This window comes from Spodoptera frugiperda, chromosome 30, assembly GCF_023101765.2.
Source record: "Spodoptera frugiperda isolate SF20-4 chromosome 30, AGI-APGP_CSIRO_Sfru_2.0, whole genome shotgun sequence".
Lineage (NCBI taxonomy): Eukaryota > Metazoa > Arthropoda > Insecta > Lepidoptera > Noctuidae > Spodoptera > Spodoptera frugiperda.
The window spans coordinates 4,152,027-4,296,205 of record NC_064241.1 but is presented as its reverse complement, the minus strand read 5'-3'; the positions used below and the strand labels follow the sequence as shown (position 1 = coordinate 4,296,205).

Here is a 144,179-nt window from a genome sequence, read left to right as displayed (position 1 = left end):
GTATACGCCTTGTAAAATTTTTATAGCAAATCGCAACTTTGCATGTCGTGGCTTAAAAAATTCAACAGGCTTTTATATTTCTTTTGTTTTGCCTTCACCCGTGTTTAGCTTACAGCTTATTAAACTAATTTAAATCAAGCATGACTGATATCAAAAGCCTTATTAAGAAGCGAGCTTCGATTAAAGCTAAGCTTACGCTATTTTCCACTTATTTAAACGTAGTCAAGTCTTGCGAAAAGTTAAGTGAGACTCAGCTCATTGAAATTGAGCAGCGACTGAATGCATTCGAGAGCTTATATGAAAAATATGACACGTTACAGATTCACCTGGAAGAAGCAGTGGACGAACCCAGCGAGCAATATGCGGAACGCGAGACATTCGAGAACCTGTACTACGCGTTGGTTGCTTCTGCACGCCAGCTAGTCGGCAGCGCTCGCAAGCATCTTACGGGAGACTCCGCGTCCGAGGTGGTATCTGGTTCTTCTCATACACACAATCACTCATCTGTGCGATTACCCAAAATTGATTTACCGAAATTCTCCGGCAGCTATCATGACTGGTTAGAATTTAGGGACACCTTTATTTCCATCATACACAAGAATGAAGGTATTGATAAAATTAATAAACTGCACTATCTTCGTGCTTCGTTGAAGGGTAGTGCCTCTCTTATTATAGACAATTTAGACTTCAGGTCAGATAATTATGACGCTGCTTGGAAGTTGCTCTGCTCGAGATACGACAACAAAAGACTGCTTGTAAATAATCATGTTCAAGCACTTTTTAATATAAATAGCATCAACAAGGAGTCCAGTAAGGCATTGCGTCATTTAGTTGATACGATCAATAAAAATTTAAGAGCCTTGTCCACTCTTGATCAGCCAGTTCAGCATTGGGACACTCTTATTATTTATATCATGACCAGTAGGCTTGATCAAGTGACGAATCGTGAGTGGGAAGAGCACAGGAATTCGTTAAATGATCCTCCAACTTTAGACATCTTCATAAATTTCATTAGTAACAGAGCTGACTTATTGGAGACACTTGAAGAGTCTAGACCTTTAAAATCTAGAGCTGAAGGTGCAGGTGAGAGTAATCATAGATCGAAAGCATCGTCGTATTTTGTCCCATGTGTAAGGAGAAACACTTCATTTTTCAATGTGACAAATTTAGAATTCTGCCTGTTCAGGATAGGATTAAGAAAGCTCACGCTTCTAACGTTTGTTTAAACTGTCTTCGACCAGGGCATCATGCACAAAATTGCAAATTAGGTCATTGTAAATACTGTCCTGAAAAACACAATACTTTGCTTCACACAGACAAAGAATCTCCTCGTACACAAAACATTGTTCTTTCTGCCAATCACCTTAATACATCAAAGGTTGTATTACTGTCCACAGCGGTCGTGAAGGTGTCAGACGCTGCAGGCAATCTTCACGATGCCAGGGTGTTGCTGGACAACGGAAGCACGGCGAACTTCATATCTGAAGACTTCTGCCGCAAGCTACGTATCCATATTTATCCCGTTAAATCTAATGTGAGGGGCATAAATGACCAGGCATCAGCTTGTTCACATGGCTGTGCAATTCGATTAAAGTCAGACCATAGTAATTTTGAAGTAGGACTAGATTGCTACGTCATATCTAAGGTGTCATCATCCATTCCTAATACATATGTTCATACGGATAACATCAGTTTACCTAGCAACATAGTTCTTGCCGACCCTGACTTTTATACTCCGTCTTCCATCGACATCCTTGTCGGAGCGGAAATATTTTGGGGTATCATAGGCATGAATCGCATTACACTAGGTAAAAACATGCCCACATTAGTTGAGTCGAAATTAGGTTGGCTCGTAACAGGCGTTTTACAGCAACCTAATCATTCATCCCCTAACATTTCTTCCTTTGTAACTCTTACAGATGACTTACGGGTGGGCCTGAATCGCTTTTGGGAGCTAGATTCAGTAGATCCAAAGCACAAACAGACATGCGAGGAGCGATCCTGCGAAGACATTTTCGTAGAGACCACATATCGTGATTCGGATGGACGGTTTGTTGTTACAATTCCTCTTAAAGAATCACCCGACGTGTTAGGTGACTCGTATTCAATGGCCAAGCGTCGCTTTCTTTCACTTGAACGTCGTTTGGCCAAAGATACTCACTTAAAGCAACTTTATGTCAGCTTCATGACTGAATATATAGAGTTAGGCCATATGTCTGAGTATAGTCACCTTAACACTACGTCTTCTTACTCTAATTACTTACCTCATCATGGAGTATTGAACGAGTCAAAGTCTACAACCAAACTTAGGGTTGTCTTTGACGCTTCGGCTCGTACTACCACAGGTAAGTCGTTCAACGACATACAAATGGTGGGTTCGCCTCTCCAAGACGATTTATTGTCCATATTGCTTAGGTTTCGTCAACATATGATAGTCGTTAGCGCAGACATAGAGAAAATGTATAGAGTTACTCTTGTGAACGACATTCATAAACCTCTGCAAAAGATCCTTTGGAGAGCAGAACCAACTCATCCCCTAAAAACGTATACGCTAAACACAGTGACGTATGGCACTGCTTCAGCACCATTCTTAGCAACCAGGTGTCTCATGCAGCTTGCTCGAGAGTGTGATGATCCATCAACGCGCTCTACAATAGAGCATGACTTCTATGTCGACGATTTTTTGTCAGGGAATTCATCTGTGGTAGAGACGATAGACAAATGTCAAAAGGTCCTTGCTGTTCTTCAAACTGGTAGGTACAATCTACGCAAATGGCAATCCAATTCATGTGATGTACTGAAGGCTATTTGTGGAGATCAGGTTACCTCTGATTTCGTCATCCTTAGCGAAAATGAATTGTCAAAGACACTAGGGCTAAACTGGAGGTGCTCAACAGACACATTTTCCTTTGCCATCAATGTCACTCCCAGTAACAACACTACGAAACGTCAAATCTTATCGACAATTTCCCAAATATTTGACCCTATTGGCTTGGTTGTTCCTTGCATAGTAGAGGCTAAAATATTAATGCAGCAGTTGTGGCTTACGGGTTGCTCTTGGGATGAACCCGTTTCTGAAGAGATTCAGCATACCTGGAGTGAATTCACACAGACTTTACCTCTTCTGAATAATTTTAACATACCTCGGTGGGTTCTTTGTGAGTCATTTAATTGTACTTCGTTGCAGTTACATGTTTTCACTGACGCCTCTGAAAGAGCATACGGTGCTTGTGTGTATGTTCGAAGTGTATCGGAGAACGGAAAGGTTCACGTTCATCTTCTAACGGCCAAAAGCAAAGTCGCTCCAGTCAAGTCCACAACCATTCCCCGCCTCGAACTCTGTGCAGCATTATTGGGCTCACGTCTTTATAATAAGGTCCGTCAGTCATTGACTTTGGAATTTGAGGAGGTATACTTCTGGTGTGACTCTACTATAGTGTTGGGCTGGTTGTCTACGTCCCCAACGCAGCTTAAGACGTTTGTTCGCCATAGAGTTTCTGAGATACAGGAAACTACTGCGGGAAGGTCTTGGCTCTATGTTCCCTCTCTTTTAAACCCCGCAGACCTCGCTTCGCGTGGACTCAGGGCCGACAAACTACTGTCGTCTTCGTTGTGGTGGTCAGGACCTCCATATCTTCTTGAAGGTACATCTTCTTGGCCACAATTTCCAAATTCAAATCATCATGACGTCAATCTTCCTGAAACAGTTTCTTGTCATCATGTTGACGTCGTCAATAAAACAGATAATCTTATAAGTTCGTTATTTCCTAAATATGCATCTAATCTTAACAAATTACAACGTATGATTGCATACGTGTTACGATTCTGTAATAAGTGTAAGAAACAGGAATCTGCCTGCGGTTCACTCTCTTCTTCAGAATTAAACAATTCTTTACATCTTCTTTGTAGATTATCTCAACAGGATTCGTTTTCTGAAGAATATAATTTGTTGTCAGCAGGCAAACAATTACCTGCTAAAAATAAACTTCTCTCCTTGTCTCCATTCTTTGACACTAAATCTAACTTAATTCGTGTGGGGGGCAGGTTGAGTAATTCCTTTTACGATTACGATGTTAAGCATCCAATTCTCTTATCTAGTTCTCATATTATTTGCAAGTTGTTATTCAATACGTTTCACTTGCGTCTCTTGCATCCAGGACCACAGCTCTTACTTGCTACGATTCGTCACCACTTCTACCCTATTGGGGGCAGGAACTTGGCGAAGAAGGTCACACATCAATGCGTGAGATGTTGTAGGATCAAGGCAAGCACTATCCAACCTATGATGGGAAATCTTCCAGAGCAACGCTTGCATCTGGAATTTCCTTTCTTAGACTCCGGTGTCGATTATGCTGGACCTGTCATGATAGCTGATCGTAAAGGACGAGGGTGTAGACTCATTAAAGCCTTCATTTGTGTTTTTGTGTGTCTGGCTACCAGAGCCGTCCACCTCGAACTTGTATCGGACCTCACGAAGGAGGCTTTCCTGGCTGCCATGAACCGCTTTATTGCTCGAAGGGGGAAGCCACGTAACATCTTTTCCGATAACGGTACAACGTTTGTCGGGGCTTTCAATGAGTTGGCTAACTTGCTATCACAGGACCTGAACTTAAGCATCATTGATCCGGGCATTAACTTCTCCTTTATCCCTGCGTACACTCCTCACTTCGGCGGATTATGGGAGTCCGCAGTTAAATCTACGAAGCACCACCTCAGAAGAGTTCTAGGTTTAACAAACCTTACTTTTGAAGAGATGGCAACATGTCTAATTCAAGTGGAGGCTATCTTGAACTCCAGGCCTTTAACTCCGCTTTCCAACGATCCTTCCGACCTTACACCTTTAACTCCAGCACATTTCCTTATTGGACGATCACTTGTTATGTTGCCTCATCCACAGATCGAGAGTACGAACATCACCAATCTGCAACGGTTTCGACGAGTTGAATACTTGAAACAACATTTTTGGCATCGTTTCTCTCAGGAATACATTCTGTGGCTGCAGGAGAAGACGAAATGGCACCGATCGTCAGGAGAGCTGAAAGAAGGGACACTCGTTGTCATTAAAGATAAAAGCTTACCGCCTTTACTCTGGCTTTTAGGGCGCATCACACGGGTGCTTCCTGGCAGAGATGGCGTAGCCAGAGTCGCCGACATCCACACGCGTAGGGGTGTCATTCGGCGAGCCTTTAACACCATCTGCCCTCTACCTGTCTCTGTTGAAGACTCTTCAACGGGGGGAGATGTTGACGCACACACTCAACTACGTGCGGCGTGCGGGAGGGCGCCACCGGCGAAGACGCGCGCGGCAAATGGCCGCCCACCCCGCGCGCCCCGCGCTTCGACAGTCCGCTGTGAGCCGCGACAACGACCCCGCGCTCGCGCTTACAATCTTATTATCTTATATACTTTTCGTTCGTATCGTTCCTTATTGTAACAGTTCTTATTTACATTACAACATATTATACAGTCCACCTTTATTATTTACTCCACCTACTGAGCCATCGTCGCAACAAGGTTGAAAATTAAATTGATTAATATATTTTAAGTTTTCCTTATAGGTATTTGTTTTGTAAAATCTAATCGTTTATGTAACTATAAATAAAGAAACTGCCAGTGTTTCCTGATCAATATTATGACTGCATGGTTGGTGTGGTGCCTGGGCAATTATACCATTTTAGTATCTAATATTAGAGTAATACCGTATTAATTGAAAACAGGAAAACCTAGGTTCGAGGCTAAAACTTCAAATATAATTTATAGGTAATTAATTTATTTTGGTCTTGTTTATATACACCAGTAGGTATTATTCCAGATGAGATAATGTAAATACTCCCTTAAAAATATTCGAATTATAATGTACTAGCTTTTTCCCGCGACTTGGTCCGCATGGAATAATAACTTCTGGCATTTGGGTTCCCTACACCCGTACTTGCACTTGCACCCCACGCGCACCCGTACCCGCACCCGCACACGCATCCCCACCCATACCCGCACCGACACCCGCAATCGCACCCGCACTCGCACCTGAACTCGTACCCGCACCCGCCCCGGCAACTAGATAATACTCAGGCACTAATGCATTTGTGAGGATTTTGATCATTGATATACATGATTTTGAAAACCTGTACCAAATACATAGTTTATTACTGTTTAACTCAGAACTAAGTTAACTTCAACTGTATAACACAGAACTACAGTTGTACAGTTTGTGACTTCCACTAATTAAACGTAGTTATTTCCTCTGTAGACTTCATAAATAATAAAACATAATGCAGCCTTCACTAGCACATTGCTGTGTAGAACAGAATAATGAGAATTCTGACCTGCATATGTGTACCTAGTTATTCTAAACTTTCTAATGCATTGGAACCTTAATGAAAATGAGAATTTCAAGCCTTAAGATAAATTACTAAATAATATTTTTTTTTATCTGTCTGTCTCTTTGTTTGTTTTGATGAAATCGCTGAACCGATTTCACAAGAGTTTTATGAACAGGTAGCTAGTTAAAATAAAATTGAGAGCTCTCAAGAAATATAGCTACGGACTACGGAGTTATAAACTCGAACTGTATGGCCAATTGGATAAAACTGACAATCACCAGACCAGGATATTCTTTAATCGCCATTCAAAACTAACCATCGTTTGTCTTTGCCAACGGTAGTATTATTACCAGGATATTGTAATTCAAACACCTCTGCTCACCCATTTACGAAATAACTCTTCTATGTCCTAAATAAAGCAAACTTTATATATGACATCGGCCTCATCTAGTTATTTAAGAGATTGACGTGTAAAAGTGTTATTTTATAACCTATTTGCAAAATAAATATCATTTATCATTTATGACAACGGAACGAGAGATAACTAGCATTTCATCCAAAGTAATTCTAAGCCAGCCTAGGGCATTGCAACCAAAATAAATGCTAATTACTTAGACCAGCCTCAAACAAAAACCATTTTCAAAAGAGAATGTATTTTGATCCAACAAATAACATAGTTACAGAGTATACATTTTCCTTTGTAAATAACGTAATTACATACTGTTGTACTGGGAAGGCCAAAGTAAAAACTAGACTATTATCTGCACTGTGGCATGCATTGCGCCTGACAGTTCCTAATTCCACACACGGCGAGTTATAGCTTTGTGTAAATAATTTATTTTGTAAAACTTTGTTTTGTTTTGTGACGAGAAATATTTGTGTTTTTTTTTATATGGAAATGTTCTGCTATGACATTTTCTATTCCCATGCATTGCATTACCGGCGTTCCAGTAAAATTGATTATTTCAGCTGGCAATCACTGATTGCCCGTTACTTATTTTGTTTAAAACAACTATTCTCTAATAGGTAGATTTAGATTTCAGCCACGATCGTCCCACTAGCGGTGGTGATTGTTTATCATCAGGTAACCCTGCTCGTTTGCCCTCTATTTCATAAAAAACGCATCATTAAAGCCAGTGCATTTTAATATATAGAAAAAAACATACTCGTACGTTCAAATACTACAATATCCCCAAACAACAATACAAGAAACTGGCCACAATAATAAAAAAAAAGAAACACACAAACTTTTTGCCGACCATCGGCCGTCGTAGCATTAACAATATTTCGCATTTCAGTGGAACATTTTAACCGAAACACGAAATTTTTGTGTACATTCGTGAGTGAGCCGTTTAAATATTTCGCGGTATTCATAAACAGTTGTGTAATGGCTGAGATATTTTAAATTGCTTCATGAATAGAAAAAGGAAGTCCGGAATTACGTTTATTCTGTTTTAGAGAATCGTTTCGCTTTCTCCGTGATGTTTGCAGGTGTAATATGAAAAGCTATTTGCTCTACAATGTTCTTGTTTAATGCATTTCTAGAGGATAGCGCTGCAGTTTTATGGAAGTAAAAGTTTTAGTAAAACTTGTCTTAATGTTTTTTGTGAAGTTAGTAAAACTGTTTAGTGTTAAATATCTACTAAATTAAGCACTAGTGCAATGCGGACTACCTAGCGGGTTATGGGGGCTCTGGTTCGAAAAGCGGGAGTAGGAACGGGGTGGTTTTTAGAGTAAGAGTCCGACGCTCGCTCTCGTCTCGCCTAAGGCGGGAGAAGCCATTGAACAATTTCCCCCTTAAAAAAAGTTTGCAATAACTGTTTTAATGTATAATTTACTTTACGCAGAGGGTAGCCTCTTCGTATAGATTCAATTTATTAAGCATTTAACCAAAAACATATCAAAGCTTCCCATCACAAAAGGATTAAATTGTACATTGTAAATTATTTGCTAAAACATGTATATGACCGTAACAGGGGATGAAGCCATTACGCTACTAAAATGACAGCTGTCAAACGGTCCATTTCGCGCGGAAAGCTGACGGCAGTGAAACGTCGCCTTTCAGCCTATTTAAATTGTTCACGCTCGGATATCCGTACAGAATATGTAGTCTGCAAGTTTCCATTGTTGAGCCTCAATGGAGCCACGTAATTTGCATAAGCAAAGTTGAAATTTAAGGAACAATACCGTGCATTATTCCGCTGTAAAGTGCTAGTACAAGTCACGCGTTTAATGCTTTATTGCACGTAATTCGTGCTTTGTTTTATTTTTAATATTCCTATAACATTTGAACTATGTATAATTATCGAAGTTGTACTTTCGAATTGTGTGGAAGCACGCGATTATTTGTATAAATATTTGATCGAGTTATTTGGTAAATTAATTTGAAATTGTTGTGCGTTGATTTCATCGGGTCGTGGTTATTAGCGTTCATTATTCACGGTAGTTATTCTATTATTTTATATTTTTTCTTTCCTAATGTTATAATGTTTGTTTGTGAATATTTCTTTTTGATTTTGATACTGAATTAGAGTCATGAGAAATTGGTCCTTAGGTTCAACCCTACCGACTTACTGTTGGATTGATTTCGATCAACTAAAGCATAAATAATAATATGAAGTCTCGATAACGAGTATCTTTTACTTTAACTCTCATCTAAACAAAATCCCATCAGAAAACTATTTCGTTAATTACACTCTCATATCAAGTCGCATCGTCTGTTTGTTCAGGAAAATGAGAGGCACCGCATTCTTGTCGGGACGCCCAGCGATATGCATTTGTTTGTGTCAACAGCAGCTCAGCTCGACGCGACGATGGGATTTATAGTCGAGCGAACGGTGAATTAGTTTCTTATAAAAATAGTCGACTTCTTCTTCTTTTGTTTGTAAGGAGAGACGGAGTTTGTTGTCGTAGATAGTGTCGGGTTTATGCTAGTTTTTAGTTGGGATTTTATGTTTTGGAAAATTCTCTCTAGATACATGGGTTAGAACAAGTTTTAAGTCTGTCAGATGCAATAAAAGATGTACCTTTTTTACGAAGCATTAGAATCGTATCTGAAGTAAAGAAAAACAAACGCGTATAATTCCAAAATACTTAATTTGTTGGTAAATACTAAGAATTAAACTAATTGAATCACATTAAGCATTAATCCCCATGCTTGCTCAAGGCAGGTGGGTGATTTTAAACTTATAATTAGACTGAATAAGCCCAGATTTTCTCACGATTGTGTCTAAATAATCTTAGAAAGTTTAAATATACCTCGGAAAATGTCACATTAGTACTAAACCGTGGTAAGTTTCGAACCCGTGCTCTCATGCATGAGAAACGGTGTCTTAAACCACCGGGCTAACACGCCTTGAATATTTAAACTTTTACTTAGAAATAGCAATGCTTGTAATTTAAGTTGTACTTGTAAGTTAGATAAACAAACAATACTTACTTATACCTGTATGTATATCAGAATCTTTGCAAAAAAATATTCTATCAAGACCACCACATTAATACAAAAGCCTTCTCAATGTTTGGTTAACGCAAATAAATGTCGAAATAAGAGAAGAAACATAATAACCGAATGTTAGTGCACTTGTTTGAAGTACTTTAGACATTTGCAGTTCAAGTTTGTTCAAGTTAAGTGCCACGCCATATGCGAGACATGTTACTACTTACTTACTTACTTAATCCACTAACATATTAAGTTTCAAATGTAACTCGTTTTATTAACTTAGATATCAAATGTAGGACTAATATTTTGGGTTAGCTGAAGGTCGTGTGCTCCTGACTGTTTAGCTGATTACCGGGGCTCCGGCTCGTAAAAGCAGGAGTAGGAACGGGATGGTTTTTAGTTAGTAAGAGTCTGATACTCCCTATCTCTTGCCTCACCTAAGGTAGGAAAAGCCATTGGAGGATGTTCCCCTTCAGAATAGGCTTAAGATCGTCATTAATGGCTGATGTTATTTACGTCAGTCTAGATAGTTACGGTAACGATACTGTTCGTTTAAGATTTCTATTTAATTTTCTAATTGTGCTATGCTACATTATTTATTCAATAAACCGTGTGGGGAACATAGATATATTTTGTTATAGAGAGCTTTCCTTCCTGTGGATGTCAGCAATAAATATGTTTATTAAACTTGAACCTGAACTGTAAAATTTCAATTGAGTCCACATTTGTGTACAATGTCAAAACTTTTAATAATAAACTCAATAAAGAAACTCATATTCTCATTCTCAACCACAAAATCGAACAACAATCCATGTCAGCTGTGACCTAAAAATACTAGACGGCCTACTTAATACACAATACAAAAAACTGACCCTTCCTAGCCTAGATAACAAAAACAGATTTTGTTCACCCAAATTCTTACTACCTAAAGGGAAAAAATAAAAACAGTGACCCAAAAATATGAGACAAAAAGAGTTTTATCACTTCAAAGGAACATGATAAACCGATCTTCTTCAACAAACAGAGTTATATTTACACACAATATTTGTTCTCGTTTGTAAGGAAAAATATTTCGAATGGACGGATGTGTTGTTCGATGAACAATACCTGAAGATTTTTACTTTGGTTATTATCATATTGTAAGTTTTAAATGAGTCTCATTGTTTATTTAAAACATATTATTTTAATTAATTTTTATATTGATAGACAACTGTTCACGAGAGATATTTCGCTCCCGCTGGTCACCCGGTCATCCGGCTATGGCTTCTTAAGAATTACAAATCTTGGGACTTTGACAATAGTTCAGAATCTATAGAGACCATTAGCAGAAATTATGAAAAATAGGGGGAGGCCTTTGTTCAGCAGTGGACGTCTTTTGGCTGATGATGATGATGATGTTACATAGTGTTAGAATTTAAGAGAAATGTAAGCATTTAATTAGAAGTATGGATTTTCTCGTGTGACGAGCTCGTAGCCATGTTGCGTATGTACCGGGAAGTAGAGAATGAAAAAAAAACACCGATATCTGTGTACATCAAACAGCTTTATTGAACTGAACTAAATGTAACATGTAAACGAAATCATAATTACTTATGACAATGTGATGTCAACATAAAATTGACAAGCGTGCTCGTACATTCGTACATCGTGGGTCGTGGGTGTTTTATTTAATCTGTTGCAATATAAAAATACAATAAAGATCTGTGATATAATAGTCCCACTAAATAACATAAAACAAATTTATTTGACCTTACTATTTCACTTCCCATTGCCCTGGGAAAGCACTTCATCATCACCTTTAATATGCTGAAAATATATTACAACTGTAGCTTTTATTTAATACCCACAATATTTTACGCATAATAGTGTGATTTTGTCAAAAACAATTGGAACAATAAATTGAATACTGTTGGGTAGAATTTATGACAATATTCAAGCCTAATAAAGATACCTTTTTTGAAAGGGCACCTCTTTTAATGTACCAAGAACTCGACTGTAGTAACAAAACTTCGATAGAATCGTATCCATGTCTGGTTTTGTTCGTGCTGCATTGAAAGTTTCGTTAGAAAACTCGGCAATGGATGATGAATTTATAAGTGTAATCGTAGTTTTATCAAGATATTGAGATAGCAAGGTTAGACAACTTTATTACTTAGACGTTATAAGTTTCTATTTTAGTACGAAGACGTTTTCTTTTAAAATTAGTACTGTAATATTTAAGACAGTGAAAAGAGGCTATAAAGCCTCATATCAAAAGTTTATTGATGCTGTACTTTATGGAGTAAGATATCTTTATTTCCAATAACATTTATTTTACTTTTATTACATTGTTTTGTTTGAGAAACTTTTCAATTCAATACATTATTTGGTGAAGATAAATAAACCTTATCGAATTGAATTATGAAGACTTTTAATTTAACTAAAAGCAACGGTTTGCTCACTTAAATATATTGAGAAAAGCTCTACTAGTTTCGAGTCACAGTGGGACTCATCAGCGTGCGCAGACGCAGACGTCACTCGTATAACCAGAGGAGTTACAAGTGCGTTGCCAGCCTTTCATTGATAAGGACGAATGAGAAAGCTCTGGAATTTTGACATGCAAAGATATTTTGCCGTAATTATTTTCATATAGAAATATGTCTAATGTATTTTTGCCACTATAAATTGAAATAAAATAGTACGGACCTTAACAGTTATGTTTTATTTAGCTCAGCTTAAATGAATAAACTCAGAACTAACACATATATTTTCATAAACACATACATTACTGACTTATCCTGACATAGTATCAATAGAATCAATTTTATTGACCTCGACTCATTTGAAATTATATGACCGTGACATTAGGGGTCATTGAACTTTTATTTTTATTTTCTATACATTTTCAGGTTCCATCGAGTTTATTACTAATGGTTGAGTAATTTATTTTATCTGTTGCAATATTTATTAATTTAAGTACATACTAGATAAAAACGTGTCTGTGTTTTGGAACCTTTTCTGATTTTTGAATGATAAAAGATAAAATTAAGATTTTTTCTTTTCTCTTTATGTGTCTTAGTGGATGGAAATGTAATTAATATACAGAAGATCTCAGGTTCGGTTCCCAAATCACTTAATAAAGAAAATCTAACGAAACAACAGAGTTGAGTTAAGACATATTTTTATTTGGTTCTGTAATTGTATTATTTCTTTTGATTCTATGAGACAGAATATGGCTATTAACGATAATGTGTTGAAGGCCAGCTGTAAACAAAGTTTAGAAAGTAATTTTATTATAACTTTCGTAAGATATAATTAATTAATAATTATGAAATATGTTATCGGCTTATTCACCTCTAGCGATTCTCCTCTAGCTAATATGAGCCTCTAGCATAGTTAGAACTGATCAGGAGCTGCAGACTACCTAGAGGGGTTACCAGGGCTCCGATTCGAAAACCTGGAGTAGGAACGGGATGATTTTTAGTCACTAAGAGTTTCCCTCGACTAAGTCATTTGATAATTTTCCCACCTGAAAAAAGCATGGTTTGAAACTAGCCGAGTTCTTCATCCAACAGTTACGTGAGTAAGCCGATAACTTAATAATTAATTCAGTCAAAAAATTAGACAGTTTTGTTCACATTTAGTAAATATTTTTACAAACAGATTGCAAAATTATGAGTTGAATGAAAACTTTAAACTGAAAACCAAAATCTAACTATTATTGTAGTGCCTGTGTCCACCTACAGCTAGTTTAGAAGGTGGTGCCAAAAAAAACATACCGGTCGAATTGAGAACCTCCTCCTTTTTGGGTAGTCGGTTAATAAAACGATTACGTTTTCTAAATAAAATCCTCAAGTAATAGAAACCCAGGTATCACAGATTTGATACAACACTTTATTACAAAGCCAAGGAGTAAAATACAAAATTTTATACAAACTGTACATTTCATAGCCAATGGTAGAGATAATATTGTATTATTTATTGAAGTGAAAAATTAAATGGTTACGATGCGAGTTCGTATAAAGAGATAGAGAAAGGCTTTTTAGTAAATTGAATTTTGATTTTATATCTTTGTGAGCAAGGGATGATTTAAGATTTAGAAAATATAGTTTTGTTTTTAGAATTTGATTACTTGGTTGGTCTAAGGGCAAGGTAATAGAGAAATTAGGCCCCCACCAGTGTGAAACTAAATTATGAAGAATCGAGTTGTTTTTAAATGTGTTTCGATTAATGTACGTTTAATTGGTTATGATAACGTAGCGTAATGAGTGGCCGCAAGTGCGACTGCTGTCTCGGGTTCGATTCCCGGGTCAGGTAAAGTATTACTGAGCTTTTTTCGTGCATAATATATGGCAATAGGCTCACCTCCTATTACATGGGACTCATAACACCAATGGTGAAAAGTGGGTGTATCTTGATCCCAGCGAATTAAAGCAAGGGATCTAAAAGAGAACAGACTTTAAACTAAGAATTAAGCAGCAATTGTCATTACTAACAACTTTTATTTTCTATACGAAAACTATTTTATATGAATTCAAATTATACCAATTACAACATTCAATTAAAAACAAATACGCGACTAACACGTGTTTCAACGAATTTTAGAATTACTATTAAAGTTATAATTGGAAATATATATGCAATATTCATTTAATGCGTTATTTCAATTAATTCTATTAACATAATTGGTTTGTACAGTTTTATTTGGTTATTTCTATTCAAACCACGTAGTGTTCCTTCTCGGAAATGGCCGTTACCGTAATGTAGGCTAAAGGGCTGGTAATATAAATATTATGAATGTTTATGGAATGGAATCATTTTGTCCGTTGATATAATTTCGATTCCCGCACGGGTCAACTCTTTGTGTGATCCATCAATTGTTGTTTCGGGTCTGGGTGTCATGTGTATGTGAACTTGTATGTTTGTAAACGCACTCAGGACACAGGAGAAAATCCTAGTTTGGGACAAAGTGTTTTTTAAAAGGATGTGCGTATACTTGTTAAAATAATCTAGTGGCTATAAGAATGGATTCTGAGCATCAGGCAGTAATGTTTTTCTTAATAAACTAAAGCTCTGTCCTTAAAGACTTATTTTGTGTGCGGATTGATTATTCCAAACGCCACATAAATTTTATCAGAATAACTTTGAATATTTTGACAATTCTTTCACACTAAAAACTATCAAATGTCAATTTTATTCTACATTTAAGAATTATGTGTTATTTGAAAAATCGGCTCTAAGAAAGACAAATAATTAATTTAATAAAAAAAAATGCATTTTATGTACTGCTTCTAGTTAAAAACGACAAACGAATGCAAGCATTTCTCAAATTCTTCCCACAAGTGTACAGTAAACAGAAAAATTGGTTTAAAATTTTCTCCGTCAACCGACTATCGATGCAGCCTTATAGACTTGAGTATCGTATAACATACCGCTACTCTTATAAAACCACTTTAGTTTCTCCTTAACAGAATAAATATAAAATACATTAAATGTACTACTACATTAATATTAATGTGATATACATTACGCTTTTTAATTACCATAGGAGTAAACAGAAGTGGTTGAGATAATTATAATTATGTTCCTACCTTTTGTAACAGGGCGTCGGGGATCGCGGGACGATCTCCGGCCACCGTAAGTACGGGCCTGCGGACGGCGAACAAGAGTAGCTCACCACCCGACCAGAACTAGACCCGTACGTGCGGCGCGTCGTGTTCCGCGCGCGCCTCAAAGAGCCATCAGACCACCACAGATGGGGCCCAGCAGGGCTGATGCCTGATCCGGAGCTGCGGACTACCTAGCGGATTTACCGGGGCTCCGGCTCGAAAAGCAGGAGAAGGAACGGGGTGGTTTTTAGTCAGTAAGAGTCTGACACTCCCTCTCGCCTCGCACAAGGCGAGAAAAGTCATTGGATGATTTTCCCCCTCAAAAAAAAAGGGTACAAAATATATTTACCTATTGTAACAGCAACTTTTCGACAGGTATGTTTCGAGGCCTATGTAGTAGGCGTAACTACTTCGTATACTAACAATATATTAAAGAAAAAGCAATTAAGTCTTTCTTTTGAGTGGTGAAAATCATCCAATGTCTTCTCCCGTCTTGGGCGAAGCGAGAAGGAGTGTCAGACTCTTACTAACTAAACACCACCCCGTTCCTACTCCTGCTTTTCGAGCCGGAGTCCCAGTAAACCCGCTATGTTGTTGGCAGCTCAAGCAATAAAGTCCTAAGACTTTCTCGTAATTTCTATTGAGAATTAAACGAACAATAAAAAATCAATTTATACTTACAGTATAAGTATAAATAAAAGCTTTATTCCGACGTAAACAAAACAGAACAAAACAAAAACGAAATAAAAAAAAGAAATGTCGCCTCCATGAAATATGAACTTAAAAAATCCAATTTATTTCCGTTCCGCTATGAAATCTGATTCGCATTCCCGTTGTTAATTGATATTAAATTCTGTAACGACATCCATTGAAAAGGTTTCGTCGTGTTGACCTTTATAAATATCACGATGTCAGACCAAGTATCCGATTGTTTTACGGGAGATTTCATTATTAAATCTCCCTCTCATCTTGTCATTCGATTAACAAAATGCTATCGAACCATTAATTAAAGGTTATTAAAACTTCGTTGGTTTTGTTTTGTCGAGTGGTTTCGAGCGGAATTTCTGGGTTGAGTTTTTTTTTGGTATAAGCAGGTAAACGAGCTGACGGATCACCTGATGGTAAGCAATAGCCTTCGTCTATGAACACCCGAGACATTAGAGGCGTTATAAGTGCGTTGTCGGCCTTTTAAGGGTTTTTGGGGAATTGGGGATAGGGAAGATTGGCAGAGGAAAATCGGGCCTCCGGTAACCACGCCACGTCGGTTTTCTGTGAGGCCGTGGTATCACTCCGGTCAAATCTGCCCATGCGTGCTAAGCATGGTTCTCCCACGCTTAAAAAACAAAGTAATAGTGACGCGAAGTATAAGAAACTGCTTGTCATTAAAATATGCTTACTTCTATACATATCTAATTATCCATTAAGTGAACTACTTCTGGGTAATCTTTTGGAGAGTGTGACTTACCTAATCTTTACCTAACCCCCATCCCATAGCGGCCGGTAACGCATTTGTAACTTCTTTAGTATTGCACGGATCACGATGCACGATCTATCTGCTATGGTTTCCCGCCCTATGCCTTAAAGAGAGTTTATAGCATTCAATTTGCTGCTCCTATATACTTTTATATAGACTGGATTGAATTAAAAACTTAAATTTTAACCAAATGATACGACTGATATCTATCTGCCCTTTACAATTTTAGAGGTGACACGAAATTCCTGGTTTAGTCCGCTGTCAAACTTTCGGGATTTTGAATAGGAATGCCCTTAGCGTCCATGACATTTGTGGTCTGAGTGAAAAGTGTTGAAAGTTCTGTATGCTAGTAGTTCTATTTCAGAAGCGTTAGTATCTGATCTATGTCTTAAATTAGTGTGACATTGTAAATGGAATCTGATTTTTTTTTATTAACATTTTTGTGATTGTCTGTTTAAAATTGTTAACTGAAATTAGTGAATCCGACACCCCTTGTCCGGCAGTCGCACTTGCGAACACTCGACAAATGAGGCAGCAGATTCCCAGGTTGGGCAAAGCATTATGGAACATTTTTCGGCTTTTCGAAAATTTTCTCTGGCATATATTGTGCCCACACAATATATGCCAGAGAAAAATTTTAGCATATACTGGGGTATATGCTAGTATAATTAGGACCTCTATTTATCCTTTCCTTGAATAAAAAGTATACCATATGTAATAAATAAAAATTGTTATCTATTTGTGACATTTCCCACCAGAACAATGGTTTGTTTCTCGCATTGTCTATATAAGCCTTATCATACGTACAGTTGATACAGCTGGCTCGTTACAACGCTACTTTTGGAACGAAAAATCGATGGTTCAGCGGCTGAGTGTTATTTTTTCATTACCTTCGGCCAGGTTCAGTGTCCTACGAAAATATTGACGGGCCTCACAATTAGGTGTGTGTTTCATTTGATAACATTGTTCGTATTCCGGGTAGGATTTCTAAAGTTATTATTTGTTTTATTTTATTATTTGAATATGAATATGAATAAAAATTTTCGTTTGAATTATTTTTTTTGTGGTTTATGTTTATTTGGTCTGGTTTTATTTACTTGAATGAATTTAAATTTTGTGTTGTGTGAAATATAAAAAATATTTTCTTTTATTTAAAAAATACTTAGGTATGTATCTTTAGACAAATTACAAAAGGGCTGAGGTACTCTCCAATGTCCCTTAATCAGCTCTTACGATATCTACGGAAAGAATACTCAAGGTAACGAAACTTTCTGAGCTGCGGGCTACCTATCGGGTTTACCAGGGTTCTGGCTTGAAAAGCAGGAGTAGGCACGAGATGGTTTTTAGCCAGTAAGAGTCTGTCACTCAATCTTGGCTCGCCTAAAGCGGGGTCAATGGATGATTTTTCTCCCTCAATAAAAAAGGTAACGAAACCGTTTTCATCACACAACTGACATGCTTTTTACCACTAAATATTATGATATAAGGAAAACCATAAAATAAACGCTTCTTTAAAAACAAATTAGAATTCCCAGCGAAATCACGGTACCGAAAACATGTAACCGACGCCCCTTAGACCGGAATAAAGTTAATTATTCACTCGTCCTGTTTTAAACCACATTTAAACGTACCGTTGTTAAATGAAACACGTTGAGAGTGAGAGTTTCTAACAAATTACTAACTTAATCCTTGTTAGTGTAGGCTTTTTAGTTTAGAATTTTATTTATAGTTGGGTTTTATTATTTTTTGTGTTGAGTTTAAATAGTTGTTCCTTTCAACTTTTGATAAGGAATTCGTATAAACTGCTATGTCAATCTATCGTAATAGAATCTAATGAACTATGGTCTCTCTATATGTAGAGAGGTGTCTTGATCTCCAAGGCTGACAGGCGGATTGTTCTAGTTAAAAATAATCTCTTAGTACAATTTAATACGTAACTTTAATAATATATATCACACGGATATTTTTTAAACATCCGTCTGGTAGATTAATTATGTTAAAACATATCGTGTGACGTCACGATTTACTAAATTGTATAGAGTAACGTGAAGTAACAAACTCCCACTTATAAACTTAACTTCATTTTACTTAAGTATTATAAATTTTAGACAAAATAAGCAAAGCTTCTCAGTCTCAAAGCTTCTTCTTCTTGGTCTGACATAGGATATGTACGCCTTTGCCTACGTTCTTAGGAATTATAAGGCACGATTTTGTTTATACGAATTTGATTTTGATTATACGAATGCATTGAAAGATTTACTAGTCAATTGTCGTATTGCACGCTATACATAAGACCCTCCGTAATTTCACTCACATCAGTAACATCATAGACTTTATTGCTATAGAATTAAGAGCTATATTTTTCATCAACTTATCTACCAACTTGCAGTATACATACATCAGCAATATCATAGACTTTATTTATATAGAATTAAGAGCTACATGTTTAATCAAAATTTCTACCACCTTGCAGTATACATACATCAGCAACATCATAGACTTTATTACTAAAGAATTAAGAGCTATATTTTTCATCAACTTGCAGTATACAGAAAATTTGGTCAAAGATTCGTATAAAAACGCAAAAAAGCCATTGCTTGGTCAATAAGGGTCGGTCATAAAACTTTCACGTTACATGGACTTGGGGTCTTCTGGTTAACTGCAATTTTTATCGTCTATCCAGTGATGGAGTGTTTATTTAGATACGTAATGTGGCCTTTATCTATCCTGTGGATCTGTCGACGAAAGGGACATTAAACGTCTTAGGGATTTAATTAAGTGTACTGTTGGCAAGTGATTGGATAGTTTGGGACATTAAGTTGTTATCGTTTTTTGTTACTTGACATAACGTTTGGGATAGTAAGATGTTTTGTGTTTCTATGGGTGTTTTGATGTCAGTTAAAGTTATTATTAAATCTGGAAGTGAGCTCGGTGTAAGGAAAGGTTTTCTCTGTTACACGGGAACTAAGATGTAATTGATAAAAATGGTTTTTAAATAAAAAGTGACGAATTAAAAGACTAATCGTGTGGTTATTATTATAAAAAAAATAGCTACAACAATAAAATTTCTTTACATAGTTTCTGTTGCACATTAATTAATAATACTAGTACAAAAACTGACCTAAATTATCAATCCTAAGTAAGCACAGCACAATGGTATAATCGTACCCAGATCTGAACATTCTCATTCGAATAAAATACATAGTTTCAAAAGAGAAACAATAGAAGCATTAACACTCGATTCTCAGTACCGTACCGATTGAATTTCAATTTCGGAAAAACGCATCCGATCTGAAACCGGGTTTAGATGTATGGAGTTGAGGTAACATGAGAAAAACTGCAATGGGTTTGAATATACACTGGTTATATGTATTGTGAATGTAAAATGAATTTAATGTTTTTTTAAAGTCAGAAGATCTATTGCATACTATAAATCTTCTCTTTCTTCTGAATACTAATCTTTGTAAATGTAATCTACTCATCCACATAATCATGGCGTCGAATATATCAAATAAAACCCACAAACAGACTACTAAAGCATTTATTCGAAACGCCAATAATACTTAGGGACATCTAAATCTTACAGAAACTACATTAATCTTGTCCCTTGTTTTTTCACAAATGTTTTTCCGAACTAAAATATGGAAATGTCCCTAGCGTGGTTAAGACAGATTCCCGATAGTTGGACCGATACGAGAGTAAAAGGGCTTTGTCTGTAATGTGATGATAAACTAGTAATGGGATTATGGGTTTTTTAGGAGTGAAAATCATCCTCATAAAATCATCATCATATAGTATATAACGTGTAAGTTTCTCAAAGATTCGGTCATCTGCTGTCTATAAAAAAGCCTGCTAAGTGTGTAATTTTTGCAAAATCCACTCCGCATGACATGTAGTAGTACACATATTACAATGCAATTTTAATACAACATCACGTTAGGATATTCTCTCTTCTATCAAGGGTTTATTTGAGACATAGATATTTAGAACTAATGGGATAAAAAGTATTCTATCATCCAAGTCAGCTCATACTTTAACTTACCATATTTCATACCAAATTTCAGTAAAATCCATTCAGTAGTTTCAGTGTGATTGACGGACAAACATCCAAACGAACAAACAAATATTAGTGTGATTTTACTTCAATTAAAACTTCAACCAATTATTTTTACAGCGTTATTCCACAATTGTTTTCTTTTTCGCCTTTTACGGTTGTTTGTACACGGAAATAGAAAGCCATAACTATATTGAATCCATTTCCCTTCTAAGATTGCCTGTAGATATTGCCATTACTTCATATTCGAATTACAATAAAACCCGTATCTTGGGCTTGCACGTCGTTGACTCCTGCTAAAGAAAACTCGACCTTCCTGCTTAGAAGTTAAAGGTGTCATTAAAAATTGTGATTATTGATATACGCCTGATTGTTATTCAAATTATTGTTGTTTGTGATCTTCAATACAAGAGGGGTTCTTGAAAGAACCGCAGTGTGGTTTTCGTTGGAAATGATTTAATTGGAACTTGTTATTGTGCTTTCTTCACTGATTCCATCAATTTATATAAATAAAAGTACTTTGAATCTACAAGTTACTGTGATCTACAGGTACAGTTAAATGTATACCTTTCAACGTACTTAATTAAAATGTAAGGTGAATGTGTCAAATCACACATCAACACCAATAGTAGATAAGTGGCCACCTTTAACCAAAGGTCACTTTTCGCAGTTCTTTTAAATCAATGAAAAATTCTAATATAATTCGCTTTGTTCTGGATTACTATTGGCTATATAAAATTTACTGGTATGAATTCAGTTTCCATTAAAATGTGCATGCTTATTCTTTTTACGAATGAAGACTTATAGTAAAATGAAATGATGATCAGATTTCTATAAAATCTGGTCTACTTTTAGAATAGTGATGTAAAAATAGCTTTACTTGGCTACTGATAAAACTACCATGTTTAATATAGAATAACTTGTGACTCGGACTAAGATTTGGAACTTGGCGCCATAGTAACTTTTATTCAGCTCAAAATTACCTATCCAATGATGTAACACACATAGCTGTTGGAGGTGGGACCAGGATTTGCATCCTCCTTTCTATAACATAGCTTTATTCAAATCCACGTCACAAGTATCAGCAACATTGGCGCAGTATCTGCACAAGAGGGACTTCTCTTCACTTCCCTATTGTGATATTGTGAACGTAGATAATCCTTTAGTCATCTTTTACTGCACTCGCGGGAAGCTAAAGAGCATTTCCCAAGCACATTAGACCTGATTCCGCCATTACATTTTGATAGCATGCTAAAATATTGTTATTAGCTCCATGCATTCACAAGAACAGAGATTCATATAAAGCAACACGTTGCCCGTATCTAGTTACAGGCGCAATACCATTAAAATTTATGTTAATCGTATACGTACAGCCAAGTCAAAATTTACATACGAAAAATACGCATAGCGTCATCGTGTAAATTTTATGCACGTAATTTTGTAAAATTACATAGTCGTTCGAGCAAATTTTCGTGTCAAATGTAAATTTTCTTGTAGGTGTGATCATTATGGTCGTAGAATGACGTCATTTGGATCAAGAACTGTAGTAATAGCGTTATTACAATGCCTCATTTCTTTGCCTCTTTATCCTAGTCTTTTATCCACAAAAAAGTCTTTAGATATAATTTTGACATTGAGATAGTTAATTCAGTGTGTCTGGAAGAGTCTGCGCTAAATGAGGTTTTAACACTGTAGTTTTTCTTTTATTTATCTACATTGACGACTTTCGAATGTTTCTTTAGATCTCTTGTTCTATATTCAAAGCACGCAAATCTTTTTAATGAGGACATTTAAAGTAATGTTTTCGAAGACGCTCGCACCGCAATTTTGTTTTTCTTTCTTTGTATAAAGAATATTTTAGCTTTTCACAACTGACATTGATAATGTATATTGTCTTCCTTGAAAAACCTTTAAGATTTCTTTGGTGTAATTGTGATACTAATAGTGATACCAATAGGTATATAAACATTGTTTAAGTTCGATGACCAGCCTAAGTAAGGGAAATTTGAGCCCAGAAATTCTGTAAATAACACTGTACTTACACCCGAAAAGCAAAAACATTAGCAACAAAAAGAAAACCCTCATACAAGAATAATATCCTGCGAAAATGATCCCCACATTTATTAAGGAAACCTAGGCCGCAATCTAATTTCGAGCTCTGTTTCTTTCGACCGATAAACTCAAGATTACTTCAAAAAAATCTTCAAGAAGAATTCTTTTAAAAAGGCCAGAGGATTATACCGATGAGGCAAATCAAGGGTTCTGAGAAGACCATTAGAGTTCATTGACCCTTAGCATGGACGGCCATGATGTCGTTCGTTAAAATCCATCGCGTCGTTTCACACAGCAAATTGCATCAAAAGAATTCCGTTGATTTCCATTTCAAGTCTCTATCGTTAGGGAGTGAATTTCCGATTGAATATTGCGATGGTGCTGATAAGTCTAGCTATTCAATATCAATTTACGTAGATGTTTGTTGATTGGAAGTCTGGAGCTTTGTGTGATTGTTTGTTTGTCAATGCTTGATAATTGATTAGCTGAAATAACTATTAATAACAATGACAATGAAATCTATCATGAAGTACTATTTAATCCAAGTTGTTCAATGTAGGTACCTATTATAGAATTTCTAAACTAGACATCGCTCGCCGTCGTCTAGTTGGAGATGTGTGTAACCTATGAGGGCACTCGTCAAATTCAATCAAATATACATTGTCATAAAAAACCTAATATGTATGATAATCCCTAAAATTGCATCGTACCTAATAGCATATTTGTATTCATTCAGTTTTTCGAACAATTTTATTTTAATTCAAAATTAATCGGTTCAATACCACGTTATCGACTCACAGCTATTACGTTCGAGACTTATGACATAGCGAATAGTAATCGAAAACGAACTCCATTTATTTGGAAAACAATAAAAATGTCATTTTAAATTTTCCAATAACCATTAAAGTTATGTGATTTGGTTTCTGGAACATAAATTAGTACAAAAATTAAGGTCCATATTGATTAAATTGACCCTTAAGAACATTTCGTTCACCGTACTGTCGGTCCCTTGGAACTTTTTTAATAAAACCTACTTTTTCACTTTCCCTAAGGAATAAATTTGGAAACAGAATCGACTTTAAAATGCGGCCTTCTAAATTATTTGCGTTTGTAGGTCAGAATTTGTTACAATTAAGGAGTTTTGTAAACAATTTGATAATGTTATTTGGACAAAATATTTACGTGAATGCGACAAACATTTGGTCAAATATTTGTTCTTGAGCTTAAGTGATTCAGGTACGTGTAGATTTTCCGCGTTTATATGTGTTTGTACATACGTAGGTCGAGTGTGTTTTGTTTATTTTATTCCTCTGATACATGAGTTGGTGTACACGCAGTTTCCACGTTCGAGTTTAAGTCTGCGCGATAAAATTTTAATCAGACATAGACCGTAGGTACGTGATATAGAAAAGTTTATTCACCAATTATTCAACGAGACCTACTCATGGCCTTACTGTCAACAGAGTCATTACGAAACACGAACAAGAAAAAGCAATTTATCATCTTTAAAAAAACGTCGCTCTTCATTATAAATTCGAAATGTAAATCCGAGTACATACACCGAGTATGTTTTATGAATGAAAATCAAACAATAATTAAAGCCCCGCCACATCACTGTTTACATTACACAAAAGTAAGGAAGACAGAAGATTTATATTATTCTTGAAACGAAATAATATAAACCGAAGTTTGCGAAAACAATTTAACTAGATCAACGTTCCAGAGTATTATTATATCTCTGTGCAAACATTCATTAACAAAAGTTTTGTGTTTTGATGAAAACGATATTTCAAACGAACTTAATAATTAGACGTGGATAAACTTGGTTAATGTTTCAGGAAGTAGGTATGGATGAAGGCATATCGTACTGAACTGTCCAAAATAGATTGAACTCTTCTTACAAAGACTGTTTTGGTTGTGAGAGACCATTGTATAGTGGTAACATTTAGCTTGATGAGACTTCGTCTGAACAATTTCTTGCTTCAAATCTTCGGGTGTTATGCTCTCAAGATTGTTTGTTTTAATATCTTATCTGGTTAACCTTTGAATTAAATTATTTTAACTTTATTATTTTTTCATAGTTTTATCATCTTTTGATGGCTATTATTAAGCACTTGTAAAAATTAGTAAACCCACATTGAGCACGCGTGGTGATTAATGCTCAAACCTTGTGAGAAGGGGCCTTTGGTCAGCAGTGGCCACTTATAGACTGATGATGTGACTATGATTCCTTGACGTGTCTTAAAATTAGTCTCATTAAAAAATTACGTAAGCCGGATAACATATTTAATTTAAAAAAAGTGTGATACTAACATACGCTTTTGATTTTATGGAATAGCAAATTGTGTTCAAATTCCATCGTATTATTTCGCATTGCCAACAATAACCTATACCTACACCAATTTCCTCCCCATCCTAGATAAGCCACTATTTGTTCAAACCACCTTTTGTACAAAGGCTTGTCTTATTCACCTTCATAGAGACAATATGACGCATTAGCTCACAAATTGCATGCACAGTGACGTCACACACAGCCGACAAAGTTACGTGAATTACCTCAGGGGCTTCACTGACATAGAAAGACTTAGATATAAAGTTGGAGCGATGAACAACAAATTTTGTTGAGAACACACTCAATTATAATAGTTTATAGTACATTTGTGTTGTTCATCAAACACAGGGTTGACGCAAGTTGTTTGTATATAACTTATTCAACTTTGCAACAGTTGCGTTTGTGAACTTCCATTGTTATTTATGAAGATAGGTGTGTTTCGGGTTTTGGTTGTAATTGTGAATACATTGTAAAGTGTAGTTTGTGAAACAAACCATTAATTGGTAATTTCATACCTTTTTCGAATCATGTCGAATTAGTTTTGGGGTAAGGAGTCGTGGTAGCCCAAAGGTTTAAGACGTTCACTTCTCATTTAGAATGATGCGGAAACCTACCGACGGCAATTACCAATATGACTTTTTCCAAGTTATATTAACTTTCTAAGATTACTTAGACAGCACTGACAAATGGTGAAGGAAAACATCGTGAGGAAACCAGGGGTTATTTACATCATCTATCTACCCCAGTAAAGAATAGAAGAATCTAGAATCATTCAAAACAAAAAAATTAATACTGTTATTTAAATTGTAAATTGAGCCACAGTTTTATAAAAGTGTCCCTTTGTCCGACAGTCACGTACTCCTAAAAACAATGTTTATTTACCGATCCGTCATCCGTCCGATATTGTTTACAAAGTGATATTATTTTTGTGTGAATTCAGTGGAAAATGAAGAACTGTTTGTTTCGATACTGATCAATTTATTTAGTTAACGAACGAAATGTTTTTTGTTTAGGGATATTTTTTTTTTTACTTTAATTTCTATGGTAGACCGCTGGCTATTTTGGTAAGTGGTTAATTTTTGTGTCAAGGTCTATTTGTGTTTGTTTTATTTCAAACAAGATCGTGGTCTTTAAACTAAACTATCTTCATAAAGCAGTCGTCTCTAACCGACCAATGCGACGTCACGACTTTTATCCCCGAAGTAGTAGGCAGAAGTGCACATTACGGCATGTAATGCTGCTATACAATGTACATCCTCTTTTCACCATTTGTATTATAAGTTTGGGTACAATTCCAGACTCCGTGCTACCTAATGAGAATTTAACGAATAAAAAATAATACAAATAAAACCGAAATAAGCCCAATAATACGTTGCTCGACCCGTGTGAATCCGTAATCATCAATCTGTTATAGACCGATACAATTCTAAATAGACTGCCAGCAGTTGATGATGACGATATTCTTGATAAAACTTAAAAACTACTTAAGATTAAGAGCATTTTCTTTAAAATCTTTTACATAAATAAGTTGTAGCTCTAAAATTCAGAACCCTAATTAGAAGAAACATGAAATAAATAATATTACATCTAACTTTGAGTGCTTGAGATGAGTACCCAATAATCCAATTAACATCCAAGTAAAAAACAGCATGGCGGGCGTAAAAGCCAATTTTAATAAAGTGGCTGAGTTTACTTCACAACATTCTCTGCCAACTTGTAAAGTATACTTTTCACTCAGACTAATTGACGTTTTCATAGATTTACGCTTTACGTTTTACGCTTTACACGACATCACTTTTAATTTGCTGATTTTTCGATGCGAATTTTTAGGTTAATATATTTTTAATGAGGTTTGGTCTCGCTGTAAGCGTGACTACGTAATAATAATTATGTTTAAAAATGTATGTAGCAGTAGATGTCGAAGTTTGAAATCAAAATGTTAATTTAAATAATCATTAGATGCAAGGTAAACTATTCATCATCATAATTTTATGGTTAGTTTTCACATTTGACTATAAATAGAAGGCCAGAGAATAATTTAAAACATGAAGGTGTTTTTATTCCTTAGGCCCCCGGTTTCATTTGTCTGTTGCGGTACGTTGCGTCATCGCAGCTTAGTCGCCGCGTCGTCGCAGCGCCGTTTTCTATATATTTTTTATGGCATACCTCATTATAGCGCAACGGAAATGTGGGTTTTGGGGCCTTAGGCCACACAAGCGAAACCTCTAATGTACGTAAAAATCTACCAATTAACTTATACGCTGGAACTGCGGACCACCTAGCGGTTTACCAGAGCTCCTGCTCTGAGAGCAGGAGCAGCAGGTATGAGTCTGACACTCTCTGTCGCCTCGCCCAAGGCGGGAGAAGGTATTGGATGATTTTCCAACTTAAAAAAAGTATATTTCTTTTTATCAAATCGCTTACAATGAAACCAAATTCTTAGCCATTGAAATTAATTCGAGAGGATTTCACCTTTTGTGCTGATTGATATGAAAGAGCTGTTATTCGAACAAGTTTATTTTTCTCACAAAAGACGCTTTCAAATGATGGATTTTCTAAGTATTTGAAATGAAATAATTAATTAAGATTTTCAATAACAATAATGAGATTAAAATAATTTCAGTGATTTTTTAGTTTTAAGAATGAACGTTTTGTTTGATGTAGATATTAATATATTTTAAAGATATTAAAGTTATTTATTTCATACAAATATTGAATTTGCAATGTGAGTAAATATAATGAAGAATCGTTTCATTTTTTTTTTTTTTACATTTAATTGGTCGACGTTTGGCCGCTATCTCACCTGATGGTAAGTGATGATGCGGCCTACGGTGGAGCACGTCTGCCCATAAGCAACCTATTCACTCGGGCCTTGAAGACACCCAAGTTATACCCATCAGGAAACACAGACTCCGGCAAGGAGTTCCACTCCCTAGCAGTTCGCACAAGGAAGCTTGAAGCAAAGCGCTTCGTGCGAGTGGGTGGGATATCTACCATGAAGCGGTGACGCCTCGCCGATTGTCTTGTGGTTCGATGATGAAAAGGACTAGGGGGAATCAAGTTGTGCAATTCCCCCGCACACTCTCCGAAATGTATCCGGTAAAAAACGGAAAGGCTTGCGACCTTGCGCCTGTGTTCAAGGCTTTGAAGCCGGGCATCCACAAGCGCATCATCATTGATGAGCTTCTTGGCACGCCTTTCAATGTGTTCGAGCGCATCCAGCTGGTATTTGGCCGAGCCGTCCCAAAGGTGAGAACAGTACTCCATACATGACCGAACCTGTGCATCTATGCTTATAGTCATGTCAACTATTCAATTTATAACACTAATATTTTTAATGTGAAAGTTTTGATGTTTGTCCGTGAATCACGCTGAAACTACTGAATGGATTTTGATGAAATTTATGGTATACTGATGACTTGGGTGATTGGATTTTTTATCCCACAGAAACACGGGCGAGGCCATTGGCAGACGCTAGTAATTCAATAAACTTCAAAGTATAGATGGAATAATGGGGAAATTTATTCAAATGATCAACATAAGCTAGACGAGTACTATTATAATAGGCAAAATTAACGCTATTCACAAAAAATATTACCATTAAACATACAAATATTAATTGCATTTCAAAGTTTCACTAATCACCGTCACTAATTACGTGCAACCGGCACTTTTTTACTTATAATTAGCATACATATAAACGCAGCTGTGCGTATTGCCAATTAAAATGTTTTTAATTTTCACACGCATAGAGCTGTGAATTCAATGACGTAATTGGCTGCGTTTTTGTCGTATTGGATTAAAGTCTTTTTCAGACCAAAAGTACTGATTATGTGTTATTTAAATATGAATTTGAGTTAAATTGATATCATATCCGTGGTTGGGATGTTGTGATATCGTCATGGGGTTTAAGATGTCCGATTCTCATGTATGAAGCTGCGGGTTCAAAACCTACCAACTGCTTACCGTTGATACTGAAATATTGATACTAAGATTATTTAGACACCACTGATAAATGGTGAAGGAAAATATCGTAAAGAAACCTGGGCTTATAATTTCTAATTAATTATAAGTTTGAAATCGCCAACCCGCATTGAGGAAGCGTGGTGATTAATGATCAAACTTTTTTCGTGTGAGAAGAGGCCTTTAGTCAGCAGTGGCCACTTATAGGCTGTTGATGTGTTGTGTGTGAAATTGATATCTTAATTTTATTTATTCAACAGATATTTTTTATGTGATTTATAATAGGCAGTTTTAAACACTATGATAGAACTACCTGCAGCTTCGGAGCTGCGGACTACCTACCGGGTTTACCGGGGCTCCGGCTCAAAAAGCAGGAGTAGGAACAAGGTGGTTTTTAGTCAGTAAGAGTCTGAGACTCCCTCTCGCCTCACCCAAGGCGGGAGAAGTTATTAAAAAGTTGAATAAGTTTCGGACCACAAAAATAAGTTTTTTCTTTCGTCATTACATGAAATATGACATTGGGTAAGCTTATAGATTTCAATGATGATATCTTTAGACAAATCTTTTAATAAGGAAGTTAATTATGACGTACCAATTAATAGATTTAACTCTGAGGTTATGACAAGAAATCATGTAAAAAACGTGAAAATAAAAACGCATACTTAATACGAATGCGTTAATCGGAACCAGACATGTTACCACAAAAATAAACTAATGAAATCGTAATTAGGGTTAATGTTGGCCAGATTCCACCCGGCTTCGTCTGCGGTTAACCTGTACAGAACCCGTTTAGATTTATAGGGTTTTCATACAAGATTTACGACCATCATTTATTATTCACTATCTGTGGTACAATCAGAATTTATGACATACTTTTCGGTATGGTTTTATACGAATAAATAAACTATTTTATTGTAATATCTTCCCGGGACGAATGATAAGTGTTTTTGCTGAATAAAGGTGCATATCTGAATATTTTAAAACGACCTTTTTTGGGATTTCGTTTCTGAATGTAAATAATACAGTTTGTGATGCTGATGTTATGATATCGTTTATTTTCGTAAATAGCCTGTAATAAGTATTAAATATATTATCTTTATTTAATGTTCACATCTAACATTTTTGTAAGTGCTTTTTTTAAAACGTGTCTGTTATAGCCTGAATATTAAATCTTTATTTGAAGTTTTCATTCCAAAATCTGTTCTTTTTTTGCTCATATCCTTTTCGTCGACCAAACAGAAGAATCTGTCAGTCACTTGTCAATCAACCAGCAAGCATGAATTGCAAAAATGATCTTATTGCCTTAACTGTGATTTTGAGACAATCTCTGATTTCTTGTAGTTGTTTGACAGTTAAAAGGTTATGTTCTATTTTTTATTATTATATTTTTTACCCCTACACTGGGGTTTTCTCCTGTAGCTTAGGTGCATTTACAAACATAAAATTTAACATACACATGACAACCAGACCCAAAGCAACAATTTGTGGATCACAGTTGCTTGCAGATCCACTACCCGTTGCACGGCAGCCAGTTGTCCAGCCACCACGTCAACCGTGCAGACAAATCATTTTAAAGTTTGTTTTAAAAGTCATAGCGTTAATTTATTTAATTTCTACGATCACGAGATAGTCAAGTTCATATTGCGATTAGACTTTCAATAATATCATATTTACTTGGGTAAAACATAAAACTAATATAGTTAAAGGATATAAGCGTACATCGAGAAATTGAATTCCTTGATGCAAGTTATATTGGCCACTAAACGCAGAATGTTGAAGCATTTCTATTGGCTACACATGTTACCGCGGTGTTCACTTATCTATAAAAGAATTCGGCGAATTTAGAATTTATTGAACGAGTATTTTATTCTTTTTTAAATAAGTATAATCGATTTTATATTGGCTGTTGTTATTTAAAAACGTAGAGGTAATATTAAATTAACTAAAAATCACGGTTTACTCTATCATGAACAGCGTGCGCAGACGCGGCGACGTCGCGCAGCCTACTGTAGGTAAGAGTCCCCCTTTGTCTCGAAACTAGTAGAGCTTTTCTCCATTAATTTACGTGAGTAAACCGGGATTTTTAGTTAATTTATGCTAAATTCTTAGCATAAATTACGTCTCACTATAGTTACTATAAAAAAATAAAGGTAATATTATCATCACTTATATTTTTGATAATACGACGCATTTTCGACGAGCAATACTAACTGAATTGAGTATTACTGCGATCATCGAGGCAGTCAAAATTTATATTTTATTGAAAACAAGCCCACTGAAAAGCAGTTTTAATAAAATAAAAAAGTTTCACGTAAAAAAGTTGGTATACCTGAGTCTATTCGACATGATAACTTAGTTACAAAGTTGCAACACCAATTTCGTTCGTTTGACGTCATTTTTCATATTTGATAGCAATTTTACGAGTGCAATGTAGTGTCCTACTTTTGGGAAACGAATGTAAAAATGTATGACGTGAGTTTGGTTTTACATGACATGATTGTATTAATGGAAACTATTAGGTATAAAAAAACAATCAATAGATTTAATTATGCATTAAAATTGCGACCAGCAGTTTATTTTTTGGTACGGTACCTAATTGTACGTATTTAACAATATCGATGAAAAAAATCTACGTTTTAAAAATCAACTAGGTACAAAAACCATAAGCTGAAACCCCAAAAATAACTATAACTCCTAGTACTGCCTACCCACTGATACCTAGTATAAATAGAAAAAAAGCAACGTAAACATACTGGTCGAATTGAAAACTTCTTTGGAAAGTCGGTTAAACTGATAGCATTCCAGTTCCAAGAACTAAAATCTTATACTTTTCCAGACAAATTCGACTTTCCCAGTTATGATAAGCTCGTCTTAACAAATTAATGCATAAAATGGCCATCAGTAGTTTAAAACATCTCTATCAAAGAAAGGCTACTGAACTACAGTCATACAATTTTAGTCCTTAAGTCTTACGTAACTAAATCCAAATTTACAACAGACAAATTCCTTACCGACTATACTAGACAGACCGTCTATATAAGTCAGAATATACGGGCAACGAATAATTTTAAAGAAAAGGGTTAGTAACTTGTCACCATTCGTAAGATATTGAAACCCAATCTTTATTTATTACACCCTGTAACGTCTTCCAATGCTGACGTAACTATCGTTTAGTGATTTACTGATACTGCTCCTAAAGATTACCTTTGAGAATATTTATTTTGATATCTTTAAACATATATTTCTATAATGACTATGTGACTTGTTGGAAATAGTATGTTTGATTTTTTTATTATTTTTATAAAAACGTTGCCTCACTATAGAATTTTCTCCTGTATCGTGGGTGCGTTTACAAACGTACAAGTTCACATACACATGACGCCCACACTCGGAACAACAATTTGCAGAAGCGAGAATCAAACCCGCAACATGTTGCGCGGTAGCCGGTTGCCCAGCCACCGCGCTAACCGTGCAGTCGAAGCAATTAAGATGATGTAGACCATTTTTGTAAGTTACCAAGTGGCGCCACTGTCGAAAAATGCCATGTTAATCGGTTCACTATTTTTGTTGAAAGTAAAAAAAAATCTGACTGTTTTAAACCAATTAAAAAGTGTTGAAAATAAATTCTTCACTTTTTCAGTTTGAAACCAGTTTAATGAGGTCGCTCATTAAAGTTACTTCGGTGACCTCTACCCTATCGACTTTCACCGTCGATTTTTGTTCCAACGATATTCCGTTCGAACTATACTATAATTATTTGCCACCTTTCGTAGCATCCACGTATACTAGTATGACAATATTCCAGTTTCTTTATGGTATAAGCCGGTAAACGAGTACACGAATCACCTGATGGTAAGCAATCGCCATCGCCCATAGATATCTGCAACACCAGAGGCGTTACCAGTGCGTTGCTTTTGGAGGTTAGGAATTTAAGGGAATTGGGGATTGAGAAAAATGGTAAGGGGGGAATGGGGCTTCTGGTAACCTCACTCGCACAACGCAAACATTGTTTCACGTCGATTTTCTGTGAAGCTGTGGCTAAGCTATCACTAAAATAATTATATGTCACCTTTTGTAGCATCCACGTACTATGTATAACAAAATTCCACTTTCGACCTAGATTCATATAAATTAACATAAATTCGTTCTTTACCAAATCTTTAATCCACCAATTTTATGCTAACGATAATTACCAGATTACCCACTAGAAATTACCAATCAGATTTCCATACTGTCTCCAATTTATAACACTCATTTGGTTTCGCTAACAGCCGACTCGGTTAATCCGCATTAATCTGACCTTCATGGTCGTAAAAGTCTTCTTATTTCAAAGGTTTCCCTAAAAAGGTTGCCGGTTGTGGGTTGGTACCTACATTTGTACAGTTAGCACAGTTATTTGGTGTGCAGGTAAAATATAAAGATTGATTCAGAACAGACAGTAGCCATTGTCGTGTTGCGTCGACCACTGGTTACAAAAGGTACGCATTATAAATTATGGGTGGTGGCGGGCAATTGGCTGCAGCGCAACATGTCGCGGATTCGTTTCGGCAAAGGAACAACTGTTTGTGTAATTCCAAATTTGTTGTTCCGGATCTGGGTGTGATGTGTATGTGAATTTATGGTTGTAGACGCACCCACGGCATAAAATAAAATTCTAGTGTGGGCCAATTAAATAAGAAGAAATCGTGTGACAATAGTTACTGTTTCTGTACTAAGCCAATCTTAATTACGATTTTATTTAACTTATCCTGTTTTTGTTTAGGTAAATTTTAGTAATTGGAATTTTGCCATCTTCCTGGTGATAAATTGATCTGAGATTTGGTCTCAACCCTTAATCTTAATGACCATACAATATTATATATTTTTTCAAACTATATAGAAGTAATAATGATACTAAAAAGGGCTAGATTAATAGAATAGTTATTAAAACCGTTTAACATAAACAATATTTTTTAAGTACATATTACTTGTTTTCTCACCTGTATACCAAATAACTATGCAAACTGTACATAGACACTCAAATCTGCCTTTATCAAAATGATATCGTTGTTAGAAATTCTACAGCGATCAAGTATACAATGTTATTTCAAGTAGATCTGTTATCTGGTTACCGGATCAAAGAGTATTGAATAATGAAATGGTTTGTTTACTTTGTGAGTTTTTCCTTGTATAATACATTGTTAGGGGAAAATGTATAGGGGAAACAAATGCTGAGATTCTTTTGATGGTAAAAACTATTTTGTTGTGTTTTGCTTTATGTTATGTGCTGGTAATTCGGGCTATGATTTTATTTCGTTTCTTTTTATGGATGGAGGGCGAACGAGCTGCCGGGTCACCTAATGATAAGTATTACATTGTCATCAACACTCTTTTTTAAGGGGGGGGGTGGATAATCTATTGACTTCTCCTGCCTTGAACAGGGCGAGAGGGAGTATCAGACTCTTAGTGACTAAACACCTCCCTGTCTTCTCCTCCACTCCTGCCCTTCGAGCTGTAGCCTCGGTAAACCCGCTACCTAGTCCGCAGCTCTGTAAGTGAGTGAAGAGACCTTTAGTCAGCAATGGCCATTTAAAATAGGCTATTAAAGTAATAGCAAAGTAAGTCCGCAGCTCCAGAATCATCAACACTCTAAAAGTTATATCTGCCACGATGTGTAATCAAACAAAACAAATTCATATTTACTGTACTTATGAATCCTCTTCTAAGTTCTACTAATAAAGTATGTCAAAATTAACATGAATCTGACAACCTAACTCTTAACATCAGTCATTCTAATACAAGCCATAACCAAATCACGAACCGAGATAGTATAACCGAATCAAAAATTCCACATACCACAACGCAGGTGATAAAATAAATATTTATAGTAAATAAAAATGTTCTCTATCTCAAGATCCCTGTGGAAGAAAAGAAAATCAATTGATAAAGTTGGTACCCAAGGCTCACATCAAGCTATGTAAAACCAGTATAAAGTGACCTTTAAATGTACGGAAAGATCCTACAAAGCAAGACCATGATAAACTGGTAATGTTTAGTTTGATGTAGTCGCATGTACACACAGCATTTCCCGATAGGGCGATACGTTTTCATTTGCTTGTCGCGTCTAAAATCTGTGATTGTACCAAACCAGCAGATAAATTCAAGAAGAAAACATTAGAATGTTGTCACATTGTGGGTAAAACTCTTATAGATAGGTATTATTGGATAGACAATGTTTGTATTTTATTGGTCAATGTTGGTTAGTACATAATGTCTATAGTGAATGCGTTAATGAAAGATTATCATAGTATTACACCTCTTAATTTTAAAGGCACACCTAAGAACAATCTTACTCCCAAAAAGGTGTAGATTGTTTTTTTTTTATGGAATAAGTCTGTAAACGATCAGGCGGATCACCTAATGGTAAGCAATCAGTTCGAGCAACCCTGACTACTTTAAGCATTCCGTGTATGTCGACCCTAAGGATCTTATTGATTTACTACATACAAAACTAGTATGTATTGCTGACTGTACTTATAAATAACAGTTGAATAATAAATTGAGTATAATTATTCGTAGCAATACAAACCCCACTTGATGTTCCGTTTCACTAGAAGTTGCTAAACTCTGAGAATAGCAGAACTAAGCTGGAATTTTGGAAGTTATTGTATACTAAGAGCTAGTCAGCGATCGTATTGCTATTTGTCTCTCCAAATTCCTATATAGATCAAATTACAATTAAGCTCAACTTCCAAAATAGTTTCTAAGTACTAGAAAATTAGGTATCATTTTGACCGCACCCTAAATTGGGGAGGAAAGGATATTCAGTTTTATAGTGTTTTGTATAGAAGTGTTTTTTGGTTTCTATTGTAATGGAGTATTATGCTTGGCCTACTAAGCATTCATTTTTGTATTTTTTTGAGTGACAGGAACTTATTCTTGTGTCTTGTTGTCCGTTGTCCGATTCCCATTGATATTTACGAATAAAACTCGTATTCGTAAATGGGAATAAAGTTTTTTTTTTGTAATTTTTTCGAACCCGCTACACGTTACTTAGCAGCCAGTTACCTAGCCACCGTGCCACCCATGTAGTCAAACTACATTTTTAATTTCTCTTTTTTATATATTCTACGTCCAAAGCCAGTTACACCATAAAAAACCTGTTCAAGAGCCCAACAGGTCAATATATCACTGAAACTTCTTGAGAAAATTGACTTTTTTCAATTGAAACATTTATGTATACTAAATACAATTACGGGATCGGTTCACACGTACGCTTTTTACTGCAAAACGAGGATCGAACGTGAGATAAATAGCTAATATCAGGGATTTGTGGCTAAGCGGTCGTGGTTTAATTTCCCCTAGGGAAATACGTGTAAAAGTATATTATATGAATGTATGTAAGGGGGTTGAAACTATTAAATTGGTACTGTTCAATTTATTGCGTGTTCATCGTTTTATCTTTGGTAAAGTGAATTTTGATGTATGCAGGTTTTCAATGAATTTTGGTTTAGTACAATTTTGGTTTAGACTGTGTAATTTACATTCGATTCGGTTCGAATGAAACTTTTTTTTTTGCTTTTAACAACGCGTTATGATCGACATCTGGAGTATTGGATTCCTCTTGCCATGAACTGTACGCTAGGTGGGTGGGAGACTATAGATATAAAAATGTTATCAGAGAGTAGGTACTGCTTTCTTAGGAAGTCATATTTCATAGAGTTAAATCTATGAAAAATATACCCTCTTAACTAAACAACAACTAGCATTATAAAATACAAGTAGCTTATCTATCATCATAATAAGATCACACGATTTTTCACTCCTAGTTTTTGGCACGTGTTCGCAATATTTCCGTAAAATTTCATCAAAACGATCATAAAACCAAGGCTGTAGTAGTAAGTACTGTAGAAAATCTTATATATATAAAAGAAAATATAAATGTTTACGTGAGAGAGAAGTAATTTAAATATAGTGTGAAAACGGTAATAAAGTTCACGGATTCTCTTCTAGATTTTTCTAGCATTTTTATTTGTGCGAAAATTTCTTAATTTTTTTTGGCATCTGTAAATAGGTAGGTACTTTAAAATGTGACTGGTATGAATAATTCTAATAATATTATATCAGTGTTATAATACTTAAGTATGTATTAGACTGCCTCCCTGGTGGAGTGGGCGCGATTGCGATTGCCGTGCAAGGGGTCTCTAGTTCGATTTTCGTGTATAAAACTAAAACTGCTTTTAAAAATATTCCAAAACGTGGGTAAAGACACGCGTCCACAGGCCCGCATCGTCCGCTTTCCACGCACTGCACGCAACAGATTTTAGTTTGTCTTGTGTTGAAATTCATACAATTGCGTACTCTGATCCGCCTCGTATCCACCGCGATGCGTACTGGTGACGTCATACGGAATACGTACGATGCGTGCGATACGTACGATGCGGGCCTGTGGACGCTTACCTTTAACAATCATCCACGTTCCACCACATTCTAATTATATAGTAGGTCATAGACGGTCGACCTATTGACATCAATCATAACATATTATTACAATCAAAAGTATGTAAGTATGTCAATACCGTATTGATATTATTTTATTCACTAGTGTCCACGTGTTACTGTTGAACTTATTATGAATTAGGTTGTTTTTTCATTATCAACACTTTGACCGTGGCATAAAAACTGTTAAAGGCATTTGATCTATTTGGCAATTTAGATGTTACGAGTCTTGAATTATTTCAATATCCAAACTGATTTATGCTGTCTAAAGAAAAGAGTAGCATAGAACTGGGTCCATGTGCTCAAAAGCAATTTTTGAAATACAATAACCTTATAAAATACTCATCAGCAATTCATTGCCAATTTCGAATAAAATACCGTACACGCGCCCCATCGAAACACAATGACACAATACTAAAAAAAGTTAAACTTTAAATAAGCGTCAAGTAACAGTTACTTCTAATAATAGAGATCTATTTAAGGAACGTTATCTTCGAACGTGTCTTGTCTTTTAATATTTCTTTCTATTTTCCTCGTCTCTTTAACGGTGAAGGAAAATCGGTTCAAAAATGTTTTAAGATTGCCTCACTCCATACTCGTGTGAGTAAGCGTGTCAATCAGTTTATGAGGATAATTTAAGGGTCGTTGACTTCGATTTATATCATACTTTATTTTTACCTGGACTAGGCCGGTATCTGATTCATCTGAAAGAGTTTATTTGAAACTTTTAATTTTAAGAATAGGAGAGCCATGCTTCAGCACAAAGGGGCCGACTCGACCAGAATGATACCACGTAATACCCATGGTATCACTCTGGTCTTGTTTCACAGAAAACCGACGTGAAACAAGGCATGCGTTGTTTCGTTTGTGTGAGTGAGGTTACCTGAGGTCCAATTACCCCCTTCCCAATCTTCACAATCCTCGATTCCTCAACCACCCTTTAATTTCTGAGCAGATGGATCATCTGATGGTAAGCAATCGGCGCCACTCATGGGCACCCGAAACACGACCCATCTTTTATTCCACCCTTATATATGACATCTTGAGAGTATTATGGGTTCTTTTCTTCTTCCTTTACAATACAAAAAATATAATAGCTTTTTCAAAATAACATAGGTACATTTATCATTATCAACCCGCATGCTCGTTCCCATTCATTCGGCCAACAATCCTGATATCAAAACATCATCTTATCTGCTAATCATGTCTTCGTCTAGCTAAATAGGGCGACCAATATATAATACCGTGTAATAAATTATCGACCAATCAGCGAGCAGATTGACCTCATAACAGCCAATAAGATGGACGAAGCTAGATAACGGACTAATAAACGTTTGAATGGACCTTGGTAATAGAGCGTAGAAATCCAAGTAGACCGTACTGACAAAAGAAATGTATTATTTTTTGTTTGTATTGAGATAGGACGGAAAAATGTATGAGTATTTTCTTGTATACATATTTTTTTAGGGTTCCGTACATTTATTTACGGAAGCCTAAAAATATATGAACGAACGAACGAATAATGTTACTAAGACTCTGCTATCTGTCTGTCACCAGGTTGTATCTTATGAATCATGATAACAAGACAGTTGAAATTTTGCAATATGATGTATTTCTATTACCAACAGACTACAACAAGTACTAAGTAATAGGTTTAAATATATTAAATTTAGTCAACTTTCTTTTATTGGCCACAGCTGATGAAAGGCCTCTTCTTACACGGATAACGTTTGAGCAGTAATTCCCACGCTTGCTCAATGAGGGTTGGCAATTTCAAACTGACATAAACGTATAAAATTATAAGCCCGATTTCTTAACGATGTTTTCCTTCAGTTTGTGAAAAAGTAAATATAACTTAAATTAGTATCTATCTACGGCAAAAACCAATGTAACTGGTCTCATGCGAAGAGGCGTATCATGACGATAATGCCGTTTATTGCTCGAAATAAGAAATGAACGAATAATGGTACCCTTCGTGTCGAGTCCGACTCGCACTTGGCCGGTATCTTTTGTAACGAAACATGTAAACGGTTGTGGTATTTTCTAGTTTTTTAGGCTTTGTGTTACATGTTAGTTTTCGTTGAAAATGTTTTTGTTACGTCCTTTTTGTGCTATCGAGTGGTTAACGAGTAAACTGTTGACGGTACGATACTGTTTTGCATGTTGTTTGTTTATTATAGAAGTATGTCATAAAAAAGGGGTTTAAGATTTGTATGCTGGGTTAGGATGATATCGTTGGCGTTGGTGAAATGTGATTTTTTTCGTCAATTAAATATCCATTTTATTTTATTACATTCAATATACTACAACAAATATTAAACACTTAACTACAAAACTTAAAAATAAAATAAAACTAAAAATTATTTACAAAGCAAAAAAATTCGTCCCATCGACGTTAATGGAAAAAGTGCCTCAAAAAAAGTCAACGTGAATTAGATTTAAAGACACTGGTGTACCTTATATTGTACATAAACTCCTTTACAGATCATTAGTGTGTCTAAATATAAATATATTGTTTTATATTGTTGCTTGGTATTCTAAAAAGTAAAGTCTATTTCGGTAACGTAAACAGCTAGCGCTAAACGTGATTGAATTTTATATCGTAAATAAACTATATAAAGTACGTTATAATTCCTAGAAATGTTTCAAAGTATGTTCATATTTTCGTGGTTACTAAACAATATATTTTGAGTTCTATTATTTCTCAATAATCATATACTTCTACTTTGTCCTTAAGAATAAGTCCTTATTTTCAATACATTATTGTATCCCTTTAAAATAAAGGTCTTAATCCAATATAAGAGAAAAGAATACTACGTACAACTGGTGTAAACTATGATTAGAAAACTCATATAATACCTAGGACTAAGTCCTAAGCTAAGCCGCGGAAACAACGAGAAATTCTCACTAAAGCCTACGAAATGTACTCATAAAGTTACTTACTAAACCGTAGTCAAGCGACCACACGTACTGACATCCAATAAACTTCGGTTTTTATTTAGCAAAAATACATGCCCGCTTTACATTCGACCCCGATAAAAATAATTTAATGACTTAATATTTTTCTACCCTGTATGTACACTATCATTTATATTGAGTTTGTACAAAAACGTGGTAGTGTAACAAAATGTAAAATTTACACCTAACATCGTCGCTTTAGCGTGTAATATAGCCGTATATACTCCCGTAGCTCTGCAGTCAGTGTAGCGTTATCGCGATCGAGAACGGACGTCTACGCCGTAGCCCGTAGCTCGTAGCTCGTAGCACCGTAGTTCGCGCTACGTATCGCACTCCAAAGTGACAGTTTGATTTAAAAGTACTTGAACGAAGTTATTTCTATTATTTTTCTTTTACAGTGTAGTTTAGATCGTGTTGTGTTGATTTGTTCCAAGATTTTTCAATGAATGTAAGTATTTTAATGAGTTGGTATCAACTTTTTTATTGCTAAAAGTTTCGTTTGTTACGGTGTCGTGAAGATGTGCCATTATTTGTTCTAAGGGTAAAAGTTTTGGCACCTAATTGAATTCTTGTTTGGTTTTACGATTGTGTATTGCCGTTTAATTACTTGTCTCACTCGTATAATTAAATGTAATTAACCCTAATTAAGAATGTTGTGGAATAATTTTATTTCATACTAACAAAATGATTATCAGTTTTGGATATAAAACTAATCGGATGGTTTTCGTTTCCCATTCATTTTAGTTGCAGAAACCTATCAATATACTGAGCAAAGACTCAACCCTAATCAAATAAAAAAAGAACAAATTAATTTCATAAACTATTACACCACATAGATAAAAATTACTGCAATATTTTTTCTTTCCTTTATGTCATTTGTTAGCTGTAACTAAAAGACTGGCACACCACATTTAATGTCCAAGCTAATCCCACGTTTGAGAACAAGCCAGCCATCTGGCCGAGGAGTGTGAAACCTTTCCGAGCAATTTCTTTATAACTGCGAGACGGTACTAAAGAATTATATCTTCCATGGAATTGGATTAATTGTTTTTTTTTTTATATATAGAAATGGAAGTGCTTAGTGTAATAAAAATGTCTTTATGGTTTTAATTTGGTATTGTGATGAGTGAAAATATCCTATAGAGTAATAAATCACCCGTTATTCCTATTAAGTTAATTGGTGTAACCATAAAACTTCTACACTTTTTAATTTTAATATGACACAAATGCATTATTATAAAGAATTTTATTAATCTTAAAAAAACATACTACGAATAAGACACTAATATTTGCAATATGAGTAAATATAAATAATTACGTATATTTTTATTCTACTCTTAATTTTCTAAGCTTTTTTTATTACCACTAAACATGGAACATCATAACTTTAATGCAGTCATACACTCCAGTTTAAGTTGACCTCTGATACAGTAGTAAACCCAGAAAAGTCAGGGTGTTCTTATACTGGATTATAGTGATCCTTTAAACCGTCGGATCGTCTTCCTCCATTGGTAATCTAAAGCAATTTCATACGACCATAGGGACCAAAAATGTCAAACGGATATAGTGGTCATGGGATTTGGAAAATAAACTCTAATAGGCAATTTTTTAGAGTGTATTTTAAGTGCTGTCGTCAAGGTATCGTACGACATTTTAAAAGTAAGACGGTAAATGATAATGGGTTTGTGATACTTTTATGGCCTCAAGGTAAAGGCTTCCGTTTCTTGAGAAACTGGGTCTGTTAAGAAATTGGTTTTATTATTATTTTTATAATGTAAGGTAACGTTGTTTATTCCAGAAACAGGTATCACATTTCATCCACGTGTAGTGTCTCGTATATTATCTTTAATTAATGGATGTGAATCCTGTCTTCATAAGTCTAACTTATTATTAGTTTCCAATAACATTAATCTGAATGAATTGAACCAGTAAGTTTTTGCTCAGCAATAATCTATATATTAATACGTGATGCAAAAACTTTGGACCGCTATTTACGAAACATGCGCGGACGTAGGAGCATAAAATTTGGTACACTTATAGTTTATGTATAGGAGAAGTGAAGAACGCTAATATTTTTCAAAAATAATGCTTATAAAGTACATTAAATCAATAAATAAAACATTACACACACATGCATAGTATCTGATCGTATTTGACAAAACGTCAAAATCGATAGACATTGCGATGATATTGACGTCTCATATGAAGAGAGTTTTATAAAAGAGTTTGTTTGAGTTTGAGTTAAATAAAAATTATCCTTGAACGTATGTTAAGTGGTATTGTAAATTAAATCGTATATGGTTGAATTTCAACCACTAGGCGACCACTAGTATTTTGTAATTAGTTGCTCGATGAGGCCAGGAACTGAGGATGATACAGTATGATATGTGGCCACTACTGACCATAGGCCTCTTCTCACATTGAGAAGGTTTGAGCATTAATCACCACGCTTGCTCATTGCCGGTTGGTGATTTCAAACTTATAATTAGAAATTATAAGCCCAGGTTTCCTCACGATATTTTCCTTCACCGTTTTTCAGTGGTGTCTAAATAATCTCAGAAAGTACATATAACTCGGAAAAAGTCAAATTGGTACTTGCCGTTGGTAGGTTTTGAACCCCCTCACCCTCATACATGAGAAGCGAGCGTCTTAAACCACCACGACATTCTATTATACACATGAATAGATATTATGATATTATGTTACGCATCTTCTATCTATACATATAATAAAATCGTAGAAAAGTGCTGTCTGTACATTGAAAATAAAAATAAAAAAAATAGCAGGGGTTATTGTTATGTCGATGTCGAACCCAAAAATGTAATTAACTTTTTTTTTGTCTGTTTGTCTGTTTGTCTGTTTGTCTGTTCGTCTGTGCGCGCTAATCTCAGAAACGGCTGATCCGAGTTGGATGCGGTTTTCACGAATATATTGTGGGATGCTTAAATTTATATTTAGTGTTTGTTTCATGTCAATCGGTTCATAAATAAAAAAGTTATGTCAAATTAAAGAATCACGTCGAACATTCTATGCTTATACCATTAATCTCCGCAACTATTTGACGGATTTGGTTGAAATTTGGTACAGATATAGTTTAGAACCTTAGAAAGGACATAGATATATTTTTATTTCAAAAATCAAAAAATAAAAATAAGAAATAAATTATTTATAAATAATTCTATGTCGATCGTTACACGACTTCGGTTCATGTTATTGTTTTAATTTATCGAAAAAAGTAAATAAATAGTAAAAAGGTATGAAAAAAATAATATCAATATAATAAAACATTTAGTACAAAGAAAATGCTCTAACGGAGTATAGATAATTCTATGTCGATCGTTACACGACTTCGGTTCATGTTATTGTTTTAATTCATCGAAAAAAAGTAAATAAATAGTAAAAAGGTATGAAAAAATTAATATCAATATAATTAAACTTTTAGTACAAAGAAAATGCCCGAACGGAGTATAAATAAATAATCCAAGTTGTCTTTATCCTCGATAGATGGCGTTGGGATCGAAATAGATCGCGCTATGGTTTCGTTACATTCATTTGGTTGGGTATCGGCCGAGCGCTTCGGTACTATCCTAGAAAAAGTGTTGTAAACTATTATCAGTCGTATGATTATTTGTCTGTAGTGGTCCTGCTGTTTCGTATATTCTAAATTGGTTTCGTTGTATTTGTCAATTAATAAGTTTATTTGTTGGGTTTTCCTGGTTTTTTGGTTAAACTATTTAACGTAGGTTTAGTTTGATATCGATTATTAGTAGTTACTGTAGTTAGTTTTTTTAATAAAATTGTAAGTCTAATTTTTTTTTTAATTAGATTAGATTTAAGTCGTTTCTTTTAAATTATTTAGTTTAAGCTTGGTTATTATAGCATAGAGGATAGGTTGTAATATAGTTTCTTTTTTAATTGTTATAAATTCGTAATTCGTAGCTTTCTTTAGTTTTAAGTTAGTTTAAGTCCGTTTTTAAACTATTTTTTCAATGCCCTAAGTGAGTATACATCTATTATATTCAAATGCAGAGCTCATTATGTTGATTTTTGAAGAGTTCCCTGGAATATCTTCCACATCTCATTTTTGAAGAGATCCCGCGAGATCGGGAACTATGTGGTTAAAACCAAAAATTTGCCGGAAGTCACTATTCCACGCGAACGAAGTCGCGGGCAAAAGCTATCATAAATATATTTTCAGTTACCATATATTTTCGAAAGAAGATAGTTTTTCGAAGCAAATTGTTTATTTAAGAGGTTGCCGTGTTCTGTCAGTCTTCATCAGCCGATTGTCTATTGATATGGGTCAGAGGAAATAAATATAAAAGTTTCACAAAACTCGAATAAATCAATAAAAGTCTTGAATTGTATTTTCATTGTCTGATTTGTGTTTGGACAGTTTGTCACTAAGTTTTACTATTTCTTTGATTGGATTAAAATCAGTTTCTATTTTACAATACTTATAATCTTATTTTTATAGCTTATAAAATATATCTTAATTTGTCATTCGACCCAGGGTCTCGGTTCAGAGTTGAAACAGGGTTTGAAGTAAGAGTCTGACTTTCCTTACGCAAGACAAGATAAAAAAAAATATTATTTCCCTTTTAATGGGAAATTGGATTAAAATGGATTATTAACGCTAACAAATAGATATACCTACCCAATCCAACAATAATATTTGAACAATAAAATAGAACTAAAAAAAAAAACAAGTTACACAAGTTACATACATGAAGACAAGGTAATCTAGAAAGTAACTATTTCTTTGACAGCTAAAGTAAGTCAAAACTAGTTAAGTTGTGTGTAGTTAAAGTTTCAGCGTATAATCCCAGTTGTTGAACCAGAGGCTCAACGCAATGAAAAGGGTAGACACTCCATGTTCTAGCACACTAAGTTCTTGTTTATGTAAATTTGATACTGGTTCAGGCTACTATTAAAAAGGTATTTTATACTTTATTGTTTGAGTATCTTTTTTAACGTCACGCCTTTTATTCAATAGGGGTAGGCAGAGGTGCACATTATGATACGTGATGATGCTATACAACGTATACCCACTTTTCATTGTTGTGTTATAAGTCCCATGAAATAAGAGCCATAGGCACAATTTTCGAAAAACCGTGCTACTACTACAGAAATTCTTTGTCCGACCTGGGATCCCGATCGAAATCGAGACCCCTTGTCCAGTCTCGCACTTGCGATCACTCTGGTCGAGTGGTGGCAATGCAGTCTGTTGTTTGTGTACGTTCTATGGCTCCTTGCCTATAACTATTCCAGATTTCTATACTTTCTTGATTAATCAAAGTCTTGAAAGTTAAAAGATTTCCTTCATACGTCTTCAATGTCGATATTTGAAATCTGACTTTAAAAACTGAAAAAAACAATTTAAAATTATCTATTCACATCACAAATATCATCAAGAGCTAAAACAATCCTAATAAACAAAAAAGACGTCAAAACATGCAACCTCATAACCATTTTATCACATTGGTATGTAAAAATTTATCCGTCTAGCTAAATATGGTAAAGTCACGATGGAATTAGGCGCACCCTGTAACATTATTAATGATTTTCCGATATTGCCCCCACTTTGGTTCTCAATTTAATAACCTACGGCAAATTTTTGAATCGCCATCGTTTTTTGTTATCAGCACTTTTCAGTATTTTGTTCAGTTTTCCGTATTTCGGGGAACGGTGGGTCTTAATTTTCAAATCGAATTCTCTTACTGAGTATTATTTATGGGAATCTGATAAGATGCGGTTGGTTACCTCCGTGAGATTTTCGAAGTAAATCTTTTGTAACTGAAATTAAAGTGTGCAACGTCATGCCTTCTATCCGCGAAAAGGTAGGCAGAGGTGTCCATTACGTTCATTTGATTTATAAATCCAATATAAGGGAGTGGGTTTATTGCCATGTACTACTAAGAAATTTTCGGGAAACCGAAAAAAGTCCAGAAACACTCCCGACCCGGGACTTCTTGTCCGGCAGTCACACTTGTGACCACTCAACCAACGTGGCAGTGAAATTAAAGTCTAGTTCTAAAAATATCGTTAGTTAATTACTTTTTATTTCTTTTAGTTTTATTTCTAGTTCTCGTCTAGTTTTGTGACCTTCATGTCATTAGAGTAGTTGTTTGTTGAACTAAAAAAATATATTTTCTACCGTATTTCTTTTCAAGTAATTGGTGTACGTTGTAAGACACCAATCTGAAACTTTACCTAACAACGATAGGAAAAGCTTATGATTTATATGGTTTACACTTTTTAGTAGAGCAACATAAATCCGTATATCCATACACATATTTTCGCATTACAATAATTATTCAGATAGAAGATAGAATTTCAACAACAAATAGTATAAGAAACATCCATCTAAATGGCATAAAATTCTAAGCTATACGCCCACACAACACAGTAAATATCCGATATTCTATTAGGTATACAAAATTTGGGTTTGATATATAATCTCAATCCTCTGGCCTCATTTTAGCTTCAGCCACTGTCGGACATTGGTCCTTTTTTCGGCTCATCAAATACCTATCGATTTTACAGGCTCTAATAGATTTCAGTTAACATCACATGCTATCAATGTTGCGTATCTCTTGTGTAGTAAACTTTTAAACAAAATAAATGTGATTGGTTGAACGTTTCCACGCCAGAAATGAATGTGGTGTGGATTTTTTATGTGTGTTAGATTTGACTTTGTTGATAAGTTATTTAGGGCATTGTATTTTGATAATCTGTGATATTTTTTATTTGAAGTATTAGCCTTTTATTCTCTAGGGTACAATGAGGACGGAGGATTTTAGTCAGTAAGAGTCTGATACTTCCTTTCGCCTAGCCCATGGCGGCCCAGAAGTCATCGAATGATTATTCCCCAAAAAAAGTTATAAAGAGAGCCATAAAATATTATACTTATTCGTAACATTCTGATTTATTTTTATAAATAATGCCAGCTTTCTTCACACTCTAAATCATCAATATCAGATTTCTATGCTAGGTATACAAAATCTTTATCAAGCTGTAATCTGATATATAATCTCAATCCTCTGGCCTCATTTTAGCTTTAGCCACTAGCGGACATTGGTCCTTTTTTCGGCTCATCAAATACCTATCGATTTTACAGGCTCTAATAGATTCCAGTTAACATCACATGCTATCAATGTTGCGTATCTCTTGTGTAGTAAACTTTTAAACAAATGTGATTGGTTGAACGTGATTCCACATCAGAGAAATGTGGTGTGGATTTTTTGTATGTTAGATTTGACTTTATTGATGAGTTTTTTAGGGCAGTGTATTTTGATAATCTTATATTATGGTAGATATTAAATCCTTGAAGATATTTTTTATTTGACGTATAGCCTTTTATTCTCTAGGATAAAAAGAGGACGACCCGGAGCTGCGGACTGTCTAGTGGTGGGGCTCCGGTTCGAAAAGCAGGAGTAGAAACCGGGTGGTTTTTAGTCCGTAAGAGTCCATCCAATAACTTCTCCTAATAATCCTAATAAAAGTTATTGAATGATTTTCCATAAAATATTATACTTATTCGTAACATCCTGATTTATTTTTATTAATAATGACAGCTTTCTTCACACTACAAATCATCAAAAGGCATTTCTATGCTTTCCTACGCAAACATCTTTATCAAGCTGACTAATCTTGATACTTACTAAATAATACATCTTGGGAAGACCCAGAAACTTAGACAGATCTCGTCTCTAAGGACCAGGGATGTAACTATATCATCACTGACAGGGATTAATAATATGTCCCTTGTAACCCTCATATCTTAACTTGTGAAATTACAAGATAATGGATTGTAGAACCTTTAACTCTTTGAAGAGCCATATTTGTTACATTGGGTAGATTTATGTTATGTGCTGAGATCTGTTAAGGAGTAAAAATAGGTCTAGGTCGTGAAATAAATTGTCAAACCCTATTTTCCTTAATGATATTATTCTTAAACGTGAAGAACTAAATAAAAGATTCGCCGTAGATAACTTATAATAATATATTTAAGATACAGCTTCACTGAGAGACTATTATTTATTTCTTTATTTGTTGACATTTCAAAAGATCCTATTTTTGTTTTAATTGGAATAAATTATTTGACTTTGACTACTAACAGTATAGCTACAGCTATAACTAAAAGTTTATAATGTTATGGTAAGCGGTAATTAAATAAGAAAAGAAATCCCTGATTTTCTTTAAAGAATGTATTTGATAGAGTTCCAATTTTTGACTACAGACCACTTTTGAAACGAAAATCTAATTAACACATACAAACCACTTTTTAACTAAAAAGTAACTCACACAAACATACAAACAAATCACAAACCAAGCAACGTCATAAACACTCTACCTTAAGACGCAACAATATTCATTAACTTTGAGATTAATTCAAGACATTAGATAACGTCTGACCCCCATCTGAAACTTACTACTTGGTCAAAGGCTCGATTAATGAGCCCTTTGCGATTAAGTGGGGTTCAGACTTAAATCTCTGTGCCTTTGTAAATAGTTTGAGTGGAGCACGCTGTGTACGCACTTAGGTTAATTTTCTAAGTCTCCGTAGGTCGTAATTGTTTTTGGTATGTGTGTTAGTGTTATATGTCGAAAGGAAATAAGGTGATCGTTTGGTTGGCAAAAATAACTTTTTTTTAAAAGGGGAAAATTACCCAATGAGTTCTCTCTTGCCTCACATATGACTGTTGTGCTTGCTAGGTAGTCTGCAGCTCCAGAACAGGGCAAAAATAACTTAATGTTACATTATTGTATGGTCTTAAAACTGTAGCCGGTCAGCTGGTGACTAACTAAGCGTAGGGCTTATAGCATATCTCCTGTTAAGCAAAAGGCATTTGTTCATCAGTAGACGTATTTCGGCTGATGATAGGGATGGTGATATATTACCAGATAGCCAAGGTCTACGTATTCTACACTAATTATAGAGTGAGTTCGATTACAATATTATAAGATCCAGCCTTGAACCACCCCGAGCATATGGCGCGTAGCGTTACGGGCCCAGTAAGGCTAATAAACTGACCATGCGGCTTTATCAGGGCTCCGGCTTGAAAAGCAGGAGTAGAAACAGGATGATTTTTCGTCAGTAAGAGTCTGACACTCCGTCTCATCTTACCCAAGGCGGAAGAAGCAATTGGATGATTTTCCCCACTTAAAAAACCCTAAATGACGAGGTGCCAAGGCCCAATTCTGTGTGAGTTCACTTTTTTTTTTCTCTCACTGGTAATCCTACAGTCACACAACGCAATTAACGTGGTACGCGAAACATTGAGCTGGAACACACAAAATATTCCCCTATTTTTAATTATACTGACACGAGCACCGAACGTGTAGATGAAACCTCGTTATTCAGTTGTTATTGACCTAGAAACCTAGCTGAATATTAATGAAATAATATTAACTTTCATCATTGCATTCGAAAACCTATCCCATTGCAAATGAAACTGTACACAGACGAAATAAAGTTCCTTTTGTGTTGCTCTGTTGATTTACATTACGATATTAGCTAGTAAAATTTTACTATTCCATTGTTTCAGAAACGGAATGCAGCAAAGCCAAGGATATAAGAGTATGAAGGTATGTTTGTGTGTTTAATAATTAGAAAAATGTATTTCATTAACCAATAGGACTACTTGAATCGATTGTTGATACAACCTGTACTAATAACATTAAATTAATTAATGTGTGAGTACATTGCAGTGTTTAATTTATACTTCACAATACTGATTAGTTTTGATGAGTATGTTGTTGTACTCTGAACATCTGCAACTAAGTACGTTGAATTGTTGAGACCCATGTAGAATCATGTGAGTATTTTGAAACGTTTAAGAGTTGCATTGTATAATGTGAACTTTGTTATTTATGTGGGGATTAAAAGAATTAACGTGACTTTAAAAAAAACAATTATCATCAACAACAGTCTTTACGTGGATTCTGTTGACCAAAGGCCTCTTCTCCACACAGAGAAGGTTTGAGCATTAATCACGTCGCTTGCTCAGTGTGGATTAGTGATTTCAAACTTATAATCAGAAAGTAAGTCCAGGTTTCCTCACCTTGTTTTCCTTAACCGTTTATTAGTGGTGTCTATTTAATCTTAGGAAGTACATATAACTCGGAAAATGCCTCATTGGTACTTGCTGTTGGAAGGCTTTGAATCTCCTCATGAGACACAGGCGTCTTAAGTCTCCGTGCCAGCACGGAATAATAAAATTAATGTCTAGAAGAACAAATCCAAGAGAGGCGCTAGTACTATAAAAACTACGTAGTTTTTATATTTATAGTCCATCCAGCATAAGAAATGGCTCCATCTTCTCATAACCTGCATACAGCTTAACTTTGTTCAATATTTAACCCATGATTTCCCGTAGGAAATAAACAGCTATAAACACAACTATATGCCAAGCAAGAACGGTAACTACAGCAGTTATAATAACTTGTAGTATAGTTGAAAGTTGCTTAACAGTTGCGACAGCTGCCCTGATAAAATTACGGTTAGGTAAACTTTGGTTTTACAAACTTTGTGATCGAACCCTTTTGCATGAAGTATTTAATAGTGAAGCGAGTTGGGGATTTTGTTAGAAAATACCATTATTCATTTATTTAAACATTTTGATGGAAAGTAAACTATACATGTGCTTGTGTAGTTTCGTACGGATGGGCTTTTCATGTCCAAAGTTATTGTAGTCCGTTTTCATTACGTACAACTGAAATGTTTATGCGAGAAAGTAAATGTGTGGGTGTGTAGTTATTGTTACGGTTATCTGACTATTTATTGAAGTCATAACTTTTGTTGGAATCGAAAACTACGCCAGACTTTTTACATTTTCGCCATGTTTGCACTTAGTAGCCTATCACTGGCTCTGATAGCTTTTTTAACGCCTCGTAATAAAATGGTACGGATCAGAAATAGCAATAGCTTTCCAGATTTAAGAGGTTTAGTGAGTTCAGAATAATCGATTTGAAGCTAATCGTCTGTAATGTGTTTATTACACATTAGTATATAAAATTAATACTGATTATGACCTAAAGACCGTTCTTTTGTTTTATTTTGAGGGATGAAAATCATCCAATGGCTTCTCCCACCTGAGGTGACGCGGGAGGGAGTGTCAGACTCTTAGTGACTAAAACCATCCCGTTCCTACCTGCTCCTAACCCGCTAGGCAGTCCGCAGCTCCGGGAAGCAAATTGTCTTGTAGTCAATGTAAATTAGATAGATAAAAACGAATGCTGATTATGACCTAAAAAGCCTAAGAGTTCTTTTCACGATCCATTGAATACGACAGCTTTAATCACCAGTTAAACTTGCAACTAAATAAAACATAGCGTAAAATAGTCCAAACATAACCCCCAACAGTAAGTATTTCCCCGAAATAGGATGACAGATGACAAGCCTCTTCTTGTCATCTTCAACTTGACTTCGAAATCGAATTTGATGAAGACATAGGGCCTTTTCTACGCAAACTTTGTCGGATTCCGTATCATCAATCTTTCCGTCTCCCAATTTGAAGTTTCTACTTGAAAACTTTGCATTCGCACCTGTCCGTTTGGCAACACATGGTCCTATATGTTGCAGTGTCACTAGTCAACGTATTTATTGCTTAACTTTATTTCGGTGCTATGTTATGCGTGGTAAATAAATCCTGTATCTAACAAATATGTATTTATGAAAATTTTCTCAATAATCAATTTAATTAACCCAGTTATCATTATATCTGACTATCTAAAATGTGGAAATCAATACTACTTATTCGCCGCTCCACACACGCGATCATAGGAAAAACTTAGCCTATGTCACGCTCCAATCCCTTAACTATTTTCAGACGTAAAAATCACACCACAAAAGCGTCAATTTTTGTATGGTATAAGCCGGTAAACGAGCAGACAGATCACTTGATGGTAAGCATTCGCCGCCGCCCATGGACACCATGTTAGGAATTAAAATGTTGTTAGAGAATCGGGGATTGGGAAAATTGGAAGGGGGATAATTGGGCCTCCGGTAACCTCACTTACGGAATGAAATACGTCGGTTCTCTGTGAGGCCGTGGTATTTATTAATCGACGACATAAAAGACAGCCGAAAACATACACACTTTAGTTTTGTCATATCATGTTAAAGATATTATTTATTAGATAAACTTATGAAGCTTGTTAGTCACTACATATTTACCTATTTAGGTACCACGTAGGAGTATTATAACCGTGTCCAGTCGTGTACTTAACACAGGCAATCTCTAATTAACCTGTTTGAAAACTTAAAGTAACCACTTACTTCTCTCAAACGACACCCGCAGGTGAGGTGGGGACCGACTATTTTTACCCTGAGACCGTAAGATAAAATTAACTCTACCTTCATGCAAATAAAGTTTTATTTTGCTTCACACTGCTTTATTTTTACGGGAGTTTAGCTTTTGAAATATTGAGAGCATTTTTTTTTAACTTATCTACACGTTTAGCATTAATTTGAAGTGCCTAGCATAAATATGAATGTTTGATATGTATTTTTATCATAGGACATTGAGCTCTAAATACAGGCCATTACAGTTTATTATTTACTTAGTCACGTAATGAAAAGACTTTATTATCGTATTAAACAGATTCTCCTCATACATTTATATCAGATATTTTAGAGGCTATTCAGAGTTAAAGTTTCTTATGTGTATCGAGTTCTCGATGTTTTTTTCATTATGTGTTTAGTTGTGTGACTGTTTTTGAAGGCCCAATCATCTCCTTCCCAATTTTCCCAAACCCCGATTCCCCTACAATCCTTAAATTCCTAACCCCCAATAGGCTGGCAACGCACTTGCAACAACTTCTGGTGTTTCGGATGTCCATGGGCGGCGGCAATTGCTTATCCGTCTGTCAGTTTACCAACTTATACCTTAAAAAAAATGTACGTTACGCATATGACACAAGCAATCTTTACGTAAGTTGGTGTGGTAATAAACCCAGTTTTTAGAAAAAATACCTATACCTTTTTTCTGGCAATGATGATGATACCTCACAAATTTATAACCTTCAACCAGAATAAGGAACATCATTTTAATCAACTGTTTACTTTGAGGCTTCACCAAAATTTGTTGCGATATTCTCAAGAAATTCGATATCACCTCTTTTTGTCTTTCGAAAATGTCAAATTCCTTCAAAGTTGCAAATTCAGAATCCTTTTTCGAAGTCGCTTTCAATTTTCTTATTCTTTGCCTCTTAACTTTAGTTTGGAAAGTAAGTTGGTGCAGCTTCCGAAATCTTAGTTTTTGAGTTGGTAAAAGATGAATTTTGAAATGTTTTTTTTTTATAAACCATCTTCTGGATAGAAATCTATTTTTACCCTTTGATTTTGTGTCAAAATTGAGACCTAGATGGTTAGACGGCTGAAGCTACGGACACCGTAACAGGTTATCAGGGCTCCTGTTCAAAGTAGGAGAAAGAACGGGGTGGTTTTTAGTCAGTAAGAGTCTGATACTCCCTCTCGCCTTGCCCCGGGGGCGAGAAGATAGGATGATTTTTTCCCCTCAAAAAAAAAGTTTAAACAGAGGCGTGATGTGTATTAGAAGATATCTACATATTTATGTAATGAACGAAGTTTACAGAAGGATTATAATAACTTATGTAACATTAACTTAATATAATCGAAGAACTCTTGGTATTTCAGTCATATATCACGAAAATACTAATTTAAATACAGCTAAGCATTAGCAACCAGAAAGCAAACAAATAGCAAAGTTGCTCAGAGGAACAAAAGCAGTTCCAATTGTCCCACGCTCTTTAAACCTACTTCAATCATTTCCTTCGTTCTCTAGAACTTATGAAGTTTCAAACTTACGACAACTAATTTGTACTACTTTCACAGTTATTTGTTCTAGCCAACAGTACTTGGAACGTCCCCAATATGTTTTATTTTCATTGATTTCTTTTTTTTTCTCCTAAATAAATCCTATTTCAGAGGTGTTTGAGGGTTTTCCGAGAAATTGGGGCGAGAATGTTGAAATTGGCACGTTGAATGATGTATAACAATGGATTAGTTTTTGCTAGAAATTGCTCTCACTCATTATAGGCTCGCGCGACGAGTAAGTGCGGGTTTTCCCGACCAGAACCACACCCGTGCGTACGGTGCTATAAGAGCCAATAGACCAGCACAGATGGGGCCCAATAGGGCTGGTGCCTGCTCCGGAGCTGCGGACTACCTAGTGGGTTTACCAGGGCTCCGGCTTGAAAAACAGAAGTAGGAACGGGGTGGTTTTAGACAGTAAGAGTCTGACACTCCCTCTCGCCTCGGCCAAGGAGGGAGAAGTATCTATATTTAGACAAGAATCCTGCAAAGAAGTTGAAATTCTAAGAAATATTTTTTGCAAGTTAGTTGAAGTAAGGCAATTTTATTTATATTTACTTTTAGAAAAAGTAAAAGACAATATGTCGTCTATTTATTTTAAATAGGTACCGAAAAATATTTCATTCTACTATATTTAACCTTTCATATCTTTTATTTAGTTTCATAAAGTTAATAATAGTAACATGCACGTGTCTTTTCAACGAGAGTAATAATTTTATTAAATTCTTTCTTTACAAAATGTATGTAAGGTACTCGACATTATTGTTTCTCATAACATGTTTTTCGGCATTTATCTGTCTACATTCCCAGAAAGACTAACTACGTGAAATTTCTTTGAATAAGAAAGAAGTCTTTGAACTTTACCAAGTAATAATTCTAGATCTGTTTACACGTGTAGGTTTGAGTACAAATTAAGTAATAAGTAGTTATTGTACTAGCATTTTTGTAAACAATTGCATTAGATTTTATGTAATTAAAAGTAATTACAATCGATAATGATTTTTGAAATAAAATATAAATAAATAAATCATAATATGACTCGCATATTTTTTGGTACGATTTTAGTAGACTTTTCATACTATTTAATTACATTATTTGTGAATAAATTGTACCATATTTATTTTGTGTACAAACCAACTAACTACCGACGCATTTGAAGTAAATAAGGTTTTGCGGTAAATAGGAATTATTGATAACGCCATTATCACTTGAGTACATGAAACCCTTGTAATAAATGACCGCGGAAGGACATAACCAACATGATATAATTATTATGTACCCTCGTCCATAACCGTTTAGGAAGCATTGAGGGACTTAACACATTACTAGATTTATGAGTAATGGTCCAAGTTGAGTTAAACTTGTTACTCAACAAACCTACTAAATACTTCAGTCCATTTTACATAAACCAACCACTAATGCTGGCAACCAATGTACTTACTAACATCTTTAGTATCTCGAAGCAACCGAACTTGGGGTATTTATTCGTGGAAACTTTAGTTTTCCGAACTTTTAAAGTACTTCCACTGTTCAGTTGGTGTAACAAAGGTAGTTGGAGAGTTGAGTCTAACAAATGGCCATCGGACGGAATTAAATGGTGGGGAAACGGGGGGTCTCGCGTCTCTTGTTATGCTAATATTTAGCCTTGGGAGATGACAAATTGTGATGCATTCTGCGAAAAATCCGGAGGACGGCGACCGTGACGGATGTAGTTGTGCCCGAATAAAAACTTCCTATCCGTATCTTGGAGAATGCGCCCAGGGGAGAACCCAAGTCCATCCTCTAGTTCTTTTTTTCTTTCATTTCTTTTACTGTGTTTAAGCTTTTTGTGTTGATGCAAAACACGTGTACAATGCCAGTCGGTAATTGTGTTTTATGTGGAAACGTCTTAAGCTCTCGATCCTGACAAATGTCAGTGTACGTCGTCATTCTTTAGTAAGATTGAGAGTACGGAGCTTGTGTAGATTTTTAAGCAGAAAGGGTAAAGAAAACTTATTATCTGCCTGTGTTTTGAGCCTACTTGTAAATTATTTCCAGTATCTTTCTTTTTTTGACGTGTCTCTTATTGTTAAACTATAATATTCTGGCTAGAACTAAAAACAAATCACAAGATTATATAAGTAACATTCTAATTTCAAGGTCATCTAATCAAAAAACGGGTTCAAAACCCAATCGATCACTATTCGCTAATCCTTCCTAAAACCAAACGTACAAATATGAAAGGTCCGATAAAATATTCATTAAAACTTCCCTAGAACTCCGCACTGATATCCAATCAACTATTTCGTACAATAGTGACATTAATGAATTTTAATTTGGGCAAGTTTAACGACTCGACGTTGATTCACAAAAGAGAAGAATAGAATAATCTTGGGAAGATATCACTGTCTTTTGCCATGACCCTGTTCATTTATAAGGACAAAAGACGGCTTTGTTACAAAGGGGTCTTGTTAAAACTATAATATCCAAGGAACCTCGACGTGAATATAATTTAATACTAGAGAAGATTGCTTATTTAAGAATTGCCTTTAATATCCTTTTGGCTGCCGTTTTTGTTCGCTGTGAGAAGTTTGTCTCGTAAATATATTGTTTTTTGTTCAATTCCTAGGTTGTGTATTGTGTAAATATATACAAAAGATATTTATGTATAATTTTTGATAGACATACGAAATAATACTTTAATTGATTAGACTTCGGAGCTTAGGCCCTCGTGATAAGCAATAATAATGGTTCACTAGACAGACATACAATAATGAAATATAGCCAATATTTGGTACAAATTGGCCTTATTGGATTGACAAAGCAAAAACTGTTTTAATTATGTGTACAATACAGTTCAAAATACCATACCCACAACTAGTCAACGACACTTATGGACGAAAACTATACAACTATTTCCCCTTTGAGGAAAACAAGCATGATATAATGATATTAAGCCTTTAAAACCCTTAGTACAGTCGCTATCATGTATATTGCTATACCGGAGGCCCGTTTATGTAGTTCAAACGGAATTATGAACACTCCAGACTGTGAGAGTTGAATATTACACTTTAGAGAGTGTTTCAACTGTACTCTGTACTGAACAGTGAGCAAAGTTCGTAACATATGCCTTACTGTAACTTCTGGTTAAATTCATTTATTGGGCCTTATTTGCGTTAATGTTGGTGTAAGGGTTTTAAATGTGTTCTATTTTTGTTAAGATTTTTTTTTCAGTTTGACCTGTATGTATTTATGTTTGAGCCCGATTATCTCGTGTTTGGCTGAACCGATTTTGATCCGGTTTTCAGCCTATTATTTTTCAGACTTAGGAGAAGGTTTTGTGGGAAAATGTGGGCGGTAAAGAAAATAGAATGGGTTTTTTTATTGAATGATTGTATAATGTGCATTTGGACTGTCTCAATTGATTAGGTAGGTATCATTGCCGAGATATCGATCTTGAGATATTATTTTTAAGTCAAAGTACCTGTTATAGATTTTTTGCTTTCAAAAGTATATATAGTTCTTTCACTTCATTACAGTCGTTAAATCTATGAGGCTTTACACGTGAACTAAACCTAAGTATCCCATTATAGGCATTCGCAATTTCATCCATTAGAATACCAAATACTTAGATAGTGATAAAGATTTCCATTTTCGAGAATGAATCATCAATTTTTAAAAAGGGACGGGCGATCCAATATTTTCGCTTGGTATGCTGGTATTGGAAATTAAAGAAAAACAGCTGATTATGTATTCAAAGAATCATCTATTCGGTTCAAGATATTTCCATTATCTAGAGTTCATTTCATGTTTGAATAATGCTCGTCTTTATTATACGTTCTTTTCATGTTTTCAGCAGACTTGGATTTTTAGTGAATTGAAGTTTTTTTTGGAAGAATTTTAATATGCTATAGAAATTATTGTGGGTCTATTAATTTTACTATCTATACTTCTAGACTAATATAAGTATATAAAGCTGAAGATTTTGTTTGTTTGTTTGAACGCGATAATCTCTAGAATTTCTGGTCCGATTTAAATAATTATTTTTGTGTTGTATAGTGCATTTCTCGACGAAGGCTTAAACATCACGCTATGACCAATAGGAACCGAAGAATGAGTGATAAACTATTAATACGAATGTAAGTCATGTCTCTTCTTTACGCCTTCCACTACAGATTTGAATAGTTCTTTATGTGTTGGTTAGTCCATTCATTGAGAAAGTCTAGCTATTAGTATATTATATTCAGCTTTCTTCTCGTACCTTCTATTTATCGTGAGTGGCCAGTGAATAGCGCTCTTAGTTGAATAAATGTATTTAATAACATGTAATTAATATAAAGTATGCATAATTATCTACCCTTTATTAATAAACATTTTAATAAACTCTAAGTAGTCGTTCTAAGAATTTATCTACCGATATTAAATCATAATTAACCCATTCCTACGTGTTGTTCTCATAAAAAGTAGGCGTAATACACTGCCTACGTTTTCGTAGAAAAATAGATGTGAAGCCATCTTTCCCTTAATTTTAATGATAAACAAACCCAAGTATAAATATATCTAAAATACATGTAAATGAATCCGAGCGAAAGAAACAAATTGACTACATTTTAAGGGTTTTTCGAGGTACTTTGATCAGTCGAAAATTCCCATTACATCTTGATATATTACTGGAGTTTCTTCATGAATGTTTGCGAATCAAAGGCGAGACGAAACAGTATATTTGAATGGCAATGTGAAAGATTTATTAGCTGAGAAAATATGTGGGCTATATACCTTTTTACGAGTACTTTTGTGGAGTGAAAGATAATCAAATTAATTATTCGTGAAATTATATTGAGTGAAGTCGTATGGAATTTTATGATAACTTCACAGACAATTATTGAGATTATTTATATCTAAGTTTCAGAATTTACGAATATTCAAAGTTGTGTAGCCTATTTATGCGAAGCCTATAACGAGGAACCACTTATTAACCACGAATAACGTATGTAATTAAATTGTAACGTAACTAGGCGTAGACATTTTTAGTCCCTCTACTTCACGATATAATAAAATGGTCTATTCATATACTTTATGCAACATATTTCTCAAACTCCACCTCAAACCAAAAAGAAAACAGAAATAAACAAAAACAATTGATTTGTAAGAAAATGTCGGCCCATGTCCCAAGTAAATCGTGTTTTGATGTGTGGGCGAAAATCTCCTAAGCCTTGACGTTAGCTGACGTTGAGTACGACAACAGGCGACGAAAAGACACGGCTTCGAAATCCCGCACGAGGACCCGCAAGAATAATAGATGTGACTGCCTACTTAGGATGCCTGACCAAGGACAGTAGTCGGTAGTTGAATTTTCTCCTCGACACTTTCCCAAAATTTCATCCATATTTTGTTGAAAACTTTTTTTGGGCTGACCATATTAGTTTTCTAGTTTCGTGTTCACTACATTTAAGTTAACGCTAGAATATAGCGCTACACACAAAATTAAATTATATAACGTTACCTAGTACACAATATTTAAGTGTGGGAGAGCCATGCTTTAGCACGAATAAGCCGGCTCGAAAACCGACGTGAAACAACGCTTGCGTTCTGTCTCGTTGTGTGAGTGTGAGCAATTATTCCCCCCCTCCCCTTCTTTCCAATCATCCTAATCTAACCCTTCAATTTCTCACCCCAAAAGTCCAACAACGCACTTGTAACGCCTCTGTTGTTTCGGAGAAAAATTGGGAATTCAAAAATTTTCAAAAATCGATTATTATACTATTTTTTTCTTTTTTATTTGTAGTGTTATATTATAGCGTTGACTTAAACATGTTTCTTTCCTGTATCAGCTTTACTTATGTAGTTCAGTACAATAAAAGTTCACGACCTCGAGATCAGGTGTTCCACTGTTCCTGTCCTGCCATTATTGCCTCTTGTTTTTTTTACGACTCCGAGAAACAGTTGTTGCCATTGAAAACAAAAGAAACTCCTTGTTCTTTTATCAAAAAACATTCTTCACGATTTCACGGAACGCTTTTGTTTATGCGATAAAATAATGTTCCAAACTTTTCTACTCTACTTTACTTTCGAAAAAGTATTTGGACCCTTTTTTTGATAAATCACTCTCTGCGATACGATATTTCTCAATAACGTATAGGGTTCATGTTCATATTTGAAAGTGCCTGTTCTGTTAAAGTCCTACTGAGACGTGTCAGTGTTAATAAAAATGGAATAGGTGTATGTAAGTAAAGCCGGGGGCCCGAATCATGTCGGTCGTAGGCAACGAAACTCGACACCAGAAGTAATCCTCTTATCCTAATATGGTGGAAGCCTTTTTATATAAGAAGATATATGATGTAGTACGAACGGAATATTAGTGCACTGTATACGAGGATACCTATATAATGATACATCAAATATAAACAAGCAGTGTTACACTCCAGCTCAGTTTTAAGCCAGGCCTTATGAGGATTTTCTTGGAAACGGGTTATTATCTTAGCTTGCCGTCTCTAGCCTTGTATTAAAGTTTCCCATGTTAGGTTGTAATGAAAGTTGTTAATTAACTTTTTAAATATAATACGTAAAAACTTTTTAAAAATAGTGCGTAGCACTTTTTACAAATGGTATTTAGGTGTATAGACTAATAAGGTAACATATAGTCTGTGTGATGACTGCAGAGTAGAACATTCTTTTGTCATTTCTGTCACTGTTTGAGAAGCAGCGCTCTCATATGTATCAACTTAAGATTTTTTAACTGCTATCTCCAATCACCCTGTAAAGGAGATTATGGTGAACCATCTAATGTGGGCTCATAGCTAAACTTTACACTGTCTCGTACTGATACTCACTACTGATGTACTATGTAGCTATGCTACGAAGATATAAACTATGAAACTATGTGCTAAACTGGGAAACTATGTAGTTTCCACTGACAGAAAACTATGGAGGTGTGTGAGTAAGGTGTGCTATGAAGATACGCCGCTGCAAAGTAGCTGTGCGAGGAAGATGCGCCCTTATCGTCGTGAAAAAGATGAATTATTCCCTTTCTTAACCAATGTTTATTATCACAAACACTGCTGTAAATAGTTTACGAGTAAAACACAAGGTTACAATATCATTAACGTTTTAACATAACTAATCAATTTAATTGTATTGCCTCTATCGATGTGTGAATGTACCACAGAATTTGTTGGCCAATTTGTAACAGCCAACATTGGAACATTGGTCACTGGGGTAACCAATGTTTGTTTGCATGTCGCTATCGGCTACAGCAAACAGTAGAGCATGGAATAAACGTAGATAACATTTAATTTCATGTGTGTGAGTTAAATACTACCTACTGCTGTTTGATATAAGGTCATCTTTCGATTAGCTTGTTAGATAAAACTCTAATCTTTTTAAATTTGAATCTCAAAATTTCATCATATTACAGCCTGTATTCAAGTAAATAAAATATATGTACATTTTGAGACTCAGTTTTACAAGTTAAGTTTTACACATTTCGCAACAAATTCTGATGCCTAACGACACGACACACGTTACAAGATTGTGAATATGTTTGGATTATCTCTAACAACACTATATTTGTTTACTCCATTTGATTAATCTGTAAAATACCATTCGTCTACATGGATAGCAGGTACATGCATAATATATCTACATATAGTCGATGTTCAATTTATAACAGAATCCTAAGTCTTCGAGTGAAATAATTTCTCCTCGCTCGATCTATTCACTTTACGGTTAGTTCGTGCACCTCGCAGGTGGCGCTATCTATCGTCGTCAGATATTACTTAAGTTTAAGATTTATTACTCGAGTGGATTTTCTTACGGTTGCTGCGGTGAGAATGTGATAAATTGAAATGGATCAAATGTTTGAAGTGTTTGAGGTTTGAATATTTTATTTACTTGGATTATTTCGAGCTTAAAGGTTAATTTTCAATATTCATTAGCGTATTTTCTTATTTTCATGTGGGTTTTGACTTGAGAGCAATGCGTTAGTTTCCGAACCTGCGGACAGCGTAACAGGTTACCGGGGCTCCGACTCAAAGTAGGAGCAGGAACAAGGTGGTTTAGTCAGTAAGAGTCTGACGTTCACGTCATAGGAAGATTTTCCCCCGGACAAAAAACTGCAATGCGATGATTACAAGGTTTCGCTGAAATACGAGTAGGACAATGATTGCTAAATTAGGTTTTTAGGTTGTTGATGATATTAATTAGTTTATACCATAAAGCATAGTATGTGACAAAAGATTTCTAAATAATGCAAAAGGAATGTTTAATGATGGAAACTGTGTCACTTAAATAGCCTAATGAAATAAAGGACACAAAGAAAGTCTAGACTTTAGGCTAAAACAAATAGGTCTTTTACTCCAGAAATCCAACAATACAAAGAAAATTAACCAATCAATTTGTCAGTTAATAGAAAATCGTCTACATTGATCAGAACCAGTCCACCGTTAATATTGGGTCTCCTTGATCTTACAAATTGCCAATTATGTTTACATGATTGTAATGAAACCCTTTGGCGTAGGTTGGTATCTTTTTGTAATTCAAAATGTCCAATTTGTCTCTATGTAGACAAAAGTGGTTGGGACATAATTGGTCTGCTATTCACGTGATGTTTATTGATTCAACTTCCAAGTAGGTTAATTAGAGAATATGGAACGTTTTATCGACTTGTTTGAGGCGTTTGATACATTTCATCATTTACTTTTATTTACGAAACCTCTTTAAAAGATCATTAATCATTAAAATTGGTATTGTTGCTGCTTAGTATCTGTCTAACTATACTACATGATTGGCACGATGGCTGAGCAACTGATTGTCGTACAAAATGTAGTGGGTTCGATTCCTAGTTGATTCCCGCACGGAACAACTGTTTGTGTGATCCACAAATTGTTGTTTCGGGTCTGGGTGTCATGTGCATGTGAACTTACATGTGTACCCACGACACAGGAGGCAATTCTAGTGGGGGGCAACGTTTTCTTTATAAATGTGAAGTCTAAGTCTGCTCTTACCTTCACCATTACCTCCTAAGAGTTCTGAACTCAGTACTCTTCTTCTCTAACAAAGTTAGCTTAATATTATTATTCTATTGAAACAATGTATAACAGAGCATCACTCAAGGAAGGTTCGAGCGATTTGTCTTATTTTTTATTGTCATTTGTAAGTATCAAGCTCAAGGGTCTGATGAATGACTTCCTATATTCTTGATCGGTTTGGTGGTTTTGTTTCTATCACTACATAGTATAAAACAAATTCGCTTTCTCTGTCCCTTTGTATGCTTAAATCTTTAAAACTATGCAACGAATTTTGATGCTTGTTTTTGATGATTTTTTAATAGATAGAGTGGTTTAAGGGGAAGGTTATATGTATACTACATGCATAATATATCACCATTGCACCCATGCGAATATAGGCGGGTCACTAATAGTGAATTATATAGAATCGGCTTCAAATATCATGTGATTATTAAATGAAACGATTTAGTGATGACTAGTACATTTCTGTAAGTAAGATGTACACGAGAAAAGAAATGTAGACAAATGCATTAGGAAAGCTGAAATATCCGTTGTTTTAGTAGTTTATCTTAAACTACACACAAGAATGGTTTTGTTGCGTTTATTATTTCATTGTTTTCCCAGTAATAATCGTAATAATCCCATCTAGTATTTCGGTTTAAACGTAATATTTGCGAACATAAAATTAGTTATGTTAGCAAATACAAAACTGTTGTACATTTTGAAATTCAAAGCTAATTCAGTGTAGTCCTCGTTTTTATACAGTCTTCGCATAAATACAAAGCATACAATTTGCGATGCGGAATTTAGATAAAAATACTGCCTTTTGTTCATTAAAAACATTTCGTTTTGTGTGTGATGGATAGAATTTATATGTTGGTGCTACCAACATATGTTTTATTGATTTTGACTCACACTTTTTAGGCTTTGCTAGACATTCATATTTAAAGTTTTACGATACGATATTAACTTTTAAGTGATAGCTATCGATCATAGATGCTTTATGAGGTGTTTTTTACTGCAAAGGAATTATCATAATTTTTTTTTCGTATAAGGAAGCCGGTAAATGAGCAGACGGATCACTTGATGGTAGGCAATCGCCGCTCATCGACACATGAAACACCTGAGCCGTTACAAGTAATCTCACTCACATAACAAAACACAACGCAAGCGTTGTTTCATGTCGGTTTTCTGTAAGGCCGTGGTATCACTCCGATCGAGCCGGGCCATTCGTGTTGAATTGTGGCTCTCCCACACTTAAAAGTTTAGTGAAAACTTAAGTTAAATGAATTATAGTGACATATTTACTATTTACCAGGTACCTTTATTTGACAATGAGCTTCTTTTAACGTTACCTACTTTGTATCAAGGGATACTGAATAACCGCAATTATGATAGTTTTGCAAGCTTTTTCTAGACCCTTCATTAATCAGCAATCTCATATAAAACTAGAGGTTTATAGTGCTATATAAAATCGACCTACCGACATCGAAATAAAAACCACGTTACAAATTGACAAAATAAATTCGTGTAAAGGTCCAAATAAACCAAAATTGAGTTATTTGAACGTGTAAGAAGACGAATTGAAATTCTCATTCACCTCTTATTGGTTGCGTAAACCAACAATGCGTTAGTTAGACCCTTTGGCCTTTGAGGGATTTCGGTATAGGCCGCTGTCTCTTTTGTAATAACAATGAAAAATTGACCACGTTTGCCGCTGTATATTTTGTGAACGCGTTATTTATAGGCTTATTGATTTAGCAATTTTGGACATGATTTTGGATTATGAAGTTTCTATTGATCTATTCGTGATAAGCAAACAGGTATGCAACATTTTCATGGGTCACAGTGACCTCTAAACCGCATCATTATTGGTCCATCGCATATAGAGCCTAGTAGGGTTGATGACTGATGGGGAGCTGCTGGTTTACTTGGGCTCCGGCTCGAAAAGTAGGAGTAGGAACGGGGCGGTTTTTAGTAAGTAAAAGTTTGTCACTCCCTCCCGTCTCACCCAAGGTGGTAGAAGTAATTGGATGCTTTTTTCTCCACATAAAAAGAAATACCAGCAGACTAATAACGAAGCAATCACAACAACTCAAAAAACCTTCATTACAGTCCTAGACTAGACCAGACCCAAAAGTAAACCACACTATCAAACCAATATTAATTCCTTTCAGTAATTTATTTCCAACATAAGGCGATACCAAATGTTACAATGGAATTGCTTGAACCGAATTACAGTGAATAGCACTGAGTTTCAGTGTTCAGTGTTCACTTTGATGTATTATCAGTTCAATGCTTATACACTGGCAGCAAACGTGCTGGCATTAATTCTTGTGTTCCACGTGACTTCGAATACGTATCAATATGTTTATGTATTAGAAATATGGGTGACTGATATTATTTTGTGATGTTAGAGGTACCTATTGGATATATGAAATTTGCCTGGTATATGGTAAATGATAAATGATAAATGAAATTTATTTTGCAAATAGGTTATAAAATAACACTTTTACACGTCAACAAATGTAATAAGCTCGGTAATAGGCTCACTCCCTATAACATGGGACTTACAACACAAATGGTGAAAAATGGGTGTACAATTGTACATTGTAAAGTGGCATTAAGTTCCAAACTAAACGACGTTGTTATAGGTATTAGATATGTATTATATGGATGTTCACATATCCTAAATTTTTATAGGTGTTTTGGTGTCTAGTTTTAACTGGAGGTGAACATATTTCCAGACACAAAGTGCAATTCAAGAGTTTATGATAATACTATGTTGAAATCAAAAACTCAGTAATACTTCAAAATAAATCCGAAGACTAAGAAGTCCTGCAGTCCGTTGCGTTCCATACGCCACACGTCGCGTTCCGCGTGCACCTCAAAGAGACAGACCACCTCAGAGAAGCCCAGTAGCGCTGTATGCCTGATTCGGAGCTGCGGATAACGTAATAAGTTACCAGGGCTCCGGCTCAAAGCAGGAGAAGAATCGGGTTGGTATTTAGTCAGTTAGTCACTAAGAGTCTGATAGTCCCTCTCGCCTCACCCAAAGCGGGAGAAGTCATTGGATCATAAATTATTAGGTATAAGAAAATTTAAAAGGTGAGTCTATTGCCAGAGATGAGGGGAAATTAAAGATTTTATGATATTACTATGTTAAAATCAAAAACTCAATTAATACTTCAAAATAAAGAGATCGTAACTGTGACCTAGAAGGTCTCCAGTCATTATAAAAATAAGCTATATTGAATTAGATATAGTTTTTATTACCATCACTTAAATTTCTACTCAAACAGAATATCACAAAAACGAAACAAATAGAAAACAGCAGAAATTCCATTAGAAAAATAACACAGACCAGGCCAGCTAGAAACAGGTTCTAAATTCAAACAGATCTGATCTTACAACCAGCCAGCACCTAAATGTATGTTATTCGCTTAAACCGTATATCAATAGTCCGATAACACGACACTGGGTACACGACTAATGCATTACTTCGCTTCACGAAGCCTTACTAATACTTGTAGCTACGCTAGTGTTAGAACAAGTACCTAATCTTGTAATAGGATTATAACATAACATGTGACGTCATTCGTTTCATTCTGCGAAAGAAAATTATAGATATATACGTTAAATATAAAAACGTTTCGACAGTTAAGACTAATGTATTTTGTAAGCGATCTTATTGTTTCAAACCAGGCATGATTTTAGATCCCATGCGAAAATTTGTTTACTGAATAGGTTTACTGATGCAAATAAGCAAAGTTTTAGGCTACGTGTCATACTAAGAATAGAGATAATGATGTGGTATGAAAATTAAAAATCTATTTAGTCTAATCTAGTTAGGTTATTTTAGGTATTTTTTTTTATTTTGTCATATAAGATAACAATATTTTGCCAACACGAATTAAAGTTTAGGAGTGGGAGCAAAACGTTATTTCTACTTATAAAATGTACCTAGAAGTGACGAGAAATAAAAAAATATGTGTTCACAGGCCCGCATCGTACGCATCACACGCAATGGATTTTAGTTTATCTTGTAGTTGAAGCTCATACAACTGCATCCACTGATCCGCATCGTACGGACCGCATCGTCAGCAATGCTTACATGCGATGCGTACTGATGACGTCATACGGAATGCGTAAGATATATACGATGCGGGTCTGTGGACGCTTACCTTAAGACGGACATTAAAATGAAAATTAATCATTTACCCTATTCCGTACGAAAATTTCTGAAAAGCTTTGCTGATGCACAAAATAGGCAAAGATCCAGGCTACATGTCATTACTAAGAAAATAGAAAATCTCAATAATTGATACCATTTGTTTATTTGTAATGGGACCACTTGTTCATGGCTATATTCATTCTACCAAAGACTCTCTAAGTCAGGATTAATATTCCATTTCTTTAATAGGATTATTTCTTAGCTGAAACGAAAGTCATTTATAATAATTAGAATATTTTTCAAATGATTTATCTTGGTCATTTTCTGTCGCTAATCTTGGGTAGGTGTAATAAATTTTATGATTAACTAGCTCTGTTTTGACGGTTTTGTTTGCGGATTTTTTGTTACGAAAATAGGTATGAACTGTGTTATTTGAGGGTACAAAAACGATGAAATTATTAATGTTACTGAATATTATATCAATCTTTAGGTGTTTTGAAAATATGAAATTACTACTGACTAATTTATGATATAATTATGAGTTTACGATTTATCACACACATAAATGCATACATAACTTTACGCCTGTCTCCCATACGGGTAAGCAGGGACAATGGAACGCTAATTGCTACGAATCTTACATACCTCTTTCACTTCATCAACAGTCATTAGTCGTTTCATGCATGCTCGTCGGTTGAGAGTATTTTAATTTGGCCCTTCTTTAATATATCGCCAATCTCGTCGATATAAGTCTCAGGGCGCCATCTACCAAGAGTCCCATTCATATCCGCGCTATATACTTCTTTCGTAAATAAATCTGGTTTCATCCATCTTTTTTATATGTATGTCCAAACCATCGTAACATTCCCTTTTCAATCCTTGTCATTACATCGTTTTTCAATCCACACCTTTATCTAATAACACATTTTTATACGATTTATTGTCTATTTTAAATTATGTTTTATAATTCTAATCTAATCGATATGTTTCTAAAGAATAATCGATTTTTAAATATCTCAATATAACCGTGATATTAATAAAGTCGCCAGTATAAAGTAAACTAAAAAATAATGATACAATGCAATGAATAGAAATATTCAAATAAAATTCTTTGAATATATATTTTTGTATTTATTTGGAGAATCTATCGAGAACATTTTTCATTAATGTTTAATTTTCTTATCAAACAGCGCGCAGGTGCACTTAAAGATTGATGGGCTTCGGGAAAATGTAATTTGTACACCTCAAAATAAGTCTGAGATTTAAAAGACACTTTCAAATTAATATTTAAAAAGAGACAGATATAAACATGAGAAACTCTAAGTAATATTTTCCTTTGAGTTTTCAACAAAATAAATCTAGTATTCATACTAAGAAGTAAAAACTATTTTTTAAAACAGAGAACCGCATTAAATTTTCTTTGACGTCTTCATTTTTTTAAGTTACGTAATCTATATATTAATACGTGATGCAAAAACTTTGGACCGCTTTTTACGAAAATTGCGCGGACGTAGGAGTATAAAATTTGGTACACTTATAGTTTATGTGTAGGAGAAGTGCAAAACGCTAATATTTTTCAAAAATAATGCTTATAAAGTACATTTAATCAATAAATAAAACATTACACACACATGCACAGTATCTGATCGTATTTGACAAAACGTCAAAATCGATAGACATTGCGATGATATTCTCACGTCTCATATGAAAAGAGTTTTATAAAAGAGTTTGTTTGAGTTTGAGTTAAATAAAAATGATCCTTGAACGTATGTTAAGTGGTATTGTAAATTAAATCATATATGGTTGAATTTCGACCACTAGGCGACCACTAGTATCCTTAAAACCTTCTCTTAAGTTTGAAAAATACTATGCTGATAACCGCATCAAAATCGGTTCAGCCAAACGCGAGATAAGCACGCACAAACATACGGTTTTAAAAACTATCTTGTTTTATATGCCTTTTTAAGAGGGGAAAATCATCCAATGACTTCTCCCGCCTTGGGCGAGGCGAGTGAGAGTGTCAGACTCTTACTGACTAAAAACCACCCTGTTCCTACTCCTGTTTTTCGTGTTTTATAAGCCTAAATATATAAATAGACGATAGACACATACTCGTATATACGATTGGCAATGTAAAAGGTGCTAACGGCACCCTATTATTAATAATAGGGTTTCGTTAGTGCCTTTTTTCGTAGAGAACCCTGAAAAGGTACCCAAACATCTCATAAATTCTCATCATTTTTTATTTACATCTAATTTATTCATTCATAAATATTTAACATTGCTTTGAATAAATATAAGGGTAAGTAAGTAAAAATGAGTGTTTCTATGTCCATCTTGATGGTTCGAGGCCCGAAGAAATGATAAGGGTATTTGTGTGATGAATATGGATCAAGTTGAGCAAGATTGTGATGTGTTGTTGTGAGATATTAGGCGCCTTTGTTGGTTCCTAAGTATAGCCTGAGGTATTGTATTTTATGTTTCCTATCTTAAGCCTGTGCTAGCTATTGTTATCTTGTGGTGGCCTGGAGGTTTAAGACGTCTGCTTCTCATGCATGAGAGTGTGGGTTCCAAACCTACCAACGGCAAGTAGCAATGTGACTTATTCCAATTTATATATACTTTTTAAGATTGTTTAGACACCACTGGCAAACGATGAAGGAAAACATCGAGAGGAAACCTGGACTTTAATTTCTTATTTATAAGTCTGAAATCTCCAACCCACGTTAAGCAAGCATGGTGATTAGTACTGAAATCTTCTCTGTTTGAGAAGAGACCTTTGATCAGCAGTGGCCAGTTATAGGCTAGTTCGTTAATATAATGGCGTGACTTTATGTATGTACGTACGTATACATATGTATTCTAACTTCATTTACCATCCAATTCAAATACTGTCAGCAATTTATTGCTGATGAATGTACAAAATGTACCTAACATAGAAAATCACTCTGAATGCAAAATGAATAGGTTAATTCTATTTAGAGGTTAGTGATTAAAAGGCTCGACATTGTACTAGTTGGTAAATAGGCGGTGAATTCACATCGTATTTGCCAAACGCGGTTTCAAGTACTAATCGAACTAATTGTAACCCCACCGTTGGTGATTCAAACTAAACCATATTTCAAACTGAACTGTAGGTTTAATATACATTGAAGAACGAAATTGGCAAGTCTGAAGTTAATTTGGTGAGATTACGAGTAGTTAATTCAAGTTTGGTAGAATATTTATGTACATTAAAATTTCGTATACACATCATAATCATTATCTTTTTTTGTTTTAATTAATTAAACAGTAGCCCCTTTTCTAAAATAATTTACGATTCAATCACGCAACTGTTCAACTAAAGTTGCTCAATCAGTTTCAAGTCAAGCCTGGGGCCCATAATCAAAACAGTATCCGACCGAAATAGCGTATAAGAGGATACAATTTTTACTTTACAAAAAGTAGCATTTGTACCTAAATATATCAACACTACAGTTTTAAAAGAATTACTCTTTAAACTCTTTATATATCTAAAGAATTCCTCCACGGTGTGTCAGCTAGGAGTGTTAAATGGAATTAATCTAACTCATACTTAATGCAAGGATTAGCTACTATCAGATTACTGACGACAATGTAATCTGAATTCTGTTAGGTACAAATCCTTTCATTTGGTGTGAAACCTTCGAGCCGCATTTAATACGGAGACGTGGATATCTTACATTATAATAATTTACATACATTTAGTACTCAGTTTCAACGATGTTGTTAGAATATTATAATAACAAGAATGTATTTTGGTTATGGTTTAGTGTATTGTATTTTAGAATAAGCTGGATTACGAATGAAATTATAGTGAACACAAATTTAGATTATTATTTTGGGCATTGAAATATACTTAGGTGTTACGCATCAAGTAATATTTATACTTCAAATGATACTACATATATTGAATGAAATGTTAAAACGTAACATTTTTTTTCCAGTAAGAGGATATTATATTCGTATACGCATTAAGAGGATATGATTCTTAGGTCAGGCAAACTAGCTGCTAGTATACCGGCTCGAAAAGCAGGAGTAGGAATGGGGTGGTTATTAGTCAGTATGTCTGACACTCTCTCTCGACTTAGGCGAGGCGAGAGCGAGTGTCAGACTTACGGACGATATTATACTTAAGGACGATTTTCCTCCTTTAAAAAAGGCCAGGCAAACTATTAGGGATTAAAAACTTATGTAGGTACTAGCGGACCCGACAGACGTTGTCCTGTCTACACGTCTTTAAATTGAAAATTTTAAACTTTTTTCTAAAACATTCTGGACCATATTGATGAAAATTATTATTCAAATGTGACAATATCTAACGTCATTAATATTTGACACTGCGATGATAGCGCCGTCTGTCGGATCCTATGTAAAACATTCCAAAATCAACAACTACTAATAAATTAAAAATTAATTAAAAAAACTTTGTCCAGCGGACAAAATTGTGAATCTAAACCATTCTCAGATCCTCTTGAACACATACAAAAAGTTTCATCAGAATCCGTCTAGTCGTTTAAGAGGAGTTCAGTGACATACACACGTACAGAAGAATTATATATATAAAGATACTTATTGAATGAAATGTTAAAACATATCAATTTTTCCCTGTCTATCTCGTTGGGCGACTAGTCGAAAGTTCGTATACCGAGTAAGAGGATATGATTCCTATGTCAGGCAAACTAGGTGCGGGTTTACCGGCTCGAAAAATAGGAGTAGAAAAGGGGTAGTTATTAGTCAGTAAGAGTCTGACTCTCTCTCTCGACTTAGGCGAGGCGAGAGCGAGTGTCAGACTTACGGACGATATTATACTTAAGGACGATTTTCCTCCCTTAAAAAAGGCCAGGCAAACTATTAGGGATTAAAAACATAATATGTAGGTATGGACATATGGGTATATTATACACATGATGTTACTTGTGATGGTTTTCTAACTTAACTGACCCACGTATGTAGTATATACAAAACAAGTTTTGATCATTTATAAAGTTTTTGTCGACTACACTCCTACATGGTAGCGATAGTGCCAGTTGATTGATTGATCGATACGCCTTCAATTCAGCTTGTGGCAGAACTATAGTTCGTAGAACTTGTGAGGCGACACGTCAATCATTTTAGTGGAACATGTTCTAACAAGCCAGCTGAGTAACCTTTAAAACTGAGTTTTACGTCCGTACTAAGTAACGACTCATTAGCGAGTCATTAATGGTTACTCAGTCCTTAGCAATTGTTTTCGATATAAAATCGTTACAAGGAATAGTTTAAGTATCCATTAATTGTATATGAGTACGATAGTTAGAACTTTTGGGTCAGTCAAAAGAGTACAATCGATGTGTAAGGAATGTCGGGTATTCGGGTAACGTTAGCCTACGTCATTGTATTTCCAGATACATCTTCAGTTTTTTACCTGATCGAGTTTGAGAGTTGTTTTCTTTAGCACGGCTCCACTTGTCTGTTGCGCTCGCGACGTGCCGACGCAACTGACAAAAGGGGCGTGCCATAAAAAATATATGGAAAACCACGCTACGACGACAAAATGCAGCAAAATTATGAATAGTCCCTCTATACCTCGAAACTAGTAGAGCTTTTCTTAATAGAGAAAACACTGTTTACTCACGACAAAACACAAAGGACATGTGTGGCCGAGGCCTTACTTGTTATGACTATTTAGTCCTTTTTATACCATATGGGTATTCTAGGTCCATTACAAAAACAGCTCAAACACAGATATTAAACATCTTAATAAATATTTTATCAATTTATAATTGTTCTATTAACGAATTTAATTTCAATAAATGTAAAAAAAATGTTGTACTTACTACATACTCGTATAATTTTAATTAAAACCAACAGTTGAAACTGCGGCAATAATATTGAATCCTACATTTCATTTTAGAGGATTTAATTACATTACGATCACGGTGAGGGAGATAAAAGATGGATTTGCGTATAATCTAAGGAAGCAAGTCCGGTATAATTATGAAAGATAAAAAAAAAACCTTTAAACGCTAAGGGTTTTATTAAAAATACATTAACGGGATACGGTCCAGACTCAGTAAATAATATTATTTCGTTCGTATATCATAATTACGTTTGTGGTTTCTTTATGTTAATATTAGATAACATGGTTTTCCCTTACAATTACATTTACGAAATGAAATTTTATTGTTAACTTTTTGTGAATGTTTTCTTTTTAATATTTGCTGAGATCATTTTGGTTAAATGTTTATGGGTGCTTTTCTACCTGAGAAGTGTTATATTACGTTGCTGTGGAGGTGTTTGGCTTCCAAATCATATTCATTAGTACACATAGCTTAGCACCGGTGGAAACCGACTTAGCTAAGCTATATTTTTTATATATAAGCTATGTAACTTAGTATCAGTGAATACAGTCATATAGTTTCAAAAATAAAGAAGGAATATATAGAGTTTACTTACATTTTTGACTTTCTATATATTTTTAGATGCGAACAATAGAATACATAGTAGATAATAATAAGATAGGAAGTCAACCAAACATAATACAGTCCGAGGTATCCTTGGAATTCGAGATTTCTCAAAAGAATCGTTTCAATGCAGATAGAAACGATCAAGACGATAAGCAGCGCATTTTAAATGTAGACGTTCGTATGCTTTCGGATGTCTTCGGCTATCTTCGGTTCCTAGTTGACAACGTACGCAGAAATGTAGACCTGAAGAAAATTATACTTTTTGCAATCTTAAGGGCCCTTTTGTTTTGTGAAACGTTCTGGAGGCTTGGTTATGTGTTTTTTTTTTTTTGTTTTGGTAAAAAACCTGGGCATTTGTGTTTGGTATCTGTAATGAAATTTACATAATAATCGTATATACATAGATACGTGTGGTAGAGCCATGCTTTGGCGCAAATGAGCTGGCTAGAACGGAGTGATACCACGGCCTCACAGAAAACCGACGTGAAACAACGCTTGCGTCGTGTTTCGTTGTGTGAGTGAGGTTACCGGAGGCCCAATTATCCCCCTACCCAATCTTTCCAATCCCTGATTTCTAAAAACTCTTCTAAAAAAAGTCCTAACCCCCAAAAGGCCGGCAACGCACCTGTAACGCGTCTGGTGTTTCAAGTGTCCATGGGTTCAAATAAGTCCCATCAGACCAACTTACTTTTATTCCAGTAACTACACGTGGTCAAGCAACTTAATTTACAATAAACAAACCCTATAATATTTCATTATACAATGTAACTAAGACCTCTCTAACCTCTAAATACTATACCATAAATATTATATGTTTGTTTCGCTTGAACCACCTAGTTAGGTCTTAATAATTTATGATAATTTGAAATTCCATCTCACTGAAAGGTTCAAATGGGGCTAGAGTTTGGAATTTGTTAGGCTTTACACTTAAATTAATTAGCCTTCGTTAGACATATTAAATTAATTATTATGTTTTACTCAACTAGTTTCAGTAGCAACGCTGAATGCTGCTTATGAATATGAGCCTCAGGCATGGCTTGAAACTAGTCGAGTTCCTCGTCAAATAATTACGTGAGTAAGCCGAAAAACATAATAACTAATTAAATAGCCGTTATGAAAAGAGTACTGTTTTAGATGCGGAGGCTAATTTCTATTATTATACACACCAAACGTTTTAAGATAGATGTGAAATGAATTTGTTTCTAAACATTGATAAAAGCACAGATCAGCTTCCCCATAGGATAAAAAATATCCTATCACCCTGGACAGCTCATACTTTGTCTGTATATTAAATTTAATCAAAATCTGGTTAGCAGTTTCAGCTTGATTGACGGACAAATATCCAAAAAACAAACTTTCACACTTATACATATAATTAGTGTGAACTGTGATTATCTGTGTAATTTTTTGAACCGGGTTTTAAGCTTAAGACTTCTTAGTCAACATTTTAGATATAATACCAGTATAATAAATAAATAGTAAGTAACTATTAAAGATAAGGAAAAGTAGCTTCGTGAGCTAAATAAAAAAAATAAATCGGTCCCTCTTATAGTAAATCAATTAATCCTGTTGCTAATTGCCTTTCGAAGGAAAGCTGACAATAGATGCCTCATGGGGCTCATGGATTGTCCTTCAATATAATTAATTAAAAGAAATGTACCTATCTAATGATTTATTATACCTACTCGTATCTAATGTTTAGTAGTATTTTTATGTGTATATGAACTTGTATGTTTGTAAACGCACCCACGACTTAAGATAATATACTAGTGTGAGGCATATATATAGCAAAAACCCAATATCGATGAAAATGGTGGAACTCTTATTGAAACGGGTTCAACTAAGCTATGTTTTTTTATATGGAAAGATGCGTTCTATGGATGTGTGTTCTGGATGGCTTCCCTACCATCAATACATCGTCTACTCGAGCAGCGCATTTTCCTTGCACAGCTACTTTGTAGCGGGGCATCTTCATAGCACACCTTACTTGCGTAGCTACAAAGCTTAGTATCGGTGGAAACGGTCACATAATTTCACAGCATTTTCACAGCCTAGCTATATAACGCTTCTCTGGTGGAAAAATACCCTAAACCAAATCTCTTTACACAAGCACAAACCGACCGTCCACAATGTCCCTAATGATTTCTATCTCCAATTAAACGCAGAAATGTTGATCCTTTTTATTAACATTCTATTTTATATTTCAGACATCAACGACGCTTATCCTGCTACTTCACTTATCTCTTCACACAGTTGACGAAGGGCATGCTATAAATCCAAGTAAGTATAAAAGTACTCGTACTTTGTTAGCTTATTATCATTTTGTTTACTGCGACCGTAATTTGTAACTTTTGTGGCATAATAAAGGGGATTTTCGCTTCTTTGAATGTCATAAACGTTAATCTGTGAGTCTTTGATATTGTTATTGGTGCATTTGGGATTTTATTTTGGTTAAAATGTCGTTTTTATTTTGGTTATTGATTGCGGTTCTCTTGTTAATTTAGACACTACACTGAACGCCTTGGTGGTCACCGGTGATCGACGTTAGCGGAGGATTTGCCTTCAACAGTTTTCTCTTTTCAGTCAAAGACTTAAAGCCAATGATACACTAGGAGAATGTCCCACGACATGTCTACGACATATTAAGCGAAGCCAGATGACATATTATATGGCGACAACGCGGGACCTATGTCGACAGCGAGGTTAATGTTACCATACCTGTCGACCAAAGTCCGGCAAAATCGCGCTAATTCACCCAAAGTTGCTGTCAACACGTGTCATAGGACATTAATCCCCTAGTGTATCCTCTGGTTTAATCTGAGGTCAAACAATCTTTTCATATTTTATATCTACATTGTATTTATTATGTTACATTATTTTGATATCCTATTTGACGTATCTACCAAAAAAGTATTTGATTTTTGCTACCAAAGCTCACAAAATCATTACATAAACAATTTCTCCGGATGAAAAAACAATAAGTATTTGCATATAAATTGCTACGTTTTCATTATTTTTAGATTTTCTATCTACTATACAAAAATAATTCGCTTTACGTATGAAACATCGCTTAAGCAGATAGCAAACAAAATATTCATTAAACATCAATTTTACTACAACTTGCTGAGCTGAGCTTAGCTTTTCAAATTAGTACTTTATTGGCAATATTTTAAAGTTTATTTTCTCTTTTATTAACATTGAATAGCACTTAATTGCTCCAACTTATTTGGTGCTATTCAGCAAAATGGTAAATAGATAGGTACAGTATTAAAGTGGCGTTAATTGAAAAAGGTTGGCGATCTTTTTAGGCTTATACCTAAATTATTTTGACAAAAATAAGAGTGAATAGGTTCTAAATATGAAATTAAATTTTAGTGAAAATTGGGTTTCACGTATTACTTAGGCACGGGAGTTAAAATAAAGTATGACATATATGGCAGATGTTTAGGAAATTAAATAGTTCTTAACAGAATTATTAGAAATCATCGTAGATAACACAATGCCTAGTTAGGAATTCGCTTAGGGATCTAACCTGAGAACCGAATGGTGACCACAGACACTAGCAAGACAATTAGTGTTTAGAACGAACGAAAAGAATATTAGCATTCCACCTGTTAAGTTTCTCTAGTTCTGCCAATAGAAGATGAATATTATGATGACAGAAATGGATTAAGATACTCTTTAGATTATCAAACACATTTGCCTAACAGATTTTACCACGAGCATATGTCGATGGGAACAAGAAGCAACTCCACCACAAGTTACCAATCACAGTTACTCTTGTAAGCCAGAATCTACATATGCAAAAGACTAATCAGAGTTACATCGTTGCAATGCTGTTAGAGAATTCATTTCTATTCATTCGTTCTTGAAAATGCTAATGGCATGAACTATGATCAAATGTATTACTCGCTCGGAAAGATTAAAAGATATCCGCCATGAAAAGACTTTAAGAATATTCAAAATCATAATCCGATACTAATTTGGCTCATTCAGAAATTAAAACCATAATCCGTTGCGTAGGAATTATCGATCAACATGGAAAAAAGGCAATAAAAAGCTCGCGTATTAATCATGATTTTATAAGAAACAACTTTTGATATTTTATAATCGATAGATAATCGCAAGACAAGGAAATCGATTTGAACACTCGATCCTAATTCTCGATATTTAAGACAGCATTATTATTCAGGAGTTTGTACGCAAGAGTCTGGCCAACCGAAAGCGGTAACGAACCGGATTTACGTTTATCGATTTTCTATTGAGCAGCCTTCGACTTCAGAGTTTTCCCTTGGCGAAGTCAATGTCATAGAAAATCGAGTTACTAAGATCGAAGAAGTAGGCGAACAGGCACAATTTGTGGAATAACAAAAAAGTGATAAATCAAAAATTAAATCGACACCAGCAATTTATACTGCGCTAACTCAAAAAGCGTACTTTACAGTAGAGGCGTTTAAAGGGAAAAACGTGATAACTTTTACATTAATTAAGATACTTTTTTGAAATTTGGTATGCTTAATATTTAATTTATTCATTGTAATATCTCATATTTATATTTTCTTAATTATTTATATTTTTTGATTTAGCGCAAGTTAGCCGTATATAAACGTAATTCATCAAAAAATTTTTACATCTTATACACGTCTAACTTATGTTAGCGTAGTGTAGTACGGGACGTCGTAGTGCATGATCAATCATCTGATGCATATTTCAATATTTTATAAAGAACATGTACTTACTTACAAAAAGAATAGTCAACGTACCATTAATAAACTAATTTATACGTTAACACATAAGTATTTACTATGTAAAAGTCGCTAAGTCGTTCATTTTACAAACGAACAAGTATACACACGAACGCACTAAACTACGCTAACTATGAGTTAGCGCAGTGTAGCACAGATTTTGACCAAAATGATCCCCGCGCACACTCCGCTAATAATAGTTGGCGTAATATAAATCGAGTGATTTCAAAAAGTACCTTTACTTAGCGTTTTATAAGATTTGTAACTTTCTTATTTTTGCATATTTCTTCTCAATTTTTTTATGACGTATGTAAACACACATTTTAAGCAACTTGGCATAAAAAAGTTTTTTCCAAATTTCGAGTTAGCGTAGTATAAATTGCTGGTGTCGAAATGTGTTTCTTACTTCGAATTTAGCTATGTATCTTGCTAGCAATGTAATATCTTCTAATGTAGCCTACTATTGAAAGGACAATATAATAGAGATATGAAAAATGATATCTTGTTAATCTGTTGATGATGAACTAGTGACCACCATATATAGGAATCATCAGACATCAGAAAGGAAGGATGGAGAAATGATGTTAAAAATGTATGCCATGTCCAATTATCGTAGAACACATTGTCATCATTGGATTAAGAGACTGTTGAAAAGAAGCCTTCAATAGACTGCCGCAACAAAGTTTAACATGACACTCTTATCCAATGAAAAAACATAAATTGAAAACTATACTTCAAGAATATCATTCAGTCTTTTATTCTACAACATCTTTATCATTGTCAAACAAATTCAAATGAGGTTACAAGACATAACACTGATTGAAGTTCACATCAAAGAATAATCTTAATCTAAACAAAACATCAAAGATTCATTATTTGTACTGGTTCTACAATAAATTCTGTGATGTCAAACAAGATTTTACGATCCAATTTTGTCTGGATTATACTCTCGTCATTGTGAACTCTTTTATTGCTGACATAAAAGTATCGTAAGAATCTTTTCAATATGATGTATCAGAAAATAATATCATATGCATTAGAAAGTTGTGTACCGTTCTTGAATTTCAAATGGTTGTTTGTTTTACTTTGGTTTTGATAAAATACTTTCTGTATTTTCTTTGTAAGTAATGCTTTTGTTTGGTGGTTTATTTTGGTTTGAAATATATACATAGGTGATATTTAACGTGGTATATATAACCTGTGTGTTTTTAAAGCCCGAGTGAATAGGTTGGTTATGGGCAGCCGTACTTCATCGTAGGCCGTAACATCACTTACCACCATATTTATACCCTATAAGTTCAAACAGTATGACTTTGAAATTAAATATATTTCAGAAACATATCTCGCACCAAGTTTTTTTCCAAGACCATCAGAACCTCATGCTAGTACTATTTTTGCTGATGGTTCAATCAGCAATGAAAATGAAATGAAAACTCTAATTTTATGCATTAGGTACACTTTGTTTTTGAACTATTCAAACATAACGAAGTTGAAATGCAAATCAAATAAACATTTGATGCGTTCAAATACCAGCAATATAATTAAACGAGATAGCATGATACAAATTTTAGTAATCAACGAATATATTCAACTGTATTTCACATGAAGTTTAAAATATATCTATAACATAGAAATTTGTGATTCCTGAAAGTACTCATAGAGTATTTATTATTTACGAATCGTGTGGTTATGGAATAGATATAATACTCATACATTTGGAAGTAGGTATAATACATTTGTCACTACGCCTCTTCTTGTATGTCCCAAGGGTTAACTAAATTCGGAGATGCGGACTACCTAGCGGGTTACCGGGGCTCCGACTTGAAAAGCAGGAGTAGGAACAGGGTGGTTTTTAGTCAATACAAGTCTGACACTCCCTCTCGCCTTACCTATGGCGAGAGAAGTCTTTTGATGATTTTAACCCTTAAAAAAAGGTTTACTAAGGGACTATACATTTGACATTTAAACCCATACTAGAATCTCCTTTGGTTTCCTAATGTTTAAAAGTGATTTGCGATAATGAATACTCAGAATTTTACAAAATAACATGACACCTAAAGAAATAAATACTTTCTAACTCCCTGATATTTTAAAGCTGAAAAAAACCGAATATACCGAAAACTTTTGATAAAATTCGAGTTTCTGTCATTGATTGAATAGTGCCGTGACACAGTTTCAACGTGTTTCACTAAAACGATTACATACGCAAAGCTACATTGATTTCGGTGTGTTACTCTCAAATTTGATTATCGAAATTGTAATTAAATTTTGTATTGTTTAAACGGTTTAATCAATGTTACGCTGTGTACGTTATAATGATTCGAACGCCTATAATTAACGTTAGAAATTGAGTGACAAACTGCCACACTCAAAGACATTTTAATTAGTAAAGATTTTGTTTCGAAAACAATTGCTAAGGACTGGGTTAAGTAACCATTAAATGACTCTGATTATGGTGGTAACTTGGAAGCTATAATACGTTTCCTCCATAGGTGTTATTTTCATGTTATGTTACAAATACCATTATTTAAAACATAGATCAACGTAACTATACTAGAGTTATTTTTTATAATATTAAACCAAAACCAACGAATCATTTTAATTACTTTGCTTTAAGGTAACTTGTTATTTCAAACGTCTTCCTTTCTTTTCATAAACGTCAAATAACCTTCGCGAAATACTGCTCACAAAAACATTGAATGAAAACCTCGAGCACCGGATCATCCTGATATAATATTCAGAATTATCATTTGCTCCCAGACTACAATGCTAGGCAGGGAGTGAGAACAGGGAAATGTATTCCCAAAAAATTATACCGCAAATAAATTCGGTGTAACGCAAGTTTATCTTCAATTTTACTCAAAATAACGTCTTGAATATCTCATTTGACACCGTTGAAGATTACGGTAAAGTCGTAAGTCGGCGCCGGAGAATTTTTACATAAAATATTCATCATCGCTAAAGCTCCGAATCGCGTGCCACGTTCGTCACCTCTTTTTTCGTCGGTATATTTGTTCCCTCTGTTTCATTAAGCATTGTCGTTATAGCTTTTATTATATCGTCGAAAGGCAATTATGCTGTAGGTACAGAGAAGGCTTTTGTGTTTTTTTGTTATTTTATTCCGAGGTGGCGAATGTCACATGTTTAGGACAATGGATTCATATTTTTCGGTTATGTGTTTTTTTCTTCTTCCAAATCACCCTTTTGTTGGTCCGTATTGTGTGAGATTTTACCTCTTAAACTGGGTTAATGATTTTAATTCGCACTGGAATTTAAATGTATAATCTCATCATTATTATTATTTAATTCTGTAATGGTTTCATAAAATTTTAAGTATTATTTCACGTTTGATTTTAATAGGTAAAGTTATTGGAATGATCTAGAAATGGATCACCTCATAAAATCGTCTAGACTATAAATAACTTCGTTTAAGTATCGTAAACTTCATATCCATAGGATTGATTAAACATTACTTTTATCAAGAGAGGATTAGCTTTATTTCTGTGATGAAACTACTCTACTTACCTCTGTGTATTTCCAACCTAATATTTCCAACTTTGAGTATTCATTTATTCTACCTTTAGGTTAACTGATGATATCGTAACCTGTGACGAATACTCGTTCGCTGTGAATTTTTTTGCTCAATAGTGACACAGATTATATTTTTTATAACAATAAAAAATAAAACCATCCTGTATTCAACCATATACCTACTTCACTTCACTCAAAGCTTCCTGAATTAAATTTATGATCCGAACCATGTTCAAAATCCATCTCTGTATGATTCTTGATTCCTTATTTCATTTACCAGGTTGTACGTGTATCCGCTACACGTCGACGTATGGCAAGGAGCGCGGCACGTTCAGCAGCCCCGACTACCCGCGCCCCTACCCGCCCCGCATCGACTGCCTCCTCTACACCTTCGTCGCGGCTCCCCACGAGATCGTCGAGCTCGTCTTCACAGACTTCGACATCTTTAAAGGACATCTTGAGTGAGTTGGATTTGTCTTTACATAGGAAATGTGCTTTGATATTTTTGTTTTGTTTTTGTTTTATTAAATTCTTTATTATTATTGGTATCGTGTTTACGGTCGTTAAATAATTGAAACACATCTTGGAAGATATAATTTTACTTGCTATTGTTATTCGATTGTCTGATATTTTTATTAGTAAACACACACTATTTTAGTATAATATGTTTCCGTTGCCCATGGAAAAATAAAATGATATCAATTCGAATATTACTATCTTAATAGATCTACAATACAAATGGACTAGGGGCTTTTTTAGAGTATTTGCCATAATTTGCCTGCTTGGCAAAAGCATCGTCTATTATGTTAACTTATTCTACCATACTTTTTTTTTTAATTTAGGTGAAAATATACTTAATCTACAGCAGTGCAAAACTGTATTATCAAATTACGAAGTTGTTAAACGATCCCATCCAATAAAAAGTGAATGCATTACATTGAATCGACTGTGAAATTGCTCAAAAGACCATTTCAGTTACACATTTCCATCGGTCAAAATGGTTCAACTTCAACAATGTTTTGAACACAACATTTCCCTTCAATTTGCAGATAAATGGACGTTGAATTTTAAATTTTTCATTCCATGGTAATCTAAAGCCTGTATTAGGGCTGGCTACTGAAACCAATTTGTGGGTAGACTTGGAAAAGTCCAGTGTAAGTTGACCTCTCGATCTTTGGTAGGTCAGTGTTATTGCAGTTAGTTTTGTTTGGTTTTTGTAATGTTAGTTAATAAGTTCGCTGATAAAGAACTACTGAGATAATAATTAATATTACATTATAGTAAGTTGAATTTTGTTTAAAATTTAAGTAGTTACATAAAAATAATATCTCCTTAACATTAAAGTAAATAAGTCTAACCCAAGAAACAATACTGTTTTCTTGGTGGAACAATACGTTTCAAAACCTCTTCCCAACTCTAAATATACAAATCGTTCTTCCAACATTGAGCTCCTTAATTATCATTAAAATCGCCTAGCTCATTAAAACATTAGAGAGAGCTAACGTAGGATATAGCCCTTTAAATTTAACTTGACAATAAGCAGCTCGCGAGTCCTAAGAAATGAACGTAAGGACACATTTACATTTTCGTCACATTTGTAGCAATAAAGTTGCCGATGTAAACGTTTCGAGACAGCAGTTTCGGAGCGCAATAATGCTCATTTAAGTGTAAGGAATCCCTGAATACGCGACTTTCAAATTATACGACCGACTTTATTATTGTTCGTGTTTTTACGTCGTTCCCTGTCGGGGATTAACATTTGAAAGACTTTGAATATTGGTTTATATTTTGTGTCAATATTTATGTCTATTGAAGGAATTACCAGTAAATGTTTGAGAGTGTTTTTACACCAGAGATGTGCTATGTTACGTTGCTGTGGCTTTCACTAATCATATTCATTGGTACTCATAGCTCAGCACTGGTGAAAATGAAATCAGCTAAGCTATATTTGTCTTAAAGAAAGATACACGCTACAGATGCGTGATATGGATCGCTTCCCTGCTCTCGATAAATCGCATCCTCGCACAAGGTCGAAGCCAAAGCTGTAAGAAGCAAAAGGAAATGTTATAAGACCTCCTAATTTGCACAATCAAAACTCATCGCTTAATGTATTTTCTAAATGGTTCTAGTAAACTTTCAATGTACTTTAAAATAAATTCAATCACCATTCATTTCAAATTACAATCAACTAAAATCGCGTACTTACTGCTACAAAACATTACTAAACCAAGACCTAATCTTTTAACCCAGAACACAAAACCTCAGTACGTTAAATAAAAATCCTAACAAATTTCCATTTCCGTAAATTAATTCTGTATCCAACTCCTAATTCCGATAATGAACCTATATCTAAAGCAAGGCAATCAATGTAATTGCGATTCGAGGAATCGAGGGGAAAAATGTTCGGTTAAATACTCGTGGATGGCGTTATTTTAATCTCATCTCACAATAGATACATCGAGAACAAAAAATCTCATCTCGAAATTGCTCTATTCACATCGTATCCCGAACCAATTACGACGAAATTAATGTTTCCTACATACACAGCGTTGGATGAGTTTTTACTAAAGGTTCTCGGTAGTAACTCGTTTAAAGTGCCTATATTTTTTCACCGTTTAAGTCATGAGGTTTATGGAAATGCTTTTTTTGTTTCGACGATTGTTTTTTGGCTATTTGCTCGGATTTATGATATCCTGGTGATTATTGGAGGAGATAGTTGTTTTTAATTCGGTTTCGTTTTAATTATTTGTTTGTGTTGTGTTCGGAGTTGGGATTGTAATTCGTGTCACGATTCACATAGTGCTACAGTGTATTAGCCTAACTGCCACACTCATTTAACTTAATGATTACTTAAACTTTTCCTTAGTAACGATTTTGTATCAAAAACAATTGCTGAGGACTGGATCATTGCATTTAGAAAATTTTGTTTTGTATATTTTTTTCTGTATTTTACACCCTTAAATATGTTAACTGGAGATTTATCGGGACACTGTCATTAACCTTTATCTCCATAAACTTGAATAGAAGTTGACTTTTATTTTAATAGGGTTTAATACTTTACCGTAACGAGTTAAACGAACATACCGTATCCATTTTTTAAATTACAATTACATTATAATAATGAAATTAAAACAATACGACTTTAGATTAGCACGGTAGTACTTGCAACCTTTTGTTAGGGCATCATTTGTCTTTGTCCCGACGCCACTATTGTTGGCCATAAATACAGCGCTCTCACGTGGAAATAAGTGGAAATTGTTCAATGTGTTGGAGACAGGAAGATATGTATTTTTCGGGCACAAGTATGTCATTTTTATCAAGTTTCTAGATTATTGTTGTTAGATTTTTTTGTTTTTGGAGATGGAGATTTTGTATAAAGAGTTTTATGTTCAAGTAAAATTCAGTGTAGTTTGCGATGGTACTAAAAATATATCCCATCAATAATTTTATTTAAAATTACGTGTGCAGTTTAAAAATGATATGGTTAAAGAAAAATAGAAGAAGATAAAATTTACTAATGATTTTTTTAAACGTTGCCCCACACTCGGGTTATTTCCTGTGTCGTTTTACCACTCTAACTTATATAAGTTCATATACATGTCACTCCCACACCCAAAACAACAATTTGTGGATCACGCAAAGAGTTGCTTCGTTCGGGAATCGATCCCGCTACACGTTGCGCGGCAGTCGGTTACCCAACCACCAAGCCAACCATGCAATCAGAGTGCATTCATTGAGTCAGTATCGATGATAAAAAAACGTAACAAGTACTTACGTTTTAAATAAATACTTACAAACATAAGTTAAAAATAATCTAATAATCTTCTTACTTGAGATCAGATCAAGTTTTAAACTACACCGTAATGTATACGCGTAATATATGGACCCGTCAAATCCGAAAGAAACGTATAAAAAAACAAACAGCAGCGAAGCAAAATATTGTTTCGCTTCCTCCACCAGTTTCCCGTATTTTTTCGCAACAAACTTTCTACTTTAATAAACTATCGGTGCTTCTGTTTCGTAGTTTTTTTTTTTATATTTGTAAGTAAAAAAGTATTTTTCCACAACTTTGTCCGTCATCAGTCGAAAGATTTACTGTTCTTTTGTTCTATACCGTTTGCATTAAAGTTGAGAATTGCAAAGCAGCAATCGTTACTTAAAACTTTGTTTTAGCATTGATCTTGGACAAATAATTTTCAATCTTCTTTGTTTATGCGCAAAGTATTAAATTGAGTAATCGTTTCGTTGTACTTATTCTTCTTTATGACTTGTGTATACAATGTGTAACAGAGAAGTGCTCATATTTTAAGAAGTAATTGTATGTGTACGTTTTTATTGCGTTCAACTACAAAGAAGTAAAATGAGAAACTGCTTCCATTTGCTTAAGAAGGTGCGAAATGTTTTGTATGTTAGGTAGACTGGATTTTTACTGGCCTTATTACTACACAGCCTTATAACTTCTACACTATTACTACATGAATAAATACAAAATATGTTTCCAAGGTGAAGTTTTATTTGGGTTTCGTCTCCACATCAAAAGTTATTTCTCAAGAGTGGAGTCTCATCGCAATAGCCTTTTTTTAAGGGGGACAAATCATCAAATGATTTCTCCCGCCTTGGGCAAGGTGAGAGGTAGTCAGACACTTACTTACGAAAAACCTCCCCGTTCCTACTCCTGTTTTCCGAGTCGGAGCCCCGGTATTCCGCTAGGTAGTCCGCAGCTTCGGATATCGCAATAGCCTTACTTTCAATTATAATACGATTAGTTAAGCTACAGAGAAATTGCGTGTGTATTATTTAAATCCTATATTTTCGACACCCTATCTATTTCTGTGTAAATCTAAGCACGTACCCAAGGATTTACATTTCCATAAATAAATTTATCTTGCCACATGAAAATCCTATAGCCAATTTTACGGTCTGACTGAATTCAAGAAAGGATTGTAAAATTTCTGGCATGTCAATACGTTATTACGATATTTCAATCGTCAAAGTGGTAGCCTTTAGAGCTTTACACCTCGCGAACGAAATATACGGGGCTATACGTTCATACATATTTCTAAAAAGATGGATCCTCAGTTGGATAGAGACCGGTTCAGCCCCGCTTAAGCGAATAATACTCGGATTGCCAAATCCAACCCTCTTTCTTTTTGAATAATTTTGACGAATTCGCTTAGGACCCCACCATTAAGGATTTAAATTGCTTTTATCTGTAGAATGTTATCATTCAGAACATTATCCCTGACCAATTTCTTTCTCAAGCTTTTCATTAGCAATAAAGGTATTGTTACGTTATTTTGTTTCTGTTTCATTGGTTTCGTTTCTTTTTATATGAACTTTGATTAAAGATAGCCCTTATAGATAAAATATCAGTTGCCGTTAGAAATTGCTTTATGGGCATGACCAACAGAGCGACAATCAAGTACGAATTACGAGTTTTCCTAAAATTTATTAAAATAGGGATGATAACAACAGGGTATGAAAATTAAAAAAAAATATTTTGTCATCATTTAATTAAAAAAATATTTAACACGTTTTTTTACTTTGTCGTTTAACATAACAATACTTCGATAAAACGAATCAAAGTTTAGGAGTGGGAGCAAATACGTTATTTATACTTATAAAACGTACCTAGAAGTGACGTTACGCGATATTTAAAATCAATACATCTTGGAAACTATTTATTTCGTACGTATCTAATGTTTTAAAATTATCTACAAGACGGACATTAAAAAAATAATTAGTCATCTTACATCTACTCTATCCCATTTATATATGTACATATATTAGCTCAACTGGCCAGGTATCGGGTACTGTAACTATACTAGTAAACCTTATGAAATGTGTTAACTATTACCTTATTAATATGATATGAGAAATTCTAGGAACCACTTCAAGGGTTACACTTTCCTAGAAGCCCATTATCTCCTTACTACTACTCAACACTAAGCTAAGCGTGGAAGAGCCATGCTTCGGCACTAATGGGCCGGCTCGACCAAAGTGATACCACGGCTTCACAAAAAACCGACGTGAAACAACGCTTGCGTTGAGTTTCGTTGCGTGAGTGAGAGTACTTACCGGAGGCCCTATTACCAATCAATCTCGCCAATACCCGATTCCCCAACAACCTTTAAATTCTTAACCCCCAAAAGGCCAGTAACGCACTTGTAACACCTCCGATGATTCAAATGTCCATGGGCGGCGGCAAATGCTTACTATCAGGGCCCTTAGTCTGCTATTACAATTGTGTTACAATGGTCGATCATTGAGCAGTGCGAGAGGGATGGAGCTATACAACCTACATAGCTCCGTCCCTCTTGCACTGCTCAGTGAACGACCATTCTAACACAATTGTAATAGCAGACTAAGGCCCCAGGTGATCTGTCAGCTCGTTTACCGGCTTATACCAAAAAAAAACTAATAAAAAACTAGGCATTAAATATAGCTTTACCTATCTTGAGATACAGGCGTGATGTTATGTCCTTATTTTCGCAATCCCCTCGTATGTCATTAAAGAGGTCCTGTACGCCTAAGATATGGGCCCTGAATTAGTGATTTATTCTTAACGGGTGTTCGTAAGTTGAACTACTTACTACGAGGCCCGGAGGAGACGGATAGTCGTAATTCCTAATTGAATTACTGTGGAACTAGTCAAGTACATGGACGTGGCGGTGTAACATGGTATTATAGTTGTTATTTTGAGAATGTTTTCGCAGAATAATAAATATTATTATGAGTAAGTTTAGTACTTTTAGAATATTATGGTAATTTGTCACACAGTAAGTCAAATCAAAATCAAATCAAATCACTTTAATGCATCCATAGTCTACAATGTGGTCTACAATTTTATACAGCAATATGTTTCAACTATGGGATGTCGAGATTTGGAAGCGTATAAGTCATTTCAATAGAGAAACCTATATCCTAAACATAATCGTTCTCAAGTTATCAGCTAACGGAACCCTATATCCTAAACTTAACGGTTCCCAAATTATCGGCTCAGGAATTCCTTTTTTACAAAAACATACAGTTTTTTGTCGATTACCTCTTTTTAAGTAATACACCTAACTTGGCAAAGTCACAGAAGCTTCGCAATTTGTAAGGAAAAATTCATTCTCTCCTAAATGAGTCTAATAAAGTGGGTGTCACTGGGTGTAAGTACACATCTACTTAACCTTTAGGGAAATATATTTCAGGGAGAAATAATTGTTGCTATTACGTTATTTTGGCACTAACAAACATGTGTTTACTTAAAGAAATAGTACTTATTATAAGCTGAGCATTTACGATAAAAAATAGCATTTATCAACATCAACAAGATACTATTAATGGCCACAGCTGAACAAAGCCTCTTCTCACACGTTAGAAATTATAAGCCCAGATTTCCTCATGATGTTTTCCTTCACCGGTTTTTAGTTATGTCTAAAATATAATCTTGGAAAGTACGTATAACTCGGATAAAGTCACATTGCTACTTGCCGTTGGTAGAACTCGCACCTTTATGCATGAGGAGCGGGTCCTTAATCCTTCCGGCAATAAAAATTGCATTACTTTTACCGAATGTTTAATCATTACGACATAATTGACTAAAAAACATTCATCCTTAAATTCACACTTTCACATTTACTGTGAATCTAATCTAGATTTGTAAACTATAGGCATCATATTTCCCTACTATTTCTTCTTCCACATTTCTATTCCATAGATTTGACTTAAGACAAATAGTCCACCTCTAATTTATTCCGCCCATACATTATCACATCAAAGTGTGCGACTGGGTGGTCATAGATCACGGGGCGATGGTGACGCGACTGTCGTTACGTCGTGCGACTAATCGCGTGGAACGAACAAACGACGTTGTGTAGAATTCGTACGTTTGACGCTTTTGTGTGCTTGACTTTACGTGACTTTCTGATATATGCCCTAAGGGAAGGGTTGTTCAATTGAATTTATTGTGGTGTTTCTAAATAGTAGGCCTGCTTTTTTTGTAGATATTTATATAGTAGATCTTTGATAGAGGAAATATTTTGAAATTAATTGTGTTTTCTGAAAGTACTGAACATCGTTATTTAATATGTAAAACCGTGTCAATATAAGTAGCATGAATTTCAAATCGTAATACTATTTTTTTTTATATGTGTAGGTACCGATCGATATAAAAAAAGTTATTATGTAAATTTACTCGCTAAAATCATTTAAGAATACCACAATCATATAAATATATTTCATATTATTATAATTTAATTGTTTATCGTAATCAAATATCATTTCACATTGGATATATAGATTAATTACAAATCGTATAACAAATTAAATCAATTCAACGAATTTAATAACTCGTTAGCAATAAAAACGCAATAACCCTCCTTCTGGCGCAGTCGGGTAAATATGAACAATAATTTTATATACCTATGGTATAAAATTGCACGTTTAATTAATCCCAGTATCAATACTCGATTAATTATTATTAAACATCTGACGTTGATTGATGAGTGCTAATGAAATTCATTTTAGATTAATTTGATGTTCTTCGACTATGGATTAAAAGAAGCGTTCTTACGATTTCGTGACAAGTTTCGCTTTTTCAAAAGTCACACAAGATTAATGATAATAAATGCTTACTTTTGACGACTTTTGTAAATACGAAAGTTGAGATGAATAAATTCTTAATTTTGGATGACAAAGAGATACGTCATTATGATCTAAAATCACGAGAAATTATTTGCTATCGTAACAAAATATTTGTTTGGTACACAATTTCCAAATATTGCAATAAATATTATGCTATTTCAACAATTCGATTACAATAATTACGTCGTATTTAATGTAATACTTCATTGCTTAACTATTCATTTATAAATAATCTGCCCGGTTGGCGCAGTGGCTGGACTACTGGCTAATGTGTAGCGGGTTCGGTTCCCTCACGGAGCAACTCTTAGTGTGATCCACAAATTGTTGTTTCGGCACTGGGTGTCATGTCATGTGCATGTGAACTTGTATGTTTTTTAAACGCACCCACGACACAGAAGAAAATCCCAGTGTCGGGCAACATAAAAAAGTGCAACTAGCCATTCACAATCGTTTGAAGCCCACACTCATTTTTTAATGAACGTAATCACATCTACACACACATCAAACAAAATAATGACGTACAAACTAAACAAAACGCACCTACAGATTGAACGACATCATTCATACTCCCTACCATCCTATAAACGTGTAGAACAAAAACCCAGTTTGAAAAGACGCGCCCACAAACACTAGTGTATGCTGTCAAAAGCGAGCTCTATAAAGCGAAAGTGCAAAGCCATTCTGCTGTCAGCGACGAGTCCTGTTTCACATTGAGCACTTTTTTCATTGCTGCGCAGTTCATTGTTCGACAGCCCAATAGTGTGAAAAAAAAGTTTGATCGGCACGAATATTTGAATTTTGGAACGTAGTGTGTTAGCATTTGTTTTTCTTGCGGTGCTAAAACTAAAGTTGTTCAATGTGGGATAGGCTGCATACTTCGAACATTTTATGGTGATTTAACAGCAATCCCTAGTTTGTTAGCGAAACGTGGGGATTATGGTTTATCCTTTTTTTGTTTAGTAATAAACTTACCCTGGCTAAAGACGTTGGTGGTAGTGCAGTACTTGAACATAAGGACTAGACTAGATATATTAAAGCATCATGGAGTGGACACTTATTTCAATGACAATAAGCATTTTTTTATGCTATAAGCCGGTAAACAAATAGACGGATCACCTGATGGTAAGCAATCGCCACCGCTTATGGTCACCTAAAACACTTAAAATATTTTTTCCATTTAATTTTTTTCGACCCGGTGGGGTAAAGGCGAACGCTGCATGTCGGGTAATCTCGAACGTTCGGCATTACTCCTCTCGCCTTTTTTTTTAGTTCCCTGTTTATATTTTTTTCCAACTAGCCACTAGCAAATAGGGTATAGTGTTTCCAGTTTATGTTGATTTCTTTGTGGCACTAAGTTATGGACGGGTGATTTTGATAATGCTAAACATCAAATAAATTGTTTCAGATGCCCCGAAATTATAAAAGAAAAACTGAAACTAAATACAGTTTAGAGGATCTCGAAAAGGCTATAGTCGATGTTCAAATCAAGAAACTCAGCATTGGCAGAGCAGCAAATACTTGTGTTCCAAAAACTACAATTTACCTTAGTAATATTAGTACGTGATTACCCCATTGGTGTTCGGCTTTACCCGACATCAGTTGGGTAAAACCGAACACTAAGGGTTTTGTTTTTCGGTCATTTTGTTATATTTTATTTAAAAAAATAATGATGTTGATTAGCAATACGTTAGCTAGATAAGTAAAGTTTATAATTTAATAATTAAAGAAACTCTGTGATGTGATTCCACTGTTTTATTTACATTTTCCCTTAGGTGTTCGTGTTTCCCCCACTTTCCCCTAATCTCACTTAGAGAACACAACACAACGTAAGCGTTATTTTAAGTCGCTGTTCTGTGAGGCCTTGGTATCACTCCAGTCGAGTCAGCCCGAAGCATGGCTCTCCCATACTTAATCCCATACTTACCTAACTAGTGACGGTACCTGTGCAAGTACATCTTTATATACACTTTTAGAATAAACGGTGGTGGTACTGTGTTTTCTATAGTCCATTGTTTTACAGGCCAGTAGTGCTACCAAAAATGAATTTTGGATTTTGAAGTATGTGACATGCAATGTCATTGGAATTGTCCTCTATTTTTTCGATGCTTTGTGCAATGCATAACTGCAGTTCTGAATGAAGAGTGACATTTGTACGATTGTGTGACATGATTGTTTTTGTGTGCTTTAGATTACCTAGTTAAAAACAATAACGATCTTTATAAAGTAGGCCGTTTTTGTAAGGGGGGAAAATCATCCAATGATTTCTCCCGCCTTGAGCAAGGCGAGAGGGAGTGTCAGATTCTTACTGACTAAAAACCATCCAGTTCCTACTCCTGCTTTTCGAGCCAGAGCCCCGGTAAGCCCGCTAGGTAGTCCACAGCTCCGGTTATAAAGTAGGCCAGATCAATATGTTATTAAAAAACTAAGTTACAATCTATATAACAGACAAAATTTTGTTTTATAACCATTTACGATATGTTTCCCCTTTGACGCTAAAACGATCAAAAGTTACAACTGACTCAACATCAACATACGAGTACGACTCAGCGCGAGCAAGCCAATTTCTCACATTATACAAATTCAAAACTTCACGCGAACACATTTCGTTGCCAATTTGGACTTTAAAAGAAGCTTTACCTAATGCTATAACATCGGGAACGGCTTTTATCTAGTCAGGGAATAAAAAGGCAACACGATGGCAACACGTTATGGCTCAGGGAAGCAAGCGAGACCGCGGTCAAGTCCGTATACCGAACAATAATTTCGTAGTTTTAAAACGATACGAAACGAGAAAGCCTTTTTATTTTTGTTGCCTTTTATTGTCGGGGTCTGTTGAATAATAAATGAATAATTAAAGCATGAATGGAATAACTTTTTTGCGGTTTTTATTGCGATCCGTGTGATGTTTCGGTCTTTATGGGGTTTCAGGTGTAGTTTCGTATTGTGAATTTGCGATTGCACGGTTGGTGCGGTGGCTGGGCAACTGGCTGCTGTGAAACGTGTAGCAGGTTTGATTCCACTTTGTGATTCGCAAATTGTAGTTTTGGGACTGGGTGTAATGTGTATATTATTATGTTAACTTGTAGGATCCCAAATTAGTATTTGGAAAAATCTTAGTTTGAAGCAACGTTTAAAAAAATGACATGATTTTGGGGGAATTTCGTGAAATGTTAAGAAAATTGCACTTGATTTAAAAGTTATTTTGTGAAGATTTCTTATACCTATATGATAGCATAACCTACAAAAATCCAGTATCTTCAACGAAATCCAATTCTCTCCCAACATTTTACGAGAAAACTCATGAAGAAAAGAGCACAAACTTTATGCACTAACATGTATAAAGGCCATAAATCTCCACGACATCCACCCCAACCTTTATTATGACGTCGCGAAGCTTAAGTAAAATATTCCCAAGCACATTATAAAAATCTTTATCCTTATCACAACACGGCATCATTACTCTGCCAATTTATTTAATATCACATTCTTTGCAGCAGACCCGGGACGCAGTTTACGTGAATAATATGTAAGCGATACACATCATCCGTCATGCGAAGATCATCAATCATAGTCGGTACCAGAATACACCTGCGGCTGTAATTTGACTAACATACCATCATATTTCATGACATGATTGTGTAAACGAGATGAATTAAAGTCGTCGTACTTACTAATGTTGTTGAATAGTTTAGCCTGTCTGATGCTGGTTGTATTGTTGTAATCTAATTTATACGAAGATTGAAATTGTTTGGTGTTTGTTCAAGATTCTTGGTAATGCTATTACAACTGTATTGTGATAGGCGATCTAAATTGTCACGCTTAGCCGAGATTGTAATACTCAGAATTTTGAAATTGGATAACTTAATCAACGAGGCCTTTGATCGAAATATGAACCTTGTGTCGCTGACTGACACTGTTGAATGTACTCCTCGAATAAGCTTACACCTTCTCGCTTCTAACTTGCCTGTCTATACTCACTGTCCGATACTTTTAAACTACACTTTGGAACGCTCGTTCCAATAGGTCTAAAACCTATTTATTCATTCGTTCATTTTTGTTCACGAAAGTTCGCAATAAATGGAATTGTAGTACGAAATCTGCAAAGTATCGTACGAAAATTCGTTTTTCGTTAAACTGGTCAGACTGACTATTATTTATTTCTTTTATTTGTTGACATTTCAAAAATTTGTATTTTACTTTGACTTTGCCTTTGGCTTTGAAACCATAACTAACATGACTAACACTCATCTAGGCATCCAAAACACAGTCTAGAAATAGGTACATATATTTTTACCTCTACCAATTTCCACATTTTTTAGGTTTCTTTATTCAACTTTGAACTTTACCTACATCTAAAAGAAACACGAAATCCATTGGCTGATCTCTAACTTTTAACTGCTAATAAGGAAGCTATTTAGGTTCACCATTAACTTTTATATCTGTTGGTTTTACGGTATTTAAATAGGTATTTACAGTTGTGATGTTCGCTTAACGGATATTCGATTATTATTTTTTGTTCTTCTAATGTTGTCTTTTTAATCCATTTCTATTATAATATTCTAACTGTTAATGGAAATGGTGGAAATGTTATGAGCAAAGGTCAAATGGCTTGGTACAATTAAAATCGCACCATTTATTTGCAAGTAACCATCTTGAGTGCCATTTTGAAGCCAACCAAATAATAATAATAATTAAATTGTTCCTATATTTATACAGAATTGTCAAAGATTAAATGTTTTCTTGCTCAATTTAATTTAATGAATCTATCTTCCCATTATTTCGTTACTTTATATTACAAATTAAATTGTAATCATTTAATAAGAATTTAAACTAAAATTAATGAAATAGAATCGGTCAGTCTTTTTGTTATAGTACCTAAGATAATAGATACTAACAAAAGGTTAACGTGTTTAATTGAGAACCCTTTATTCACTACCCGTGTATAAATATATTTTGCTATAAATCTATTAAAACTTTGAATCTATTTAATCAAAATTTTGTAGCCAGTTTTATACACGTGGATGTAATAAAGGACTGTGAACAAAAATAGAACAGAATAATAATATGTAACAACATACATACGTATAAGGCTTTCTTTGTGATGGTAGGCAAAGATGCGTGTACCAATTATATATGAACTGCCTTTGGAACAAAAATAAGACAAAGTAAAGAAGTAATATAGATTTTTTTTAAAGGATACTAAACAAACGATGCACATAAGTATTTATGTACACCTCTGCCTTCCCCGTCGGGGATAAAAGGCGTGACGTTGCATGATAAAACACAACATTTAAAATTAGTAATCAGTGGCCATTTGCCAAGTTTTCTAAATACCTAACCACAGAAACACTACAAGAAACTGCCACCACAAACTTAAAGAAGAATTCAAAAAACAAACGAACCAAGAAACGAAGGAATCGTTAATAAATATTGATAGAATAAACAAAAGTAGAAAAGGAGTCTACAGAGGAAACTTTCCTCTTATTAGAATCCTAGAGGGCTCTTATGTAACAGACTTGACAATAGACCCAGAGATCTGATAATTGCGTAGGTACACACCGACTAACTTTTTATCTTCGTTTCGAAACTCTTAGAAAATTGCCTTAGAGAAAACTAGTAAGAAACTGTAGTCGGAACTAAAGAGGAGGTAAATAAAACGTAGACTTAGTTAGAGGACCGTATAGTTGGTTGTGGTTTGGTCATACATAGATCTTATCAAACTTGTTTATGCTGATAATAAAATACATACTAACATTTGAGTTAAAAATCGATTAAGAATATTATATTTACAATACAATACGATTTTCTCGATCTCGACTCTTGAACCCGATTCTAATCGATTGAAATTTGTGAACATTGTGACATTTATATTGTGAAATTTTGTTCTGTTGAGTTGCAACACTAGCGCCCATTGCATTCATATTGCGTGGATATTTAATAAAATGTATGGTATTGAATTTGACTTTATATTCCATACTCATTTTATTTTTTCTTTCATATTAAATTCCTTTGGGAACTAATCTAATAGTGGAAAAGTATGTGTCTACTGCTATTTGACTTTGTTTTCGAGAAATATATGAGTGTTGGGTGTATGACATTGCAGCTGTTCTATCGATTCTACATTAACATTGTCAACAGCCTGTCAACCTCTAATGTTGTTTCTTGTTTGATCCCATCAAATAGTTTTGTCACTTTCTTGAGCAAATACTCAGAACCAACAAAATAAATCAACAACTTAAGCTGTTATATTAGGAAACTTTCCAAAAAGATATAACAAAGTATGGAAACTATCCATCTTCGTCCTGTTTTTGATGTCATTCTGTTTTGATACCATATTTTTGTCACTTGATTTTATATATGAAGACATTTCATATTTTTCCATTCCATTGTCTCTTCCTACCCCCATGGGAGACAGGCGTGAGGTTATGTATATATGTATGTAAATTTCATATTTTTTAAAAGGGTAAGATAGATAGTTCTTATTTTCAGACAAAATTGTTAACTATAACATATCTATGTGCTTTAGAGCAACAACGTCTAGATACAGAAACATCAGCAATATAATCTCACCTTTCAATCTACCAATGAACTATAACGTGTAAACGTGTAGGAAGTAATTCGAACCCCAATTACACACTTCGTATATCAACTGCTACGGTACTAAATACCACGAAGTACCGATGTCGAGGTCATTGGAATACAAAACCTCGAACCGGCTATCGATATGACATACGATCTCGTAAATTTGCAGGAAGCTGCAACAGAACAAGACGGGTACCAATGTTTACCTTCATAAAATCCAATATCCAGCTTTATTGTAGCGACAACGAAGTTATGCGATGTTGTACAGGGGAACGTGTGTGAATAACAATAAACGCTTCGTATTGTTGTCAGATTTCATGTTTTGTGGGATCTGATACAACTACAAACCATCGTGCATGAATATTTGGGCAGAGCCAAACTAATAATTTACAAGGCCGGAGTAATATCGTTGTCCACTAACGTAGTTTATCCAACAAGGCAACCACCAAAGCTATTGTTCTAGATTTTTAGACCAGATAGAATGTCCTATGAGGGTGACGTTTTGCAGATAAAAAGTAATAAGGAAAAAAATAAGGCTCATCTTCATTTTTTTATCTCAAATCGCAATCCTACCGAAGGGCAAAGACCCGCCATTACTTTCACGGTTGTTGCTTTTGATGAGAATTATATTTTATTAAAAGTTTCATTTAAATAGAAGTATGAAAGTGAGAGAATGATAAAAGGTGAAAGAAATATAGAGCTCAGTAGCATATTGATGAAATGCTCACAAAATTTTGGTAGTAAACCGACGACCCTGACCTCAACGTAAGATTGATAGAAAAGTTTCTCCACCCGATTTCGCGTGAAGTATTTATAGTTCTGGTGACGTCGCTTTCTCCGCAAGGTTACCAGTATAAATTATTCCCAAAGGGGCTAGCAATGGACATTGTGTCTTGACTGCAATAACATAAAATAACGGGAACAGCGCATAATGTGCTGTATAGTACAGTTGTGCCTATGAATTCGCACACAATGCTTATATGACCGTGCCATTGCCAGAAAACGGTTATATGGATATGGACGGAACAAAGTCAAGTCACGCTGTTGGCTATACAATTTGTGGAAATGCAAAAATGAATAATAAATGAGTGGATTGGGGCAACAAATGGGAGTCAGTTTACAGTGCACACCGTATCGGTTCAGTCTCGCTTGAATTAAACTAATAAACCGTGTCCACAATATGAAAGTTTTTACATAAATTTTAACATTGTGAAGTTCATTAATTAATATATCGAAGCTACCGAATTAAGAGACTGGAGTGGTGTTGCCAAAATATTATTGCAAATTGACACATTTTTGCTGATTCCATTTTGCACATCAGTGGCGGACTGTCTCTTGGGATGAGACATTTCATTACTGAAACCGCATTTTAATAAGGGTTAAAATTTAAATATTGGTTACTTAATTAAATTTTGTATTTACGATGATATTTTTGCAAATTTTCGTGATCGAATGTTAAATTTATTGATGACGTTTTACATAAAGTAATGCACCACTTAATATTTATATTCGACACTCAGTTCACTCCAATAAAAATCGAATCTACCAAAAGCTAACAAGAAACCCAAACTACTCAAGTCATGTGTTAGTATTAAACCTACAAAGCAGTCGATATTTTCCACGCGCCTCTTGAATACGTTTGCAAATTATGACTAAGGACTGGCATAATAAGGACATTATTCCTTTGTCACGTAGACGACATATAAACTGAACGTGCTAATTTATGAGTGGCATTCTCTTCAAGTTTGGCAAATATTGAAACCACAGCTATTATATTTTCATTTGTTTTGTATTCCCTCCTCTGTTAGTCTACTTGCTAATGCTTTAATAATGACTGTGTCTAGTATTACAATTAGTTTCACATTAAAGAAAGGTTAAGTTACTTAGCTAGACCTAGCTTGACAAGTAAATTAGGTTCTATTCTAAGAACTTGTTATAATAGCCTAAAATTTCATAGTATCAAGCTTTTTATTCTTCGAAGAAAAAATTAATGTCCTTTGTGGGAATTTGAACATAATATTTAAAATGTTTTCACTTCACAAGATTTATTGTTTTACTTACATTTGACGTAATGTCTGTCTGTGTTCGTGAATCTTTTTTCTCTTTCTTATATCATTTTAATTTTTCCATTTTGTGTCTTGCAAGGTATCAGGGTATAATCTGACGGAAAATGATTACGTTTCCGACCTCTCGCTTCAGTTGTGAGTGAAATTTGGCTAAAGGTGGGAATATAAATCCTTAAACGCTTATAATACTTGTCATATCATATTTCATTTTTTTAAATTTCATTGTTATACTTTTTATTTTATTATTTTTATTTCTTGCCTTACTGATTATGGATTCTATTTACGTAAAAGCAAAAAGGACCAAAACACTTTACATTATTAACGACGTGTTTATTAATTATTAATTTTCTTTGATGCGTTTTACATATAATTGCCGCGTATACTGCTTATGATTATATACCCTCCCATGTCTTGTAAATCATCAAATAACCTCGTCAAAGACCTTATTGCATATAATACAATACATATAAGCTCTTTATAGGCGAAATATTTTATATTCATTTAGACAATATAACACCAGTCGTCATATTATAACGCTTTCTGAGTTTATCCCCGTAATAAGAACCATTAATCAGAATTACAATTTCTTGCTTCAACATCGCCGATGTAAATTTAAATCATAAAGAATAATGATTTGTTCTAACTTTATCACTGTCAACTTTATGGAAAATGGCGCTGAATAAGTTTCCGCATCCGAGGGAACGTTAGTAGACGCTTTGCAGGTACTTAGTGTAAGATAAAAGTATTATCTACTTTAAAACTTAGTATTTGTAATCTTACTTCGATGGTAGATAATTTAATTTTTACCTTTGAAGCGACCAGAATTTACATTTTGGTGATAATCTATAATTTTTGCTTTTAATTTTCTGTGCTTTTCTGTCCTGTCTTAATGTTTTTCTCCTATTTATTCTTTCTGACAGATGCCATAAATTGACTGTTGGACACACATCACATCATTAATCACCACGTAATGTGAGTTGGCGATTTCAAAATCAGATTTCCTTACGATGTTTTCCTTCACCATGACCCGTCCGTGGTATCTAAATTTATCTAAGAAAGCACATATAACTCGGAAAATGTCACATTGGTACTTTGCCGTGGGTAGGTTTCGAAGCCAGGCGTCATAAACTTCCAGGTCACCACGACATCATTGAGAATATCATAGAAATGTTAAGAAGGTGGAATGAACTTATCTGCCAGGCAGAGAACCCATCGAATGTAAGCCAACATCCATTGATCCTTGTTTTTTAATCTACTGAGTGATAAAGTTACTTGACGCTGCCGTGAATTTCAGACTTGATGATGACAAAATAACCACACTCATAAATAGACTAGGCGTAAAAATGAATAATTGACACAACAATGTTATTCGAAGCGGTATAATTGAATGCTCAACCGTAACATACAAAAAGAAACTCATTTGTACAGGCCATGTTATGAGATTAAACTGCGTGTACGAACAAACGGTACTCTGCCATAAAACCAATATAAATTGACCTCTGGATGGATAGGCTTGATGTTCCGTAAAGGGTCAGGATATGCAGGAAATGTATAACTTGATGTGTCGCTGTCTATACTGAAGCATACAATCCCAGAATAAACTGACCTCGGAATGGATAGACTTACTGTTATATGAAAGGTCAGGATATAAAAGCAAAGTGTAGCTTGATCTGCCGTCGTTGTCTATATTGTAGCATGTATTTTGTTCTGTCGGTATAAATGTAGGTTTCAAATTAACATGAACTCGGTCGGTTTGTTTTTTTTTTATCCTGCCTATATCGCTAAAGGTGAATGATTCGAAAATGTTAACCTTTGAATTGTTTATGCCGAAAATGTTTTATTTTCGAAGAATATTAATATTGGATGCCATTTTTAATTTCGTATTGTGTATCTTCGTAAAAACACATTGGTTTGAATTTTTTTGAATGAGAATAATGCCAAGTTGTTTTTTTTTGTTTACTTCAAAATCAGCGTTTCATGTGGAGCAACAGTTCTAAAATCTCTTTACCCACTAAAGAATATGTGAAAATCATGCTCATAGTCAACGATATACAGTCAACTGACAGTAGGATTCATGTACTGTAAATGCAAGGCAAAAAAAACTCAATAACTTATGGATTAAAATAAAACATAATTTCTCTTTCAAAAGTCAAATCATGTGTTCCAATTAAACGGTAAATAAGTACTTTTGAAATGTCAACAAATAAATAGTCAGTGTGTCCGTCATTGAAGCTTGGTGCTCGTTCCAAAGTGTAGCTATGTATGTTTCTATCTTGTATTGAAAACTGATTGTCATACCATAAAAAATAAATATCACATCCACATTAATTTAAACATCGTCCGTTTGTTACGTTATGACACGTTGATTTATTCAGCGCTAAAAAAAGTGTTGTAAGCAGCTACAGAATAAAACCACAAATTGAATTTACGTTTTGAATTTTTTTTTTCGTTAATTAAAAAATGGCCGCGGTGAAATGCTTCGGTTCCGTGTTGCCGTTGTTTTTGTTATGTCAGACTTTTAATAATTATTATTAATTATTTGATCAACATTCCTTTTTTTATTTGATGGCTGCCATTTTGATTTGTGCTCCAAAGGGTTTGTATATTGGATTTGGTTTTTAATTAATCTTGTATAGAAAATGATTGTTCACGTTTAACATTGTTATTTATTTGTCGAGTGGTCGTGTCATAAGTACGACTGCCCAGTAGGATGCTTTAGTACAATTTCTGGTTGCGGTAAAAGGATTATTGAGAGTGTTCAAATGTTTTTGGGAAAATCTTGATGAAGTCAAAAGTTACATTGGACTCATAATATTACTGGAATAAAGTGGTTCCTACTTTATATACGTGCGCTATTAATTCCTAAAAGGCCAGCAATGCACCTGTAATGCCTCTGGTGTTTCGGATATTCATAAGCGGTGGCAATTGGTTACCATTAGGTGATGTGTCTGCTTGTTTACTAGTATATACAATATAAAAATTGTCTATTTTAACTTACACACAATAAACATTACGTTGTTCAATGTACACTAAATAAATTCTATTTCGCGTTTCCCTAGAGATATTCCATATTTACCTCTATTACTCCAATCAACAGCAAACATGGCGGTATACGTTTAATTGCTAAACAATTAAACAGTCTCTACGGAGTACGAAATAGTTACCTAAATGTATTTAATAATGAAATACAAATTTGGATGTGATATCGAAAACTAAATTCATTAAAACTATCGCCTCGACCAAATGTTTTCAACTCCCAAAACTCTTACTGGACGACAATCTGGTTGCTATTAATGAAAATAATTTTGATTCAGAAGTTTGAATTGAAATTAAAGGGATTTTAATAAAGGCGTTGATGAGCAGCTTCTGTGTTAATAGCATTGCTGTTTTATCGTTAGTTTAGTTTAATCTGTGAGATATAAAAAGTATTTACAAATAATCATTTTGACTGTCAAATTGTACGAAAACTTTGTAATGGCTTTTTATTATTAGACATTATATTTTTAAGATAGGAATGTCAAATACAGGTAAAATGCCAAGTTACTAACGGCTTAAAGAAAGTCTTCTTATAAGCTAAACATTAAACAAAATAATAAAAGAAACAACAATATCTTTACCTCTTTCACAATAGACCATCTTAAAGTGTCGTTTATATCTGCTTCTATTTCTCTACATTGTACTAGCAAGTCGTGTACCACTAGAAAAGCCATAAGAAGTACCAGTCACGGCGCACCTAACTCGACAATGTACCAGGATCGCAGCAAAGTTGAAGAGGTTTCACCAAGTACTAAACGGTTTAGTGGCTAAAAGTGTCCGGTCATAGTGTATTAGTGTAAGTTTTATGTTAAAAGTTGTACATCCAGCCGAAGTAATGACATTTCGCCCGCACTTAGTGACTGCGGAATCTGGTTGTGATGTAATTTGTAAGTTCTACTTTCATGACTGCCTAGTAGTTGTAAGTAAGATTGTTGAACAAGCTCTTACTTAAATGTTTGATTCTCTTCTTCTGTATTGTTTAGTCTGTTGCTTTAGACTATCTAGTCTAGCAAGGGATCTCGGTCACGGCTAGGATTGTTTTTTTTTTATGGAATAAGGGGCAAACTTTGTCACTTGATGGTAAGCGATCAATGTCTTCCATGGATATCCGCAACACCAGAGAAGTCACAGTTGCGTTGCCGGCCTTTTAAAAAAGAAATACGCTCTTATAATTATAGGATAAAGTGTTATTTGATTCCTGTGTGTTCTATTTTCGTAATAACACGAAGTATAAAACAATTTCCATTGAATGGTGGCCATAGATTCATCCCCAGTAGAATTCATAATCTCACTAACAAAAACTGCTACATCATTTTAACCTACATTTACTCTTTTAGGGAATAAATACCTAACGTGGATTTATGTTACGTACTTAATAGCGGGTCTAAAAATACAGGCACTAGGACACTATTCAAGTGTAGAGTAGTTCTAAAGGATTATATTAGGCTTATGGAAGAGGTAGCCTCAGCTGTCGACCTGGCTTTAAAAGGGTTGACGCTGAAGTGATTTCAGTCACTTTGAAATATAAACTACGTGCTTTTTTAGAAATTTTGTAATGGAAAAGTTAGCCTTTTCGCAAATGAGGTGTGATGAAGTTAGCCTATTCGTAATAAATGAAGTGTAATATATTATGATATCTTTTATAAAACTCTTACCTTTTATGGTGTGGAATAGATTAGGTACTCTACATACTTTTACTTTTTTTAAGGATGAAAATCATCCATGAGGCAAGTGAGAGTGTGAGACTTTTACTCACTAAAATCCACCCTGTTCCTACTCCTTTTCTTTGAGCCGGAGCCTCAGTAAACCCGCTGGGTACTTAGTCCGTAGCTCCGACTTTTACTTACTTGTGATCTAACAATGAATGTCATCATAGGTCATCAATCATAGGTATATTAAGTTAACACAAAATAAATTAATACATCGGATCACCCCTATTACATGGGACATATAACACAAATGGTGAAAAGTGGGTGTACATTATGTAGCGGCATTACGTGCCGTAATTAGCACCTCTGCCTACCATTCGGGATAAAAGGCGCGACGTTATAACATTAAGTTAATAGCAACATATTTAAAAAATTAAAGTCAGTATGTTATATTTATTACTGCCTGAAAATAGGATTCAATTAACAAATTGAAGCGCACGTTCGTCCAAACAAACGAATGTCATTCATGTGGATTAAAACGACAATCATAAAAAAGGTATTTTCGTAAATCGCAGGCATTATCATTGTTGGAAAATGTTAAACAATTGACTGAATTTTATATTTTTATGTTATGACTTTTTAAGTTGCCAAAAATATTACTTCATTCATTTTTAACGAGAAAATATTATATTTTGCACACATCATGTTCGTTGTATAATAGTATTTCTTTTTGTTGTATTGAAAGTTTTTGTTTTCCAAATTAATTTACTGCAAGTTAGTTTTCAACTGTTAATAAGTTTATTGTATTTTGACAGAGTTTTTGTATTATATTAATTAAATAGTTATTTCAATTATACATTAAGACTTGGTGTGTGAGTGTTAAGAACTTTTATCAGATAGCGGAGTCAGATCAATATCTATGTAGATCAGAAAATTAATTAAGAAATACTCATTCATAACACCGAGAACAGTTACATTTTCTAGAACTGTTTCAACACATTACTAATTTAGATTTATTATCTTACTTTTGGTATTATTTACTATCTCTGACATCAAGACTAGACTAAATATTTCATATCCCGTCACAAAACATTTCTTAACCATAAACTTTCTTTACACAGATGCATTCGAGGAGACTACCTGAAGGTATACTCAGAAGGTGGGGTCCATGGTCCAGGGCCGCCCGGTGTGAACGAGTACTCAGCATGGTCGAGAGTCCTTTGTGGAAGCCGAGCTGATGCTCCACCTGCATTGTACTCCCATGGACCACTCCTGGTGCTAGAACTTCACACAGGAATCAAAGCCACTAATGCCACTGGTTTTGTTGGGAATTACAGGTTTATAGATAGAAGTAAGTATAAGTTTTGTTCATTAGGTACTAACTACTAATATAAGTATAAAAAATTCTAAGATAAAACAAAAGAGTTTACGAAAAGAAATATCATTTAAGAAGCGTGAAACTCGGCTTGTACACGAAACATAGTAAAACATTTTCATGCTTATCCTGGGCATATTAAAAATGCATCAGCAACTTCATCATTTTTCATCAAGAGTTTAACCCGTGAGGTTTATCGTTGAAAACAGACTTTTTTTTTCGATTCGACAGCTTGATCACACTCGTAAAGGTAGACAATAAAATTTCAGTTCTCACATCCCATTAAAGCAATAGCTTCGCTGTTAAACCAAATGACAATAATAAACCAACTCGCAAAACACTCCAGTCAATAATGAATCAAACAATTAAAGCACTTAAAACTTTATACTTCGGGGTACAGAACAAAAATATTCGTTAATAAACTGCTCATTTTATTCCAAACTTCGTTTATTTGATCCATAAAGTTTTTACTCTGTGATCATTAATTCTTATTACAGTCAATCGCCCCCGTCCTTCGCTGTCCATCTCTGTCTGATCAAATCAGTGTCTGGTTTGGTTACCTTAAATATATCAATTAATTTCGTTCAAGCCACAACAGCTTGGGCGATGTTTCTTTTGGGGGAAATGAACAAGGGATTTGTAACTTTTTTTATTAGCTGTATATATAATATAACATTTTTATTTCTTTACGTTATAAAATTGGGTTGAACTTAGATACAGATATAGTAAAATCTTCGTATAAATGATTATTTGAAAAAAGTACGTTACTTTTAACGCATCTTTTCTTCCTATCAAACAGATGTGATCTTATGTTACATTAGTTTCATTCGATAAAAGTCGAACCACTGGCACTAAACATAAAACAAACGTAGATAGAGATACCCCTTCCCAAACACCTATCAAAAGACACGCACAAAAAGTCACTCGCAAAAAAAAAAAAACACGAAACAAACAAACATTTCACTCACGTAACAGATCGACTTCCATTCATCGATTTCTAAAGTTTTCCAATTTATAAAACTTGTACCTCGTTTCCTAGGAAATTTCGAGACAGACGGTGTACAAGTGGCCGAGACGTGGTGTGATTATGTCTTCCATTCTCAGCCAAACAGACCGGCTCATGGACGGCTGTATAGCCCAAGATATCCGTCGAGTTATCCTAGTAACGTGCGGTGTACTTATCACTTCAGCGCAAGGTGAGTGTGTCATGGATTTTGTGCTGAATGCCCCGTATATTTTCGCGATACATTTTGAACGTGGTGATATTTTGTACCAAAGTTATAGCAAAGATTAATAGATAATAGAGATAGAATGAATGAAAATAACTTCATTATGATAGTAATTGGCATTTGATTTCACAAACGATCAGATACGTTATCAAAAACTGTAATTGGAAAATTGGTCTTGTGATTACTAGTGAACAATTTACATAGCTTCTTCGATTCGAAGACAATTTATTCAAAACCTCAATTCGAGTAGAAATCTAATAAGTTTCTAGCGTTGCTAAGCACTTCAATACCGTTCTGTTTTAGGCACAACGAAAGGATCAAGTTAGTTTTCGAAGAATCGTTCCTTCAGAAAGGCGACGAGAGGTATTTAGAAGTTCATTCCTTTAGTAAAGCGTCCTTTTCCTTGGTGTTATAACTTTTCTACTTTCCAGTTGCCTCAATCGTGCCGACATAATAAAAGTGTTCGATGGACGGACTTCGACGGCGCCGGTCCTTGCAATGCTTTGTAACGAAGCCGTAGGTACGAATTATTTTGGATTTCTCTGAATGGAACCTGATTTCTTTCACTGTATTTTATCTTGACGTGTGATGTGGAGGAAAATGTGGCTGTTTGTGATATATTTGTTGCTTTCTGATTGACAATCAGTTCAAGGTTGGTAGTGTGTTCGAAGATATCTATCGAGTGAAATGTTTAAGATAGTAGCATAGTGATTATTTCTTATTGAATAATAATTAGAGCAGAAAATCGATAAATACACTCAAATTGCTTTGTAATAATTAGTCATACTAACTGTAATCTTGAACTTTTAGAGAAATTACATTACATACATAATGTTTTATATCTGTTTATCCAGGATATGAGATTCTGTCAACGGGACCAGACTTATTGGTGCAATTCACCGCTAACTCCGATCTCCCCGGACAAGGATTCAAAGCAAGATACCAGTTCCAAATGGAAGACGACTCAAACACAGGTTTAGTAAGCATGTCATAGTTATTGTATCAAAAACTGAATTCAAATGAGTTTACAATAAAATGAATAAGACTGAGTTCTGAGTTGCTATGGAAAGGGTACTAGCCGAACATATTATAACGTCACCCTTTTATCCCGGAAGGGGAAGGCAGAAGTACACTTTACAGCACGTAATGCCGCTATTCAATGTAGGTATATCCATTTTTCACTATTTGTGTTATAAGTCCCATTTAATAGCGGGTGAAGCCGAACAATTATCAGATATTCTTTGTAATATAACTTTAACTATAATTTAAGTCTAGTATTGCATGAAATACGTATTACCAGGTGGATAAATGGACGTATTTGAATTCATATTTATTCTATCGGTTAATGGAATACACATACAGTAGGTACATGTATTAATCAATGCGTTGCAATACCGTAGTGAGCACATACGAGTAATACCAATGCAGCGATAGACACTGTATACGTAACATTATAATATGTACGTATTCTATATAGTTATGTTTATTTATCCCTCAATTTCAAACAGTAACAACTACCGATGGCTTATTATCGCGCCTTTTATCCCCAAAGAGGTAGGCAGAGGATTACATTCCGGCACGTAATGCCACTATACAATGTACAGTCACTTTCCAACATTTGTGTTATAAGTCCCATGCAATAGGGGGTGACCCTATTGCCTGGAAACAATTCCAGACTCCATGCTACTGCTGAAAATTTTTCGAAATGCCGAAAACTACCCAGCAATACTTTGCAATCAGCAAACTCGGACAAGGAGTGTCGGGTTTGACACCTCTTGCCCAGCAGTCACACGTCTTGTGCCCACTTGACCAACGAGGCAGTCATGCTGCCAATGAATAGCTAGCTATTTCATTTTATACTTTATAAAATTTAATAATAAAGTGTACCACAATAATATTCTCTTTCTCACCAGATGGGGATATTAATAAGAAATCAAGTACAACGGAGGCAATATCCGGCTTAGGGCCGGCAGTGAGCGCCGCGAGTAAGTCCTTCAAATAATGTAGCCATTTTAAAACACAGAGTTTGCGTTTTTCTAAACAAAATCACCTCATATATTATTTGAAGTGGCATCTTTTTGTAAAATGCTTTGTTTGCCGTTCTTTTTAAGGCTTGTTTTGGCTTGTAGAAGAATAGAGATGCAAATTGAAATCTGAGTTTTCTTTTTTATTTTGTGAATTAAATATATAATTTTGAATAATATTCGTATTTACAAAATATAAATTTCAGGTTATTGTTTACTCTTAAATGGTAGGAAGGTAGCAATATTGCAGTGAAGTTATAAAGTAAGCTGTACACTAGTCTTTCAAAAAAAGTTCATAATGTTCATTGAATGTATTTGTTTGCTTAAGTACCTAAACTAAAAATACCTTTTATGTATACTCCAGAGTTACGTTTCTGTAGGATTCCTAATAATGTAGTAAAATAGTGGATAATGTTACTTTTCTAACAAAAATATGTGAAACATTTAGTTAAACAACCAAATAACAAGAAGACAAACACTTCTACCCCACTCGTCCAAATGACTTCCCAAAGGTGAAGTTTAAATCTTCTATTGAGCTTATCTCAAATATATTTGGTTCATAGAATCGTGCCAAATTGCTTGAGAATTTATTAATACGGAGGAAGCGAAAACCTTACTTTATGTAGCTTACAAGAGGATAAGACTGGCTTTAGAATGCAACCAGACTTAACTTGGAGCTATATTTTCTATTTCAATTAACTTCTGATTCTGTTTGTATTGGAATCTTCTGGAGTAAAGGAGAAAAACGTATTTATAGTAATGCATAGTTTGAAGAAGTTATGAACCTCGTCATAACTTATGAGCTAGTCGAATGAATGAATAGAAAAGCTTATATTGTATTTGTTTAGCACCAAAATTCGACAAATTATTTCTATGTCTTCTCCCGCATTGAGCGAAGCGAGAGAGTGTTAGACTCTTACTGACTAAAAACCACCCCATTCCTACTCTTGCTTTTTGAGCTGGAACTCCTGTAAACCTGTTTGGTAGTCTGCAGCTCCGGAACAGTTTATCCCTAATGCCAAGTTATTATTTGAATATCAAAATGTATTTTCATGTTGTACCATAATATTTAAGTTATTTTCGTTGTAAACTTACTCTGGATTATTACATCATTGTTTTTCATTCTCTTCACATTTAAGTCTTCGTTTAGTATTTGACGTACTCGTTTGGTTACTAAAACTTACTGCAAACATTTTTCTAACTAAAATATATTATTTATCTCCACACAACGTTGGCGAAATTTATATCTAACCGCTCTTTAGGGAGTTCATACTTGTGATTACTTATGTTCTCAATTCTAATCCAAAACCACTTACAAGACTCTCATTACGTTTTGACAGCAAAAATAATTTATTACCTAAATAAATTCACTCTGTATATGGAGCATATCAAGAAAATCTAACATCACTTTCATATACTATCTGCTGCTAATGTATAACAACCAAACTAACAAACTGCTTTAGACAACTTTCAACCATAATTACATAGTAATAAAGTCGCAAATCAATTAAAGATGCTAGAGTAGCTTAATGTGATGTCATAGGAACGTATTATTTAGTATCTGTTACTAATATTCAACATCCAAACTAACAAACTGCTTTAGACAACTTTCAACCATAATTACATAGTAATAAAGTAGCAAATCAATTAAAGATGTTAGAGCAGCTTGATGTGCTGTCATAGGAACATATTATTTAGTATCTGTTACTAATGTACAACATCCAAACTAACAAACTGCTTTAGACAAGTTTCAACCATCATTATATAGGGATAAAGTCGCAAATCAATTAAAGATGTTAGAGCAGCTTGATGTGCTGTCATAGGAACATATTATTTAGTATCTGTTACTAATGTACAACATCCAATTCCAAACTAACCAACTACTTTAGTCAACTTCTAACCATAATTTTATAGTAATAAAGTCGCAAATCAATTAAAGATGTTAGAGCAGCTTAATGTGCTGTCATAGGACCATATTCCATTAGTGATGTGACACCTTCATTTCAGCTTCGTCCTGCCATCAAGTATTCAGCAGTGATAAAAGCAAGACCGGTAAATTGACCTCGCCACTCTACCCAGCCCCTTATCCACAGAAAACGCAATGTCATTACGACTTCTTAGCTCGAGGGAGGGAAAGAGTGCGACTAGTATTCGAAGACTTCAGTTTGCAGCGAATAACAGATAATATTATAGAGTAAGTTACTTTCGTGACGTGATCTTTAGATATTTGATGCTTTGAGCAAAATGGTTCTCTTCTATGGTTTTCTCATACTAAAAATGTTATTGCGAATTTGCAAAATAGTCTGTTGTAATCTTTGTAGTTTATATTTAGTGTTCAACGCGCCATAAATCATTTTTATAAAACATCGCTCTGTGCATTTAATATCTAAAATATTTCTAAGCTTTAACTTGTTGTAAATTTTGCATAAGTAACTTCAAAGAGGCAATACAGATACACATGTTTAACATGTTTTCAAATATTTACGTTTGCTGCGATCGGAGGATCGAAAAATAAACAAATGATTTTAAATTATTTTAATTTCTAATTTAGTATTACATAATGAATACTATGAATGACGATTCCAAGTCGAAGTCAAACAATAGGATGATCATTCTTACAATTTATTGAATAAATAACAGTTTGCAAAGTCTTAGGTGCATTGGCAATAAATTAGTATTGGTGCAGATGCAACATCAGCGATCTTCATATAGTAACGCTATGTAATTCAATAAATAAGTATATCTTTGTAGGTACATATCTATCTATCAGAAAATTCATCCAAACAACACGAAACCCTCTCACAATCTAATCCAAAAACGTATAAGAAACAAATTTAAGAAAAAAAAAAACACCCCTCGAAAGGCGGCCATGACACCAAAATAACGACATTACCTCAACAAAACAGAAAGGACAAAACGAAAACAAAGTACTGAAAACGATATAAAAATAAACAAATTCACTTTCTTTCAGCTGCGAGAGTATGGATTCTCTCGACATATTTTTGTATGTAGATGGTCGTCTTGAGAAAATGGCATCATTCTGCGGCAACGATATACCGAAGCCAATAATGTCGAATGGACCTAAGTTATCTATCGAGTTCCGTGGGATATACTCGTCGAGACATAGCAAGGGGTTTAAGATATCATACTCCTTTGTTGAAGGTAACTTTTATCTTAATTTTGTATGTATAGTCATGTATTGGTTTATTGTGATGTATTGGTTGATATTTATTGTCGGCTTAGTCTAGTTTTGTGACCTTGATATTGTAATTTAGTTACATAACATATGTATGTTTTTGCTTTTATTGCAACGTCACGTCTTTTATCCTCGAAGGGTAGGCAGAGATGCAGATTACGGCACGTAATGCCAGCCACTGTACAATGTACACCCACTTTTCACCAATTGTTTCATAAGTCCCATGTGTTGAGCCTACTACTATTGAGAAATTTTCGAAAACTCGAAAAAGCCCAGTAATACACTGACCAACACGAAAATCGAACCCGAAACCCATTGCCACCCAGTCGTAATTGCGACCACTCGACCAACGAGGCAGTTTTTTCATTACCATACATAAATCATAGTATAGTGATTCTATTAGAATAATTTTAATCGAAATTCTATGCCTATTTACTATGTAGTGTAAATAGCAAACAACTGTAGCTAAATTTCCCTAAACACACACACAAGGAAACAGTTAATCACAAACAATATTTAGAGTAGGTATATTACCACAATAATGATGTACATACAATGATGATTTTAACGATTAAAACCAGAACAATTACATATAATATAACTATATGTACAGCATATACAGCGTGTAACAAAATACCTATATACATCAAGAAGCACTGAAGAATACAGGTTGAATAGAATCTCTACACAAAGTTTCAGCTCAAAATACGTTTAAAAAAGAATTGGTACCAAATAGTTGGTGTCGCATGATTCTTGATTTTAAACCATACAAACGTATCACAACACTGCAGGGGACACTCGCTAATATTACGAAACATTTCTTCTGTAAATCTGATCGCCTAGTACTTGTATCTATCTAATTTTGATGTTCGGTTTCTGGAATTTTATGTATTGGAAAAATTCATAACTTCCTTCCATGAAAAGATGAGTTTAAAAAACCCTTCCCGTATCGTTTGTTATGTTATCTAGAAACCGTGCGGTTGATATGTATACCCCCTTTTTGTTACACCGTGTATACAATTATACAAATATACAGAACAATTACATATGTACAGCGGTTATATGATTGTAGTACCACACTAGCGGCTCGTTTAAATAATCTTTTGTTATTTCCACATAGGAATTCAGAGCACACATATTCCTACCTCATCATTCTTGATGCGGTCGACGCTTAATTCCTCACATTTTTATGAATGTTCGCATTTCAAACAGTGACGTTGCATTCTTGCTTTTTTATTTTCAAATCGGTGCCAGTTTGAAATCTTGGTCGTATAACTTGTTTTATGGAGAATTGGCAATTTTGACTGTCTTTAGTTTTAAATTCAAATGTGCTACCTATATTTGAGACTTTTGAAAATGTTATCTGTATCTTGAAAACCAACCAACGTTATTTTTTATCTCAGTTATAAAAATATTATATTGTCCAAAATTCGATCACGTTAGCCATTTTCAACTAGACTACCGGTGAGAAAATAATATTTTTGGCCATTTTTATAAGTAAAAACACGTCGAATTTTTCATCAAAACTTCCAAGCTTGGGAGGGAGAGTCAGGAAACAAACATATCGTAAATTAATATCCGAAAGTATCGCCATTCCGGGAAGCCTCAATTATGCCAAAATCGTCGGACACCAAAAAACAAAAGTAAAAAGTTTTTGACTTCCAGATTACGGGATCGCAACGGGGAGCCAACTTTTAGAATTTCCATGTGCCTTCGTATTTAATAGCAGTGAAAGGGGGAGGGGTGTGGTGACGTCACCAAACCACCCTGGCCTCTATCCAAGGGACACAGAATGCAATTACTTCTTCTACGGCAACGAAAACGAAAGAGTACATTTGCATTTCACTTATTTTGACGTCGAAGGTGTGGTCCCGTAAGTAATTCATTTGAATACCATTCGATTTAGAAAAGTCTTCAATAAAATATGTCAGCACCCAAGAACGGTTTGATGAGGGTTACTTATTCAAACCCGGATTGGCTTCATACAGCGTACAGATTGGTGATAAATATGTCTAAGCCATCCTAATCTAGGCTCAGCTTGAAGAGGTTATATTGATAAAATTTGGATACATTTATATTCGCTGAACTTTGAAAGACACGTCGAGAGATAGAAGTTGCGTACAAAAATGAATAGGAGCAGTCGAGAAGCAAAAATGGAAGGACAAAATCGAGGCTAAAAAAAGTAAAAAGGCTTAAATTAAAGATTAGCATAAAATGAGTTTCTAGACCCTTAAATTCTGGGACCCTCTAAAATGAAAGTGTCCATCATTAGTTTTTATTATATCATAAAACTTTAATAGAGTTTAAACTAACAGCTGGTTTTATATGAAGGTTTTGAATAAATTTAACTTAATTACAGGTGTGAGGCCGTATCGGCGAGTGACTATGTCCAGTTTTACAGTCAGATGATACAATCCCAGAGTCATAGACATTGTGGACAGATTAAAGAGCTTCAAGTTACGTCAGAGAAGAATTTTTTGAGAATAACATTCAAGTCTAACGACAGACTTGATGCTACGGGATTTAAGGCCAACTACTTATTTCTAAGAGACTCTGAAATGCATAGTATAACTATGCCTAATTCTATAGATAAAGGTATGTATTACGTCTCCTTAAGATAGTAAAAATTTTGCAATGATTAAGTTATCTAGCTATTGTAGAATTTTTTAGCAATTTTACCATCTTCAGAAAAAGTTACCTTAAAATCACGTTAGTTAATATTATTAAGATATTTATTCCCTAAATCGTTATTAATAGGTTAGTAAACATTTCATTTTCAAATCCTGAGTCAATATTATGACATAAAAAAAATATTGACCAATCATCAGTAAACATGATGACGCGTCACAATTGATTGTCCAATGACAGTCTTCATTTCCCTCGCACACCTCAGGAATTCAAAACGCGTATTATTATTCCATTTATACAATTCCCGTTTCCTTAGTGTTTACTTATTAAGTTTGCGAGTTTCGAGGCAAAACTTTGAAGACGGTTCAATGTTCCTTTACGAGGAGAAGCGTCATTCCATGGTAGTGTTTTTGTTGTGGTGTGCAGACAAACTTGAAGTTTAGATACATATTGACGTATTCTAAATGAATGGTGTATAGTTCCGTATTTTGGTTTTTAAGGTTGAATTTTGCTTGGCTATAACAAAGAGGTGTGAGTCAAAATAAAGGGATACACACAATGAGGGCGACATTTCATGTCAAGGCAAAAAAGTATTTCAGTAAAGTATTTTCATTAACGCTGGCTCAGCTCATGATTAAAATTGAAGTAGAAAATTGGAACGAATTTTTTTAGCTTTAAAGTAGGTATTCCTTTGTGGTTTTTTACAACATTGTAATGTGTCTGTGGACTATAAATTCATTGTAGATTTCCACTAAATAAATAAAGTGGTAGGGAGGAGAATTTAATACCTCAGCCTTGAAATAATTTAACAGCAGTAAAAACTGTCCCCTGTAAGTTAATAATTTAGAACACTTTTAACAACTTTTTAACAGTTGTTTGAGGGACTGTTTATAAAGTCTAAAATTAGTTTGAACATAACATTTTTGAAATTTAATGGTCAGCTTAATGTACTCGTAAAATTGTTTCCAAAACACATTGTTGATGGGCGTTTATATCAAAACTTCGAAATTAATTAAATTTTATAGTACTCATAATGTAATTTAGTATTTGAGAAAACCATAAAAACTAACATTAGAACTTAAGTCGGGATATTTATCATGTTTATTAATGTCTATGAGTTTCCGATATTTCGGCACTGTTGCAAGCGCCATGATCACGGATTAACTCGAAAACCTCAAACCATCAAAAGGTATAAATCCCAATTAGACATCAAAATACACTATCGTAACAAACCAGAATTTACAACAAAACATGTGCTAGACTCAAATCGGTATCAAGTTCAGTAGTCTCTCTACGAATGCTAACCAGAATCTCGTTAGCTCGCAACTGGTCTAAAATCTACATAAAACCTCTAATCTGATGACTGCCGGCCAGTGCCGCATGTAATCCGTCTCCCGAACGCTATAGCTTTTCAGTTCCATTCAAATCATGTCCATTGTACCCTCGTCCTTCCAACAATGAAGACGTGAGTGCAAATTTACTTTGGACACCAACAAGAGAATTTTAAAGACGGAATTAAATTTTGTGGTAGTGTTTTGGAGGTGATTTTTTATTGTAAGTGCCGATTGTAGGACTGTGTCAAAGTGAACTAAATCGCTTCGATCTACAAATACAATGGTACAAAATATTTTTGTGTCACAATTCTATTTTTGTTGAGAAATGCAACATGGGTTTTAATAACCCCCTTACGTCAAACTTATCAATGCTAAAAAAAGATTTTTTTTCTCCCGTTTCTTAGACAGACCAGACATCTTATAGTCTATTAGGGATATTTAACTGTTTCCATTCAAATATCTTTATCGACGAAAATGGAGACTTAAACGCCATCTGAATCATAAAATATTACACCAGGAACACTGTCAAAAGTTAGTAACTTCAGCAGCAGGTGCATTGAAGATTGAAATAGTCAGAAAGTACTTAAAATTGAGAACTCCATTGTCTTCATAACCAACTGTTCTCCTACTGATAGCAGTTACTTCCTTATTCCCGAAAAATCTCATTGGGCATATTTTTAATCTATTTCAAGATGAAACAGGTGCTTCTAATTAATAGGGCCAGAACTAAGCACTCATCACAATCCCTGACGCTTAGTCTAATCCTCTTAGTTACGGGTAAATGGGAGAGGATTAAAGGGATATAGGGTAATGATTGCAAAATGAATTGGGGACAACCCTAACGAATGATGAATTTAGAAATAGCAACGGTATTACAAGGGAGTAAATTAAAATTTTGATTGGTGACATGAAACTAGTTGACGGTGCACGAAGCGTGTAATAATCAAAGTATTGTTGAATCGGTTATTGTATTAACATTTTCGATTACAGTTTCATTGTTGAAACCGATTAATCGAACTATTCGACAAATGTGTATGGAGAGATGAATGCTTTAAACATTAATCAATCGACTAATTTGTTCAAAATATTTTTGTTCCAGGTACAACATGTAATATATCAACATCACTACTACTACTATGTCTTTGCGAAGTCCTATGGAATTTCAGATAGTGAAAGATAGATAATGAATTTGTAAAATCGGAGAGAAATTATTTAATTAAAATTAAAGTGTTACTTTTGAGGGTTATCATTTTATTTGCCAATATCTTTTACCTTTACTACTAAACGTGAAGACGACAGAGCATTCGCAGCAATATCTTCGGTGACGTTTGTGACAGTCCAAATTGACAGGAAGATATTTCGTGCTAGTCGTAACTGTTGTGTCACGAGAGAAATGCTGATGGAAGTAGTTTCACTTGATTTGTATGTTTATTTCTCAGTTAATTCTAATGAAGATGTTTTTTGGGTTGCTAGATCGAAAGAGAAGATCGAGTTAATAGACCAGTAACCTGTTGATAAATGGTCAATGCCGTCCATATAATATATGTACATTTTAAATTACCAGTGAAGTTACAAATGCGTTATCGGCTTTTCTCGGTCTGGTGATAGAGAAAGATTTTGTCGTTAGTTTGAAAATAAATTGATTATAGCCATGTGCTTACTGCTCGCCGATGGACTGCTCGCTGGAAGCGCGCGGGCCACGTGCTTACTGCTCACCGACTGCGCCAGGCACAAGCGAAACAACGTCGTAAGCACGCTGGCAGCTAGCGGTAGCCACAATTCGAAACAACGCCTTACCGCAGCCATGCTTGATATGTTTTGACCTTCACTCACGATACTATTTAATTTTAATGAGGAACTTGATAAGTTTCAAGCCATTCGAGTTCACAAATAAATATTTATTTTCTTACAGACTCCATAGTCTACTAACGATTTGATACCGATCATCGTGTGTACAATACCTACCCCAATGTTAAATAATACATCACTACATCATTGAAATGTAAAAACTCATATAGCTTACCCTTTTAGAGGATTTCTCCAAGGATTTCAGGGGTGACGGACGTGCTAAGCATGACACTCGATACGTTCGTCACTGGCAGATATCGAGTAGGGTCAAAAATAGCATTAGTGCCCGTGTCACGTACGTTCAGAGATCCAAGTTTAACTTTAGGATTTTAAGACCTCTCAAAAATGTTAATGTAAATGGAGTGTGTCGATGGTATAGTGAGTATTGAATTTATGTTGGGTTCGATACCCGTGTTGGGTCATTTTTTTTTATTTTCTTTAGTTGACACTTGATTGGATCTTCTTTTAATAAAATACAATCCTGGTTTAGGAACGAATAATGTACAAACTTTACTGAACGAATAATGTACTTTCTGTTATAAATGGTGTTATTTTTGTCGAAAGAATATTTATTTTCTTCAAAATCCACTCGTTTTTCCTAGACCCGTTTTTTCTAGAAAAGTCGGGCCTAAAATCCTGCCTCATGACTCACTTACCTAGAAAAACTGTCAGATAAGAAAGTGAAACGGGTTCAGTTTACTTATAAAGTTTTAAAAGGATGTTCCTGAAAGTTCTGAAATATAATTTTCTAGTTTTATCTGCTTATTTACTAAGGATTTTCTCTAAGATCTAGTTTTATATTTTTTGATAAAACTACTGAACTTAAATTGTTTTTGATTGTTGATATGAAAAATATTACAAAACAAGACAATAACTAAAATGAATATTTTTGGATCTGAAATGTATTTGGAAATATGAATGGATTTCAAATATACAAATGGCTGAATGTCCATTAAAAGCACTCTAAACTTTAAACATATAGTTTTTTTAAACGTAACTAAAAATATCTACATTTTTGTTGACTATTCATAAGCATAACTGCTATGCGATATCGTTTGATTCAGATATGTTGTTTTATAATAGTGTCGATTAAATAATATCAATCGTAAAAGTATAGTCCAGATAATTTATGCTCCAAAATCAAATAAAGTAGAGATCAATAGTTTTGTCAGTAGTATTATTGATTCCATTTTAATTTGCGATTTGATAATTTCAAACATTCAAGATGATAACAATCCTAGAGACTGACTATCAATGAGAGTTTCAGAATCGAATTCTGTGGATACTATAGAACAGATATCTTATGCTCAGAAATAAAACAAGACAGTAACAAAAACGTACAAATCTTTTCACACTAAGCAACAAACTCGACAATACAAAATATAATTTGATTCATAATAACACTATTCCTAAAAGCGACTTATAATTAAGTCAAGTTAGTATTCGTCCAACAAACGCCGTTGAACAAAACGCTGGCGGCGTAAACCTTTGGGCAGCAACCAGCTCATAGACTTTCAAAGTTTGCATATAATTATACCGGACATTTGAGTAACATTTTGAGGAACTACGGACTTAAAGTCTATGCATAATGGAAGCGTTGGAACGGGCGAGCGGACTTCTATTTTATTTGTCAGCGCAAGCGTGGTAGATGAATAGTCAGGAATATATTTTTAAGTATATTTATTGACGCTTCTAGGATAATTTGTTTTATATTCAGAGCAATTTTAGAGGAAAGGAAAGTTTTCATGTATATGTTTGGTAAGTGTTTTTATACCGTACAGATTTTATTTGAGTATTACTGTAATATATTCTATATACCTACGACGTTTTTTTATGGATTAAGCTGGTAAACGAACAGACCTCACCTGATGGTAAGCAAACGTCGCCGCACCAGATGCGTTACAATTGGGAATTGGGATGTGAAAATTAAGGGATGATGATAAAAGACTTTTTTTAATTTTGAGGTAAAAAAACGTGCATAGGGTTAGTGGTGTGTTACTGTGTTAAGTTCGACTGAGTTGACATTGTGCAACTAGATAGAATCCATTTCTTCACAGATCCTGGAAAGAACAAAGTGGAGTAAAAACCATATTTAATACATACAGGGAAGCTAAAAGAATAATTAATTAGAAGAATATATGAATGCAATAAAGAAGCAAGCGATAAATCATCAAAACCCACGAATAAATCCAGGCTCAGCTTGCTTAAACTTCTTGATGGCTTAGTACTAAATCTGCTGTGGAAGTTATTATGGTAATACATCTTCTGAACGACCCAAAACTTCGATTTGTTTTGAGTTATGAAACGTTTGGATCTAGATTCTGTTTCAATTAAATTATGTAGCGTCTTGAATTCCTGATTGTTAAGCTGGGATACGGCTGGGTGCGAAATCTGACGCAAGAATTCTGTGAAAGCTATTGTTACGTATTTATGAAGGTAAAGGGTTTTATGTATTCAATTGACTTGGTCGTTAATTGTGTATTTGGATATGTGACTCTGGTATTTAAGGTCTTGAGTTTGCTCTCTAAATCAACTATAAAAAATAGGTTAAAAGTTAAGATGACAGGAGAAGTTAATTAACAAAATTGTAATAATTAACTACACAAGAGGCTTCTTGTTCGAAGCTAACAAATTAGAAAAATAATTATGATAATGTAAATGTGCCATAAATTAAAAAAAAGATTACAAACGAACTATGAACTGACAAGAATACGAAAATAGTTCTATTGACCTCTCTGGGTAAATACGCAATAAACTTATGAATAAAAGTTAAATTAATATTTAGAACGATGACGTATTCCTTTGAGCAAGAGAATTTAATTTAAAAAAATCTCCTTTTTGTCCATTATCGAATCTGAAGCATGAAATTCGTTAAAATGTGTGGTACAAGTTATAAACTGACTTTCCAGTTAGTTGCGCTTCTGATTCAAATTAAATATTAAAACTTGAATGGGCACCTGAAACACGAGAATCGTTCGCAACACTAGAGGCGTTACAAGTGCGCCACCGGATTTTTAGGGGTTAAGAATTTAAGGGTTGTTGAGGAATCGGATTTTGAAAAGATAGGGAAAAGGGGGGAGGAGTAATAGGGCCTCCTTAATACTTAATTATTTATACTAAAACATCATACTAATACTAAAAATCAATTTTTGTACTGACAAATTGTAACCCTAAAGTCATTATAGTGATAACTCCTCCGATGGTCTAGTTGAGCACCCGATCATCTTGTCGATGATGATAGTATGACCACCAAGGTAGTTTTACTGTTCTTCATAATTCTATACTCCTTAGATTTTTTTCTCCAAATCTGGTAAATATTATAAGTTTGTCCCATCGCCAAAAAATTACAAAATACAAAAACAAACCCGCTAACCGCTCACAACTTAGACCCGCAGACAATAATTTATGAAGGCAACGGACCGTGTCTATCGGACCGTACAAAAGGACTGAAGGATTCACTTTCAGAATTGTTTACACTGTCATGATGTGGGTGCCATTGACATCTAAGCGGTTTAGTTGGGAACCGTCCCCGCCGACGGTCACCGCAAACTGTGGCATACAAGAAAACGCTTTTGTCAGACTGGGAACAAACTCCGATCTTCAAAGGCGACCTATACGAACTGCATGTCTTAGATTGATGAAGTTTTCAACATTTAGTGTTGAAACTTGAAGTATTTACCGCAGTTTAGCCATGATTAAACTTCGATGGTGAAGAGTAAACAAAGGTTTATCCCTGCCGTGGTCTATTATGTATGATGAAGGGGTTCTACTGCTTTTAAGTGCGTTTCATTGTATATTTTAGTGCTTTCCTTGTATTAAATATTAAGGTACACTCACACCTTTCCTCTTTTTACTGCCTTGTTGGTTTAGTGGCCGCAAATGTAGGCCTATCCTGGGAAGCGTTTTTGGTTGGTGAGTAGGTGTAAGTATGGAATAATTTAAATGGTTTTTAATTTCTTTTAAGGTATTTTTAAGTTGTAAATATTTTAGTCATAGTTATTAATATTGTTTAGTTAGTATGGTTTAAGATAATTTTACTCCTGTGTAACATTAAAAAAAATGATTTTACCTGCACCTGATTGTAAGCAATCGGCGTCACCTATATACCGGCGGATACCCGAAACACCAGAGGCGTTACAAATGCATTATCGTCCTTTTGGTGCTTATGAATTTGAAGATTGTTGGGGATTAGGAGATTGGAGAGGACGAAATACAACGCAAGCGTTGTTCCACGTCGGTTTTCTGTTAGGCCGTGGTATCACTCCTGTTCACGACTTACTCGTGCCAAAGCATGGCTCTCCCACACTCGAAAACATCAAACTTAATCAAAATCCCGTTCAAAATACAAAACAATTAAAACAACTGCAAATAAATCACTCTAACAACCGACTAGCGGTCGGGTTATTACAAAATGAAATTCTCAACACCACACTGTACATTGTACAATGAATCAAGTCTTTGTTCATTCATAAATAAATAATTAGTAGTGGGTCGGTTACATTTGTAGTTACTCACACAAATCTCGCCATGAGGCGTTAAACAGTTGTGTTATCAAAATTTACCAGCTCTGAAAATGACCTGGTTTTGGTTAGTTAGTTACTGATTAGCTAACACGCTGTGTAATAAGTTTGTGGTATATTTAGGTTATTATTTTACATAGTAACTAGATTATGTCCTCGGCTTCGCATGCGTTAAGCTAGGAATTATTATAAACGTTAATATAAATATAACATATAAACTCTCTTTTGAATCATTATGTATATTAAAAAAAAAACATCAATATCTGTCGCGTAACTTTAAAGATCTAAATATACAGACACATAGGCGGTGGAAAGCGGCTTTATTGTATATGTATTATATATACGAATATGGTTTGATACGTAATTTAAACGGTACTTGATTCATATTGGAAAATTGTTTTCAAAATAGGTATATGATTGTATACATAACTACGAGTAACTTTTTTCTTATAAAGGGAGAATACTCGTTTTCTAGCATTCGATATTAGTATAATATCAAAGTTCCAAAGGAAGATAGTATCTGAAGTTATACCTATGTATTTGTAATACTGTTTCTATAAATGGTATTTAATACCAAAAATATAGTCCAAGGCAATTTTAGGTGAAATAATACCTACTTAATAAAGACTAAGAACATTAACGTTTTAGGTAGTATTTATTAGTATTTCAATATGGCGTCTTCAAATAAAATTAATCTTAGTTCTAGAAAAGGTATTATCTCGTTTACTTACCTCATAATATTTTATGAGTTTTTGTCTGCGAATGTAATCGTCTTAATTTACTTTATTTACACAGTTTATTATTCATTTCATCGTTAAAAATTTAATAAGATCAACTATTAAATGTTTTATTAAATACATTTTATATTTGTAGAGGCAAAATAAATATTTTAAGTAAAAATGTACCGTCATTTTACGTTACTAAAACTATTGTTATTCAAGAGAAATTAAATAGATTTTACCTAATTACATCTAGAGCTAGACAGCTAACCATAAATAACGTGTAGTACAAGTTTGTAACATCAATATACAAAAATCAATTTTAAATACACATGCCAAGGTCAAAATCCAATTCAATGTCCTTTCTGATCCGGAGCTGCGGACCACCTAGCGGGTTTACCGGGGCTCCGGGTCGAAAAGCAGGAGTAGGAACGGGGTGGTTTTTAGTCAGTAAGAGTCTGATTCTCCCCCTCGCCTCGACCAAGGCAGGAGAAGTAATTTGATGATTTTCCCCGCTTAAAAAAAACCAATGTCCTTTACAATAGTTAGACGAAACAATAAAACTAACCAAATTAAATTACTCTTGATGACAATACAATTAATACAGACAGAAGAACGAGACAAAGTAAAACACGCGTAGAGTCGCAGACGTAAAGTAATGCAATTAACAAAACTTTAAAACAATTCAAAGTAGTGAAAACAACGTTTTACTTAAGAGTCTTAAGTGCTTCTTACTTTTCTAGAACACTTAGCTAGGGCTTTATTGCCTAGTATCACATTATAAATGTCACCACGTTTCAATCCATTGTGGGATAGTCCTGATAGAATTTTGGAAGATGCAAAATTATATTATAGAGTAGCTTAAACTTAGTACTGTCTCAAACATTTTTTTTCTCACCTTTTAAACTTTCCCTGGACTTCCACAAATAATTCAACATCAAAATTTGCCAGCCGTTCTCGAGTTTTGGCAAGACTAGCAATTGATTTTTATATACTTATATAGATATCGATTTGATTTCAGCCATGATCGTCCCACTACAGAGCAAAAGCCTCCCTAGTGAGTACATACAGATTACAACATTGCAATTTCATCTTCAATGACTTAATATTTGCTATATATTTTTTGTTTAATTATACAAAGAATACACCATTTTAGAGAACAGAGGGTTTCCTAAGAAAAAGAGAATCTTCCGACCAGGCGAGGTGATCGTGTCTAAGGGGCTTTCTGCCCAACTACTCGTATTGTTCGTTGGGATTTTCTATCCCTGTTCATTCGCATATAAACTTCAAATGTGCGATATTTATGACGTCATCCATTGATTTGGTCGTCGATGGTCTATGTGTAACTTCTGTCATCTGTCAATGTCATGTATCGCCACAACATCGACAGTCCGAGACATCAGTGGATTGATGATCACAGTTTTAAAGGTTCAGGTTCACCAGAAATCGCTCCTGCTTGGTCTTTATTATGTGTCGTTAATGGGCTATAACAAAACCCATGTGAGGAATAGGAGTGGTAATATTCTGGTCTGTCATCACCAAACAGCTCAAACTTAGTAATAATAAAAATTAAGACATTCAATATTACATTATTAACCTCATCACTATGCTTTTTTTTTTTTTTTTTTTTTTTTTTCAGGGGGAAAATCATCCAATGACTTCTCTCGCCAGGGCAAGGCGAGAGGGAGTGTCAGACTCTTACTGACTAAAAACCACCCCGTTCCTTCTCCTGCTTGTCAAGCCGGAGCCCCGGTAAACCCGCTAGGTAGTCCGCAGCTCCGGATTAAGCATCAGCCCTATTGGGCCCCATCTGTGGTGGTCTGATGGCTCTTTGAGGCGCGCGCGGAACGCGACGCGCCGCACGCACGGGTCTGGTTCTGGTCGGGCGGCGAGCTACCCTTGCTCACCGTCCGCAGGCCCGCACTTACGGTGGCCGGAGATCGTCTCGCGATCCCCGACGCCCGGAGTGTCTCTCGCGACGTCTGGGGCGTGAAGAGGTTCGTTCTCTCACGCGCCCCGCCTCCTCCTTAGCTAGCATGACTGCTTCGCAGAAGGAGGAGACGGCATCCCAGTCCCCCTCGCTCCGCACCATGGTCTGAACCAATGCCGGACGCGAGAGGTCGCCGTCGCCGACCACATCCCTGAGGACACGGCGGTGCTCAGCCCATGCAGGGCACACCGCCACCGTATGCTCCACCGTATCCTCCGGGCGGTCCGCACAGTGATGACACCCGGGCGTTTCCTCCCGCCCAATCAGAAACAGGAACCTACCAAAACTTCCATGTCCGGTAAGCACCTGCGTCAGGCGGTAGGTGAGGACGCCGTGGCGCCTCTCTAGCCACTCCTCAAAGAGGGGACTTACCGCTGCAATGACAGCGAGCCCAGCCCTCGGTTGCGACAGTCGTTGCTGCCATTCCACCATGAGATCACGCCGGAGCTCGTCCCGCCACGCACTAATCTGGCGCGGCAGCGGAGTTTCGCCCCGGCGACGCGCGTCGGCGTGCAAACTAAAGACGCGCGCAAGCACCTTTGCCTCCAGATCCCATGGTGCTCATCACTATGCTAGTTATAGTATTATATCACGTTATAAAGCACGAATGTATAATTTGATTTTCACTCTACATTTCACATCAGGACAGTGAAAGCCAATCATAATTTTAAATGCAAAATACTGCCCGCAGCATGTAATTATACGCGATCAACATATTTATAGATATTTGAAAGCGATTAACATTAATGTGTGCTTGAGAGGATTTTATACCTGTTTGACTTAATATCGTTCATCATCATCAGCCTATAAATGGCCACTGCTGGTCAAAGGCATCTTCTTGCACGAAGAAGATTTGAGCATTAATCACCACGCTTGCTGATTGCGGGTTGGCGATTTCAAACTTATAATTAGAAATTACTACCCCAGATTTCCTCACGATGTTTTCCTTCACCGTTTGTCAGTGGCATCTTAATAATCTTAGAAATTCCTTGGTGCTTGCCATTGGTTTAGAACCCTTACACCCGAATACTCAAACGCTACTCAATTTTAAGTTGTACATAAATATCGTGCTATATCTGTCATTTTACAAAGAATTGATATTGACAGAACTACATTTGAGAGCGTCTTAAAATTGAGTAGCGTTTGAGTATTCGGGCACTACCCTTCTTATTTTTTTAATGAGTACAGCTTTCATTCCAACAACGTTAAACATCATTTAGACCCGACCAGACTCGGTTAACTACAAATACGTTTTAGGAAAATCGAACAAAAAAATATTGTAAGTTATTTTCCTCGAAAAACAATAATTATAGAAACCAAAGTAACATGGTCTCCCTACCCGAACGTGTCTAATGGACGAGGTTCAAGTGAGGTATACACCTGCATTAGTAGACTCGTTAGCTGACGGGCACCGCGAGTGCATCCTAGTGCATTCTCCTAACACCCAGTATCTGTTACCGACTGAAGACGTTCAGAGACATACATAAGTAATGGACCTAGTATTTCTTAGTGTTTATGTTCACTTGGATAGTTATTTGGCAGTAATTTGTTTCGAGGTGAGTTTTAATGTATTTCCATTTTTATTATTTTGTACATGTTTACCGATTGAAGGGATTTATATTTAAAAGAAAAACATTTTGCCACGCTAGGATTTTCTGTATCGTGGGTGCGTTTACAAACATACAAATGACACCCATACCCGAAAAAATAATTTGTGGATCATACAAAGAGTTGCTCCGTGCGGAAATCGAAACTGCTACCCGTTACGTGGCAGTCGGTTGTCCAGCCCCCGTGCACTCATATGTTGCGATTACTGAATATAATATACAACATTATCAATTTAAGTATTCTAGGTTAGACACAAGCTACGATATTAGTCAGTAGACTTACTTCAAATATCTTTACTACAAAGACTAATGGAATGGATAGAAACTATCAAACTTTTCACATCACACTTCAATAGCTTATTTATTAAGTGGCCACTGCTGACCAGAGGCCTCTTCTCGCACGGAGATGTTATTGTTGCATTTTGTCTTATTGTAATTAAGAAATCAATTTCTTAAGAAATTAATCAATTATTCTAAGACATTATAAAGGGTGTCCCAACAAGAACGCAAGATTTAAATATTAAATAAAACGCAGATATTTTTAAAAAAATCGTGAAAGCTTTATAATATCGTAAAGTAGAGAGGATGAGGTTATCTATGGAACAATACATCGGGCAGTAGCTGCCGCTGGTTTGCTGAAACATACGCGATCTTTCAATGAAATTTTCAATGACCGTTTTGCATAAATGCTGCGGTATTTCATTAATACAGCGTCCAATTTCCTTTTTAAGGCTTGAGTCGTCGTCGGCTTATTCGCATAAACCATCGACTTTAAGAAACCCCAAAGAAAAAAGTTTAATGGTGATAAATCACATGATCTAGGCGGCCAATTCTGGTCTTCAAAACGTGAAATAACACGGCCGGGACATGTCTGATGCAGCAATTCAATTGTTTCTCTGGTTGTATGACATGTGGCGCTATTTTGTTGAAAACACATGCCCTCCAAATCCATTTTTTCAATTCGAGGTACGAAAAGACTTGTTATCATTTTACGATACCGAACACCATGATTGACTGTTTGCGCTTGACCTGGCTCATTTTAATCATGTAGCGCTCCATTTTTACTAACCTCGTACCTTATACTAACAAAAAATAACACGTGTTCAAATGTCAAACATTGATACTTCGAATGCCGCCAAATTTAAATCTTGCGTTCTTATTGGGACACCCGATATTTATCCTCAAACTTAACTTGAAGTATAAATGGCAGATTTCCTGTTTTAAATTCAACCCTTTAATAAGAATTAACGTGACAAATAGGAGATTAAGAGCCTCAAGATAAATTAATTTGTTTGTTAGCTGGCAAAATGAATTATGTCCTTTTTGCGTTTCAAAAGGAAGTTGGGTTTAGAATGACAAACGTTGTTCCGTAAGATTTTTTACTTAGTAAATGAAAAGGGAAGATGTTTTAACTAAGTATTAAATAAATGAATCTTCTTTGCTACTAAAAGTTTGAATGCATTACTGTAACAAATTGACAGAACTATAATTGATACTATCACAGAAAAATAAAAAGTAATTTTTGTCCTATTATTTTCGCCTCTTATTCTAGTCGCTTTCGTTAGCAGTATAGCAACGTCCAGTAAAATACATTTGGTTTCGTAAAGATTTACCACATTTATACAAAAGCTGGACAGATTTTTTTGCAATGTTGTGTGTGTTTTTTTTTTGTGGATTAAACCAGTAAATGAGCAGACGGATTACCTGATGGTAAGCAATCGTCACCGCCCATTAACACTTGAAACACCAAAGACGTTACAAGTGCGTTGTCGGCCTTTTGGAGGTTAGGAATTTGAGATTGGGAATAATTAGGGATAATAATTGGGCCTCCGGTAACCTTACTCACACAACGCAAGCGTTGTTTCAAGTCGTTCTGTGAGGCCGTGGTATCACTCTAGCTGAGCCAGTCTAATGAAGCATGGCTCTCCCACACTTATATATGGACCTAATTATGTAGAAAATTGTATCAATTTATCTCTTGATACTTGACTAACAGCATTCCAACACTCAAACAGATTCAATAACGAATCTAAACACAGCACGGACATATTTGATCAACCCTTCACTATCAGAAGCTACAGTTTAACCAATAATAATCTCAGCTTCGCACACTAATCAATACATTATACAGTATTAGTTGTGTGCGTAGTAATTAATTATTATTCAATAGTATTAAGTGTCCTTGTATGTAATTGCGACTCTTCCAGTGGATTTCGTAAAAGCTAACTATAAAATGACTGCCTCATTGGTCGAGTGTACGTGCGACTGCTGGTCAAGGGGTCTCGGGTTCGATTCCCTGGTCGGGCAAAGTACTACTGGGTTTTTTCGGTTTTTCGAAAATTTCTCAGTAGTAGCACGGAGTCTGGAATTGTGTCCAGCATATGGCAATAGGCTCACCCCCTATTATATGGGACTTAAAACACAAATGGTGAAAAGTGCGGCATAGCGGTATAGCGGCATAAGGTGTCGTAATGTGCACCTCTGCCTACCCCTCGGGAATAAAAGGCGTGATGTTGCGTGCGTGGATTGATATTGTTTAGTCCTGTGCGAGTTACTTTATTATAATTCAAGAGTATATCTGCCCTTGTATCGTGTCTCAATCCGTTCCTCAGATACTGTGTTCTAGAATTATTGTGTCATTGACATAATTCTACAGGGTGTAGGTTTAATCTCGTGTTATGACGTCACGTGCTACCTAACTTAGACAAGACTGAGCTTGCATAAATTTTATAGTGAATATAAGGGGTGTGAGAATGTTTCTCGTCTGTAGGTGGGTAATAGATTACTGAAATAGGTCGTTGGATACAGACTGTGGAACAAAAACATAAGCTTGCTTCAGTGTGTGTGAATATGTAAAGTATTAGATGGTTTTAAGTGGAATTGTTTAGATTTACCGTTGACACTAACAATGTAGGTGGAAAACTAAGATATAAACATTAAATATTGAAATATGTAATAGCCACTAAGTTGGGAGCCAGTTTATAAGGCAACTTCCAAACTCAGTGGATGTTTTAATAACGAGACACTTTACAGTCAATCACTTTTATTACTAATTTTACATAATGTTCCGAACACGAGACAAAAACTTAACACAAAACTACTTGATACAAAATGGCGGATAATCGAAAGTTCTAGATTAATCAATGGCGTGGTATAGAGCCGCGGAGGATTTCTCAACACGTCCGTACGCGTCGGTGGTCGGGGCGCTCTCTCTCTCACCGCTCGCAATGGCTGCGCTGGCGCGCGAGGTTGCGGCGGTCGGGAGAGGTGGTCGTTCACGCGCTCTCATTGGGCGACCGCGTGACGTTGCAACCACAGAGTAGTCACACCATAGACTACGCTACCTAATTTTTTAATTCCCGCGCTACATCCTCCCCCTCTAGCCTAACTAAGTGCCCTCACTGTTGGGCTAGTCTAGATATATGCGCGGTCTGCCACGCTTGCGTTTCTCGCGAACGGGTAACTCTACATGGCCCGCAAGGGCGTGAGGTGCGAAACGTGATATTTCCCTACGTTCGCCCGAGTCCGTACGCTCTCCAGACCGTGAGTTGTTAAGCTGATAACTTTACCTATCTTATAAGAGAGTAATGCCTAGTGTCGTCAGAGAATTTGTATCAGCAGTCAGATCGTGGTCTCCCCCTAGAGGGTTCGTCGGACTCTATGTCCTCGATACTCATACGTACCTCTGGGGTCCATCGGCTGACTGCTGCGAACACTGCTGCTTCTCTCTGGCATGTCGATGTCTATCATGCATAAGTCACACTCGTCCTGGTCGCCTGCACTAACGGGTTGCGACATGGTACCTGCAACTACCTGTGAGCGACGGGGTGTGTACTCAATGCTGAGATCGAACTCTCGTAACATCGGGGCCCATCTGGCCAGTTTACCGCTAGGTGACCTCTGACCCATCAGCCACCCTAAGGGCTGGTAGTCAGTCCTGACAATGACCTTCGCGGTTTTCACATACCCGCGGAACTTACCGAGTGCCCACACGACGGCGAGAGCCTCTCGCTCAGTCGTGGAGTAGTTCCTCTCGGCACTAGTGAGGAGTCGACTCGCGTACTCGATTGGCTGTTCGTCATGGCCCTCCCCCTGCATGAGAACAGCCCCAATACAATAGGCGCTGCTATCAGTGCAAAGGATAAACGGCTTTGACGCGTCCGCCTGGCGGAGAATAGGAGCGGAAACGAGCAGAGACTTGATGCGCTCATACGCCTCCTGTTGTTCGGTGCCCCATTGCCAGGCACTCGACTTCTTCAGGAGGTCAGTGAGGGGTCTCGCGATTCCTGCATAATTACCAATAAAGCGTCGATACTTACACGACATGCGCAAGAAACACTCTAGTTGTTTGACGTTCTGCGGAGCAGCCAGGTTGGCGACAACTGCAGCCTTGTCTGGATCGACCTTGATCCCGCCTCTTCGACGTGAACTTACTTTATTACGACGACGCGCAGCGCCCTTCGACGCGGGTACATCGCGCGCGGCTCGCGGCGCGCGGTCTTCAATGAACGCATTGGGCGTACGCCGCCGCACGGGGGTAAACTTACCTTCACGCGGTCGCGGTGCTGGGTCATCGGCAGAAGCGGCGTGCAATAGGCCGGCGTCGGCGCTATTGCTCGAACCTAAGGTGTAATTATATACAAAACCATAACGTCGTTTCGGATTGTTCGAGAACGACCATGTACGTCGGGCGACGTCTATTACCATGCCGGCCCGAGACAAGAAATCTACACCTAACAGAGTCCTAACATTCCTACCAGGCAACACAAGGAACTGGCATCTTACTCGACGGCCTGCAATCATAACATCTGTCTCGGCTGACAGCAAGTTCCTCCATCCTTGTGTGCCGTCGGCTAGGCGCACGAAACGTCTCGTTTCGGTAAAGCGAACTCCCGAGTTAACTAATATTCGGTGTAAGAGCGGGCTCGCTATGCTATGCGTGGCGCCGGTATCTACAACGGCCACGCCCCTACGGCCCGCGACACTAATATTCAGCATCGGGTGATCGTCGCGCGTACTTAGACATGCACTCGTAATGCTAACACACGACTCGGTATTAACCCTACCAGTGTAACTACGATGATTATTACTAACATCGACGTTATTCATACAAAAATCTACATCAACTTTGTTGAAAGATATTTTGTCGTCGGACTTCGGCGTTGTGTTCACGCAAACATCGCATTTCGACCTCACGACTCCCTGCTTGCCACATCCATAACAACGTACCTCCCTAGGTGTTGTATTATTATTATTGTTGCTATAAGCCTTCTCGCGATTACGGCACTCGTCGCTAACATGCCCAAAAAGCCTACAGAAACTACAACGCGGTCTACTTCTGTTGTTGCAACGTGACGAAGTCGCGCCCGTGGTCGCGGAACTCGACTGCGCGAGAACACGGTCGGTAGTAGGTGACACCGATATTTGGGTTGAATTATTATTGCTAACTTTAACGGATTTAGCCTTAGACGATTTGTAGGTATCCTCCGCGATCCTAGCCTTATGTAATAGGTCGTCTAACCCACGAACACTATCTCGCGGCACACGTTTCACTACGCGTCTATGTAATAATCCGTAACAAATGTCTGTTTGCAACGTCTGATCTAGAGTATAAGGCAACCTAGCGATTAACGCGCGCACTCTACATATAAATGTCTCTGCACGTTCTTCTTGCTGTTCCTTCGCGAAGATCTCGCGCAGGATGAGGTGCGCGGGCTGCGCGACGCCATAGGTCGCACGGAGGCGCGCGGTCGCGTCCGCCCATGTAGTCACCGACGCTTTTACGCCGCGCCACCACACGGCGGCTTCGCCCTCAAGGAGCATGGGTAGCCCACGCAGGGCGTGTTCGTCGCTCACTGCTGCGCACTCCTTGTAGATCTCGACGGCGTCCAGGAATGCTTCCAGGACCTCAGCGTCCGGGGAGGTCCCGTCGAATCTCGCCGTGCACTTCACGAAGTTAGCCTCGCTGCACGGCGGGGCTGCGACGGCGGTACCACCGCCGGTCGCGTTTGATGATGGAGGAGGCCCGACTGGGGTGGAAGCTCTGAAGTCGCCGCCGGATCCCATCAGCGTGTTAACGAGACTTCTGTTAGCCTCCACCTGCGCACGCGTGATCGTTTCGATCAGCGTGGATATGAAGTCTTGGGTGAAGTGGGGAGCAGGTTCTGTCGACCTCGAGCCGGCGCTCGCGGCTTCGTCCGCGTGGCCGCGCTCGGCGACGATCTCCTCTTCAGTGAGAGTGATGTTCCCTTCATCTCCCTGTTGTTGACGGAGGGCTTCCCCTCTCCTCGTTGTCGGCATCTTCACGCTTATGTAACGGTCGTAACGGTTCGGCCTACTAGTTGGGCGCCAGTGTAATAGTCACTAAGCTGGGAGCCAGTTTATAAGGCAACTTCCAAACTCAGTGGATGTTTTAATAACGAGACACTTTACAGTCAATCACTTTTATTACTAATTTTACATAATGTTCCGAACACGAGACAAAAACTTAACACAAAACTACTTGATACAAAATGGCGGATAATCGAAAGTTCTAGATTAATCAATGGCGTGGTATAGAGCCGCGGAGGATTTCTCAACACGTCCGTACGCGTCGGTGGTCGGGGCGCTCTCTCTCTCACCGCTCGCAATGGCTGCGCTGGCGCGCGAGGTTGCGGCGGTCGGGAGGAGTGGTCGTTCACGCGCTCTCATTGGGCGTCCGCGTGACGTTGCAACCACAGAGTAGTCACACCATAGACTACGTACCTAATTTTCTAATTCCCGCGCTACAAATATCTGTTTTGAATACTTGCGATTGATTTGTCGAACCATTTACTAAATGCAGTAGAATATAGCAATAGTGTTTTGAGAACGACTATTTGTTTTATGGAATAGAAGGCAAAACATGCAGAGGAATCAACATTCAGCATCGCCCATGAACACCCGCAACATCAGAAGAGTAGCAAGTACGTTGCTGGCCTTTAAAAAATATTGATTGGAAGTCAGTACGCAATTAAAAAGAATTCCTAAATTGAACAAAACTCCGCAACTCATAAAATCTAACAATGTCACAATCAAATAAAACCTTTTTATTAGCGACGACGCGACGTAACCAAAGACATTGGCTGGAAAAGGTAAACATGAAGAAGAAAAAAAACTTTAACGTTCGACGTTCGAATTTTATTTGGTTCATTAGATAGAGGTGAGGCCAGGCGAAGTTCAAAATGAGACAACAACTGTTCGTAACCGATTCCAATTTTCTGGGCGAATTATTCTCGAAACTGTTGTTAGGGATCTCCAATAGTTGGTAGGTTTTTATTACAACTACCAATACTATTTTTTAAGTCACCCAATGACTTCTCTCACCATGGGTGAGGTGAGAGGGAGTGTCGGATTCTTACTGACTAAAATCGCACTGTTCCTACTCCAGCTTTTCGAGCCGTGCCCCGGTGTCTGCTAGGCAGTCCGCGGCTCTGTGTAACTGCGAATACATTATGTATTATGATGGTTGTGATTAGATTTTATTCAATTGTGACTTGTTTATAAAAATGCTCAAGATGTTGAAACGAGCTGTAGTTTAAAAACAAATAAAAATAATTTAGTAGTACGACAGAATTGATAATTTCACATTAAGTATATATTGCAAAGTTATCATTAACTGTTCATTTCATTAGCTATCAACAATTTCTGAGATATTCCAGTAATTCTAGGTTTTGAAGTAATTTATAATTAGTAGCTAACGCTTACTAAAATCGTCTTCATAAGTACGTCTTAAACACTAAAAAGCAATCATGAGACGCATAATTCTTGCTAACATTTTGTAAATTAAATTCTTAGTTCTGAGACATGTAACTAGTAAATTAAATTTCAAATTATTTGATGTTTACAGACATTAATGGATTTTAATCAGATTGTAAAAGAAACATTGTCAAAAGGTAAAAAGTTATTTTATTAATAATTGCTGTTTTTTGACCTCGAATTGGATTATTTGCATAGAGTATAGATTTCCATTTAATTATGTCTAAATTAAAAATCTATATTAAAAATATTACTTCATTTTTATTTACTGTGCTGATCTTTTAAAAAATCAAAGCAGTTAAGGAGTTTTTTTCATTTAAAAGATGTTGCCCCACACTTGGATTTACTCCTGTGTCGTGGGTGCGTTTACAAACATACAAGTTCACATGCACAGTTTGAAATAATGCACCGTGTTTTTGACCAAAGGCAATCTTCCATATAAGATAACAGACGATGGTATACAGTAAGTACCTAACACCACCTCTACCGATCCCTTGACGCAACAACAAGAGCAACATTATCATATGTAAATCTAAAATCTAATACGCCCGCATTTATACAGGTATGCCTATACATATACGTTCGTGTACAATCATAATCAAGACCCGACATTCCCCCAACACCTTATCTAAAATCAACATAAGTTAGCCCGTAGGTCGCCTGTTTTACATGCATAAATTAATTTAGAAGCCTCACTGGCTTACATACACACAACTCCGCGATATGAGTGAAAAAGTTCGGTATGCGGGCACCACATTAAACGTTTCGCACATTGCTTTTGTTCAAATACTTTTGGATGGAGAATTCTTGTTCCTTGAGGTACAATGTAGGCCACTGCGGGTGTGTTTTAATTTTGTCAGCTTAGTAATTATGCGGCATAAAGCCTGTGGGATTTGTAGTCTGAATATGATGGTAGTACGTTTTCTCGTCTGTCGAAAACTCCTTGATGAGATTTTTGTGTTAAAAATGCTTTTGTTGGAGACAATGAATATTTATTTTCGTCTTGAACGAGCTGACTCGAGTGGTTTGTTAACATGGCTTCACAGAAATTGACGTGAAATAACGCTTGGTTTGTTTTTATTCTATGAGTTAGTTTAACGGGACCGGACCTAAAATATTTATTTTTTTTAAACGTAGCCACACACTAGGATTTTCTTCCTGTGTCGTGGGTGTGTTGACAAACATACAAGTTCACATATGTATGACACCCAAAACCGAAACAACAATTTGTAGATCACACAAAGAGATGCTTCGTGCAGTACCCAATGTGTTTATTAAAATATGATCTATGAACTAATTTACTCTATTTTCATTTCCTAACATTTGATCCCAATCCAACTACTTCTATAATGTTAATAATGATACCAAAACACCATCCAAAAGTGAAGATGAGAACATATTCTTCTCATTTCAACCCTTCTTAGACCAAGTCATTAAAAAAAACAACGTGAGCAGTATAGTACACCAAAAACACATTAATCCTTAAAACGGGTAATTATAATGAAATTTTGTAGCCATATAGTCTGTACAACGTGTGAGAATAATTTACTAGGGCATTATGCCACATCGTAAATAGTGTTTTATCCCATAATAAATGAAGCGTACATTATCAGATTATTTAGCGTTAAATTTGAGTATAATGGGTGTATTATTTCATTACGTCGTCGTCAAATGTAATGCGTCATGTTTGTAGTTCAACATTCACTGATGAATTAAACAAACGGATTGTTTTAGTAAAAATGTTCAACTTTTTTTTATCTCGCCTGATGGTAAGTGATGTTGCGGCCTACGATGGAGCACGTCTGCCTAGAAGAAACCTATTCACTTGAGCTTTGAAAACACCCAGGATATACCCACCAGGAAACACGAACTCCGGTAAAGAATTCCACTCCCTAGCAGTTAGCAACAAGGAAACTTGAAGCGAAGCATTTCGTGTGAGTTGGATATCTACCATGAAGCGACTTACTTTTAAATGACATCAATAATTACTAGTATCTAAGATATTATATCGATGAGCACAAACTATTTCACATTGTTTTTTATTTATATATAAAAGTTAAATAGTGGGAGGTATAATGTATTAATGTATATTAATGTATTAATGTATAATAATGTATTTGTTACCATCTGCTGCTCTTCCCCGTGTCGTAACAACCGACTAAGGGATTATACATTTGACAGAGACTGGACAGTAGCGCACTCTGAACATTTTAAACTGGGATCTGCAACCCACCTGCCAAGCTTCAAAATTACGGAGATCTTCTTATGTAGAGGAAGTCCATAGTTTAACAACAGACGGTTAGAGTCAATAGGGATGATGACGGGGTATGAAAATTAAAAATCTATTTAGACCGTCAGTTAAGTAATGAAAAAATATTTAGTCATGTATTTTTTTAATTGTTTCATATAATGTTACAATAGTTTAGGAGTGGAAGCAAATACGTCATTTCTACTCATAAAACGTACCTAAAAGTGACGTCAAGTGATATTTCAAATCTTCGAAAGTATTTTTTTGCGTAAGAAAATAAAAAATACGTGTCTAATATTTTAAAATAATTTACAAGACGGACATTAAAATTGAAATTAGTCATCTACCTTATTAAATAACGATACTGATAATTCCAAGTATGAACGTAATTAACTCACGAACTACACACTAATTCTCTTTTCAAACGATTCACAGGCATACAGGTACAGAACCACACGTTCAGTTGACCCGTATTTAGTTTCGATATTTTGTACCTATTACGAGTAATTTACTAACGGGTCGTCGAGCGATGCATCACAGATGATTCATTGGTCGTTCAAGAGCCGTTTATGCATGGCGATACATCAATACCTGTCTTGACCATCGCTGTGTTGTGGCCAGGTTTAACCTGGAATTACTATTTGCGATATACGTCAATCTATTGGCTTATGACGTATGTTCGCTAAGGCGTTATCGTTGTTTTAAAACATCTCAATTATAAAACGATTTGTTTTTCTATGTGAGTGCTAGGGAGTGGAACTCCTTGCCGGAGTCTGTGTTTCCTGATGGGTATAACCTGGGTGTCTTCAAAGCCTGAGTGAATAGGTTGCTTATGGGCAGACGTGTTCCACCGTAGGCCGCATCATCACTTACCATCAGGCGAGATAGCGGCCAAACGTCGGCCCATTTAACATAAAAAAAAATGTGAATGTAGCATGGGGGTCAGCTATAATATTTTTTATGAGGGGTAAATACATCCAATGGCTTGTCCCGTCTTGGACATGGCAAGAGTGAGTGTCAGACTCTTACTGACTAAAACTTACGCCGTTCCTACTCCTGCTTTTCAAGCCAGAGTCCTGGTAACCCGCTCGGCAGTCAAAGTTTTGTCTTTATAGGGTTTAACATTTGATCTCAAAATTAATGAGGTTATGTATGTATGTATTCAAAATTAATATTAGGCGCAAAAGTAAAATAACAAAACTTCTTAAGATTTCACCCTTTTCGATGCTTACAAAGAATATATCCAGCTCTTTCATTCATACAGACAATAATGACGTCACAACACGCAGTCTTTTTAATAAACATTTCTTCAAAGGTAGCTGAGCTATGATCCTTTGTTTATAAATACTGGGAGGCATTAACACAAAGGCTCCTATTGTACAAACCAGCAAATCAACGTAATCCAAACTGTCGAAATCCTACAATAAACTTTCAACTTTCTTTTAATTAAGATAAGGTTGTAAATTGATAAACGATATTTATGTTTTTGGATAGCTTGTTATGCAAGCGTCCTGTACATACGACCCTTGTCTTGGAAGCTTTGCAGACTGATTCAAAGGTGATTAAAATGAAGATTAAGAACGGAAATATTAATTATAATATTAATAGAACAATAGGTAAGGTTTATTTTAGGGGTGTAAAGACGAAGGTTAATACTGGGTCTCATGATGACGTTTCGGAATCTGTCTGGGGCTGAATGCAGCTCGGCACAAATGAAGACTTCGATGAATTAATATCTACCTACTATGTGCAAACATTTATTGAATTAAACGTTGTAAACATGAATTAAACATACTCTATAAACCATTAATTAAACATACCGTATAAATCTACAAGATATAAAAACTTAAATAAGTAATAAATAGATACCTACACATTAGACGATTACGACAAAACGATTAGTAACATCTCGATTCTTGTAACGAAACTCATTGAAACAATCCCATAAGCTTTGAAATATTAGCAAAGCAAACCCATCTCACGATGAGTGTTAATGAGAAAAGCAAAATTGTAAGCAGACGAGCATAAAATAATGCTTCAAGCGTGTCGTATGCCGCGCGCCCGTTCATTGTATTTAGAGTTTAGTGCGGAAATATGTCAGGAACATTTTGAAATTAAACCAATCCGACTAATGTAGTATTGCAGTTAGTGTTAACGCTTATTTAATCCCGTTTTTAACCGACTTTAAAAAAAGGAGGTTCTCAGTTTGACCTGTTTGTAGGTATGTTTGTGCGCGATTAATTCACGTTTGGCTGAATCAATTTTGATGCGCATTTTCTGCATGGTAGTTTTAAGACTTACGAGAAGGTTTTAAGCATATTATTATTCGGCAAAAAAATAGAGGATCTCACGAAGTCGGTTTTTTTAAAAAGAAGATTTATCTAAGATTAAATTATATTAAATTAAGATTTTTAATATAGATTCAGTTATTTTTATTCGGTTTATTTTTATTATATTCTATTTCTATTATTAACTAAGTCCGTATGGCATGGCTCAGCTCGGCTTGGCTTGATATGGCATGGCTCGGCTCGGCTTGGCTTGGCATGGCATGGCTCGGCTCGGCTCGGCTTGGCTTCGCATGGCTTGACGAAGCACAGCATAGCATAGCTACATGGCTTGGTTTGGCTTCGCATGGCATGGCATGGCATGGCAAAGCATAGCATTGCATTGCATAGCATAGCATAGCATAGCATAGCATAACATAGCATAGCATAGCATAGCATAGCATAGCATAGAATAGAATAGCATAGCATAGCATAGCATAGCATAGCATAGCATAGCTTAGATTAGCATAGCGTAGCATAGCATAGCATAGCATAGCGTATCATGGCATATCATGGCATTGCATAGCATAGCATAGCCTAGCATAGCATAGCATGGCATAGCATAGCATAGCATATCATGGCATACCATAGCACAGCGCATAGCATAGCGTAACGCATAGCATAGCGCTTGGTATAGCTCTTAGTGTAGCGCATAGCATAGCGCATGGCACAGCGCATTGCATAGCGCATAGCATAGCGCACAGCATAGCGCTTGTCATAGCGCATCGCATAGCGCATAGCCTAGCGCATAGCATTGCGCATAGCCTAGCGCATTGCATAGCGCATAGCATACTATAGCATACCATAGCTACATTACGTGGCATTGTTGGGCTTTGCTTGGCTAGCCTTGCCTTGGCTTGACAAAGCACAGCATAGCATAGCATAGCTACATGGGTTAGCTTGGCTTGACTTTGCACGGCACGGCAAGACATGGCACGGCACGGCAAGGCATGGCACGGCGTGGCAACGCATGGCCTGGCACGGCAAAGTATAGCATTGCACAACATAGCATAGCACAGCACAGCATAGCATTGCACAACATAGCATAGCACAGCACAGCATAGCAAAGCATAACGTAGCGCAGCGTTGTATAGCATAGCATGGCATAGCATAGCATAGCGTACCATAGCGTAGCATAGCATGGCATAGCATGGCATAGCATGGCATAGCATGGCATAGCATGGCATAGCATAGCATAGCATAGCATAGCATGGCATAGCATAGCATAGCATGGCACAGCATGGCATAGCATAGCATAGCATAGCATAGCATAACATAGCATAGCATAGCATAGCATAGCATAGCATAGCACAGCACAGCATAGCATATCATAGCATAGCATAGCATGGCATGGCATAGTATGACATAGCATAGCATAGCATGGCATAGCATAACACAGCATAGCATAGCATAGTATGGCATAGCATAACACAGCATAGCATAACACAGCATAGCATGGCATAGATACATGGCGTGTCCGACGGAAGGTGCAATTCTAGCCGAAGCCGAAGGTGATGGATGACCTTGAGAAATGTGATATTTATTTTAATCTCAGAATATATTACATATTCTTTCATACACTACATTAGATTCGCACTCTGAAACTTGTTTCGACTTGTTTTGTTTACTAACTGCGATGCATTCGGGCCGGTGCGGTGGTGTGGCGAAACGCTGCGCTGCTCTGCGCACTCTCCGTCTCGCTCTAGCATCGTTCAGTAAAATTCAAAATTTTACAACTTGCAAACCTTCGGCTTCGGCCAAATATTAGCCGAATGCTATGCCTTTGGCCTAAGGTGGCCGAAGCCGAAGCCGAAGCCGCATCTAACCACAATTTAACAGTTGTAGTCAGTTAATCAATGTCAAGTTTATTATTTGGCAATCAAGATGGTTATAGGGTAAAATTACGAGTTTCAGGTTCATTGACCTTCTTGACTGTTTGGTTTTATGAGCCCTTACCTGTTGTTGTTTTAATTGAGGTAGATTTCGGTATTATGTAGAGAGATGACAATGTTGTCAGGAAGATTGTCGTTTAATTAGCTTGTTTTGGTATAATAAAATAAGTATAGGTTTACTGTTTTCTGTGTTGTCAAGATTTGTAACGTAGTGATAAAATAATCTGATGGAAGCTAATAAAGGTTGTACGGATTAAAGGCGCTCTAAATTCCTGGCCTGACCAATGCGACAAACGTATGAGTTCACTGTTTAACATACAGTTCAGCTGTGGTGATTGGAAGCAAATTGTGTCTAACAGCTCCCTGGATCTTTCTTAGATCATCTGTCGACGTTGTAGGGATCATACGCAGAAATTTATTACAAAATAATATGTGGTCATGCCGGCCCATTCATGCCGAAGCATGACTCTCCCACACGTGGGTATTTCTCACTTACAAATATCCAGTAACATAATAATGTTAAGCATAACAGAAACCAAAATGCAAAGCTAACCACATAAAAAGTAAATGATACAACCAACACGGAGAAAAAAAATTAAAACATTTTCGCGTACCGCAACAAAAATGAGCCTACTTCCTGTCACGAAGGTATTTTGTTGCGAAAAAATGCTTTAAAGAGGATCCGGTGAAATCTTCTTTAACGGTGTTAAAATCCCCCGATTAGTCTCAGTAAGAGCCCAATTACATTACGATTGATCTTTATTTAAAGTTCAGAGTCTAAAAAAAACTTTTGGGTAAGATAGATATAAAAGAACTGTTCATGTTATAGAAAGTCGATTTTAAACTTACTAATGTAAAATATAATACTTATTGTATTGTCATCGTGGTACACTACTGGTCTATTGGTTTACTACTAGCATATCAGCTGATCCAGAGCTGCGGGCTACCTAGCGGGTTTACCGGGGTTACCTGGTTCGATAAGCAGGAGTAGGAACGGGGTGGTTTTTAGTCAGTAAGAGTCTGACACTCCCTCTCGCCTCGCCCAAGGCAAGAGAAGACATTGGATGATTTTCCCCCCTCAAAAAAATAAATAAAAATAAAGCATATCAGCTGAGATGATGATGCTGCTCGAATAAACCAACCAATCAGAACGCCGAAAGTGCTCTTGTTTTGATTACTTTAAACGTAGTGTAAACTCGTTCTGAGAGCACATTTTCTTAGTTGGTTTCTTACGACTCGCGCACGAAGAGAAGGGGTTTTCATTTTACTACCTCATTGATATAATATTAATACTTTCTAAGGTAAATCTATCATGAGAAACCATTTCATTGCTCACATGCTCCTCAAGTATAATGAATTGAATATCAATTTGCTCGAAGACTTTTGATTGAATTTCCATCACGTATGCATCTCACGTGACTACTTCACAAGATCTGGATCAGCTGAATATTCATACAAGTACTGAAGCTTAGAAATTTCAATGCATTGCTGTATATTTATCACCAGTTTAGTATTAATGGTTAATATTCTAACGAGTTAGGTATGCCTATAATAAATAGAAGAAGTGCAACGTCTCGCCTTTTATCCCCGGAGGGGTAAGCAGAGGTGCACATTACGGTACATAATACCGCTATCAAAGTACATCAACTTTCCCCCTTTGTGTTATAAGTTCCATGTAATAGGGAGTAAGCCCATTGCCATACTAAGCACAATTCCAGACTTCGTGTTACTTGACATGGACATTTTTAATATAACACAAATGGTGAAAAGTAAGTGTGTATATTGTATAGCGGCATTACATGTCGTAATGTGTACTTCTGCCTAACTCTTCAGGGATAAAAGGCGTAACGTTGCAGTATTTTTCTAGATCGGTAACCACAGCAGAAAATTGTCATAAAATATAAAAAACTATCTAGCACTAATAATATACTTTCGAATAAAATAGTTTTCTAGTTCTAACATGAATAAAATCTATAGCAGTATAGAGATCCATCCATATGTAAAGTTTAATTTCCTGTGACTTGGCTCCCTTCGGCACCGGCTTTTGTCTTTGTTAGTGGCTGCTTTCTGCATTCTCTTTGTATTCGCTCCTTTCAATAATAGGTACCTAGTTATAATAATATTTTACCTATGACCAAGCTTACTAACTTAAATGATAAATGTAATTAATAATTGTATTAGTAATTTAAAAGCCTTTTTTATTAATAACCGATAATTTTTTTTTACTACACTAAATATTATTTTATGGTACGAGTATAAGATCTTATATGGTAAGCAATCGCTGCCCAAGTTTGGTTGATGGAAAATCGGGGATTGGGAAGATTGGGGATAAGGTAATTGGGCCTCCGATTAATGCAATTTTTGAAGTTGGAACCCCGAGTCTCGAACACAAAGAATTAAGTATGTTTAGACATGAACGTATGTACATTGCACTCATTACGTAGCGATTAATTGCGCGTAGAGTGAAAAACACGTAGTGGATTAAAACGCATAAGTATTGAAAAATTTTAATTGCCAGTACGATAAATATTACCAAGTATTAACTGGACGTTTCTTAAAAATAGTTAAAAAAAGGTTAACAAAATAAAAATATCAAAAGTTCCTACTAAAATAAATGTGTACCGGCGCGGCTACTGTGAATAAGTCTTGAAATACATCGATTAATAAACAGTGCCACGTACTAATATAAGTGTTATCGCTTACGAGAATTCTCACGAGAATGTCATGCTACAGTTATAAGTTAGAAATAATCACGGCCATACTCGTGCCAAGTTTCGTTTTTTGCATCCTGATAGCCTACTCTTGGTTCAGTCGTTTTTGTGAAACAAACTTTATGTTCTCTTAGGTACCAAGTTTAGCTATTGCTTTGGGATCTTGAAGTATACTAGATATTTATCTAGTAGATACTCATATAGGTGTATGCCTATATATGTCCTAAACTTCGTTAAGATCAGATCCATAAGATTTTGCTAAAATCTACTTAAATAAAAGATTCTTTAAATGTATAAAGACAATTTTACTACCAGAAAATTTATTAATAGGTGATTCAATCGTAGTACCGATCGACTTCATTTTGCAGAAACACGATAAACAACCATCAAAG

The 144,179-nt window shown here is 35.5% G+C and overlaps 3 protein-coding genes and 1 long non-coding RNA gene across 4 annotated transcripts in view; 2 read left to right on the top strand and 2 right to left on the bottom strand.

Annotated features, from left to right (window-relative positions):
• LOC126912801 (uncharacterized) overlaps positions 1-5,489 on the top strand; it is a 6,118-nt gene extending 629 nt beyond the window's left edge. The window contains 2 exon segments of the mRNA XM_050706762.1: positions 1-1,110; positions 1,113-5,489. The exon segment at positions 1-1,110 is cut by the window's left edge and continues 629 nt beyond it. Coding sequence (XP_050562719.1) covers positions 141-1,110; positions 1,113-5,434 — 5,292 coding nt within the window. The 5' untranslated portion in view covers positions 1-140 and the 3' untranslated portion in view covers positions 5,435-5,489.
• Positions 5,490-40,895: 35,406 nt separating this feature from the next.
• Positions 40,896-117,392, top strand: LOC118269725 (suppressor of lurcher protein 1). The gene is made up of 15 exons (XM_035584987.2): positions 40,896-41,109; positions 50,213-50,252; positions 76,334-76,406; positions 82,683-82,863; positions 105,488-105,717; positions 106,781-106,937; positions 107,274-107,333; positions 107,402-107,490; positions 107,825-107,944; positions 108,884-108,955; positions 111,002-111,188; positions 111,966-112,156; positions 113,856-114,063; positions 114,550-114,785; positions 117,252-117,392. Exons 2-15 carry the CDS (start codon positions 50,220-50,222, stop codon positions 117,320-117,322), a joined length of 1,908 nt encoding a protein of 635 aa, XP_035440880.2. The 5' UTR covers positions 40,896-41,109; positions 50,213-50,219; the 3' UTR covers positions 117,323-117,392.
• A 12,470-nt stretch (positions 117,393-129,862) lies between these two features.
• LOC126912802 (uncharacterized) lies at positions 129,863-133,324 on the bottom strand. The gene has a single exon (XM_050706772.1). The coding sequence runs from the start codon at positions 133,134-133,136 to the stop codon at positions 130,476-130,478; it is 2,661 nt and encodes an 886-aa protein (XP_050562729.1). The 5' UTR covers positions 133,137-133,324; the 3' UTR covers positions 129,863-130,475.
• Positions 129,863-133,599, bottom strand: LOC126912803 (uncharacterized). The gene is made up of 2 exons (XR_007707448.1): positions 133,324-133,599; positions 129,863-129,921 (listed from the first exon to the last, which is right to left on the bottom strand). It is a non-coding gene; the product is annotated as an uncharacterized LOC126912803 (long non-coding RNA).
• Between the last annotated feature and the right edge of the window lie 10,580 nt (positions 133,600-144,179).

Bases quoted from the DNA above. Each gene is read 5' to 3' on its own strand.
- LOC118269725 (XM_035584987.2), top strand. From the start codon at position 50,220: ATGCAGCAAAGCCAAGGATATAAGAGTATGAAG. The intron at 107,945-108,883 runs GTTTAGTAAGCA...CTTTCTCACCAG, and splicing joins GGAAGACGACTCAAACACAG to ATGGGGATATTAATAAGAAA. The intron at 114,786-117,251 runs GTATGTATTACG...TTTTTGTTCCAG, and splicing joins GCCTAATTCTATAGATAAAG to GTACAACATGTAATATATCA.
- LOC126912802 (XM_050706772.1), bottom strand. From the start codon at position 133,136: ATGCCGACAACGAGGAGAGGGGAAGCCCTCCGTCAACAACAGGGAGAT.